This window comes from Castor canadensis, chromosome 6, assembly GCF_047511655.1.
Source record: "Castor canadensis chromosome 6, mCasCan1.hap1v2, whole genome shotgun sequence".
In the NCBI taxonomy this organism is placed as follows: Eukaryota; Metazoa; Chordata; class Mammalia; order Rodentia; family Castoridae; genus Castor; species Castor canadensis.
Window position 1 is genome coordinate 176,453,196 of NC_133391.1, and position 120,282 is coordinate 176,573,477.

At 52.3% G+C, this 120,282-nt stretch overlaps 1 protein-coding gene and 1 pseudogene across 1 annotated transcript; both read left to right on the top strand.

Moving 5' to 3' along the window:
- The first annotated feature begins 56,298 nt into the window (after positions 1 to 56,298).
- Positions 56,299 to 104,267, top strand: Lpcat1 (lysophosphatidylcholine acyltransferase 1). Its single transcript, XM_020183020.2, has 14 exons — positions 56,299 to 56,448; positions 72,152 to 72,294; positions 78,905 to 79,119; positions 83,698 to 83,810; positions 85,221 to 85,281; positions 88,770 to 88,828; positions 91,087 to 91,121; positions 92,414 to 92,468; positions 94,209 to 94,291; positions 97,206 to 97,331; positions 97,775 to 97,928; positions 98,323 to 98,421; positions 100,460 to 100,601; positions 102,133 to 104,267. The coding sequence occupies exons 1-14, from the start codon at positions 56,314 to 56,316 to the stop codon at positions 102,315 to 102,317; spliced, it is 1,605 nt and encodes a 534-aa protein (XP_020038609.1). The 5' UTR covers positions 56,299 to 56,313; the 3' UTR covers positions 102,318 to 104,267.
- A 2,356-nt stretch (positions 104,268 to 106,623) lies between these two features.
- Positions 106,624 to 108,665, top strand: LOC109678677 (leucine-rich repeat-containing protein 14-like; annotated as a pseudogene).
- Positions 108,666 to 120,282: the final 11,617 nt, after the last annotated feature.

Here is a 120,282-nt window from a genome sequence, read left to right on the forward strand (position 1 = left end):
ATCCAGGTGCTTGTGCACAATGACAGGATCTCTGGCCTTCTCCAGTGCACGTGGGCCCTCTTCCCCAGGCTCGCAGCTTCCATGTGCAGAGAACTCAGCACCAGGGGGCGCTGTCGGCACATGGACTGCGAATTCAGCAGGAGCGACTTGGGAAGCTGCCCGCCCTGCTGAGCCATCAGGACTCCAGGACGCAGGCGGGTCCATTCGTCCTAGCGATGCTCACCTCTGTGCTGAACGCAGCTGGCTTGGTGCCAGCAATGCGCACTCGTGCTCTGCAGCTTGAGAAACCTGCCAGGTAGTTTCCTATGAACCTCAACTCAAGACCGAGCCCCAGTTTTCACATATCCTGCCCCAAGTCTTCGTGGTCCTTTTGTGGACATCCCATCACAGAGGCTGGCCTCCGAGAGTTCCAGTCACAGAAAGCGGGGCCAGGAAGGCTGGCAGCACAGAAAGAGGACAGGCTGGAGAGGGGAGGTGACAAGCCACACTCTACCTGGGACCCAAGATGGCTGCAGGGACTACAGACTTCACAGACCCCTGTGTGCACTGACACACGCACATGCCTGCGCACAGGTATGCATGTGAACACCCCCACATACATATGCATACACAAGACCCACACGTGAGCACAGATGTGTGTACACGCTTGCACACATGCACAAACACATGCATATAAGCAGGAAGAAGTATTCCTTGTCACCAAACAGAAAGGAAAGGGAGGCAGAGATAAAAGCTCTCCGGTATTCATGCCTGGTTGAAAGAATCGTTTCTTGTGTTGTTTAAAAATGAAACAAGCAATACAGACACATGACAACCAGTCAGACGTATCAGGGCAGCATTAAAGGAAAGCCTTTTGGTCCTACCTGTCTGAGGTATCAATGTTGAGGTCCTATGGGTGTCTCACCCCCTTTCTCCAGATCTATGCAAATGTACGCTAGCAAATGTGTGAGTGTGACATCCCTCCAGCGGCTCTCCCTTCTTGGTGCCCAGGACCAGCACATGAACAGGCGGGTTCAAGTGTGCACATGGGGATACCTCCAGAGCAGGGGGACAGATCGCCTGGTAGCCTGTGGTAGGAGGAGGTGAACAGAGCCCAGGGCATCCAACACTAGGAAATGAAGCAGAATTCCTTAAACACAAAGCCCAGATTCAGTTTGCAGTCATTTTGCTGGATTTGTTGCATCAGCATTGGTATCAACATTCGTGTTCTGTTAATATTCAAACTGGTCTTCAGTACAAATACGAGGGTGACAGGGTCAGTTTAAAATAAATGTCCCACTTGGTACCAGGCCCCTTCTAGAACGCGATGGGCAAAATCGCACCTGTGCAGGAAAGCAGGTAGAAAGGAATCGGTGCTGTTACAAATCCTCTTGAGAGAAATAACCACGACTTAATGTGTTTGCTCTGTGAGGTTATTTGAAGAGTAGTTAGGCACGCTCCTGCACAGACGTCATAATTCCAGTACCGCCCCACCCACAATTATTTCTGAGAGGCGGGATTGTGGTGATAATTGTTTTCTTCTACCCACTTGCATATATGCTCAAAAGTCCCGTAGAGTAAATGTATTAATTTTATAATTAAGACAAGAGAAGAACATAAAACTACTTACTTCTTAGGACTTAGAAGTGCGCCATCCAGCCCCAGAGGCAGCCCTGGGCCAGGCAGCATCTGGAGCCCTTGGGGAGAGTGAGCTCTGAGCAGTGACCCCAGGTCAAGGTTGGCCCCCACCCTGATTCCTCCTCTCCTCATTCCGGTGCCTAAGCAGTCCCACTGCTTATGCACTGAGGGCCTCTGCGACCCCTCCTCTCATATCTCCTGATGGGGGGGCACCCCGCCCGGCCCAGGACAGTCCAGTCCTGACCCCTCAGCGACCACAGCAACCCACTCCCAACTACTCAAATCAAATCCAGGCCTTGTGTTTATAGAGCAACACTCATTCCCACTGTGACCTCTCCAGCCTGGTTGGATGGATGGCTTACCTCCCACCACAGGCTACCAGCCTGCCAGGCAGTCTCTGTTCTTACTACCTGGACAGTCCTTTCATCTCCTCACTGAGCTTCCAAGAGCTTTGCAGTGAGCCCCTTGGAGGCACCAAGGCCTTCTCAGCCTGTCCCCCCAGCCCTTCCCTAATATTCCTGGAAGCCTCCAGCACCATCTGAGCTAACTGCACCAGGCAGAAGGCACCAGGCAGAGATTCCTGGGGGCTGCAGGACACCTCATGAGGTCTGTTCTACTTCCAGAACTTTCAAAATACAACTGGAATAAAGCTGTCTGTGAATTTAAATGACTTGCTCACTCAGCATCAGTTATGTGATGGGTGATTCCCCACAGCACTGGAAGTGTTTTGCACCAGTCCATTCACGTGGCCGCCAAAAATCACAAGGCTTGGATTTCCCAGAACCCAAGCTTGCAGGATGTCTAAAAGATAGACAGTCAAATTCTTCACCTCATTTCCACCGCCATGAAACACTGCAGAGGTGAACATCCAGGCACTTGGTGGCTGTTGACTGCTTTGCTCCTCCTGTAGGTCGGGGACCTGCAAACCCACTCTGCAAAGAGCCCGGTGGTAAATAGTTCAGGCTTGTGAGCTGTGCGTGGCCACTGTCACATACTCTTCGCTTATTTTTAGGGCCTGTAATAACGTCCAGCCATTCTCAGCTCTTGGGCCACAGCAAGCCGCAGGTAGATTTTGATCAACTGACCTCCTACAGGTTGGATTACTAGGTGACAACTACCAACTTCCTGTGCAGGCAAATTATACCTACTCTCTACTTTCCCCAGCAGTGTCTGACTGCATTTCTCTCAATATCGGACAATATTGACTACTGATTATTAATGGGTTGCAAATTTCACAGGCCAAATCCCACTTGAACCTCGTGCCGCTGGACTACTGTGGTTTATGTCCACACCTGAAGCTCACTCGTGTCTTCCTCTGTCTGCTGACCTTTGCATCCTGAGGTGTGCATCCCTCTTCACTGTTACTGCGTTTTGTTTTATTAAAGTGTTTTTTGATGTGTGAAAGTCTTTATAGCTTCATAATGAAACCTAAACTTTTAAATCTTATTTCTTCCTTATTTTGTTTCAAGCAGGGGTTTTCAGCTGTGCTTCAGAACCTGAAGTCCACACCTTTGGGGTGGTTTGGGCATGTGGCAGAGAGGCCTGAGCTTGTGAAAGCCCTGAGAACAGAAACTCTCCAAATTCTGAAAAACAAGTATTCACAGGAAAAGCCAACCCAAACGGGAGCCCTGCCCTGCAGCAGTGTGAAAGTTTGTGCTACTTACAGCAGGTGCTGTGGGGTAGCTGGGAATGCTGCCAGGCGGGCCAGGTAAGCCTACCTCTAACTCCACCTCCCCACCCCCAGCCTGCCCCAGCCTTTCAGGGCCTTAGGACACCTGAGGCCAGAATCCGAGGGAGACCAAGGCTAGGGAGCTGCTGACCAGAACTCACAGGATCCAGGGACAGTGAGGAGGGAGCTGGGTACCCCTGAAAGACACCCTGACAGCTGAGGACAGGTGGTTGCAGGGTCACACTGCCTAGAGCCTCACCCTCTCAGCATCAGTCTCCTGGAAGACAGCTGTTCTTCTCCTAACATGATTTCTGATAAGATCTATCTTCAGCCAAACTTGAGAAGGGAAACAGTGAAATAAACCCACATGCACAATGGCCCTGGATCCACAGCCCACACCTCTATCCAAACCCCAACCCCTCTATTCATACTCCAACTCTTTATCCATACCCCAGCTCTCCATCCATAACCCACCCCTCTATCCACATGCCAACCCTCTATTCACACTCCAACCCTCTATTGACACCCCAACCCCCATCCACAGCCCCCCTCCATCCACACCCCAATCCTCTATCCACACCCCAAACCTCTATCCACAGCCCACCCCTCCATCTACACCTCAACCTCCCATCCACATCCTACTCTCCCATCCATATCTCACCCCTACATCCACAGCCCAACCCATACCGCCAACCACATGGACATCCTACCCCTCCATCCATACTCCACCCCTCCATCCACACCCCACCCATCCATCCACAGTACACCCCTACTACACCCAACCCTCCACCCAGACCCCAACCCACTGTGCACACCACCCTCCATCCACACCCCAATCCTATATCCACACCCCAGCCCTCCATCCACATCCCAACCCTTCACCCACATCCCACCTCTCCATCTACACCTCACCCCTCTATCCACAGCCACCCCCCATCTATACCTCACCCCTCCATTCACACCCTAACCCTTCAGCCATACCCCACCCCTCTATCTACACTCCACCCCTCTATTCATATCCTGCCCCTCTATCTATACCCCACCCCATCCATCCACACTCCACTAGACCCCAACCCTCCATCCACACCCCAGCCCTCTATCCAGAGCCCAACCCTCCATCCACACTCCAACCTTCCATCCACCCCCCAACCCTTCATCCACACTCTACCCCTTTATCTACACCCCACCCCCATCCGCATCCCACCCCCCCATATCCTTCCTGGGCCCATTGACTCTGACTTGGTGCCTTTCTGTGGTGAGGACCTCCCCAGTCTTCTTTCCTTGGGGTGGACTTGCCACGTTCACATCCAAGACTGCCTACCTAACCACAAGTGACTTCTCTTTGGGCCATTTCTTAACAGTCTTGAGTTCTGGCTCCTTGCCCACATGCCAAGCCCCTTCCTTCTCTCCTACATGGGCCATGGCTGCCTCAGGCTCCCACAGCACAGCTTGGAGAGGACATCCACCCACCCCTCTCAGGCCCTCCAGAAAGACAGAGATCTCACACATGCAGACCAGGCACTTTGCACACCCTAAGCAGTACACTGCCCTGGGACTGCAGGGAGGGACAAGGCTCAGGACAGGTACATGGAGGGGTCCTCAGGGGCTGCATGCAGGAGTTTCCCTTTGCAAAAAGAAGCCAACCCAAGCTGGCCTGAGCTCAGCTCCCGCTTGCTTTTCATATTAACCCCTCACCACACGGTGGTGCTGTAAGCAGGGTTTTCCGATGATTTTATGTTGAAATCAGTCTGCATGCATGAAACCCCATGACAGAGAAGAAATAAGAGATAGAAAAATGAGAGCCAGTGTGACCCCTTAAATCCCTGTAAATCCAGAACTTCGTTGCTGACATCACATTGCAAAACTACCCATAAAAATGTCATGCATTTAGCATCATAGAAAGACCTCTAATAAGTCGTTGAGACAGAGAAGAAAGTACTGAACAGTAGGAACAGTGGTCTCACTTGAACATTTAATTTAATTTAATTGGAACTCAGGGCCTCACACTTGCTAGGCAAGTGCTCTACCACTTGAGCCACTCCTCCATACCCTGAAAATTTTATGTAGAAACACAAAACTGGTACCTTGTAGTGTTCTGCGTGGGAGACTATGGATTTATTTATTCTCTTATTTTTCATATATGTGTAGACATTTTAACAAAGCCAATATCCCATGATTGTCACTGACTCCCAGGGCAGACAAGACTCAGAGAAACTGGCCTTTGGCAGGACAGGACATGGTGGGGGGACCTGGGGACCAACAGGCTGAATTCTCTGAGGCCATGTCTCTCCCAACCCCATGGAACCTATAGGCCCTGGAACCTAAGCAGAGCCTATAGAGAGAAGAACAGGTGCCTGGCAGAGAGGTCAGGGAAGGGCACCAAATCCTGGCTCTGGCCAGTTCATGCTCCATGGCAGCTGGGAACTCATAGCTTCTTCCTGACGCTGCAGGTGATGGGTAGGGGTGGGTGGGATGGGGCTGGGGTGGGGTGGGAGGTAAAATTCTTGTCCACAGAACCCCCCACCCCCCGTGACTCATGGTGAAGGGAAGTATGAATTGGACCTGCTGCTCAGTGTCCTAGCCCATAGTCTCTTCCTCCTCTGACTTCATGTGGTCCTGAGTCACCAGTGGTTCAAATTAGAATCAGCATTTGGATACTGACTCAGCAGGCGTGGTGGGCCTCTGCGCATTTCTCACAACCTCAGGGAGGCCAACTTACTCCTAGTTGAGGAATTATGCACTCCTTAGTAACGAGGGTGCCGAGGTGTCTGGGGGCCCAGGCAAGTTATCCGAGCTTCCTCTCTGTCCTTGGAGGGCATGGACTCCAGGCCTGTTGGGAGGACTTGAAGAAAGTAGCCTGTGGGCTGCTGACTGGGTCTGCAGAAGGGTCAAGTCCTGGACCCTCTGGACAGCAGCCCCAGTCCCAATCTCAGCAAAGAAAACTACAGTTGCCTCCTACCTGGAAGTGTGGCTTCCCCAGCCAGCCAGCCCTTCCCTTCCACTACACAGTCCTCCCCCTTGTCACCCAAGGACTCTCTGCTTCATCGCCACCTGGGCTGTGGGTGAGCACCATCCCCCCAGATTCCTATGTTAGAGTCCTCATCCCGAGAACCTGTCAAGGCAACCATACTTAGAGAGAGCATCTTGCAAATATAAGTAGCAAAAGTGAGACCACTGGGGTGGCCCCAATTCAGTGTGATTGTCTGTGTAGAAAGGGAGGATTTGGATGCAGATACCAGCAGAAAATGCATACACACCACAAGGAGGAGGCAGGCAGACCCTCCCCCAAACCTCAGGAGGACCAGCCCTGCCTCTTCTCAATTTCAGACTTCCAGAACCAGAGCCAATGCAGTTCTCTTCCCTAGGCCCAGGAAACTAAAGGCAGGTCAAACCTGCCTTTAGGACCCCAGAAATATTTTAATGTGATGCCTACATTGCTGCTGCACTGCTTAACCCTGACTTCCCACGAACAGGGGCCAAGCTGTGCCCTCCTGGCCCCAGTCAGTCTTTACAAGGTGAAGCATACGGTTGGGTTCAAATGCCACCCACACTCATGACCAGCCACTATGGCCAAGTGACACCCCTGCCCATCCTCCCAGCTGTGACTGTGGACAGCCGAGCCTGGCCAGAAGTGCTGGGGGAGGTACTCCCTCCCTGATGTCCTTGGCCCGGCCTGGAGTTCCAGGTCAGAGCTCAGGAACACGGCTTTGGAGCAGTTCAGACATGCAGACTGGGGCCTGAGCCTGCAGAGAGCCCTTCCTTGTGGCAGGCCACCTCGGCTCTAGGAAAGCAGCAGGAGGCTGAAAGGACTTCATCTCTAACTCTGATCTGAAGGTCACTGTCTGCCCTCTGGAGTGAGTGCGTGTTTCCCACAGCTGTGTAGGACTCAGATTCCAGGAGGCACTCATAGGGTGTGGCATATCCTAAGCCACACAGCTGCCCCTCTGTTGTGACACTCAGCTCCATGTGGGGTTGACAGATGCAACCAACCTGTTGGGAGCTGTCCCCAGAGCCCATGCTGGCTGGAAAGGGCTCTGTGTGCCCTGGGAGACTGAGTCACAGGACAGCACTTGGGAAGACCCTGGCAGGCAGGCTCACAGCCTTAGCTGCCCCCTTGGCCCCAGTGGTTCTGGTCCTGCTGGAAGCACCCCAAGCCAGCACAGTGACAGTCCTGCCACCACTCTTCTTCCCACACTGTCTCTGGCTAACAGGACTGACAAAACCCCTACTCTGGAGGACAGGCTCAGAGACCTCCCAAGTCCACCTGCCAGCCCAAGCCAGGTAGCCCCCACCCCTCAATTGTAGCAGAGAGAAAGAGCCCATAGGGGGTCTCAGCCAGGTCAGGGTGAGGAAGCAGGGGAGCTAGCAGGGTAAGAGTCACACATGCCGTCCCTAGAAGTGGTAGACACTATGCAGTGGGGACACAGGATCCCTAGGCTTTGCTCTGAGAGAGGGGCAGGGGCTTGGCCAGGTGCTGAAGAACTGACGCCTCGATCTTCCTCAGTCCTTGTTGCCCTGGAGGTCTGTTTCTGGTCAGGGGCACCTGCCAGTCTTTGGACAACACAGGCCTGCCATGCCCCTTACCAGGGTGCATACATTGCGAGGGCACCAGGAGTTCAGTTAACCAGTAGTTATGTAAAAAGCACATATTCTATAGGCCATTTCTGGCATTTTTTAACAATATAATTCACTTAACATAAAACCACAATTGTAAAGCATACAGTTGAGAGATTTATCAGCAATGTCGTGCAATTCCACAATGTGTATCAACCTAAAAAAGGATCCCCAAATTTACCTGCAGTCCCTTCTCCCTACACCCTCAGCAACCCAGCTTTCTGTGTATATAGAGTTACTTATTCTAGACATTTCACACGTTACATGTCCGCTGCATGTGGTCTCTTTTTATGACTGGTTTCTTACAATTAATAACTTTCCAGATCCATCTGTTTTTATCCATTGATTCAACCAACACGCATCAGGCCCAGCTCCAGGCAACACTAGGACCCAAGAGTCACTCCCTGAGGGCTCCCTTGCCAGCTAGGTGGGTGTCCTACAGTGGACACAATCAGTAGGCATTGGAGGTAACAGCCGTGGCCAGGGACTACACTGCAGTGACCACAGCAGTCTGATGGCTCAGTGGCAGGGATCACATGCCATCAGTCACTACTAAACACAGGCCAGGGGCCTCCCCCACTCCACCCCTGAGGCCAGGGTCTCCAGGTCACAGAGCAGGAGTTAGAGCTGCCTGGCCCAGCAATGACCTCTGGCCTGGGTTCACATTTCATATGGCTCTAGCCCAACCTGTGCAGGGGGTTCAACAGACATCCTGGAGGACCCCGGACAGAGGCTGGGAATTAATAACCTAGACAGAGAGGGTCTGGACCAGCCTGGGACACTGGACACTGCTTCCTGAAGAGGCCAGGGACCAGGGGAGCCTGGGGCTTCATCAGGAGGGGTAGGCTCGGGTCCTTGTGGGCCCATTAGACTGGACATCCCAGGGTCCATGAACAGGGCTGGTCTGGAGTGACCTACTGGAAGCATCCCTTGCCTAAAAGATGTGGCTTCTTTGCTGGAGGAAGATCATGACCCCTGCTGAGGACCTGCCATGGGCTCCCACTGGGCCATCTGTTGACATTTACATTTACCTTCACAAATGTCATTTTCTCTGCTCTGCAGTGAGGAAGCTGAGCCTTAGACAAGCTGAGGTTGCATGGCCCATGCCTTCCAGAACTAGGACCTGAAGCTGCAGGTCCACCTGAATGTCTGCCAGGGCCTCCAAGACCACAGCTTGAAGCCAGCTGAAAGAGGAAGGATCTCTCAGCTTCTCCCCAGACAGACCAGTAGGAGGCCTCGTGCACAAGCGATCGAGTCCAGTCGCAGGAGCCAGCGTGTGAGATGATGGAGACCAAGGAGGCTCCAGATCAGCATCCAGCCTGTGGACCCGAGAAGAGCCCAGGTGCAGTTCTGGTTCAGATAGGAAGGTCTGAGCTGGTGTCCACAGGCCAGCAGAGGCCCACAAAGAGCTGGCATTTCTGCTGGAGATGGTGTTGGAACCAACCACAGTTCTGGCCCAAGGCCAGACAAGCTCCTCTAAGTCGGCCTCCATGTTCCCTTCAGTCTCCACAGGCAGTTCTGCTGCAGCCTAGCCAGGGAGGTGTGAAACTGTGATGGAAACGGTCTGGTTTTCATTCACGGTTTCTGGCTCACAGCTTCCCAGATGACAGAGTAATAAGGTTAGAGCTTTCGTCTTGTGTCACTGGTCCTCAAAGTGATGAAGGAGGAAGACAGTTTCCAGCTATAATAATGGTAGGATGCTTAGGCCAGAGGCAGCTCCTGAAAAACAAAGTCTGTCTTTGACCTTCTCCCCACGCCTTCCACCCGGCAGACCACAGAAATGAGAATTTCTCTTCCAAGTCTGGTCATGGGGACTAAAAATGTACTCTATTCTTCCCCTGCCTTTCTGTCTTGGACCTCCACTGTCTGACAGGTTGTTAGGCCCCCATTGAGACGGGGTCCTGCTGCACCCCTGTGAGGGGGAGCCCTGCACTGAGGGGCCGGGAGGACTGAGCAGGCCTCAGTGGGGCCCCCCTGTTTGTTGGCATTAGTTCACACTTTCCAGTCACATTTCTGCAGGGTCCAGGCTTCAGGCACTGCAGAATGAAGTCACCATAAAAACCCAAGGGGCAGGGCTCAGGGAGCTTCTGAACTGCTGAACACATGGGAGGTCCTGGAGAGGATGTGCAGAGGGGGCACGGAAGGTCCAGGCCCTTCTCACACCTCACCTCCCCCTACACCTTTTCAATGGTGTCCCTTTGTGATGTGCTTTATGATAAACTACGAAACATGTTCTGTGAGCTGCTTGAGCAAATCAATTGACTCCAGAGTGGACTTGCGGGAACCCCAAATGATAGCATTTGGTCAGAAACACAGGAGAATCAGCCTGGGTCTGCCATGGTCATCTGAAGGTGGGGTGTCTTGGGGACCGGGCCCTCAGCCTGCAGGACCAATGCCAGCTCCAGGTGGACAGTGTGAGAATGGAGTTGAATTAGATGAGGCCTCTGTAGACCTGTGTGGAAAACCCACCCACTGGTGTCAGAAGGGTTCTGTGAGTTGGGGTGTAGGTGGGGAGACTGAGTTTGGCTTGTTTTTTCCTTTACATTACCAAGGGTCATGATGTAAGAGGGCATAGAGAGAGCACAGAAAAGCTAACGCACCACAAACCCAGGCGAGGACCGGGACTCTGGGTACCGGGGAAAGTTGTCAGCCATTGGCCCCTCACTCCAATCACACACCTGTTGCAGTCTGTCACTGCAGCCTCCAGCCTCCGTGTGTCCTCTCATCAGCATTTGTCAGCTCAGGATGCCACAACCAAACCACACAGCCTGCGGGGCCCCAACAGCAGAACTCCCTGTCCTCACATCCTGAAGCCGGGGGTCCAAGACCACATGTCAGCAGGGCCAGCTTGTAAGTGACCATCTCCTCCCAGTGTCCCCTGGTCCTTTTCTCAGTGCACACACACACACAGAATGAGAGTGACCTTGGGTGCCTCCCTGTTCTCCTCAGGATCCTAATCCTATAGGATAGGCCCTGCCCCCACTGGCTCTTTCACCTGTCGCCTCCCTCCAGGCCCCATCTCCTGGTGCAGTTACACAGCAGTGAGGTCTTTGATGGACTCTGAGTGCTTCTGCCTCCATTTTCATACACTGAACCCAGTCCCCAGGTGGCAGTTGCAGGAGGAGGACTTTGGCGGTGTGGGACTTGGGGGCGGAACCTCATGAATTGGACGGGCACCTTATAGGGACATCCAGAGAGTGGCCTCGTCCCTCCCACCACATGAAGACGCAGCACAAAGCACGGTCCACAACACACAACCCAGCAAGCTGGTCCTCAGGAGACCCCGAATCCGCCAAGCCTTAACCTGGGACTTCAGCCTCCAGAGCTGCGAAAGGTACATGCTTGTTGCTTACATGCCACCCAGTCCTGAGTGTCACACAGACTGCATGCTGTAACTGTCTCCTCTCCCTCCTCCGCCTCATGCATTTGATTCATTTTGGGTATTTCCTTCTGACCTGTTTTCCAGTCCGATTTTTTTTTTCACTTACATCTAAACTACTGTCAAACCCATTCACTGACGCTAAAATTTTTCTTATTGTATTTTTTGGATAGGATAATTTTGTGTTGCAGCTACAAAAATATGCAGTCATAGAGGATACAATGAGCAGATGGAATGTATGAGCAGTGGGAGCTGTAGGAAGGAGAGACAGAAGAGACAAAAATTATTGTCTTAAATACAATACAGCTAGGCATGGTGGCTCACACCTGTAATCCCAGGTACTTGGGAGGCAGAGATCAGGAGAATTGAGGTTTGAAGCTAGCCTGGGCAAAAAGTAAGTGAGACTCCATCTCCAAAATAAGCCAGGTGTGGTGGTGTGCATCTGTCGTTCTAGCTACATGGGAGGCATAAATAGGAAGATCATGGTCCAGACCAACCCAGGCAAAAATAGGAGACCCTATTGGAAAAACAACCGAAGCAAAAATCGGGGCTGGGTGTGTGACTTAAGTGATAGAGCACTTCACTTGTTAGCGCAAAGCCCTGAGTTCAAACTCCAGTACCAACAAAAAAAGAGGAATAAATGCAATACAAATCTTCCATATGAACATTGCCTCTTGTCTAATGTCCTTCTTCCTCACTGAACAACGTCACAGTGTTGGTTTGGAAACATTTAGGAGCTGGATACCTGGAATCCTGGCACAGTTGTGGTTATCACCTGTGCTTCTGCCATTTGCATTCATGGCACCATCTCTCTGTGTGACCCTGTTCTATTTTACACCTGATGTCCTCTTTGCAATGCTTTGGAGGAAAGTCTGAGGCTGGAGTGACAACACCTCCTCTAGACAGGACCTGTCACAAGTGCCCAGCAACTATGAAGACAGCACAGCCTGATTGCATCCACACGGAAAGTCCCCTATGGACTTTCTCCCACTGTCCTGCTCAGGGACCATGTAGGGACCACCTCCCAGCATGAATTTCAGGGGAGCAGGCTCTCTTCTGACAGTGTGACATGATGCATTGTTCTGTGAACAATTCCCCACGATGTAAATGTTCAAGTGAGGAGCCCTGGTCTGCCTCCTCCGTCTGAAGAATGTCCTAGAGGAATGCCCTCCAGGCAGTGTTTAGGGAGCCTTTGATGAAGGGGAGAAAGGCACAGGTTCGAGCGCACAGGTTTGAGGAAGAGTCACCGCACGCTGGCTCTGTCAGCTTGCCACAGCACAGAAGCCAGTTGAGAGGTCAGGAGGTGATAGAGAATCATTGATCGGAAGGTGGAGACCAGAGTCCTAATAGGACCACTGTGCTGGGAGGCTGACTTAGGAGCAGTTTGTACAGGAGGTGGGTGAGCACAGGCTCATGGGCACCTTCCCACAGCTGGAGGCTTGTGACAAAATGACGTACATCTGGCCCTCATTGCCTAGTCACAAGATGTTCCTCAATTATGCAAATCTCAGGACTGTTCTTGTCTCTGTTCCTGACATTTCACACAATGAGCAGGTCAGAGAGACCAGCTGCCCCAAGGCCCTGGTGCTCACCAAACTCACTAGAAAGAAAGAAACACACTTTACCTAACTATGGTAGAAGACAGGGGTCAAGTGAGGTCTAATAGAGAGTGGGCATGAGAGCTGGTCTCAACAGAGGGGAGCCAGCTTTCTCCTTGTCACATGGTCCTGGGGCCGGAGAAGGTCCTCTGTTAGAGCAACACCCCCACTTTGCTGCCCAGCTGCCCCTTCTCTCAGAATAGCAGGCAAACAAGGTCACTTGGTTCTGGAGCGTGTGCACATGGTGGTTCCCACTGGCTTGGGTCCACATGCAGTCACTGCTGCTGACCAGTCATGGTCCTCTCTCCAGGCTTCAGGGAGACTTCTGACCCAGCCCACCACCTCTCCACACCACACCGAGGCTGGAGAGCAGGGAGAGCCGAGCCCTTAACACTGGGGACTGGTTCTGAGCTGCATGGCCACGGCCCCAGTGCACCTGGAGGGTGCAGGATGCTCCATGCTAAAGCCGGGACAGTCCTGGGCAAATAGGCATAGTCACTCACTCATATCTCAGGGACTGTCTGGGTGGTGGGTATATCCTGGGCAGAGGCTCAGGCCTCACCTTCTGGAAAGGGCTCTGCCTGCCGTCTGGGCTCTTCCACCTGCCACCTGGCCTTCCCCAGGGATCCTTGAGACATAGCGCTCTCTGCCTTGCTCTTCTCTGGAAATTCACGTGCTCTGCAGAAAACCATCACAGCACTCTAGCTGTGGAATAGACAAAGCCTCAAAAGGCCAGTGTCAGGCTCCAAGTCACTCTAAGTACTTCAGTTACATAGAAAAGCCAGAAAGACCAGACACACGTGTAGGACAGGCCAGGGGGGAAATGCAAGGGTCAGGGACAGAGGACGTCTAGTCTACAAAAGACGCCAGTAATCACTCCATTCATCTACTTTTTAAGTGATGACTGGGAGATGGAGGCCGACACCTCCCCGCCCCCACTCCACTGCAGCTGTGTTCTTGCCTGGCTCCAGTTCATAGAGCCCCCACCACAGACACAGAGGCTCCAGAACCTTCCAGCTTCATGTAGTTCACTCAGTCTGGGGAAGAACTGACCCCTGAACCCACATCTCAGGGTCCCCTACACACACACGACTCTGCTGAGGACCAGGAGGCACCGGCAGGTGAGATTTTACTGTAGAAAACCTTCCAGGACAGCAAAGTCTTGCTTGATTAAAAATACAGGCTGTACCTCATAAAAAATTGTTTCAAAAAGCCCCAAATATTCATATACCCTGATTCGTCATTCCATCTTCCAGCTTATTTTAGGAAATAATCCAAAGTGCCCACAAAGATTTATATAGCAAAATGTTCATGGCAGAACTCACTGTATAAAGAGAGCTAATTAACCATAATAACAAACACTCCTGGTGCCCGACTGCAGCCTTACAACCAAAGGCACACAGGAAATATTACGCACAAATCTTAGTGCTTATTAAACTCCACTGACCTCTTAAGTGCTTCATAAACAACCTCCTGCAGAACTTTTTTGTTTTATACAGATGGTAACGATTAGAGTAAAAATGGCCATAGTTTAAGGATACCTTCTTTGCTATTATATCAATTATCACCAAAAGGCCATGTTTCTTTCCCTCCCTTCTTTTAGGACAGGTCTATCCTTAAGGTTAGTTGTTGCTGTCAGCTGCTGCTGGGATGGGGGAGCCCAGCTCCAGGTCTTCTGTTCTCAAAACGACCCATCACCTCCACAGTTCCCTGCAAATAGTCAAATGAAGTCAGTGAGGTGGTCAGACAGACTTCTCACTGCCCCTAGGAGGCCCTGGGGAAAAATCCCATTACACCCACACCTACTTTTTCTCAACACCTGAAGAGTCCCTAGGCAAGGTCTGTGTCACCTCACATCCCCACCAGAGCTGGAGGGGCCGCCTGGGACAAGGATCCCGACATCTCATAGAACTCCTTGCTTCACCCGTCTCCCTGCCTTATTCACCCTCACCCTAGCAGTTCTGCAACCCCACCACGACCCCTAGTCTACTGACCCACACCCAGGTCCCAGAAGAACAGGCTGGGGACCATCGGGTCACTCACAGGCTCCTGTGGAGCTAGCCACTACTGCTTAGCATCTCTGGCCACAGAGGGCTGCAACCCCATCTCCCACCCCCCTCCCCACTCCCCGCCCCTGCCTCCAGCAGCCTCCAGCCTCCTCCCCAGAGCTGCCCTGCCGAGCATGCTGCCCGCAAATGGCTGAAGTGAGAAAGACTCCAACGGCCAGTGTGAACGTGTGACGACCGTGTGGAGGCCCTCAGCCCTTGTGCACTGTTGGTGGGAAGGCAGCCCTGTGCATCCTCTTTGGAAAACGAGCTGCTACCTTTTACAGAATCACACCCCTGCCTGTGACTCAGTAATTTCACCCACAGGCATTTTCCCAAGAGGAAGGCAGGCAGGTTTGTGCAGACTCAGAGAACAATGTTCACCACGGCTTTATCCATGACGCCCGAAGCTGGAAACAGCCCAGATATCCATGAAAGGTCTGTAGACAGACAGACTGGTTCGTTCACACGGCAGAACACTACGTAGCCATTCTGAAAATGAACTGCTGACATCAACATGGACAAGCCTTGGATATCATGTCGAATGCCATCTTTGCTTTTAACTGCTACAAAACCACCTGCCTTACCTTAAAACAACAACCGACACTGGTTGCAGAACTTAACGTGCTGGTTCTGGTTGGGCGTCACTCACGAGGTTACAGTTGGAAAGTCAGGGGTCTCTGGTCATCTGAGGGCCCAGGTGGGTCAAGAAGCCTTGGTTCCTCACCCTGTAACCTCTCCATAGGGCCACTGGAGTGTCCTCAGGACATGGTGACTGCTTCGTCCACAGAAAGTTACTCAAAGCAGAGCAAAGAGGAAGCCACACCCCTTTTGTGACATAGGCTCTGAGTCACACTCCCACGACCATGAAGCCCCAGGGTCAGCTCTGATCGGTGGGGACCAGCTCTAGTGGGTAGGCAATCAGGTTGCCATGGAGCTGACTGCTTCAGGCTCAGTGCTATGGAGGCCAAGAGAAGCCAGCACAACAGCAGGTGACAGCTGACACTAGCAGTCACTCTGAAGGGTGAAGCTTGGACTGGGGGCAGGGGCAGGGAAGAACAGCCTCATGGGTGTATGAGCTGTGGCCCTCATGACAGACACACTTCACTGTAAGTTAGTTATCCCTCAGTTAGAACTAGAAATATATGGTGTGGCAGATAGGTGGAGATTGTCCCAAAGATGCTAAGGGAGCCAGCCTGCTGAACAGGTGCAGAGGCTGGTGGGCATTGGGTGAGCACGAGGGGTGTCCCACCTGAGGAGAGATGGAACACCAGGCCATGGGCTTCAGGACTCTCGAAGCAGAAGCCACTCAGAGATGCAGCAGCCCCCACATGCTCTGCAACTGTCACTCCCACCACTTCCATTCAACCAATGTGACACCAACCTCCTGACTCCAAGCCAGAAATGCTCAGATCTTCTGCACTTCCAGACCCATGAAACTGAGTGAAGAGAACTGGCTGTTAAAAGTCCCCAGTTTTGGGGTAACTCAGAAGGCAACAATCATGTCTTTGCCCCTCTTTCCTCCCCCTCTTCCTTCCTTGGCTTCCCCACCTTGTCTGCCCCACTAGCAGCCTCTCACCTCTGCTGGCCACAGCCCAGAACCCATATATGTTTGCGGTATTTTCTGTTGTGAGGAAAATAGTAGCTGACCACTTTGATCTCAGCTTAAACATGAGGTCAGGGCCATCTGTAAGTGCTCTTCGTGAGAAGGACGAGGCCCCAAAGAAACATTTCTGCATCTGATTAGGGTCAGAGATGACCATCTCGTCCAGGAGGGAAGAAGGTAGCACGGTCCTGCCCACTGCCACAGAGGGAGCGCTTGGCCCTCACTCTCACACCTCACCTGCTGGCAACCCAGAACCAACCTGTCCTGAGCAGGGACCAGGAAGTGCGGTGAGGCCCAGAAAGCATGGCCAGCCTGGGCTCCAGCTGCAGACCTGCCCTTGGCCTCCAATAAGAAGGTACCTGGTCTGGGAGGCCCCTGAGCCTGAAGCAGAGAGGCTGAAAGAGACCTGAGCACCAGAAGGGCTGGCACTGAGGAGCAACGAGTGGGCCTTGGCTTACTGGGAGGGGCGGCCAGTCAGGCTCTGAGGGTGAGAGCCTGAGTGGGGCTGCCATAACAAGTCACCACAGACTGGAAGGTCACGACAATGGGCATCTAGACTAGAAGTCCCAAATCAAAGTGAGGGCAAGGCCAAGCTCCCCCCAAAGCTCGAGGGTGACCTCTTCCTCCAGCGTCTGTAGCTCCAGGTACCGCTGGACTTGTGGCCACCTTGCTCCAGGCTCTGCCTCCATCTGTTTGTGTCTCCTGCCTGTGTCCATGTCTGACTTCCTGCCTCTTGGAGGACACTTGTGAAGCACTAAGACAGGTCTCAAGATCCTTAATGCAGTCACACCCACAAAATCTTTTCTCCTATGTGGAGAGAGGTTGGTGTTTCCAGGTTCATTTGCAGCCATCAACTGCCTACCACTTGAGGACTTGTGAGGTTTCAGAACAGTGAACTGTGTGCCCATTCCTGGCTGATAATAACAGAAACACTTCCCAGCCTGCCCAGCACTGGGCTTCGGGAAGGACATCACCTGTGTCAGCCTTCTTGGAATAGCTGCAGGACAAGGGAAGGCAGGAGGCCACAGACCAGACAAGTCTCAAACCCAGGAGTAGCCTGGCCAGGGTCCAGCATGGTCAGTGAGCCCTGGCAGCCCTCTCCCCATGACCTGGCCACTGAACCTACAATGCATCTGCTGCACACCAGCCTTAGGTGTCTGTGGAGTTTCCAGAGCCTCATATGTGGGAAGCCAGGTAAGCTGAGCAATGCCTCTGGCGGGAGCCTCAGAGGAGGCATCCCAGCCCTGTGTATGGAGCCCAGGCCTTGGGCCACAGCCGGACACAGGCAAGGCTGTGTGTGGATGCCACAGTGTCTCTCAAAGAAGCCTAGGACACAAAGGCTCAGGAATCATCTGACCTGTGCAGGATCGGGAGGCTGCTGAGGAACAGGGCCTTGGGGAGCCTGGCTGTCACTGCCAGGCCCTCTCCCTGCTGGCTAGGCTCACCCTTTATGGGAGTTGGGACCATGTGTCCCACTTCTGCAGACAAATGGGAGGCAGGAGTCCTAGATGGTGGGATTCAAGTAGCCCTGGCCCAGGGACATACCTACTTGGGCCACCAGGATGTCCAGGAGAAAGCCAGTGATGATAGACCCTGAACCAGGAATCCCCCAAAGCCAGGTCCCCACCTTAGGACAAGGTCTGATGTAAGAAAGCAAAATGACAAAATCACAAGACACAAACCAAGGAGGAGATGTGGTGCCTGTGAGGAAGGAAGTGCCAGAGAGCAGGGCAGGAGACCTGATGTGCTCTGGAACCCAGATGGAGAACTTGGAAGGTGTAAAGGGGGTTTCTATGATGACCCCAGGTGACAGCTCATGACAGCCTGCCTGACTGACCTTCAGCAGCCTTGTGGCTAGGCTACCACCCAGTAGTTGTCCAAGTCAGGGTGAGCTGCACCCCTTGAAACTTCTATGCAGCCCCTTCAGTTGGCCAGGCATCACTGAGAGGTGTAACAGGGAATACCCATCAGGTGAGCTTGGCCAGCTCCAGAGAAACTCTTCCTGGGCTTCTTGCTTTTGCTCTGAGCAATGGAATCAAACAGATGCTCCTGCTTCAGGATAAAGTGAGGATCCCACGCGCGTGCAGGTGAATCTTGGCACGTCCTTCCTCTGCAGCCAGGATGCTCCCAGCCCTTCCTGCCCAGCACCAGCAGCTGCTGGGAGTCTGTGTGCTTGTTAGGACAGGGCCCCACACTTGGGGTGTTGCCGTGAGGCCTCTGCCTTTCACATATGGCTGTAAGAGATCAGTAGAAATCCCAGGAAAAGAGTCCTTGCCTATGTTGCTCACATGCCAAAAAGTCTAGTTCAGGGCCACAATGACCCGGGGACACTACGCCATCATCCACCTGCTCCTAGTGAATCCAGCTGCAGCTGAGTCTGCATGGGAGCGTCTGGCTGGGGAAGAAGAGGAAGGAGTGCTTTAACGGTTTTCTTTGAGGAACTCTGGGTGGTTTTCTGCTCTGTTTCTTTAAAGAGAGAGAGAGAGAGAGAGAGAGAGAGACTGAAGATGAGCAAAAAAAAAAAAAAAATCCTCAAAACTGCTATGGATGACCAGCCGCTGCTCAGCACTGTTTTCACCCTGACCTACCTTCTGCCCGTGGTGGGTGGAGGGGACATCTGTGAGAGAGTTGTACATGTGTGACAGCAAGCGTCCAGTGCAACCTCAACCCACCTGCCCTTGCCACACGGGAAGCTCATCCAAGCAAAGACAAAACATGACTGAAGCTTAGCAAACAGTGCCATCAATTCAAGTGGGTAACTTTTCCTGGGATGTCCTCAGAGATCAATGACTTTAAAACAATGGTTGGTTTTTAAATACTTATTTAGGTGTGTTTGTTACCCATCAGCTGGCAGGGTGCTTTTGCTCTTCCTGGATAGGACGGTGGGTGGGTGAGGAGAAGCTCTTCCACTGCGGGCAGTCCTGGGCCCTCAGTGCCCTAGGCCTAGGGGCTCTGCTGGCAGACCCAGAGGCTCACAGCTCCAAGACTTGGGAGCTAGGGGCCTATCGCTTCAGGCTTTAGAAGCTGCAGACTTGTGGCTCTGGACACTCGGGTTGGAGGCACATTGCTCTGGGATTTAGCCACCAGTGGCCCTGGCACTTGGCAGCTCTCATAGTCTGGTAGGCGTAAGCTGCACCAATAAGTAGCAAGAGAGGGCACCTCTAGTGTTACAGCTGTCAGGCTGCGAGTGCCAGGACCCAAAGTTAGCATTATTGCCCTCTGAGACCACTGGCCATAAGGGCTTGGCAGCTCCCTGCAAGTCTTCCAGCAACCAGGGCCTTCAGTTTCTCATCTTCAGCTCTTCACGGCCCTCGTTGTCTCCCTCCCCTCCATTCCCATCATTCCTGTCCTGGTCACTCTCTGGAACTCTTTAGTTGCCCTCTGGTCACTATTGCTACTGCCTAGGTAGAAGCTGCTACCACCCCTGCCACTGCTGCCACCACCACAGTCACTGCCCACGTATCTCTGCTGCTGCTTCTGACAACTCAGCCCACTCTACTAATGGTAAAGAACAAACGTAGGAAAGAAAACAGCACATGGGCCTGCAGTTGCAACACTAGGGAGACACAGGGTGGTGCTTCCTGACTGGTTTGTAAAGTGAGCCCAACAGCCTGCTTATACAGCCAGAAAGGGGGTGGGCAAGGTGGCTTGCACCAATCACAGCTGACTTTCAAGCAAACCAAAAACTGTATTTGCATCAATCATGGTTGAGTATCTCATGCAAATGAAGGACTGTGTCTGCACCAGTCACAACCCTTCTGCTGGGCCACTGGGGGAAAGGCTCCCCTTCCATCCTGGGTAGAAATGGCTGCAGAGTCTCTAGAGTTCACTGCAGCTTATGACTGCAAGATGTCTAGCGTAAGCTATGTGAAAACAGTTGTGGCTTGGGACAGTGTCTGAGTTGTGCTTTGGAAGCAAGCAGCTGTGGCTGTCCTGTAGCTTCTTTAAGGCATTGTGGAATATTTAAAACAGTCGGTTGCTGCATGGTGACATGATGGCATTCAGCTGCTTGGCTGATGGTCCTCTGCTCAAGGCAGCCTGGACACCAGGGAAGGGTCTAATGACTGTCGATTACAGCCAAATTGCCCTAGACCCCAACATCTTAGTTTATGTAATGAAAAAACAAACATTAAAAGGGATACTTACACTAAAATCTTACCATTAGCATTAACAATGATTTAACAGGATTTAAGAGTGCTCTGACAACGCTTAACTCCAGTGCCCCAGGGAGAGGTTCCCCTAACCTTCTCATGGCGAGTGGATTTAAGTGGGCCTGTTCTTTAATCCCACCACTGTGTTTTGTGAAAACTTTTATGTGTGATGGTCAAATCATACACAACTAGATGAGTTTCGTGGACATATCTGCGCAGCTGGAACTGAGATCTCAAAAGGACTCCATGGACAGGAGTAGCCAAAGCACTTGTCGTCCAACCCAGAGCTGGCTGCAGCACGGCCAGGCACTGGGGCATCAGCACGGCCCCCGGGGGGAGCACACTCCTCTGCAGACCCCATCGCCACCTCCAGCAGCAGTGCAGCTGTCCAGGGTAGAGGAATCTCCAGTTCTCAAACCCAGCCAGCCAGTCTGAGATGATCCTAAGAACAGTAACCCGTAAACTCCAGGTGACAGAAAACAAAGGAAAAAATGGCAGGGCTGGAGCTGCTCACACTGGGGCTCAAGTAAGTGATTTGTGGCTGTCTTTTTGTTTGTTTGTTTGTTTGTTTTCATTTTGCAGAAGTTGGGCTTAAACTCGGGGTCATAGTTTTTTTTTTAATTTATGTATCACTTGTTTTGAGTGAATAAGTTTGCACTAAAAGATAAATGACCAATGTCTATTTGTTAGAATCGACCTGGCAGGAATTCTTGGAAGCACTTGGTTAGTTATATTCTTTGTTGCCATCTGTCCTCTATTTTAATGAAACAGGCCTTTGTTTCTTCAAAAGGAGTCTTCAATCCAGGCTCTTCAGTAATCCCCAGAACCCCCAACAGGGAATTTCAGCATGACCTGCAGCATTCGTGTCACACACAGTGAGAGGAGGACCTGCATCTTCCTCCTCTGTACCAGACTGCACAACAGGCATGGTGCTGAGTGCTCTGTCCTCCACAGGAACCACAGTGTGCACCAGGAAATGGACACCATCCTCCAAAACAAGGCAGTGAGCAAGTGAGCAGGTGTGCTCAGAGCAAGGCCAGGTGAGCACACAGGGGCAGGAGAGGGGGACAGTGGGACGGTCCCCTGCTCTGACCTTCAGGCAGAGACCTAAGGAGGTGAACAGAGATGGCAGATGCCCAGGGGTGGGCATGAACCCAGTGTGGATCAGCCAGGAGACCACGGGCAAGGTAGAGACTGGGAAGGGGCCCTCAGAGGGCATGGGGTCTGAAAGTGGGCAGGAATACACTGAAGGGCCTGGGGGAGCTTGGGGACTGGGCTCCTTCCCTATGGGTGTTCCAGAAGGTTGTACTGACTGTGTCAGGGCTGTCCGGAGGACCAGAGCTAATAGGACTCCTGTAAGACAGATGACAGATTGATGGTAGAAATGATAGATAGGTAGATCAATGATAATAAATACACAGGTAGATAGACAAATAGACAATGGATAGACAATGACATAGATGACAGAGTAGATACAAGATTGATTGATAGAAATTATAGATCAATGATAATAAACAGAAAGATGACAGATGATATAAAGAGTAGATAGATCAAGGTGATGATAGAAAATAGGTGATTGTAGACAGCTGCAGCGATGATAGAACAATAGAGGCACATGTTAGGTGGCTGAATGGTGCCTAATTGTGCATACCTGTGAAGGACCAGCTTTCACGACTGGAGGCCGAGAAGCCCCATGACCTGCCGTCTGCACACGGAAGCTGGTGGAATGGTTCAGAACCTAGAGCTGGCGCTGTGGACCCAGCCCAGGGCAGGGGACCGACGTCAGCTCACGCACCAAGTGGAGATCGGAATCCACCCTCCAGGACTTTGTGCTCTGTGCTGGTCTCGATGGGCTGAGGGTGCTGCCCACACCAGGGAAGCCACCTGTGATGCCAGTTCCGAGTCAAGCACCCCACTCCTCCCAAGAATCAGCCTTACAGACACCTGGCACCCATGGTCTAGGCGAGTTGTCGCCACCACACTTTCCTGTATTTTCAAAGATGACTGTGGATCAGGTACCATCTCCCCTTGGTGCTGGGGACCAAGAACTTCTAGATACTCGCACACTTTTATGGGGGTTTTCGGGGCATCTTGGGTCCTCTAAAGTTCCTGCCAGCTCCTCCTGACCTAGTGGCCAGCTTCTCCCACATGGTCCCCACAGTCACCTGTGCTCTCTAGCCGCCATCTTTCCCTGCCAAGTCTGGTAACACAGGGGTGTTATTCAAAGTCTGATGGTCCATATCTTACAACTGTAAGCAATGAGCAGCTATGGTGTCCTAGAAAGAGTGGGAACTTGACCCGTTCTTAGGTAGCAATGTCAGTTTGGGGCCAGGATGCTTCCTGGTGGGTGAGGCCCAGGAGCAATGGCAGGGCCGCGCCTCTGTCTTTAGAAATGGACACCCAGCTCAGTCACTTGGCTGGTTTTATAGTGGGAGGAGACATTGTTCCTTTTAAAAGTCATCTTTGCTCCTAGTAGTGTGCAGTGGATTCTTATCACTGGAACTAGTCCCGTTCTACTACGTCACTGGGATCACTGAATTAGCAGATGCTGGGCCCTGCTCCGGGGACAGTCAAGGTCAGCTTCCCCGCGGCCTCTGCCCCAGCATCCTCACCAGCCTCTCTCAGGACGTCTTGCTTTCCCTCAGCCACCAGCCCCACTCGCATCTGAAGTGCGTGTGACACACGCATCTCCACCAGACTCCTCACTGGGTGTCACAGAGGACACCCGGCACCATACGTGGGGCCATCACGGGGGGAATCACCACCCAAAGGCACAAACGTGTGGAAACACGGAAGCTGCTGTGCAAACTGAGAAGGACACGTGTTTTCAGGAAGCGCTGAAGCAGTGCTGAGCGTGGTGTGGTCACCTCCACTGGGAAAGTGCTTCCGAGGCGTGGATTTCCACCTGCTCGGGGAATGACCACACGGTGAGTGTGGATTTGGGAGTTACGGAAAATCCTGCTGGACAGGCAAATTTGGAAACACAGCTGTCGCTGCCTCACACATCTCTCTCCATGGGGACCAATCGCTCCTGCCACCCAGCTGTACCAGGGCAGCTTCTCCTGCAAAGTGTCTGCATGCAGGGTGCCGATCACTTAGTGCAAGGCACAGATGGGGGCAGCGGCCAGCAGCGAGCCTCAGACACCAGGAATTCACTGCCAAGGGCACAGCCAGAGCCAGGGCCTGACCATCTCAGAGCTGGAAAAACCTCATATGGAAGTGTGACCCCCAAACTCAGCACGTGGGAAACGGAGGAAACCACAGGAAGTGCGGGTCTTGGTCAGTAGCAGTGGGTCCACGTTGGCTCACTAGCTGTGCACAGGTCTCACAGTGATATAGGGGCTAATGGTGGGGAAATGGAGGGCAGTGGTGTTACGTACGGCTCGGTCCCCTGCCCTTACTTTCTAGAAAAACAAAGTCATTCTGCATTTGAAGCTCAATGACAGAGGAACAACTCAGGCACGGTGCAGCCATTCCCCACGTTGACCCCATGAAGGGACTGTGTCCTGCAACCACACCAGGTCAAATGTAGGCTCAGAGCACTGGGGAGAGCCTGGCAGACAGCTGGAGCTGTAGGACCAAGGATGGCCCATGGTCAGACCAGCTGGAGAAGCCCATGTCAGGGGGTGTGGACATCATGGGGTAATGTGTCACTGTCTGGTGACAGGTCCATCCACAAATAGCCCAGGTGGAGCTCACACATGCCCACCTCATCCAGGTGGGCAGTGCAAGCTGGACCACATCTAGCTTGTGGGTGCTGGGGAAAGCCACACCTGCAGTCAAGTGTCACTGGAGAGAGAAACACAGAGAGAGTTGAGCACAGAGATCACACCTGTAATTCCAGCTACTGGGAGGCAGATATCAGGAAGATTATGGTGCCAGGTCAGCCAGGGCAAGAAGTTAGAGTAAGACCCCATCTCAATAAACAAGCCAGGTGTGTGGTATACATCTCTAATCCCAGCTAATCCCAGCTAATCCCAGCTAAAATGATTGAGGTCCAGGAGGGCACAGGTCAAAAACACAAGACCCTACTGAAAAATAACCCCATCTCAACCAATGGCTGGATAGAATGGTGTGTGCCTGTCATCCCAGCTACACAGGCAACCACAAACAGGAGAATCACAGGCCAGTCTGGCTCCAGAATAAAGCAAGACCCTATTCCAAAAATAACCAACACAAAAAGGACTGGGGAGGTGGCTCAGGTGGTAGAGCGCTTGCCTAGTAAACATGAGGCCCTGAGTTCAAGCCCAGTAGCAACCAGAAAAAAGAAAAGAAACACAGAGAACCTCCATGAATGGGGCTGTTGTTGGAGTCTTTTTGGGGGGGTACTATGGGTTGAACTTGGGGGCTCACACCTTGCTACTCTACCACTTGAGTCTCCCCCCTCCCCAGTCCTTTCTGCTTTCATTATGTTTCAAATAGAGTCTCACTTTTATGCCCACACTGGCCTGGACGCCAATCCTATCCACACTTCCCACATAGCTGAGAAGACAGGCGGGCACCACCACACCCAGCCTTTCATTGGTTGAGATGAGGTCTCACTGACTTTTTTGCCCCAGCTATACTTGAACTGCAGTCCTCCTGATTTCCACCTCCGGAGTAGCTAGGATTACAGGTGTGAGCCACCATGCCAAGACCCTTGCTGGTATTTTGATGGAGAGCACCTTGTGGGTAGGACACTTGGTGTCCACACACCAGCAGGGGGAGGTGGCCAGCTGACATCAAGGTTGTTACCTTGCATCTTTTTCTATTCTTCTTTATTTTTGTTTTTTAGCAGGACTGGGGTTTGAACTCAGAGCTGCACACTTGCCAAACAGGTGCTCTGTCACTGGAACCATGCCTCCAGTCCACTTTGCTTTGGAGACAAGGAGTCATGAACTATTTGCCCAGGCTGGCCTTGAACCACAATCCTCTTGAGCTCAGCCTCCCAAGTAGTTAGGCTTACAGGCGTGAGCCACCGGTCCCAGGCTTGCCTGGCATCCAAAACTGCTGGCCACGCGGACAAGTGTTGTGGGCACGGCCGTGTTTAGTTACCAACCACGCCAGTCTCTCACCCAGCACACCTGCGCCGCTGAGCGGTGGTTGGAATCAGCGGTTTGACATCATCTTCACGCTCAGAGCGCAGGCGAGGACCTCGGCATGGAGGGCGGGGCCGGTAAACTGTGGGGACACAGGTGCACACGCACAAGGTCGCTAGGACAGGGGCTGTGTTTTCCTGCCTGAACCCCTACTGCTCTGTCAGGTTCCATGTCGCGCGTTGGGGAAGGCACATGGGGCCCTTCTCCCGCATCCTAAGCTGTCCCCAACGGCCACAGCTGTTCCCTCCTGGCTCGGGTGCATTCTGCACCCTCGCTCTCTGCTGGGCTGAGCTGGCCCAACTGCTTGGCTGCAGATGACCTCTTCCTGGACCTCACCCTTCCACTCACTGTTTATTGAGGCCACGTGGTGTTGGGGTGGGGATCCAGCCTCACGCCCTGTGAGCCTCAGAGGACACAGCAGCCTTCCCACCAGGCAGGAGGCACCCTGAGTAAGGACTGGGCTGGCCCCAGTGCTTCTGGGCTGTCTACCTGGGGACGGGTTCCTTTTCCCTCAGCTGATGGATTTGTGGGGTGACACAGGGAGGGGAGCAAAGGCAGGAAGACTGAAGTGGGACATTTCGGGGATGGAAGCAAGAGAACTCGTCCTTGATTGGTGAGTGTGCAGCCAGCTGAGCTCCATGGCCCAGTGCCTCAGGGGCACCCGCCTGTGCCTGCAGTCAGCCCTCACCTCCCCCTCAAACTCCAGCCAGCTCAGCCACGACCCATCATGGGCCAAGACAGGCTGCTGTCACCTCCTGACTGAAACACACCTAGGGACACTGGTCAGCTGCTTGGCACCCACCCTCTGAACCCAGCAGCTGGAGTGACCATGGTCGCCATTCAGCCAGGATGTACCTGTGGCAGTCACTTGCCAGTTGCAAACTTGTAGCTCTGCCCCGCCTGATAGGGATTCCTGCCTGGGCAGAGGCAGGGACACTAGCTGAGGGGTGATGGCCAGGTTCCTTCTGAAGTGAGGGTGGAGGTGGAGACAAAACACACCTCTATCTCTGTCTCTGTCTCTCTGTCCCTGTATCACCCCCTTACCCCACCGCAGCAGGCACAGCCGACTTACAAGGACAAACCATGCAGGGTGTAGCTGTGAGTTTCATCGTGATTATAAAACTCATCTATGCCTCTGCTTAGTACATGGCTTTCCAACCTCTATAAAACTTTGAAAGCAAACAAAGTAGGGTGGCAGGCGACGACTTCACAGCCGCTGCACAGTCAGCTGCCACACCTGCTCAGTGTGCCTTGTGCCCTGGACGGTTCTTGGCTGCCCCAAGCCAGCTGAGGCTGACCTGGATATGAGCGCCTCTCTGGAGTGCTATGAAGGAGGAAGGTGTAGGCTTCCCCTCCACCACCCAGCTCCACCAACCCACCAGGGCATCACAGGGCACTGGGAGCCATTCAGTCCAGCAGGGACCCAGCAGGCCTGTCAGGGCACAGGACACTGGAGGTCCCTCGCGTGCTTTCCAGGGAGGACACCCACGAGGACCAGCTTCACACACCAGGTACTTTTACATGCATGGGAAGGCAGGTTGCAACTCAAGGCTGTGTGCCTGTCCTGGTCCTTCATCCCCACAGATATACTGACCTCTGGCCACTTCCTGGACTCAGCCTTGGGTACATGTTGTCAAGCCTAGTCATGGCTGCCTCGGCAGGTTGCTGGACTATATAAGTGTCCTGGCCAGCTGACGTGGGTGCCTGCAGGACTGCAGGAGGCCCACTGGCACTAGCTACAGCCTGGTCCTTAGAAGGTCCCAGCTCCTGGGCCCATTGTTCTCAGGCCTGCCTTCAGCCATCCTCCAGAGGCTCAGCCTGGGGTTTGCCATGGTCCAGACCTGCTGTTTGTATGTCTGCCTGACTCGTGTTTCCGTCCACACTTTCTGTAGACAAGCACAGCTTACGTGCATTCTTCCTTATATGCTACTTTCTGTGCCTCATCTGATAAGGAGCAGGTGTGCACATCCACAAAGCTGCTTTCACATTGCCTTACCTAATGCTTGAAAGGACTAAGAGTCACCCAGTGGGTCAGAGAAGCTGGGAACCTATGGGCTGCCAGGTCAGCTCCTGGTCAGACAGAGCCAGCAGCTCTGGGTGAGGGGAGGAGGGTAGTGGGCTCCTCTTCCAGTCCTTGCTCAGGGCCAAGGAAAGAGGGCCAGGCTGGCTAAGGGGCAGGAGGGGCTCCTGCTGGGTCCAGACTGGAGCGAGGGGGAGAGACCCCTCTCAGAGGCCAGGAGCAAGTCAAAGTCAGGAAATCTAGAAAGAATGCCAAGAAGGCTCAGAGGAAGTGACCGGCGAGTGCCAGGGGCCACCTGCTCTTCTCCCCTCCTGCCTGGTCACAGGTATCTCCTGGACTAGTCATGAGGCGTGTTCCAAGAATGGGTAGTTTCTGGAGAATCTGCATTCTTTTGCAGCCTGGATTTGTGAGGGATGGTCTCAACGCCGCTCCACCATCCACGTATTTCAGGGCCGTTAAGATAAAATTTACCACTTCCTTGACTCTCTTTTGGAGACTCCCCCAAGGCTCAGCTGTTCCAAATGCTATCTTGATTTTATAATTTGCCTTATGGGGAAAGTTAGCTGAAGGGATATTCAGAAAGGAACCGACAGCCCCAGTGTCCGTCCTCTGATGTGCAGATCCACGGCCTCCCATTGATGCACCTGTGAGCACCTCCGTGCGCAGTGCTCCCTCACCTGAACACAGGTTACGATTTCCTGCACCCCAGGGCTCAGAACCCAGAATAGACCCAATTGCAGGGATGCAGGGGTCAGTGCTACTGTCTCCTTCTGGGCACGGAGGTGTTGGAGAACACTTAGATCCTTAGGCAAGCTGGCAGGCGTAGGAGAACTGAGATTGGGAGCCACAACACACAGGAAGCCATTATGTGACGGGAGTGCTGGCCCAGGAGAAGGAACTGAAATGTGTCAACTTCCGTGACGTCTCTGTCAGCTGTTCCCCTTCTTCACCTCTTGAGGAGGAAGGAAGCAGGGCAGCCCAGAAGGAAGGAGCCAGCAGTACCAAGGCCGAGGCTGGGGTGAGCATGCAGCTACCTCTGGTTCCCAGGCTCTGGGCTCCCGCTGACCTCCCAGGTCCCCGGGGAGGTCAGAGGTGACTCCTGGGATGGATGTGTCTGCCATTAGGCAAAGAGCTTCTGTGGAGGCAGGTCTATCCTGAGACACAGGTGCTGACCTCATCACACCTGTGCTGTCTTCTCTGGGCCCTGGATCAGCAGGGATTGCGCACTCCCAGCCAGGGAGGACCCGGTGTGTCATCAAGGATGCCGAGCTCTCTGCAGGCCACCGTGATGTCAGAGTGAGGGGGGAAGCGCAGCCAGGGCCGATGGCTAAGAGGGACTGTAGCCTGGACTCCAGAGAAAAAGCTGTAGAGGTTGACTTTCTAGGAGGGCAGCACACAAGCAGATGTGAGAGGCCAAGTCGGTGCTCTGGAAAGTGACAAACCCAAAGGACAGAAGGATCCAGGCTGGGAACATCTCTAACCATGCACACAGGCAGTCAGTCATTGCTTCAGGAAATGCCCCCACCTGCAGAGCCCCCATAGTGGGCAGCTGAGAACAGCCTCACCCACAGGTCACACTCTTCAAACTGTGTGCCCAAGTCCCACGGATCCCACGCGGCCTGGCTGGCCCTCCTTGCCGGCTCTGTCCCCAGCACACAATCCTGAGAGGACAACTCTGCAGAGTCAGCTGATCTCCGCCAAGGCACAGCCAGAGACGCTGTCCAAAGGGAACAAGAGACAAAATCACACGTCATGCTGAGCCCAGGCCTAACGAGAAAGGAGCTGTGGATTAAAGCCCAATTCCACACGCATTCCACCTAGAAAAACAGAATATCAAAGTGGCCCTTAGCCAGCAGCATGTCCCATGAGGCCCCTCCTGATTTAGGTGGCCCTAGAGGGCCCATGGTGGTACCCTCTTCCTTATACACAAGGGACATGGGAGGAGAAGGGGGAGCCAGGCTCTCTGTCCTCCCCCGAGGAATCTGGTGCCCAAGAAATTTCCAGAAATGGCCACTTCCCACCAGAAACCTCAAGCGAGTCCTGGCGCCTTCCATTCCCACTGTCCCTGGCCCTGCCTCTTCCTTCAGAGCTGCCAGGGGAGCAGCCCACTGGCCGTCCTGGCCATGCTCTCAGCCTGCAGTGCATCTGGGCACACCGTTCTCAGCCTCTCACTCTGTCTGACAGGTTCCCCCAACAGAACTGCCAGCCTGGTGCTCCTGGGGCATCCGCCAAGGGCTCTCTGGGCTCTTGGGGTCCTCAGGAGACACAGGACTCCTGCATGTCTCCCTGGCCTGCTCACAGGACCCTGCATGCCAGAGGGACATGCCAGGCACCCCCATTAGCATTAAAGAAAATAGGCGCCTGTGTCCGCAGCTGGCGGCCTGCCCTGCGACGCGGCTCCTGCTGTCTGGGAAGCTGGTTCTGCAGTAGCTGGTGAGTTCTCAGGGTCCAAAAGACAAAGACAAATTCTTCTCTAGAAGAGAGGGCTGCTGTGCAGAGACAGGAGTCCGGGCCAGCCCTGGGCTCCAGGGTTCCCTCTTGTGGGCCTCCCAGCAGGCAGTCCTGAGCCAGCTCTGCAGAGACCAGGTGGAGGCAAAGGGGCTGTGAGCCTCCCCCAGGACCCAGTGAGGAGGCCTGGTCCAAAAGCCCCGATGTGGGACTGTTTATGTTCTCATGGCTGCTGCTCCCTGCCCGCCTCCTGTTGGTCTCCCCCAACCCCCAGCCATCCTCAACTGCACACCCTCTTCCAGGAGAGGCTGAATGGGGTTTCTGCAGACAGCAAGTCAGCAAGAAAACACAAAATCTACTACCATGATAACAGCCGTGGTCATGAGAGTTGGGGTTGGAGGAACAATTCCCAAAAAAGGGACACTCCACTCACATGGGGTTCTGAAGAATGGAGAAGGAGTTCCCAGAAAGAAAGGAAAGACATTCCAGAACAGGGAGTCATAAAAGACATGGGAAGGCATGGGAGGCCAGGACTCCAAGGACCAGAACCATGGTGGAGTGCAAGTGTGCAGAGCAAACAGGGCTGCCCCCTCATGGTGGCTTTATGCCATGGGATGGATCATGGGGCCATCTTGATGCACCCTTAGGGACAGCCATGTGGAGACAGGGGCAGAGACTGGAGTGATGTGTCTACAAGCCAGCCAAGGGCACTCAGGATTGTCTCAGCCTCTTGGACCTGAGACCGGTTGTCCCCAGAGCTTCAGAGGAAGCTGCCCCTGCCCTCACTGTGGCATCAGGCTTCTAGAATCCAGGCAGTAAGACTTCTGTTGTTTTAAGTTCCCTGTCTGTTGTCCTTTGCTATGGCAGCCCCCGACACGCACACAGGCCAGTATGTGTGCCCAAGCTCCCAAGCCTGTGAAAATGCCAGCCTGCTGGGCTGTCAGCCCTAGAGAGCCACAGGGAAGCGGTTCCCAAAAATCCTCCCTCTCACAGAGTCCTACCACAGCCCTGGGCCACAGGAGCACGGGATCCTAAGACTGCTGATTCAGGGCTGCTTCTCTGAGGCCATGCCACAACACTGTCTCAGCCTTCATATCGCTGGAATCTTCACAGTCTCTTTATAGACCCACACTAGATCATAGCATTTGAGACCCCAAAGTAACGGCATGGGCTCCAGGGAAAGGCAGCCCAGCCTGACCCTCCGCAAGACGCCCACCTCCATGGGGTACACGAGGTCCCAGCCAGGCTGAGCCCTGTGGCATCAGAACCAGAGGTGAGGATCAGAGGCATAAATTCAACGTAGGAATTTTGGAGTTTGGCTTTTAATTCTCAATAACATGGGTGTTTTATGTTGCAATTTAGACTCTTGACCATGTGTTATAAAGGGGCTAGATTCTTTGAAGTGTGATTTCTTCCAGGAATTCAACTTTTATGGAACCCTGATGTGTTTTGACATTGATGAGGGTGCCCTGCTCATGGGCAGTCTGGCTGTTCTTTGAGGCCAGTGCAAGCCTTCACCACAGCCGGTCTGAGATAGGAAACAGGATAGGGCTTGTGGGTTTAGTGTGGTCTTGACTGATTAAATTAACGTTTTGCTCAGACCATCTCGGAACAGTGGAGCACGTGTGTGCGTGCATGAGTTTGTGTATTATGTTGTGTTATTGGCTAATATGTGTGTCAGTGTGCTCACGTGTGCATATCTGTGTTTATCAGTTTGTGCACGTGTGCACTTGTGTGTATGTGCACGTGTGTGCCCGTGTGTGTGTGAGCCACCGTCCATATCAGAAGGAAGAGATTTCCAAACCAGCCACATTCCTGGGGGCCTGGCAGCTGACTTGAGGGCCAACTGGGAAAAGGTAAGGGACTCTGGCCTGGACAGCTTCAGGCCCAAGCACGGGAGCTCAGAGAGTTAAGGGGCTGCCGCTGACCTCAGGCTCATCCCAGCCCCGACACCCTGGAACCTCTGTCCATCCAGGTGCAGGAGCCCAGCAATAGCTTCAGATGCAGAAGTCATGGGGGCTCCAGCAACGAGGTAGGCCAGCCCAAGTTAAGCACAGGGAGGAAGGGCTTTGGTCCTCAGACCACACAGGCCCACATACAGGGTCTGCTCACAGCACCACATCCGGGTCTCCACAGCTGTGCGAGGACAGGTTCTCAAGAAATGTCGAGACGAGTTGCTGCAGCACGCTCAGAGGCAGGCCGGCATCTGGGTTCCATGTCTTAGAAAGATGAACAGTCTTCTCAACAAACAGGAACTCTTGGTTTGTGAATGAAGTGTGTGCTAACCCTGTAAAGATCAGAAGAGGAGGAATGGAAAGAAAAACATTTGAATCCCAGCCACCAGCCCTCCAGGCTCTGTCCCTGTGCTCCTGTGCTTCCAGGGCTGAGGCCCCACCGTTTGTCATCCGTTTGCAAATTGTCCATGTCATAGAAGTTCTGCAGAAGCACAATTTTGAAAGGTTACACAACTTTAAGGACTGGGCGTGCAGACTCACACCTGTAATTCCAACTACTCAGGAGGTGAGGATCAGAAGGATTGAGATTTGCGACCAGCCCAAGGAAAAAGTTAATGAGAACCTCATCTCAATAAATAAATCAGATGTGTTGGTACACATCTGTAGTCCCAGCTACAAGGGAGACATGGGTAGAGAATCATTCTAGGATGCCCGGGGTGGTGGGGGAGATCACCAAGACCCTATCCAAAAAATAAGTGAAGCAAATAAGGTCTAGGGCATGGCTCTTGTGGTACAGTGCCTGCCTAGGTAGCTCAAGGCCCTGAGTTCAGGCCCTGAGTTCAAATCCCAGTACTGCCAAAAAAAAAAAAAGCTGCACATTTCATTGTATTGGTTTGCTCTCTGTGGCCCATTCTGCTCTCCAACACAGGGCCTTGAACAGCTGTCCACTCGGCCACTCTTCTGTCCTGGGCTTCATGGACCCTTCCTCATCCTCCAACCTCAACATGCCACTGTCCTCCTCAGGGAGCCTCCACTGACCAGGCCAGAACTGGGTCAGTAATTCCTGTTGGTGTTTGTTGAGAAGAGAATGCAGGAGGACCCCAAAGTGGTGGGGATACTAGACAGGGCAGGTCAAGGCCTCAACTGAAGTCCAGTATCAGTCTGGTCCATGGAGGGTTATAGAGTGTTAACTGCACCCCAAGCATGAGCCCACTGAGGCCAGTGGCCAGCCAGTCCACTGCTCCATCAGTCACTGGCTTGGGGGGCACCCCAAGGCTGGGCATCATGGCCCTCAGGCATCTCTCAGACAGGCACTCATCCCAGCAGTGGGGACACAGTCCGGGGCTGGTGGTCAGCACCTTCCTCTATAAACCCTCTGTGCAGACTGGAACCCTGTCCAGCCTGGCCACCCTGTCACGGGCAAGTATTGTCCTGTGGTTAAGTGTGGCACACACAGAGAAGCCAGGGACAGGCACATTCGTGGGTGCAGAGTCAGTGTAGATGAGGACAGAAGGACATCTCTGTGCCCCTCAGACTCAGCCCTGTCCCACGGCCACCAGCTGTGGTTCAGACAGCAACCTCCCTGCTGTGGATGGGACCTGGGCCAGAGCTTTGTCGCCAGGCTCTCGGCCAGCACCGTCCCCTTCCTGGAACTTGTTTTGGAAACTGGTGACTCCAGGGACTTGGGTTGAGGAGGTGAGAGAGGCTGTGGTCACAGAGCCCACAGAGGTCAGGACCTCTGCCTCCTTCCAGCTCCCACCCCTCGGGATGACCAGAGCACCTCGGTGTTCTTTCGTATAGAACGGTGGAGAGTGCAAAATTCCCCAGGGCCCCAAATCACAAAGACCTCGACCAGGTCTGTCCATGACGTGAAATTCTTATATTTTGCCTCATTCCGTTAAAACAACAACAGGCAAGGTGGCTGTTTTGCTTGTTCACTGTAGTCAATCAGCTGATTAAAGAAACACACTTCCTACCGTGCTGCTTTGGGGTAACACAGACCCAGGGAGTTTCGTAACACATCTCCTTACACTTAAAAAGCTCCAGCCGGCCCTTTTAAACAGGCAAACCCTAAACTGGGCATCTGAGAGAAGAGGAACAAAAGGGGGGAAATGTGTGTTTAGAGTGAGAGAGAGTTTACAGAAAGCCAAAGGTGTTACCAGAAGCTTGACGGTGTTTACAGAGGGAAAGGAGGGTGAGGAGAGTGGGCCAGGGTGACACCTTGTCCAGAACACCTGAGATGTTTCCGGAAGGAATCCGATATTCAATGGCTTTGCAAACATTAGTCCAGCACTGAGCACTCAAGCACTGGATGCAGACAAGGTTCTGCCCTTTGTGGAGAGGAGAGGACAGGCACCTGGCCAAGTGCAGTGCCCAGGTGACTTTTGGCCATGGGCACAGCTCACCTGGCTCCAGGGGCAACACTGGCCTCACATCCTCTCTGGTTCAGTAGAGACAGGACTGACCACTACAGGACAGTTTGGAACCTCCAATCCAGCTGTCCTTGCTGCTCTGAGCATGGTGATGGAGCCAAACCTGGGCCCCCCCTTGCCCTGCTCCCATTAGAGCTGCCTCCTAAAGAAAATGTCAGGCAAAAGCATGTCCTGTGCTGACCCAACCACAGCACAGGCGTAGTTAATACTTAGAGGGTGCACTCAGGGAAAAGGCTCGACCTGCTGGGGTGCCGCTCAGTGGTGAAGGGCCTGCCTGGCACAGGTGAGGCCCCTGGGTTCCACCTCCAGCACCCAAAGCAAGCAAAACTTTAAGGGATTACTTCTGCAAGGGTGAATAATCTTTGTTTTAATCGTCTGTTTGGTAGTGGAAAATCTTTATCCACGGAAATGTCTTGGGGTGAAGACACCATCACGGGCCACCGTGTCAGTCCCTACTCCCTACCCCTGTCTCCTCCACTACCGAAAATGCTGCTCTGCTCTCCCACACAGTTGCCTTTGACCAGGGCTCTGGCCTGCTGCCTGCAGGCTCAGGCTTACAGCCTCATGAACAGTGGTTAAAATTCATAGTCACGTTCGGTTGGGAGACCAAACCGGCCCTCTCCAGAGGAGGAAGCTGAGGTGCCAGAGCTTGCACCTTATCAAGGACACACCCTGACTTTGACTGCCCTGTGCCCTCATCAAGCAAGGTTAGGCTTGGATCATTCCTGTTGTCACACGTACCACAGACTCACCTCCAAAGTGTCCATCATCACCTGCTCGTGTGCTGACGGTCAGACAGCACCCACAGAAATCTGTCCGCACATAAGTCACTTGAAACCATGTGTGCACCTGTGAGGCATGCGTGCCCGCCATGACGGGGAGTCCCTCTGCTGCTGGGAGATGGCTGCCTTCTCAAGGCCTAAGCTGACTACTGGACAGGGCTCCTCTTCTCAGACCCAACTCTAGATGCATCGTTGATGCCCTGGCCTTCAGAACCTTCTCTCTGCAAGTCAAGAGGGTCTTTCCTGAGACAAGAGATGAGAACAGGGGTCAGTACATGACGAGATGTGGAGGTCATGGGTACTGCCTTCTGCACCCCTCATCTCCTAGGGATGAAAGTCTGAACACCCATCCTTGCAATGTGGGAGGAGAACAGAAATGAAGACGTGACCAGCCAGCCTGGCACCTGGCCTGGCCTCTACTCTCTGGGGTCTGGGCCAAGGTCCCTTGGAGGATTGTATACAGGAAGGACATGAGGGAAGCACACGCATTCTCTCTCCTGCTTTACCAAGTCCCACAAGTAAAGTCCAGCAGGTTTCTGCCACTGAGGCTCAGCACTGTCCATGATAAGTTCACTGATGCACTGTTCCAACTGCAGGCAATTAGGAAGGGCACCCCATGGCCAGATGGCTCTACATGGTGAGACTCAAAGTCAGGTGCTGCCTGCACATTGCCTATCCCACAGCATCTCGGGGACCTGGCCAGTAGTCCCTGTCCTATAGGCCATATCCCCCCAGGGGAAGGACTCCCACCCTGTGCTCCCTATAGCTGACCAGCTGCCCCTACCCGGCCTCTGAGTTCCAGCAACCCACAAAACTATCCAAACAAGCCTGTCATATCCTCCCATGGGGACAAGGACTCTACTTCCTCCATCACTAGGAAGCCCCCAGTCCTGCTGCTCACTCCACACCTACTGCAGCTCTGTGTGTCCTCTACCTGTTCAAGTTTGAGTGACGTCACCTGCTCTCTATCTCATCTGTCCAGGGTGGGATGCTGGGCACCCAGCCATCTTGCACTGACAACAAGAGATCCTCCCTCACCAATGGGGTGAAAAAAATGACAATCAAACATTCCTTGGGTCCAGTAGGCCCAGCTTCCAGGCCCACAAGACAGCCTTGCTGGACACAGAACCCTTCCTTCACAGTCTCCAGGAAACCCCTTTGTCATTCCATCCCGTTTCCTACAGGAAGTCATCCAAACAGGTGAGGTTCAAAGCCAAACAAAACAAGGACTGGGAACAGAGCAGGAGAATTTCATGAACTCTGCGCTCACATGGCTTCAGGTTAGTGGAGCCCTTGGGCCTCACTGGCAGCAGGTGTGTGACTCATGGCCTGAAAAGAGAAACGGCTCTATACCCTTCAGGGTAGAGAAGGAAGTGAAGCCAGCAGGGCTTGTGAGCAGCCAGACAACTCCAGAGGTCACCCAGTGGACATCCTCATCCAGGCCCGGGGCCTCTTTCACCTGCTGAACTAGATGCATGGTGCTCACCACCCAGAAGGCTGACCTAATTAAGAGTCGTCTCCCCAGGCGCCCATCTGCAAGTCCATCACCACAGGCCAGGCCGGGGCCAGAGCCTTGCTGTCTGTCCGAAGCTGGTCAGGCCTGGACAGAAGGCTTTTGTTGTGCTGTGATTTCCAGGACTGAGCTGGCTCATGCCATAGGCAAGAGCGTCTGGCCAGCATCCAGCTGGGGACAGAAGGATCTGTGTGTGGTTTTGGGGCAGCGTCACTGCAGAGCCACTGCGGGAAAGTGGGGCGGCCGTTCATAATTCCGACTTGTTGAGTGAGGTTTGCTTTTCCACAGGAGCCCGACGTCAGTCTGTGCTGGTTGCAGTTGCAGGCCCAGAAGTCGCATCCAAATTTTAAATGAAAATATCACAGCCAGAGCTCAGCCCAAGGCCTCTCTCCCTCTCCTTTAAAAATGCTGAATGGGATGGTGCAGAAACGATCCTCCTCTCCAAAATCGCTTTTAGTGCCAAGTGTCAGTCTGACATAATCCTTTGCTGACATTGTTAGTCTCGCAGAAGGCCGCCTGTCACAGATGTGCTGACGCCACCTTTACCACAGCCACAGCCATGTGCCAAGTCCCATCAGCTTTGTTCTGAAAGGGGGAGAGCTCCAGCCAGATGCATGTGAGTTCGAGTGGCAGTAAACTGACTATTATGACAGCAGTTTTGTTGGCAAATACAAAGTCAAGGAAACGGGATTTAAAATAAAATATAAAACCACAGCTTCCTGGTCAAATAAAGCTATATGCCTAAAACTTAAATCAGTCGTTAGTCGTTAAATACTTGCAGACTTTTCTAGCATCTCACCATCTCTCAGTCCAGCCCTGAATCCTATCGTCCTGTATACTTGGCATGTGTGACCCTCGTGGGACCAGTTGGCTCTCCTCATAAGGAGGGGCAGGAGCCAGGTGGGGGACACTAGGCAGAGGGACAAGGACAAGTCATGCTCAGACAGCAGAGGAAGAATGACCCCTAGGCGCTTGGTACCAGGTGCCAGCCGTGCTTGAGATAAAAGTGGCTCTCACACGGCATTTCACAGACAAAGACAGGACCCAAGGCAAGGTGCTGGCCTTAGCGGTGCTACAGAAAGACAAAAAGGTGCCAGGTGCCAGCCCAGTCATGGGACAGCATAGGGATGGGTGGCCAGAGCCCAGGACCATCTTGCCTCTGCTCCAGGCTCCTCGGCATAGTGGGCCATTTCCCAGGGCCTCCTTCTTCTGTGGACTCCCCACATCTGTCCTCTGCAGAGCAGCAATCCAGCTGGAGAAATGGCCAGGTTCTCAAACAACAGAGTCCAGTCCAGGCATGAGAGGACGGGCCAGTGCTGCCTGGTCACATGGGCCTCTTTCTGGGAAGAAAAGGGTGCTGCCACCCTTGCATAAGCACCTCATCTCTCTCACCACGGGGCACAGGAACCGCACATGACTCACACCTTGGCTTCTCCCCGAGGGAACGGGCCCTAATGTTTCCTCAACTTTCTGTCTCATTAGAGGTGTTGACAAATGCCTCTGATCCCCTGGACATGTCTAATGAGCACTACTGGGCCCACTGCAGGGCCCCACAGGCTTTTGGCCACCGTCCTGCTCTCCACTGACCCCCACCTCGCCTGTAGCTGTCATTCACAAGGTTGGTCACAGAGCATCTGGGAGCAACAGGCTCGGGCAGGAGTCAAGAACAAAGGCCCTAGAACCAACTGGTTCCCTGAGGGTCCTCAGGAATTGGGACAAACTGCAAGTGCCTAACCTGAGCCAGTCCATCCCCAGAGCCATGAAGACTGGAAAGTGCCACAGGGACTGAGCTGGGAGGATCCTGAGAGAAAGCATGTCCAAGGGGGGCAGTGGAGGCAAGCTGGCCAGGGGCACAGCAGATGATACCAGATCCCATCTGCAGTTTGTCCTGCAGATGAAGCTTTGTGGGAGAACAGCCACAAGGTGCAGCAGAAACTGAGTGACTGGTAAAGCAGGGAGCATTTACTCCCCAGCCCTGGGCAGGACAGTTTGCTGGCCTCTGCAGGAGACCATGAGGGTCACTGGGCAGGAGAAGAGGCACAGCTCAGCGGAGAGGGTTCAGCTCATCTCCCGAAGTAAGGCTGCACCCTGCACTTCTGACTCTGATGGACAAGCAGGATGGCCAGGGTCAGGACCGCACCTCTACAACCCCTGTGGGACACCTCACAGCTCACTGCACACTTGCAACACCTAGGGAGGCACCAACTGTCATGGTCAGCTGTGGCAGCAAGTGGGCTGTCCTCTCCCACCCCAGATCCGGCCAGATACAGGTAGACAGGGCGCAGGCCTCCCCATGGTGTGTCTTTCATGAGGAACCCTTGGCCACATCAAGACTTGTCCTGACCTAGGGCCCTTGGGTCGCTCCTGTCCTTGCAGCATTACAAGTTTCTTTCCTGGTCCACAGCTCCCTGGGTGGCCTCTGACCTCCATGGCCGAGGCAGACAGGTCCAGCAAGAACTGATCCTGCCCTCCTTGGGGACAGCGATCTTAGGCTTTTCTGCAGAATGCAACCTAGGTGCCCTCCCTTCAAATGATGCCACCCATTACAGCACAGAGGACTCAGGAGAAGGTGATCACTCCATGTAGTGTTCTTAAACTCAGGCCCACGTCTGGGGGGCCTGGAGCTGAGATACCTCTAGGTGACTTCTTCATGAAGAACATTCCGTATCTGTTTAGAAATGATTTTTAAAATAGGGAGAAATATCTCCCAAAGCAGAGCAGGCCCAAAGATATTTAACTTTAATGAGTAGAAATTAGACAGCAAGCCAGATGATTAGAATCACTTTATTCTCAACATCTAAATATTTCTTTTTGAAAAATATCCCAGTTAAATGTGAAGAACCCCCAGAAATAAGATACTGACTACCGAGGTAAAAGAATTCTGAAGGTTAGAAGCTAGCCATATTTTTCTATGGCATTAAGATCGCTTTTTTTTTCCAAAAAATAATTTCAGATGGGAACCGTGAAATGTGATAATTTTCCATAGTCTTCTACAATGTCGTAATTTACAAAAAGTTTTGTTTTTAATAAAAAAAAATTAAAGAAAAACATTGTACAGGCTGGGTCTGTGATCCCAGCACAATATAGTTTGAGGTCAGGCTGGGCCAGATCCTGTCTCCAAAAAAAAAAAGGAAAGCAAAACAGTGCAATGACTGGTGCTGCATGGGTATGAAACTGCGTGTTTATTCGAGATGGTGGAATGAGAAGAGAACTGGCGGCACATGGTGGTGTTTAAAGCTGCATCACACAGGTCAGAAACAGTGCTGTAGCTGCTGCTGACCTGGGGTGTCTTCCCTGGGGCCCAGCACCATTGTCCCCCCTGGGCTGACCTGGGTGGTGGCTCCCAGGCCACAGAAGAAGAAAGTCCAGGACTCCAGCCTCACCTACGCATGCCTCACCTCTGCTTCCTTGCACATTGTGGGCGTTGGTCTGGAGGGTCTGGGCAAATCTCCTTGGGCTGCGCAGCCAACTTCCAGGACAGTGTGGTACCTGTGCTTTCCAGGAAAAGTCCTTCCCTCTGGCCTCTGACCCTGGCCTCAGCCTCTGAGCCACTCAGCAAGTCACTTAAACAGGCCCTGGGTGCCCCACAAAGGCAGCAGGTACCATGACATTTGGGCCTCTGACCTTGGGTTGTGAATGGTCTATGAGTCAGCTGAGCAATGGCTCTGGGGCTGGAGGGAATGAGGTGGCCAGAATGGCCTGCCTGCAACGAGAATCCACACAGGGCAGAAGCCTAGCCCAAGCCTCCTGGGTGCTAGAGAAATCCCTGGAAAGCCCAAGGAGGGGGGTCTGCTGTGTGAAGACCACGAGCCTCTGTGACTCTGCCTGGCTTCCTGGGCGCCATGCTTCCGAGTGGTACTTTCTTTGGGCCGGATTAGGGAAGGGCACTCCAAAAGGGAAGGCCTCCTGCTGCTCTTCATAATAAGCTAATGATTAAACAGGAAGGGCCTCTAGGTGAGGCCAGCCACTTTTTCTACTGTGACTGAAGATGGTAGATTTTAAAGTTAACAAACAGGAACACTTGAAGTCCACCAGCTGTAAATTACCCACGTCCACTGGGAGGTTCTCATGCGAGACACTGCGTCTGAGGAAGGGCAGACTCTCTCCAGACTAAACTCCTGGGCTAGTTGTCCAAGAGAAAGAACGAGGAGTTGATTCTCAGGAATCAGCACTGGCTGTTGCTAATGTCCTTATGGCATAAATAGTTCATCGACGGGTCTGCCAGGCCCCATCCGGGGCTGCTGGTGACCCTCGGGCCCCCCGGGCTGTCCTGCACTAATCTCTGGTCCCATTGCTGTTTGCTCATGGCTGAGCTGGGCTGAACTGCTGCCCCCTCTCCTCCCCACCAAGCCCCCACAGGGCCACCAGCCTGTAAGCAGCAGCTGTCACATCTTTTCTGTCACTGAAAACGCCCCTAGAACTTGGCTCCCCATGAGAGATGGCCATTTGATCCCTGCCAGCAACCCCCACGTCACCTCACTCCCAGAATCCACCTTCTTTCTCCTCTTTCTCTAGGGATCGGCTCAGCCTCACTCTGTTCGCATCCCTGACCAGGGCCAGCATCCCAGAGTGTCATTTACACGCCTGCCAGACAGAAAACTAACTGCTTCTGAGGCTCCAAGAGAACTCTGTTGAAGTAACTCATTCACCAGCAGTGACAAATAAAAGGTTTGATACCTCAGAAAAGCTGAGATTCAAATATATGAGAAAAGCATGACTCCCAAAAGAAACTTGGGGTGTCCAGCAGTCAATCACACGTGGTCTTGCAACACCAATCAAATTATAACATGCCCTGAGGCGAGTTTTTTTCTACTAAGTTATCTGCAATTAGACCCTCAATTGCTGAGTTTAAAAAGCAAAAACAAATGAACAGAACTCAAAGAAAACAATTAAGTTGGAGCAGAAGAATCAGCTGGAATGTCTGAAAAAGGACAGAGGTTTCCGAAGATATTACAAGTATAAACTTGCAAGTCTATTTTGCCCAGGGCTTTTACTGAGACTTGTATTTTGAGGCCGAATAGGATCCTGAGGAAAGAATCCAATCACTGATTGGATGCATGAAATGCACTGATGAATGATTGAATGATTTCATCACGGATGAAATGCATGATTGGGGAAATGCCCTCACACAGCTGTCACAATGGATCTTGACCAAATATGAGGTGACACTTTGTTTCACATACAAGCAGACAGCTTTAGTCCGCCTTCTGTCACTGTAACAAATACCTGAGAAAAGCAACTCCTAAAGACAAAAGCATTATTTTGTCTGAGTTCTGGAAGTTCTGGTCTGTGACTGGCTGGCCTCTTGCTTTGGGCCTGTGTTGAGGCAGCATATCGTGGCTGGAGTGTGTTGTGTGGCTGAGCCAAACTACATCATGGCCAGGAAATTAAAGAGAGGAAGAGGAAGGAGCGAGGGTCCTAAATCCCCTTTGAGGAGACTCCCCAAGTGGGCAAAGTCTTCTCACTATGCCCACATCTTAAAGGTTCCACCACTGCCTGATAGCACCATCTTGGGACCAAGCCTTTAGCATCTGGGACATTTAAGAGCCACACAGTCCTCACGAGTCACTCCAACAGGTCCTGATCCTGTCAGCCTGGAAAGCTCGCCCCAGCTTCTCACTGAACTCAACCCCAGGTGCAGCTGATTACACAGGACAGGCAAATACACCGCTGGGCCGGGGTCTGCACTGGGGGTGCACCCCCCCGCCGCCACCCCCACTTGCCTCCTCTGTTGCAAGCCAGGCAGAGGGTGCGCCGTTTACCTACTTATTTTCTTTGTGAAAGTTTTCAACAATTATCAAAGAAAAAACAAGACCAGAGGCAGCATGCCCACAGCACTCCAGAAAGCGGGGACAGAATTAGGATTCTGACTTCGAAGTGAGCCGCAGGTGAGATGCCCAGCTGATTTTAACCCTCCACAAAAGCATCCGCGACATCCAGCTGTGCCCTGCAAAGAAGTGAGTGTCACTTTTAAAGAAATGAAGCCCACTGCCAAGACCTTCTCTGATTTTAAATCAGTAATAGTGAGCACAATAATAATAGAAGGCAGTGGACATTGGCCCATCGGTTGAGAGAGAGAGGTTCTGCAAGACGGGCCACAGGAAGCCCTGCACATAAACACTGAGCACACTCTTCAACAAGAGGAAAGAAGCATGCTAAGATAGGACACACTGGGGACTCTTAGACTACACATGACTCAATACTGTATTTCAATGAAAATTCTTCTTCTCTGAGCTTCTTTTCAATCGCAAATGTGTGTAGGCTATTCACACCCTGGCAAGGGGACAACTCAAACCACCCCTCTTCAGCCCAGGGACACCCATGCTCCTCCCCACTCACAATTATTGGTTGGGAATCAGCAGGCTCATCCTTTCCCATAGGTTAGCATAAGTTTTAAAAGCACCTGGAAAGAGGAAGATGCTCTCTGCTTCCACCTCATACCTGGCCCACTCTGTTTGTAACTTTTGTAACTTTTAACTGTTTGTAACTTTTTTGTAACTTCGTGGGGGCACAAAGAACTTGGGACTCTTCCAATCAGAGACCACACAAGTCTACAACATGAAGGTGTGACTTTACACTCAACAGAAGAAAACAGAGTGAAGTCCTTGTGGCCAGCACAGCGGGAGAAGAGGGGCCTTACCATGCTAAGGACAGCACTGAGGTGAAGAGCTTCCTGTGATGCCAACCCGCAGCTGAGGGTGACATCAAGTTCTGTTTGCAATGACCCTTGAGGCAGATCTAATTCCTTTTTTTTTTTTTTTAACAGATGAGAAACTGAGGTTTCAAATAACACAGGCCCTTCTGGGTCCTGATATTGCCCCACATGCACCCAATATTCAATGTCCTCAGAGTCAGGGACAGGCAACAGCAGTGCCAGAGCAGGGCAGACAGCTTTGGGCTCCAGAGCCTCTGTCTGGGTGCGTATGTGTATTGTTAAGTCAGTCAGTGGGCACGGGAACAAGGAGTGCATATCCCTTGAAGGGTAGTAAACTCACACTGTCAAAAGGAAACCTTGGGGACAGCTCATTGCTAGGCCCATATAATTCTGGATAGACTGAGGTGGGAGAGATAATTTGTCCAAATTGACAATGTGCCACTTCCACCTCTGGGCACCAGAAAGGTTCAAGTCCAGATTTTACAATGATGGGGCTGAAGGTGCTTTCTTTTCTGCCAGTAGAGGAAACTGTTGAAGTCATGCCCAGCCTTTCACACAGCTCCATTTATAATCCAAGCTCCAAGGCTGAAGGAAGTGGACAACTCCCCAACCTCATAAACGAGCCCTGCCTCACAGCTGCCAGCCACGACCAGTCCCACCCTCGGGCAGCCCAGCGGGCCTCTTGCCACCACCAACTCCCCACTTGTTCTTGAGAAGACGGTGGTCCCAGATGCAGACAGGAAGCACGGGATGAGGCCAGCACATCAGGAGCCCCCATGGCATGCAGCCCTGCACTGGGCACTGTACTCACTCATGACCTCAGGACACCTCAAGGGCCATCCCATCTGCCCTGAGTGACAGAGGACAAGAAGCAGTGATAACAAGTCACTTCCAAGTGACCACAGTGACAACTTCTGTGATGTGACCTTTCTGTGCTGTGGAGTAGAACTTGGGTGACAAAAAATGAGTTGTGACTGCGTCCAGCATCCCAGCTTTACAACCATGGTGGGCTACTAGTGGGTGTCCTGCTATAATCCTTTTATTCTGAGCACAGAGCAAAGGAGAGTGGCAGGAACGTTGTCGGAAAACACCATTGCCTACCCCCCACTTATCTAAAATACAGCTTGGCACATGAACACTGCCTATCATGGAATTAGCACAATGAAGGGAGTGGAAGTGGAAGAAAATGCTTTTTTCCAGCTTAAAGAGACCACCACCAAAACACAGGTCCACCCCAAGTACCAATGCATTGTGCTTGGGCTCATTCTAAAATTCTCCAATGAAGTGAAACATTTGTCATTCGACTCTGGCTGACAGTGGGAGGGCAGCACACACAGTGATGTACATAGGATTCTGGCTCCAGGGTCCTTCCACAAACAGGGGCTTGGATGTCCCCCAGCCAGGATGTTCAACAGTGGCACATCTATAGTCCCTCTTCATCACCAAATGGCTTGAGAGGAAGCCTCCAATCCGAGCAGAGTCTAGGCCTCATCCACTCACCCCAAAAATATGCACAACGGTTCTGTTTAGAAAAATGCCCCCATGTTCAAGAACTGACCAGACGGCCCTCAGCGACTATTATCAGTTCAAGGGCTTCCGTTCAAGACTTCTATTTGCTACAGTGAAAGTGAGCTGTGCAAACCAACCCCTAGGACAGCAGAGCATGGGCATCAGGGCCCACGTGGGACAGCACAAATAGGACAGGTTTGTGTGTGCAGGTTGTGTTCGGAGGGACAAGTGTGGGTAAAGGAGCAGGTATGCAGAGGTGTGCAGGTGTAGGTTTGCACAAAGTGTGTGTGTGCAGGTGTGAGTGCAGTTGTGATCATAGGTGCGTGTGCAAATACAGGTGTACAAACAGGTATGTGTGCAGGTGTGCACACAAGTGTACACACAGGTGCGTGCATAAGTAGGAGTTTGTGTAAAGGTGCAGATGTGTGGGTGTGTGCAGGTGTGTGTGCACGTGTAGATGTGCCCACAGGTGTGTGTGCATACAAGTGCAAGTTGGGGCAACTCCTTCTGCTCCCCAAGACCCCACTCCAGCCAGAGCTTTGAACACCAGAAGGGTTAGTTAGAAAGTGATGAAAATGAGGACTTACATAACTAAGTCCTTCTCAAAAATTTTCCATTCTCCACCTGAACCTATTCCCTTTCTTTTTTCAGACAATGTACACCATGCAACCAAAATGTCTTGGGGGGGGGAGGTTGAGCCAAAAGCAGCAGTGGGCTGAGTGTGGACCTGCGTCACAGGGTCGCAGACAGAGGGACAAGGTGAGAGCCAGGTCCTGGGGTTTGGGGAGCAGGAACCCCAGGCTTTCAGGGACAGTGACACCTTAGCAGCACGTGGAGGGGTGAAGGGCCAGGTCAAAGGGCTGCAGAGACTGAGTGAGACTGGACAGTGAAGTCAAAGGGGACGCTGCACTCAGGGGATTTAAGAGGATTTTCTAAATATACTCCAGCAAAGATAAGCACCACATGGCCTGGGCTTGTCCTGTTCACTCCCAACATCCCGAGGCTTCGACATTCATTAGCAAGTGGCAGACAAATGTACAATGATAACAGTCTCAGCGAGACAGAGCTTTATGCTCCCTCACATTCATGGAGCCCAAGGTAGCCGAGAGTGTCCTCCCCAGGGTCCAGGACCCAGAGTCCTCATGCTTGCTCTGCTGGCATGAGGCCTTTCCATTCCTAATGGTGCTTTGTGGCCTGGCATGGGTGCTGTAACTCCAGCCATTGCATCTACCTTCCAATCAATAGGAAGATACTCTCCCTTTAGGGGCACTTCCCAGGAGCTCCAAAAGCCCTGGATTTGTATCTCCTTTGCTACCAGAACCTAGTCACATGGCTGCACCTCGATGGCAGGTAGTCTGGGAAATGTAGTCTGTCCTGAGTGATGGTACCCCCACTGACATGTGCAGGTGGTAGCTCCAAGAAGAAGGTTAGCGTGGGTGTCAGGAGAGGCCAGCATTCTCTACAACCCTGCCACAGACCCCTCCTCAAGCCATTTCCTCCTTCGGGAGTCCGCCCTCCTCCTCACAATATGACTTCTCTCTGAAACTTCCTGAAGAAAGTATTCTTCAGACTGAATTTCCCACAACTGACAGGGGAACTGTAATGGACTTGCTTGGGTTTTAGCAAGCAAAACATTAAGCACGCCTCTAAGACAGGAGGCGCGTCTTCCTGACCCCACAGATGTGGGGCTTATGCAGGCACCAGGACACTGCTGCCTCACATGAAAAGCCCCAGGGATGGGGGGCAACCCAGGACCCCCACTGGACACAGCGCTTCCCAAAACCAGCTGGCAGTTACTGAACACAGTGTTTCCTGAAAGATTTCTTACTCAGGAGAACTTGTTTTCCTATTTGTGCTTTTCTGACATTTTAGGAAGCAAAACTACGTGCAAACATCTGTTGTGTGAGCCCCAAGTGTGAAGAGAGACGTATTCAAATGCTAAGAATGCTCCATGCTTCTGAATTTCAAAAGCTTTTTTAGTTTTCAAGTCAAGACCCACCGAAGACCCCACCATTTCTGCTCCAGGGATAGTTTACTTGATCTCAGAAACAAGACAGACTCCGGGGCTGAGGGAGACACAGCACTGAGGACAGGGGACCCAGGGGACAAGTGAGAAAACGCACTTCCATGGCAGATGCCTTGTGCCTCTGGCTTTGCATCAGGGTTTCCAATACTTACTTGGATACCAAATGAAGTCAAAACTTCCCAATAAAGTATAAAATAAACAAGAATCTGGAAGCTCCTTTGAGGACAAATGGAACCAAGCATCGCACAGCTATGAGCTCCCTCGGGAAGGTCACCTGCAGAGATGGGGGACCAAAGGGCAGTGTCTATCAGGGAATGTGAACACATGACCACATCAAGGAAAGTCCCTGGCAGTGGTGGCAGCTTCCTCTGGGTTTTTAAATTATCGTATTATTGTTGTACTGGGGCTACATTGTGACATTTACCAAAGTTCTTACAATAATCAGAGTTGAATTCACCCCTCCACCATTCTCCTTTATCCCCTCTCCCCATTCCTGGAACAGTTTCAACAGGTCTCATTTTTCCATTTTCATACCTGAGTGCATAATATTCCACCACATTCACCCTCCTACACCTTTTCCTTATATTCTCTCACTTCCCACTGGTGCCAACCACAGACAGAGCCTGTTTTACCTTCCCATTCTCTGTTTTTGAAAAAAATGCGTTTGTGTTTGTATAATACAGCTATACAGGCTGTTTCATTGTGGCATTTCCATTTATATATGTATTGAATCCTGAATTTGTTCATCCCCTTCAGTTTTCTCTTTTCTACCTTAGTTCCCTTTTATGGTGATTACAACAGGTTTAAAAATTCTGTATTTGTTCTTGTATAGAAAGTTCATCAACCATATTCACTTTCTTAACTTCCTGTGTTCACCTTCCCTCTCTCGTATGTGACCTCCTCTTAGCGTGACCTGTTTTTCATAGTATTGCTGTATTTGTGTTAGGTCTGAATTCCACATATGAGAGAAAACGTGCGGCTTTGGCTTTCTGAACCTGGCTAACTTCACTATGATGTTCTCCAGCTCTTGATGGCCAAATTTGGATAGAATGTTCTGATTGGGGATTTATCAAGCCTGAGTAGCACAAGTGGAGAGCTCACTGTGAGAGGCAGGCCTGTGAGCAGGCTGGACTTCCACAATGGGGACCTCACACTGTTATGAAGGCCACATGGGAATGAAGACATCCTAAGCCATGGGTCGCAGAGCTGGAGCTGGGCCAGGCTGCCCTTAGGAAGAGGCACTTGGCTCAGCCTCTCCATCAGAATGACTGAAGAGCTATTTCCACAGGACAACTGCCCAGCACCATTCAAAGGAACCCATCCGCATGGGGGAAGGAAGCCTGAGCCCCAGCCTCGAAGGCGTTGGGGGAAGACAGCAAAAGGGCCCAAAAGGGCCGCATGGACCTGGCGGACCACATGTTATCTTTAATATGTACTCATGGATTTGCCTAAATTGTCCAAGATCAAATGGCTACATTGACTATAGTGAGCTAGATCATACTGCCAGAGAGATGTCCAACCCCGGAATTGTCAGAGTGACTTTATTTGAAGCAGGGCTTTTTCAGATATAGTTAAGGAAGGAGTCTCAAGGGGAGACCATGCTCGGTTCACACTGGCCTTAAATCCAATGAGTGGTGTCTTCATAAGAGAAAGGAGAGGGTGACTGGAAGACACAAGATAGAAGGCACCGGGGCAGGGAGGCAGAGATCAGTGTAATGAGCCCGCAGCCCGGCCTGGACAGACCCTACCTCAGAGCGTTGGAAGGAGCCAACCCATGTTCCAGCCAACTATGCCCAAGGAGGGCAGCACGTTCAATTTCTCAAAGAACATTTACCAAAACAGGCCATATGGTGGGTTGTAAAACGTGTCTCCACAAATTTGAAGATTTGGAACAAACAGGATATGTTCTCTGTGTAGAATTAAACTAGCGCTCAATAGCAGATATCTGAAAAATCCCCATATATGGAAATTACAATCCCTCTTCTAAACACCCCATGGCTGAACAACAAGTCAAATGTATTTTGAACGAGATGACAATAAAATAATAGCACACCATGCCACAATCTGTGGGATGCAGCTAACTCAGCCCCTCAAGGAAAGTTTATAGAACTAAACACCAATATTTCAAAAAAGAAGGAAGTCTCCAAATAAATGGCCTCAGCTTTCACCTTCAGAAACTAGAGAAGAAAAACAAATGAAGCCTGAAGTGGTCAGGAGAAAACATGAAGGTCAGAGAGTGGTGACATGGAAAGCAGAGAAATAACTCAGAAACTCAACAAAGCCAGAGCTACTTTGAGATCAGCAAAACCAGAAGACCTCTGGCCTGAATGATCCAAGAAATAAAAGGGAGAGAAACACACAAATTGCCCACATCAGGAACAAGCATGGAAACATCACACATGTTCTACAAATATTCTTTACATTGGTAATGGAAACTCTGAATGATTTTATGCCAGTATACAACACAGTTGGCAACTTACGAGAGACAGATTCCTAGGAAAATACAAGCACAAATTTATAGGGGAAATAACGTGAATTCTGCAAAAATGCTTTAAGAAATCATACTCGGAGAGCAGCCGGCATTAACAGCACCCACCATGAATACAGAGGCAGAGTTCTCAAGAAGATGCTGCCACAGAGCCCAGCGGAGTGACAAGGGGAGCACGACACACCCTGAGGAAAAAGGCACAGGTGTTCACTCTCGCTGCTCCTGTCAAAGAAGCAAAAGTCATCCAGATGAGGAAGGAAGGAAGAAGCAAAAGTCATCCAGGAAGGAAGGAAGGAAGGAAGGAAGGAAGCTCTCTTTATTTGCAAGAGACATGATGTTCTGTCTAGGAAATACCGAGCCAGTGAGAGAGCTACTGGAAGGGGCAAGGGGCTTCAGAGAGTGGGTGTTCAGACACAAAATCAGTGCATAAAGACAAGTTCTGTTTCTATACACTGCCAACAAACAGTTCAGATTGCAAAGAATTTAAAAGCACCATTTACCTTAATCCCAAAGCATTAAATTCTGCAAATCTGACAGTGGAGGTGCACTGTCTGCACACTGCAAGCTACCAACATCACTGAGAGAAATTAAAGAAAGCCTGGAAAACTGAGAAAGATAGCATGGTAGTGGATGAAAAAACTCAGTACTGCTAGGGCGCCATTTCTCCCACACATTCTGTGTGGAGTCAACATACTCTAACAAAATTACAGGATTTCCTTGTGGAAATTGACACATTGATTTGAAGACTCATAGAAATGGAAAGGACCTAGAATTGCCTTGGGAACAACTTTCAAAAAGGAAAACTAAGTTTGAGAACCAATGCTGTGGGACCTCAAGACAAATTACAAAAACTACAGCAATTGCAATGGTATGGGAATTACATCAACACAGGGAAACAGGTCCTGGGGGTGAGCAGACACCTCAGAATAGAAGCCACACACCAGTTTTCCGCCAGTGTTGAGGCGACTCAGTGACCGTGGAGCCAGTGTGCATCACAGGTGAACGATGGAGATACAGCTGTACCTACTGCTAAAAATTAGCTCGCTATGGATTGCAGCTAGAAGGGTAAAATATGAACTATAAAACTTCTTGAGAAAAACAGTAGAGAAAATATTTGTGACTTTGGGTTAAGCAAAGACTTTTTTTTTAAGAACAACAGCAAAAGCAGGACTCGTTTTTTAAAAAGATAAATTGAGCTTCATAAAAACTCAGAACTTCTCCTCTTTGGAAAATACTTCAGCTGGGCCTGATGGCATGTGCCTATAGTCCAGCCAACAGGAGGCTGAAGCACAAGGATCACTTGAGCCCACAGTTTGGGGTCAGTCTGGGAAAATAGTGAGACCTAGGCTCAAATTTAAAAAAAGGAAGGAAAGAAGGGGAGGGATGGATGGAGGGAAAGAATCCTGTTGAAAGAGTGAGAAGATAACCATAGGATGGCAGAAAATATTTTCAAATCATATATATTATAAAGAAGTTGTATTCAGAATAAATAAAAACTCTCTAGACCCACTAGTTTAAAATTTAAAAAGTGATGAGGAAAATGTTTGAACAGATAATTGAGAGATTTCTGATTGCAAACGGGCAGATGAAAAGATGCTAAGTGTCACGTGGCCCAGGGAATGCAAGTCCCCGTCACAGTGAGAACTGCCACATCAACACCAGGACATCTGAAACACTCAGTGTTGCCAAGGGTGCAGAAAAACAACCAAAACAAAAAACAAAATAGACACTTACTGCATTAGAATTTTATATGCAACAGGGGAAAGTCCTACAAAGTAGAGGTAAAATTAAAACGGTTTAGACAACCCAAATGGAAGACAAGTTGTAACAGCTCTGCATCACAAAAATGTTAGTGGATGAGCTGGGGACATAGCTCAGTGGTGGACACTGGTCTATGTCACACAAGGCCCTAGGTTCCATCCCTAGCACCTCCCCCCACACACACCTGTTCACTTATGTGTGTACATATACAGAAATTAGTGCAATTTCTTTGGGAGGAAAGAACACAACATAAGAAAATTCAGTTCTAAACAGAGCAGTGACTGTGCTTACAATGGTTACGATACATATAAATACAAAAGCCTTTCCTTTTTAAAACAAAAGAATCTTTTTAGATGGGTACAGTGGCTCACACCTGTAATCCCAGCATACCATAAGCCCTACAGCAGACACTAAAAACCTGAAATAAAGAGGGATAGCTAGATGAGCAATGGTGTTGGTAAGACGAAAATCTACTCAAGAGGCAGACATTTTGAGGACCAGCCTGAGGAAAAAGTTAGTGAGGTCCCATCTCAACAAAGTGGGGTGTGGTGACACGTGCCCATCACCTCAGCTTTGTGGAAGATGCAGGGAGGAGAACCACGATCTGAGGCTGGCCCAGGCAAGAGCCTGAAAAATAACTACAACCGAAAGGACTGGGGGCAGGGATGTGGTTCAACTGTAGAGTGCCTACCTACCAAGCACAAAGCCCTGAGTTCGAACCTCGGTACAGTCCAAAAATTGTTTTAATCTCTTACAAAAATCATTGACTAAGCCAGGTGTAGTGGCACACACACACCTGTGATACCGTAAGCAGAGGCAAGAGGATCACAAGTTGGAGGCCAGGCCCGGCAAAAGCAAAATACAAAGGAAAGGCTGTGGGTGTCACCCCGGTGGTACGGCACTTGCCCAGCATGCTCGAGGCCCTGGGTTCAATCCTTAGTGCCACACACGTAAACAAAAAAAGTAACTGTTCAAAGCAAAAGCAACCACACTGTACGGTACATTTGCACCATATGCAGAATGAAAATGCACGTGAAGTCAGCAGAGGACGGCTAGGAGGGAAGCAGACGTGTGACCCTGACAAGGTCTTCAGTACCAGGTGGAGCTGTGTAGTATTATCTGGAATGCCTTCAAACATGAACGTACCGTAAGCCCCACAGCAGACACGGAAGAATTAAAACGAAGAGGTACGGCTGATGAGCGATGGTGGTAGGGTGAAAACCGACTAAATTCGTCCGAAGGAATTCAATATGAGAAAAAAACCATGAAGACCAGAGATCAGAAAACAAACAGCAAGCTCGTATATTGAAACCCCAGCATATGTGCACATCAGACGTAGGTGATCTACGGTTAAAGGAGGAGGTTTTCTTAGACGTTGTTGATAAAGCGAGGTGCATCTCTAGGCTGTCTATAAGAAACCCTCTTTAAATGTAAAGCCCCGGAAAGATGAGAGTTAAAGGATGGGGACTCAAACTGTGGAAACACTAAACATGAGGAAGTCAGGTGACTACTCCAAGGTCAAAGTGGACGTCTGCTGGGGAAAGAGAAAGACATTCCACTGATTCACTGAGGAAAACTCGAAATATGCATGTGTGCAATATCGTACCTTCAAAATAAGCACATGCAGCAAAAGCTAGTCATACTGAAAGGTCATATAGACAACTCCACAATTACAGTTGGCTTCTGTTATTAATAGAAAAAATAACAAAAAGTAACATGGACACAGAAGTCCTGGACAAAGCTGTCAGTCAATTACACCCCATTGGCATTCATCAAGCACTCCGCCCCAAAACATAGACCACAAAAATGTTAAACTCATACAAACTATGTGCTGTGACCACAAAGGAATCATATTAAAATGAATAACAGAGATATAGCTGGAACTCCCCCAAATATCTGAACATTAATTCACAACTAAGCTACACTTTGATGGAGAAGAGCCCACATGAGAAAATCCAAGGTAAACTGAAAATGGGTGAAAGTGAAAATCGTCACACCAGCATCTGTAGAACGAGAACAAGGTAGAATTCAGAAGGAAACGTATAGCGTTAAATAAGAAAGGTCTAATCAATGGCCTACACTTCCATCCTACAGAAGCAGGGAAGAAGAGCAAATTAACTGAAAGGAGAATGGCTTGCAGGAGTGACTTTGTTCTCCATGTCTCCTTTTTCTGCCATGTGAGGACAAGAGTTCCTGTCCAGAGGATGCTGTCTTGGAAGCAGAGACTGGACACTCGTCAGACCCTAAACCTGCTGACCCCTTGATCTCGGACTTCCCAGGCTCCACCCTGTGGAAGAACAAATTTCTGTTCCTTGTAAACCACACAGTCTTGCGTATTTTGTTACAGCAGCACAGACTAAGACAGAGGACTTCCCATATGGCCCTATGGCCTCTGTTTCTGGAGGATATGTGCGTATGACAAACATCTTCCTATGACAGTCACTTCCTTGCCTGTATGTCTCACCACAGCTGACTGAAACAGATTGCCTGCTCCAGCCTCCAAATGTGTAGCACCATTGACCCCAGGACCAACTGTGGTTACACCCAGGCTATACCTCCCAGGATAACATGCCAGGCAGCAAGGACAGGCCCTTTGCTGGGAGATGGAACTCCTCCGCTCACCTACCCAGCTGGAGGACACTTGCCCTTTCTCATCTACTGACCCTGCTTAGAGGGCTCACCCCAATTCTTCCCTAGGACTCACACCATAGTCTTAGTCTCCAAAGCAGTGGACCACCCTCAGATAAGACCACAGAGCTCTGTGTTCTCACAGTCCTGAAGGACAGAAATCTGAGATCAAGACCCTGCAGGGCTGGCTGGCTCCCTCTGGATCTCTAGGGGAGGAGCTTCCCAGGTCCCTCCAGCATCCCAGTCTTCTCCTCCTGCCCAAATGTCCCCTTTATAAGGACACCAGTCACCATGGTCATCTGCAAAGACTCCGTTTCCAAATAAGGTCACATCCACAGGTACCAGGTGGTTAGGACTTCAGCATCTCTGGTGGGATGCAGCCCAGCCTTCAGGAAGCTGACAGCTCTCCCAAGGCTAACCAGGCTCCCTGCCCCATTTCCAACAGGCTTTTCTCTAACATTACAGCTGGGCATATTTGCTTTGTTTTTGTTTTTTGAGAAAGAGTCTCAGTATATAGCTCAGGCTGGCCTGGAGCTCACTTCGGCCAGTAACCCCTGCCTCAGCCTCCCAGGTGGTGTGCTTAAAGCTGGGCATATTTAATTCCATCCTGACCTCTGAAACTGGACCCTGACTGGCACATCTGCACATGCTGGTCACAACTGTCCAAGAGTCTGAGGTTGGAAAAATCTGGCCAGGGTGCCCTCAGTCATCTCTGCCTGAGAGACTTCAGGTGGCACCTAGGGCAGCCTGTTGCCTGGGGGAGGAGGTGCTACCCGCAAGGTTGTTAGGTGGTTGAGCTTCTGCAGATCAGCCTGCAGTGCTGGACTCTGTGTTTAAGATTGGAGCAAGTAGCAACTAAAAGCCAAGGTCAGTGGAATGCTGATGGACAGGCCCAGGGCAACAGACAGAGCCCCACTGACACCCACCAGCAATCAGGTTCCTCACAGTCCCCAAGGGTTCAGTGTCCCTCCCAGCACAGAGGGAAGGCAGGGGCTGCTCCCCAGAGAATTTTACAAAGGGGACAAGGAGGTCCTGAGGGGAGGTCAGTCCCTGAGGTCAAGAACATAGCTTTAAAGTGTACTGACCTGCAGGTGCCTCTACTGTCAGCACTGAGGAACTCTGCAGACCCCTGGCTGTCACCTTAGGTCCCCTCGGTGTCCCTTTCCTCATTCAGGTCTTAAAACACAGAAGGTCCTCAGCATGGCCATATGCCTATGTTGTCCATCAGCCAGTTATCAGAGGGGTCTGGTCACTTCCTGCCCTGTTGTGGAGGAAAGGACATGTCTGGGAATCCCCAGAGCACTGGTGTCCCTAAGGAGCCACAGGACTTTAGGAGAGGTCAACCTGGAAGCCGCGGGAGGCTGGGAATACCAGGAGAGCTCTGCTCCTTCCTCATCTTTGGGGTCCACGGGCGAACCGACGCCGGCTGCAGGGAGTCCAGCCCTTCCTTGTCCACATCCTGCTATGTATCTGGTGCAATGAGAAGTGCACACAGGAATTCGGATATTGTTACAAAAGGCACACGGTGAATTTCGTAAATTTTTATTTTGACCACAGAGCTATTTTGTGCCCTCGTTAATAACGTGCCACAAATTAGGGATCCCTAAATGTCTCCTCCCCTTCCTCCATGTAAGCAACTGCAGGAATCAGAGTACTTAGGGTCCAAGAAAGAAGCACTAGATTCCCATCGCCCTTCTCCAACCAGTACAGCTCTGCCAAGGCTGCCTTAGCGGACAGCAGGCATGGCGCGACCGGGCGCAGCGCTGGGAAAACCGCGTTCCCGAGTCCGGAGACCCCGGAGGAAAGGCAGGCGGCGCGGCAGGGCCCGGTGGGGTCCTCCACCCGCCCCTCGGCCGCACAGGACCCACTCCGACTGCGCCCCGGAATCACCCGCCCGCCACCCGGGGGAGCGCGCGTGCGCGCCCCTTCCTCCGTCCCCGCTAGGCCACAGCTGACCGCGCCCTCGGCCGGCGCACAGGCGAGCTGAGCGGGCAGGGCGGACGCGACGGGCCGTACAGCCCGACAGCCGCGGCGAGCCCGCCGGCGCCCCGAGAGGACACAGCCCGTCCGCGCGCATCCGGACGCGCACGGGGCGGGCTCGGCTCGGTGGCGGAGGCGGGGCTCGCGGGACGCCCCGCCTTCAGCCCCGCCCCCCGCCCACGTCACATCTCTCCTCCCGCGCCTGCGCCGCCCGCCCGCTGGCCGCGCATCCTCTGCCCGCGCCCGCCGCGCTCGGCCGGGTTTCGCCCCGCTCCGCTCTCCTCCCGCCTGCGGTCGTCGGCTCCGCGGCGTCCCGCGCCCAGCTCCCTTGCGGCGGCGGCGGCGGCGGACGGGCGGCCATGAGGCTGCGGGGTCGCGGGCCGCGGGCCGCCCCCGCCTCCGGCGCTGGGGCCGGCGATGCGCCGCGGCTGGCGCCCCCGGGGCGGAACCCCTTCGTGCACGAGCTGCGCCTGAGCGCCCTGCAGAAGGCCCAGGTGGGTTCTCCGTACGCCCGGGCGCGCGCCGGCGGGGATGCGGACCCGGGAGGCGCCGCCGGGATGGGGTGGGGAGGGGGACCCGGGCAGTCAGGCCCGGCCAGCCGCGGCCCCTCCCCTGCAGCCGCCCTCAGCCCCCGCGGCCAGCGGTCCCACTCTCCCATGCGCTCCGCCGCGGGATCCTCCGGCCCCGTAACCAGGCTTCCCGCCGTCCGCACCCCCTTTGCTCGGTACCCGCATCCCTAAACTCAGCCACGCAGCCCTCTTCCCTGGGCCCGCACCCGCATCCCGGCCCGCCTCTCCCTGGTCCGTGCGCCCGCTCCCGCCGATTGCAGGCCCCTGGGCGCCCACAGGGACCACGGAGCGGGAGGCCGACTTTGTGGCTTCTGGCTGGTCACTTGAATCACCGCCCGGGGCAGCGGACGTGTGGGGCCCCTGGGCTAAGCCAGCAGGAGGATTTCCACATCGACGTATGCAAGTTGTTTCCTGGGGCACGCACATCATCCAGACTGTAAGGGACGCTCCCCTGGGGCGGCTGTGACGGAATCAACTTTATACGACCTGGTTCCCTCCCCACGTGGGAGGGAACGCGTGTGCGGTGGCTTTCCCTGACCCTCACTTGTGGGCTGGGAGGGTGGTGAGTGGGCACCTCCAGGCGGAGGGAGGGACACTGGCCCCTTTTGTTCCTGTGGCTTTCACTATGGATCACATGTCCCTTGCAATGCTGGTCCTCTGTGTTGACTTCCCCCATTCTCTGGGGCCAGGTATGTCCGAAGTCCTGTGTGATCACCCAAAGGCCCTTTTTTTGAGTCCCCAGTAATACCTAGGCGCTATCGTAGGTTCAGGACTCCTGTGGCCGCCTGCCTGTGGGAAAACTTCCTTTGGGAGGAGACTGAGATGTTTTCAGTGTGTCATTTCTCTGAGGTAACATTAAGGTGAAAAGCTCTTGAAGTCAAGTCGGTGAAGGTTGTCACTCTCCCAGGACACTTGCTGCTTCTCAGAGCTCCTGTGGGATTGCTTGGCTATGAGAAGGAAATGGTGGACAGAAGGTTGAAGATGGAGAGGCCAGGTTATCCCCAAGTTGGCTCCAGGTTGTTCCCTACCTCTGCCTGTTTCTGGTGCCAGACAGAGGTGGGGACAGGACAGTGCTGCTTGTGATGCTTTGCCTGGAGCCTCCTCTGCTGTATCACTTGCTCAGTGACATCCTCACCTGCGTGGGCTGTGCCTGTAACTGTGCCTGCCTTCATTTCTCAGTCCCTCCCCAGCCACCAGCTCTCTTCCCCAGTCCCTCCCTGGCTTGGTGCCCTCCCTCTTGCTGCGTCTCTGAACCTTAGAATCCTTCCATGGGCTCTCTCAGGAGAAAACTCTGACTCCTTCCTGGGATTTTGGAGGCACCTCTTCACTCTCACCCTGTCCACTCCACCCTGATCAAGCAGTCCCAACCCCGCCTGGCCACCCTGCCCCACCACCCAGCCTGGCTGTATTGCCCCTCAGGTGGGCTTTTTCTTCCTGTCCTTTTCTTCTTTGGCCTACCAGCTTCTTCCTCCAGTCTTCCCTTCAGGTAGGTGGACCTCCACTCCCTCTGTGCCCTGCCTGTCATAGCCCCCTTAACATGGATGCACACGTCTGTGCTGCCCAAAAGCATGTGACCACCTTCCAACAGGAGGCAGGGCAGAGACCTAGCTGAGTGTGGAATCAGGAAGTTCCCGGCCTGCCCAGTGGCTCAGGCTGGAGCTGTCCTCAGCTTCTCTGGGGCAGGGGTCATGGATGTGCTCCAGTCCATGAGGTGGTGGCTGGAGCAGTGTTCTGCTGAGGGCTGCTCTTCAGGAGGCCCCTCAAGGCCAGGTGTGGGTGGCAGCACTTGGTGACATGCAATGTAAGAACAGGTGGGCTGGACACTTTGGCCTCCCAAAAAAGGGAGAGATACTCCGTCTGCACCTTGGCGCCATGTTCCGGAGGCCCCCCTCCCCCAGAGCCATCAGTGTGTTTGTGACAAAGTTGTCACTCATTAGTTGTTACATCCTGAGACCAAGGGATGTTGCTTCTAGATGTCCTCGGAGAGCTCTTCCCAGCATTGCTCTGAAAGCTGTCTTCTTTATAAGGTATCACTAAAGCTTCTCCATGGTAAATGTTTCCCCAAAGAAAGTAAAGGATTTGTTAAGACAGAGGCTAGGAAACTCACATGCCCAAGTTCCAAGTGGAGCCAGACCATCCATTGCCTGTCCCTTTCCAGGGAGGGGCTGTTGTGTGGCTTTGGATTAAGGCCACACAGGCCACCTTGGCCCCTGGCAGCCCATCTGTCATTTAACTACAGATTTAGTGAAGAGCTTAAGCATCTCTGTGAACAGAAAGCAACTCACGGAGATCTGACAGAGGGACCCAGACCATTGGGGTGGGTCAAGCCTGCTGGTGTTTACCTCTGGCTAAGGCTGGGTTACAGCTGAAGTACAGGACTGGAAAGAGTGCAGTGCTGGGTCTTGGGGCTTTCAGCTGAAGTTCTTCAGGGTCAGGTTCATTGTTATTTTTGAACTCTGGAGATGGTTTTCTATCACCAGGGCTTTTGGGGTACTTCCCATGAACTTTGTGGTGTAAGCACTTCCCTCCAGCTCTGTGGGTTTTCCCAGCTCTGAGTTTACTTCCTGGACAGCAGAGCCACCTTCTCCTTGCTGGAGCTCTGTCCTATGTCAGTGCCTAGGGCTTAGAGGACGATGTGATTCCCACCATCCATTCTGTCCCCCCATAGGACGATGGTAAGGCTGAATCCCACAACCACCACAGAGCCCTGCATGGAATTTACTTCAAAGTGTTTAGTCCTTTTTTCCATATACCTGAAAGCAGCAGGTGGACCCCCCCCCCACATCCCCACACACACACCCCTCACAGCCTCCAATCAGGTGTAGTACTTCTAGAGCAGGGGTCCCACGCCACCCCTTCCACTCCCCCAGCCTCTCTTGCAGATGGCTGGTGTTTGCACTTGGCCCCAGGCCCACAAGCACACCCTGCCCATGGGGCACCTGGCCGCCCTGGTGTTCCTTTGTGCCACCGCAGGGGTGTGTCCTGCCCCCGAAGCTGCCCTGGGGGCCTCTGGGACATGGAGGACAGTGAAGGGGCAGAGGAGATGGCAGGACTGCACAGCATCCATCCCTTCCCCGGATGCCTGGAGCAGATACCAGGCCTGTGGCCCGTGCCACCTGACATCTGATAGTCCACATGTGGCAAGGGAGGTCCTGACCTTTGGTCACTGTCAGCTGCAGCCCTGGGAGGCAGATGGAACACAGAACCATGTCCCTGTGTCACAGATGAAGGTATATTGCTGGGATACTGTGATGTCCTGGTGCAGTGTGGTCAGGCTTACTGAGGACATTTGCATGGCCTCAGAGGGATCCCGCACCTGGCCTTCTCCTCCAGGTCATCTGGAAGGGTGCACTTAGAACTTGGTAGTGGTTATTTGGGCAGTGGGAAGGGAGATTCAACATTGAGAAAGACCTAACTTTGACTTTTTATAGCCTTCTGCCTGAGAACTTGAAATTTTATCATACGTGTATACACATATACATGTGTAAATGTACACACACACAGCTTTGGTTTAAAACTGACAGCAAAGCACAGAAACATGCAAAAGTGAAGGCATAGAACAAGTCTTAAACCAACATTATTAGTTTTATTTTCTTGGTGGGGTTTGAACTCAGGCCCTTGTACTTGCTGTATGGTCACTCTACCACTTGAGCTATACCCCCAGCCCTTTTGTGCTTTCCTTCTTTTCCCAATAGAATCTCAGGTTTTTGCCTGGGACCAGCCTGGAATTTCCGTCCTGCAGATCTCTGCCTCCTGTGTAACTAGGACCACATGCACCACAACGCCTGGCTTATTTGTTGAGATGGGGTCTCACTAACTTTGTAGCCCCTGCTGGCCTCAACCCACCATCCTCCCTAGTAGCTAGGATCATAGGCATGAGCCACCATACCTGGTTTAAACTAGCATTACTAAAAGTACCTGCCCGAATGACCTCGTGTTAATGTCATTAGAAAGAGCAGGGCACTTTAACATGGTCAATGCATGGTCAACTCTGCGGGTTGTTACCTGTCTCCCTTGTGGGCCCTGGGGCTGGCTCTGTGGCCCTCAGCGTTGGCAGTGGGCGTGGCTTAGGTCTCACACGTGGGCTGAGCTCTGCACTCTTCTGCATAGTGTGGTCCCCACTCCAGACCCAAGTAGGGCAGCACCTTCCCGGGGCAGACAGCTGACATTTGAGAGCCTCGCTGTCCCCTCTCCACGGTCCCGAGATACCAGTGGAGTGCACACTTTCACAGATTCATGCTCAGTTCTGGCCTTGTGCCTGGGGCTGGCATCCAGCTTGCTGTCGATTTCAGGATTCACTCTACTCTCGTGGGAGCTCAGAGCCCCACTGTGCTGGCATCCACCCGGGTGTCCGGGGTCTGGATGCAGCATGTGCGTGCTGCTTTTTCTCAGTACCCGTTGAGTGTTAATGTGCCTGGGATAAGAGCTGTCTTCCACTTTCTTAGCTGTAATTTTTACAGTTTTTCCTATCTTTTGGTTTAAATCAGAGGTCGCCTTTTTCTCTGTAAGGTGCCCAGTAAGTGAGCTGGCCTAGGCTCTTTACCTTTCACATCATGGGCAGTGGCCTGTCCCTCACCCCGTGTGAGGACGTGTGATCAGGAGTGTCTGAGCAAGATATCCACCAAAATCATGTCTCAAAGCCTGTCTGACCCAGGGACCCCAAGGGACTCTTCCTGACCTCAGGGCTCCTCAATCTGCCTGTTTCAGTCCCTTCACAGGACACAGCCCAGGACAAAAGTACCACCAATTCAGCTGGCCAGGGGCCAGATAGCTCTCATGGGGCTGCTGATGTGCCTTAGTGTCCTGACCAGGGCTGGAGTTTCTGTTCTGCAAACCTGTAGGGTAGCTGTGGCCTATTTTGAAGATGGATCCAAAGGGAAGTGTCTGGTGCTCCGTGTGTGTGTCGATAGCATGTCTGCTATCGACTGCCTGAGTCAGTCGGCGTGTGTCCTCGCCACTCCTCTCTGCCCAGTAAAGCATGTCCCCCTCACCCCAGCATTGGGGTCTGGGTGATTTGGGTGTGATTAAATACTGTGCTCACACTCAGGCTGGCAAGGCCCCCCACCCCCGCTCCCACCCCAGGCACAGTGCTTCCTCCACTCTTGCATTTTGTAGCCCTTCAGGATGCCCCCAGAACCATGGGTGGAGGTGTTGACCACTGCCCAACCGTGAATGTGCCACGGGGTGGAGGTGGGAGGACCTTCACAGACACAGTCGCCCCCGGCCAGCTGCTCTGCCCCCACGCCGTCTGCAGCTGTACCTGAACTGTGCTGTGACCTCCATCTTCACCCTGCATTCAGGAGTGACCAGTCAGGGGATACACAGCCCCTTGTTGTCTACTCCCCCTCCTCCCCTGACCAGCTGAAGGCATAGCTACCATGTTTTGGGGGTGCTCCTGTGTCTGTGGGTGGCACAGGGTACTCTGTACGTGACAGGCCCTGCTTGGGTCTCTCCACAGTTGGGGAGTTCAGGACATGCTAGGCATAGGGGTGCCCGAGCAGGCAGGGCGTGTGGCTGTCCTGCTGAACAAGTGAGGGCATGTAGAACTACCGAAGGGTGTGGGTTTCTGCATTCTTTTGCTCAGACAAGGCCGGGGTCCTGGAGATGACAAGAACTTTGGGTCTGGCTTTTGCTGAGCCTCCCTGCTGGGCTCCAGGGGTTGGAGGAGGGGGCCATTCAGAGTGGGTCCCTGTGGCGCTCCAGCGGGCCTATCTCACTGCCCAGTGGGAGTCATACGATGCCCACTTCTCTGAGCAGGCCATCCCCTGCCTGTCTGTCCCCTCTCAGGTCCCCACCCCAGTGACCACTGGCTCAGAGCATAAATTCTGCCATAGGGCCTCAGCTGCCCAACTTCAGAGCTGGAATGTGAAATTATGGCCTTAGGGTCAGGGCAGGGGCCTATCTGGCCTGCAAGCCCTGAGGGTGAGGATCCTGCTAGGTCCCCAGGAGCGATTGTTGGAGTAACAGTCAGTCGTTAATAACCAGGTAGTTCTTGCCACCTGCTGCTTGAACTAGCCCTTCTTCAAGGGACAGCATCCCCTGGGAGCATAGATGGCTTATGGCGACATTCCTCAACATTTTGACCCTTGGTGGGCTGTGGCAGCATGGCAGAAGCAAGCCCCTCACCCCTGTCCTCCCTGTCCTTCCATCCCTCAAAAGTTCAGGCCTCCTGCAGTGTCTCTGGCCGTGGGCCCCCAGACACCTGGCAGCCGTGCTTCTGTCTGAGTCCCACCCGTGTTGTGTCCAGCTGGCCCGTCCTGCACATGAGGTTCAGTGCCTCCAAATCTCTCTTTCCAAGGCAGGTAATTACAAGGAGGCCTCCCCGCAAGGTGAGGTGCCCGGGAAGTAGGTCAGCTGTAACCCTGTCCCTACAGAGGGATTTGAGCCAGCTTCTGCTTTGGGAGCCAAGCCTTGTTTCCAGAATGGATTATGTCCAGCCCCTAACTTACACTTTCCAGGGTTTTTTGCTTCTGTCCCAGCTCTGCTTCTCTGAGCATCTGTAGGAGCTGGGCCCTGAGCAGTTAGGTGACAGGCAGGCCCTCAGCAATGGGGTTTGAAGTTGGATTTCCCACCTGAGGCTACAGGGACAGGGCTCTGGCTCCCAGCTGGGTGTGGGGAAGGGAGAGGGTGGGTTCCTGAAAATCTGGGAGAGGAGACTTGTATACAGCTGAGCCTATAATAGGAGGAGGCCAGCCCAGGGCCAGTGGGGCAGCTCCTGGTGTATGTCCACCACGATGGTCCCAAAGCAGGGACTGGGGCATTGACTGAGAGCATCCATGTATGCTGCCCACCCTGTGCCCTCCAGCCACAGGGCCTTTGCACATGCGACACTGTCCTCCAGGTTTCAGCACACAGCCCCCATTTGTTTTAGTCTTTGCTGAAGTCTACCAGTCACTACAGACACCCTTCAGAGACAGTGCCCACCCACCCCTTCCCTGTAGAGTCCATCTCCCATCCAGAATACTGCTTGGGCTTGTGTTTGCTGAGTGAATAAGCGGGGAGGAGCCATCCCACACAGGGGACTGTAGGGAACAGCCTCAGGCCAGAGAGTGGGGTGCCTAGGAATCTGCATTGCAGATCAAAGGGTTAAAGGTCCACATACCAGTGCCTTTTGCTAGGGTTGGGAGAATTCTTTACCCAGAGCCTGGGCTACATGGACTTCTTGTTTTTATTTTATTTCTTTTTTTGTGCTACTGAGGTTTGAACTCAGAGCCTCTCACTTGCTAGGCAGGTGCTCTACCACTTGAGTCATGACCCCAGTCCTTTTTTGCTTTAGTTATTTTTCAGATAGGGTCATGAGTTTTTCTACCTACAGCATCTCACATAGCTGGGATTACAGGCATGCCCTGCCACACCTTCCTAACTTTTTTGCCCAGGCTAGCTTTGAACACCAGTTCTCCAGATCTCTGCCTCTAGAGTAGCTGGGATTATAGATGTGAGCCAATATGTCTAGCCTGCAGGGGCTCTCGAAGCCAGGAGGGAAGTGAAGGAGGTCTTTTTTCTTTGATTTTGGTGGGTACCGGGATCTGAGCTCATGGCTTTCCTCTTGCTAGGCAGGCACTCTTCCATTTCAACCATGTCTGTAGCCTAAGAAGGTCTTTTAATATGGAAGGAGCTCCTGCCCTATGCCCCTCGCTCAGCACTTAGGGGAGCCCTCTGCGTCGTGAGACTGCACAGGTCCTGTCCACCTTGAGGGAGGGGACATCACCTCGTCTGGGATGAGGGGTGGCTGCCCTGGGACTGCTGCTGACTTTGGGGCTCCTGTCCTGTGTCCCATGCTGAGTACAGCCGATGCACCTGACCTCTGCCAGTCATGGGAGCCTGCTGTGGGTGTTCGCAGGCTTGCAGAGATCCCTCCACTGGCCAGCACCACTTCGTTTCCCTGATAGCCAAGCTGTGCTTGCCTGCGTGACTCATCCTCCATGCTTACAGGACTTGTCCTCCATGACTGTGTGGCTCGTCCATCAGGGTTAGACCCAGGTCCTCACTGCAGGGGATGAGGCTGTGTTGAGCGAGGTGGCTGTACCTCGCTCACAGGTCACACGTGGCCTGCTGCGGCCACCTGTTGAATGAGGAGATGCACCACAAGTGCTCTGAAGACACCTGCGACCTGGTGAACTAGACACGTGAACAGCTGCTCAGTGGAGAATCAGCCTAGGAGCCCAGGCAGGAGCAAGGAGTCACGGGCTGGTGGCCGGCAGCATATGTGTGGAGAGGAGACAAACCCAGAGCTCAACCCACCCCTCTGTGCCCCAGTGCCCCACACTCATTGGGACATTGGACATTTAGCCATGGGAATTGCCCAGGTCCCTGCTCGCTCAGTGATGAGGCTCCAGAACCATATCACAGACCCGAGGTTTTCCCAGACCAGCCCCTCCAAAGCTCGTAGGGCATCTTGGACGAGGGACGTGCTCCCAACCTGTAGTGTAGTGCCTGCTTTGGATGCCAGCTGTGTGAGGTCCACATGAAGGCGAGGGAGACTGGCCCTCCTACCGTGCGCCGCTCCCACCCTCCCCCCACGATCACGAGGCAGTGTCCCCGGGGTTCAGTGCAGGAACCTGAGCTGTTACTGGCATCACCTTGAGGATGTCCCCAGTGAGGCACCAGATACAGACCCAAATCCTGGCAGACGTCTCTGGGATCTTCCAGCTGACCCAGAGAAGCTGGCTGGAAGGGTGGGCAGGGAAAGGCCATCTGCCCTGGTGTTGGTGAGTGATCATCATGGGGGTCCTACAGTTGCAGGGTGCCATGCCTGGGAAAACCACCCTGCCGTCATCTGTTCGGTCCCAAGGGTAGATTTGCACACTCAGAGCACATCAGCAGTATCCTTCTGCAGGTGAGAATTCTCCACCGGGCAGCACTCAAGACTTCAGCTGACGGCGCTCGCATAGGTGTGGGAAGTTGGGGCTGGCTGAGGGTTTGGAAGAAAAATAGCTTCTCGTTAGAAAAGCTATATTTAATTTTAGATTTGAGTGGGAGAGCTAAGAAGTGCTTATAGATAGCTTAAGCCCAGGCTCTAAGGAAAGTTCCCGAGTGGAGGCGTGCACAGTTTTAGCCTCACACCAATGTCTGAAGGCTCCAGAGCACGGTGCAGTTGAGATCTGAGGCCACGGAGGTGGTCGGTGTTCACGTGTTAGTGAAAAACAGACAAATGAGCCCCATGTAAGTTTGGGCATATCACACAGGAAGAAGCGTGAATACTGCTGAACCACCCCTTGGATGCTACCTGTGTCTGCCCCCACCCCGTTGGCCCAATGAGTGTGGGGCACTGGGGCACAGAGGGGTGGGTTGAGCTCTGGGTTTGTCTTCGTAGTGTCTGTGTGTGAAAAGATAAAGCTACGGCAGCAGCTTACAGTGCCAGTGTCTCCTGTTCCTCTTCCGCTTCCGGCCTCATAGCTATCTGCAAAGGACTGTTTGCTTCCTACTTAGAAGCTGTGATCAGGGGGCCACAGGCACTTTGTAATCCAGCGAGGTGTTTGGTGACGGGCACAGGGCGGGAGGAGCCTGGTTGAGTTGCTTAAAGGGGCCCTGGGTGGCTGTCAGGTGTGAAGGGCTGGGCTGGCAGGCTTCCCTAAGGAGCTCACCTCTGTGCTCCAGGCGAGGACGCCTGCATGTGCTTTTTAAAGCCATTCTTGCTTTAAAAGGAAATGGTAAAATAAAACTGTGTCCTTCGCTACCTGTGTCAGCCGGTGGCCCTGGTAGACATGCATTGATTTTGCCCGGCCCTGCTGGGTGCCTCTGCGTGGTACACCTGCTGCTCCAAGACATCAGTCGTCAGTTCCTGGTTCAAGGGTACTGTGTCTGGTCTAAACCAGAATTCTCAGAAATAGCTTGCTTGATAAGTAACAGGAAAAAAAATCTCTGGCCCAGGTTTCCTGTGCCTCCCAATATCCTGGAGGGTTTCCTCCTCTCATGTCTCTGATCCACCTGGGTAAATCTGTGCTTCTCTGTCCTCAGGCCTCAAAATTTGTAGGTGACCAGGCTATAGCCTCTCACGGTGGCTGCTGAAGGATGCAAGTGACCGCTCCTTCCACTTCTGGACCAGGCTATAGCCTCTCACGGTGGCTGCTGAAGGATGCAAGTGACCGCTCCTTCCACTTCTGGACCCACCTCGCTTCCTGTCACAACGAACTTTGATCCCCTTGCTTCCCTTTGCCTCCTGTCCTGGCTGCTCCTACTTAACACCTGCTTATCAGCTCTGTCACTCTTCACTCTCTATTCTCTGGGGGTCATGCAGATGAGGGGCATGTGACCTTTAAGGACCCCTCCTCATCCCTCCTCAGTCATCCTTAGCAGTCCCAGATCCAAGAGCCAAAACGCCTGTCTTGGGCTTGGTTCTGGTTTTGTTTTAGAAGTGAAGCGGTCAGGAGTTAGTGAAAGAAGAGGAGGGAAAGCTGTTAATACCTTGAGATGGCACCTGAGAGACAGGACCAGGGAGACAGCTGTGCACTGGAGAGGGGAACCCCGGAGGAGAGCTGGTCAGGACTCAGTCCCAACATGGGTTGCATGGGTGGTGGGTTCCATGTGGATGGGGCTGCAGTGGTAGGGCTCCATGGGGCTGGGGGATGTAGCCTGGCCATACCTAGATCTGATCCTTGCTCAGAAAGTCCAGCCTGTGGTGCCCACTCTGTTTGGAGGTGGGTGCAAGGTTTGGGGCAGTTATTAACCAGCTGTATTGCCCTGAAAGCCTCTTTGTGGCCTCACCAGCCCTGCATTTGTGTGACGTCCTACCTGTGCTGTGTCTGAGCTGTGGTTCCACCCCCCCAGCCCCTGCCCTGGGTTTCTGTTTCTGGACTGGGGAGCATTGTGGGGTTTGGAGAGGGGCTCTGGTGCATCCCTTCATGACCAGCAGTGGGGCCCCAGGCACCTCTGTTCTCTGGTTGCTGTCCTGGGCAGAATGAGACTGGAGGTCAGGCACCTGGGTTTTTCATTATATTTTAGATCCCAGGTGTCTGACTTGAGCCGGTCGAGCTCAGACACTGGCTTCTTCTGAAGAGCGAGGCCCCTCTTTTGGTTGTGTTGCAGCTTCCTGCTCCTCCCAGCCTGTGTGCCTCTCCAGCCCCACACCCATCAGGGGCTTGCACTGCTTCAGTTTCCCACCTTTCTGTGCTCACTGAGGCCCACAATTCTTGAATGGTGCTTGCCTGATGCTGAAAGTTGTCTGAGCGGCACAGTGTGAGCCCTGAACCCCACTTTCTTTCTTGCCTTTCCCATCCTGTGAGCTCAGGATCTGTCTTAAGTGCCCTGTGTAACTTGCAGCTCCTCCCTCAACTGTCACACAAACGGCCTTGATTCACCTGTGCCCTGGTGCCACCCTTGGGTGGCATCCAGCTGTGCTGCCATCAGCAGCACTGTAGTTGGCAGCTGCACGCGGTGTCTGGAGAGGTGTGTTGCTTCTGGGGGCCACTGCCCCAACATGCTACTCCAGTCACGCAGCCCCCTGCCCTGCTTCCAAGGTCCTCCCAACCTGCTTGGGCATTCGGCACAGACTCACCGTACCCTCAGTGTGGCAATGACCTCTCAGCTTCCTGAGGAGGACACAGACAGAGCAAGTCCTCCAGTTTACCACGTGACTCTTCCTGGCCCCATCTGAGTTCATCTACCCAGAGTAGGGCAGCTGGGGGTCTCCATGATGTGCTTCCAAGGTGGGGTGGGAAGTTGTTCTTCTTTTGTGGAGGAGAACGGAAATCCAGGAGGGGCTGCTGGCCATTACTGTGTCCAGGGATGCTCATCTGAGAGCTGATGCCACATCCAGAGCTGGTCATTTCTGCAGCGTTGCCTCCCCAGAGCCCAGCTTTGTCCTGGAGACCCTGACCTCAGTGTACACTGCAGCTTGAGGAAGTCCGTGCCAAACAGTCCTGCTCAGGGCTTCTTGGACACTTGGTTCCTGGAGCCCAGCAGGGCCCCTCTGCCTTGCATGATTACTGCCAGGGTGCTCTGTCCAATAGTCCCCTCCACTGGGCCCCATGTACCCTGATCTCTGTTTGCTTCCAGAACCCCAGGAGCACGTAGAACCTGGGGACTCAGCAGGACTTTGGGCTCAGCCTTCTGTCCAGGGAACATCTTAGGCCTGATGCATCTTCGCAACCCGTGTTTATTTTGCTGTGTGTGCTTCTCAACCTGCAGCCTCCACCGTGGCTTGCAGTGGCTGAGGGTAGATGGCACACTCACTGAGGGTGAGCACCAAGTCTATTTCCACTCACACCGCTGTCAGTAGCCCTCTGGGAGAAGAAATGCAGCTCAGGTGTGACTGCAGCAAGCGTGTTTCTGTGGCCGCAGATGTGTGCATCTGACGTGGCATCATTGTGTGCAGGAGTGGTATTTGTTTGGCACATTTGTGGGTGCATCTTCGTGTGTCCTTTGGAGTCCTGCTAACCATTCCCGAGGTCAGCACATGGGTGTTGGAGCTTAGAGCACTCATTTGGGAAAGCCATCCCCAGCTGCCCTGTGGTGCAGATCTGTGCCCTTCGGTGCCAAAGCCACTGGCACAGACATAGGTCTGCCACAGTTGCCCTTGTGGTACTGGCCTGGTGTCCTTGGTGTGGTACTTCCCTGTGAGCAGACAGTTGCCCCTGTGCTGTTCTCACTGCAGTCATCGTCAGAGTCTCGCTCCCTGGCTGGGCTGCCACGACTTCCATCTCTCCAGTGTGCAGCTGGAAGGGGTCACAGTTCTCACACCTGCCTGACCTGGGCCTATTCTGTGTGGTCATCTGTCCTAAGACGTGTCTGACCCTGTTGTCCCTGACAGCCCTGAGAGAACATGGTTGGAGATGAAGGAGCCTGGCTGCCTCAGTGACGCATTGGTGGCCCAGTCTTGGTTATGAAGCAAGGACCTTTGAGCCAGCCTTGCATGTGGGTGGTCAGTTAGTCAACTGCTTGACACCATCAAGTCCAACCCAGGCCCTGTGACTGAGGGCACCTTTGCTCAGTGTCCCAGACCAGTGCTTGGAGATGGCCCTGTTCACACACAAACCAAGAATCGTCCTCAGACTTCTCATCCTGGAGCTGTCAATCGTGTGTTAGGTGGTCGCCATGACAACACCGTGGCCTCAGACTAGAAGAGGGCTGGCTCCTCCTTCTTGGACATGTCCCCTCTGTGTGTCCTCAAATGTCCTCCCTCCCTGCATGTCTGTGTCCTGATCTTATAAGGACCCCAGTCAGATTGGATCCAGTCCTGTAGTAATCTCATTTACCTAAGACCCTATCTACAGTCCAGTCACATCCAGGGTGCTGTGGCCTTAGGAATTTTGGAGGGGATAGTGCAACTCCTAACAGCAGAGTAGAAAATGCCTCAAGCCCCATGGCCTTTCATACAGTCTCAACAGTTACCAGTGTGTGGCCAGACTGGGTTCATGTAGGCCCCACTCTGTCCCACCCTGTTCTAGTCAATAGCTATAACAAATGACCAACGTGGGTGGTTCTTACATTACTGGAGCCTGCAGTCCAGGGTCTGGGTTGGCCTCCAGGCCCCTCCTGGTCCCCCTCACGGAGAGCTTCTCTCCGTGTCCTCACATGGTGGGAGGGGCGGGAGTCTCTCTGGAGTCCACTTTATTAGAGCTTCTTTACTAAATCTGTACTGAGGCTGTGGTTGGTTATGCAGGCCTTCATGGGTCCAGAAACCTGTGTGTGTGTGTTTGGGCCAAACCCATGTCCACAGGGGCTGCCTGAAAGCCACTTCTCATGGGAAAGGCCACCTGGGTCTCCCTCTTCCTCCAGGACTACCTTCACACTCAGCAATGGGTTTTCTGACTTCTGCCAGGGGCCACAGTGAGGTCAGCGTGAGTACGTGTATGAATATGTATTAATGTGAGTGAATATGTCTGTGTATGTGTGAGCATGCCTCCGTGTGTATATCTGTGTGTGCGATTGTATGACTCTGTTGGTTTGTATGGGTATATATGAATGTGTATCAGTGTGTGTGCCCATGTGCTTATGGACACGTGGTCTTGAATGTGTCTGGTAAATCAGCCATTGCATCAGTCATCCCATTGAGTCTTGAACACTCCTTCCTGGCCCCGGGGCTCTTGAGTCTTCTTATTCGCTTCCCTGGCTACACCAGGTGTTTGGGTACATCCCACACTTTCTATCCCTAACCTGGACTCAGCCTCACCAAGGAGCCCCAGGTTCTCTGGATTGGAACGGTGTTGAGGCTACTGTCTACCTGCACACTGCATCTTCCTCCTTGACACATGCATCCCCTCTGCGAGCTGAGGGTCAAGGTGTCCTTGTGGCTCACAAGTCCCCAGAGGATGAAACTTCCTCAAGCCACTCAGAATGGCACAGTTCAAAATTGTTTATTTCCAGAATTTTTGGACCACAAATGATTCCAATAAATGAATGTGAAACCTCAGCCAAGGGGTCCTCCATGTAAGAACCCAGAGGCTCGGGGAGGCTCGGTAGAGGGCGGGAAGACCTATTGAGAGGTTTGAAGGGAATCTCCTCCTGGGGAAAACACCAAAATTAACCCAAGAAAAAGACTGTCTATGTTAACAGTAGTTGTGGGAACACTGAAGCAACAGTCAAAGATGCACAGGTGTGACGTGTCACCATCTGACCAGGAGACAGCAGGGACCACAGGTGTCTTGCTTGGGAACCTGTGAGGCATCAGTCCCATCAGGTCGTCATCCCTAACACAAATCCTGACATGTAGCTTCCCAGCATTGATTGCCAGCTTCTAAAATCAGAGAAGCGATGGCCACAGCACATTGCATTAGCAGATTAAGTGAGAACACGTGTAATTATCACAACAGCCGCAGGAGAGACATTTGATAAAAATCCAACACCGCCCACCACTTAAAACTCCTAGAAAATGAGCAAGAAGGTGGGTTCTCAGGTGCAAAGGACGTGATGACAGCACACGGCCAGCATCCCCGGGGAGGCAGATGTCATGTCCGCTCTGAAGAAGGACCTTGTGCTGAAGTGGGAGAGACACTAGGGTCACCACCACTCGAAACCAGATGACTGCCCAGGGATGCACAGCCAGCAGGCCACCATAAGCTGCACCCACCTTAATACATGGGAGCATGATTGACGGGGCTCTGAGCATCAAGTCCATGCTGATTTCCACAGCACTGTGGAAAATGTAGCATCTGGGGCTGCCCCTTGGGCTGGCTGCCTTCCACAGGGTCTTCCTGACCTGCAGCACCTGGTCCTGTTCTGCCACTACGCCCTGGTGTGAGACTGGGTCCAGTGAGCTCCGCCTCTCCGGGCTCTGGCCTTTTGCCCATGCATCCGGCCAGGGCTTCTCTGGGCTGGGCTGGAGTGCTGCCCTAATGCCTCTACCCTCTTTGGTCTGAGGTCCAGTCTTGTGAGCCCCACTCCCGCTGCCTCACAGACGGCTATCTCGTGTCCACATGAATGAATTGGGAAGGGGTGGGACAGCATGACATGCTGAAGCAAGGCATATAGGGCCAGGGCCCCAGTCTTGGGTGCCAGGCTGCCTGCCTGGTCAGAGTGGTCATTGTGCAGAGAAAGTTCTGCCATGTTGTCCTCATGCTGTCTCCCGGGTGGCTTTACTAAGGAGGCAGGAGGTGGGGTCGTGGCTTGGCTCCGCAGAGAGATGCCAGGGTCCAGGCAGGTCCAGCGTGTGGAGTGGTGTGCCCAGAAAAATGCCTCTCTGTCTTCTCAGGTGGCCTTCATGACACTGACACTGTTCCCCATCCGGCTCCTGTTTGCTGCCTTCATGATGCTGCTTGCCTGGCCGTTAGCACTCGTGGCTTCTCTGGGACCTCCTGAGAAAGAGCCTGAGCAGCCCCTGGCCTTATGGCGGAAGTAAGTAGGTTTTGGAAGGTGCACATGGTAGTGTTGCAAGTATTTGTCGTCACAATGTCATTGTTAGTCCAGTGGAGCCTGTCTTACTCCCTGTCCAAGCCTACCTCACTGGGAACTGTTGCCAACCTCCTGCTGCTTCCTTGGAAGCTGACTGGTCCCTGTGTGTTCCCTGCCTGGCTCCAAGGCTTCATCTTCAGGGTTCTGCAGGCCGCATGTCCACCATTGCTGCAACTTGGAGCACAGAGGTCTTACACCATCAGGGCTGTTGCTGCAGAACTTGCTGTGTCTCCTGTGGCCTGCGCTTGGAAGTCAGTCCAGCCATCCCTCACCTGGCTCTGGGTCTCCAGAGATTCTCTCCCTGGACCTAGGGCCGTGAGTGGTTTCTTTGAGGTGGTTGGGTGCCACGGTGACATAGGCCTCCTGCTTAGACAGGCCCTTGCCTCAGTTCCTTCCACAGAGCTGCCTTACCCTTATACAGGTGCTGTGGGCCAGAGGGTCCCATCCTCCAGGTGTTAAGTGGAGCAGTTCTAATGGATTTGGCTCTGAGAAGCAGATGGCGGCAGGGGGCCAGACAAGACACTCCCTTTTCGACCTGGGCTCATTAAAAGTGGACAGACTGTAAACAGGTCTCAATATCTTATACATCTGGTGATTTGACATCAGAATCCTGGTTTCTGACCAGTCCTGGAAAAGTGGAAGCTCTGGCTGGCCATCAGCAGGAGCCAGGCACAGCCCTGCCCCACGGCTGGCCCAGGCCTCTCACTGCATTTCTGCAGATTGGGCCCCTCTCTTGCTTCGTAGACCCAAACTTATCCTTGCCCTTAAGCATTGGATATAAATAAACCTCAGCTGTCTGTACATGGATGTGCTGTGAGCACACCCAAACTGAAGACAGAGTATAAAAAGTTAAGTCATGTTACAGAATTGCCTTGCTTCATTTAAATCCCTAAAGAAATACTTCAACTGAAAGTGTATGCCAGTAAGAAATGAAAGTGTGAAGATACCATTCATATTTTGATAAATATTTTCAGTGTCTCACCAGCTGTCACACACATCATAAACCAGTGCTCTGGGAGCCCTTCTGTGCTGTAAGCATCTCTAAGCAATATGGGGGTCCTTGAAGAGTTCAGAAATAGAAAGGCCCACAGGTCAAACCCAGCAGCTGCTTGTTTTTGTACACAGAGTTTCACTGGCGTGTACACAGCCATGCTGTTCACTTCCACACCATTCAGGGCTGCTGCACAGAGAACAGAGTTGTGCGGCTGTGATGGGCTGTGTGCCCTCCAAGCCTAAAACACCATCACTGGGCATGTCCCAGGCTTGATGCAGTTGCCTGGCCCTCCCTTTTCCTCCAGGGCATCTGCTGCATGGGCCCTATGCACAGGACACAGCACAGGTGAGAGACACATGGGAAGTGTATTTTCCTCTGAGCTCTGGGTCTCTGGTACCATGTCAGGGTCAGACCCACAGAGATGGGTACCCAGTGTTCCTGAGTCGTTGCAAGCAGGCACAATCACACTAGGTGACAGTTTGCGGGTCAGGGGCCCTCATGCCAGCCTTCTGTGAATGAGTGGACGTCATGACATCCGGCTGATTGTTGTCAACTAGTTGTCTGGGGACCATGGGATCATCACTCAGCTGGTCAGCGTCAGCCAGTATTGTCTTGGGTCCATGATATCCTCACTGGCCTTGGGTTCTTCACTTTGCCTTTCTGATGCAAATCCTCAGAAATGTTCTCCAAAGAGCACGCTTTGTCTTGACATCCTTTGAAAAGGTTTTAAACATAAAATATGACTCTGGTACCAAATATAACCCCGCAAGACAAATCCAGACCAAACCAGAGCCAGACTCAGCTTGGTTGGCACAGAAACCCTGCCCGGAAGCAGAGAACTGTGATTGCAACCAGATGCAGGTGCTCAGTGAAAGGTTTGGGCTCCAGGTAGCAAGGGCCTGAGGCTGCCTTCCCGGCGCCCTTTGGCACAATACCTGCCTTGCGCTGCTCTGTGCTGAGCTTACCTCTCCGTCTTGACCACGATCAGGAGTCCTCACGCAGCAGCATGCTGTCTCTTCAAAGTGGGTGGCTCAGACTGTTCCAGTTCCCCATGGTAACCTGGAGGCTTGTGAGTAACCACTCTGCTCCAGCAGGCAGCAAATGGGCCACAGCAGACCCTAGCTCTGACAGCCTTGCTTCAAAGATGCGCAAGACATGCAGGTGCAGAGTTTCACGAGGAGAGGCTGGAATTTCTTAAGGACACAGTGTCCTGAGGGATCTGTGTGTGTGTGTCTGCTGACACTAAGCATTATTTTGTCTGTGTGTGAGAGAGAGAGAGAAAGAGGGAGAATACTTGCATGTGCATGTATGTATGTATACACATTAGAGTGTACTTGTGCCATGCTGTGTTAGGTGGAGTCCCCACACCCCACAGCCCTGGGCATCTCCATCAGCATTTATAGAAAGTCAGTGGGTGTATATCCCTGGGCTGGGTTAGGTGCTGGGGTCAGGAGCTGGATGGAAGAAACAACAGTTAGCACTGTGGACTCCTGAAAGGACACATAGTAACAATGTATCTTAGCTAGGGACACAAGGACTTAAAATAACAAGATGCAACTCCAAGCATGGTAGTATGCACCTGAAATCCCAGCACGTGAGAGGCTGAGGCTGGAGGATTTGCCAGGCCAGCCTGTGCTACAATAGTGAGACCGTGTCTGAAAAACACCCCAAACGTTAAAAAGTAAGTAATAAAATGACAGGATTCAGAGTGGGCAGCATTTTGCTAAATAATAATGACAAATCTGCTGGGGACTTGTTCATTGTACACACAGAGGAGAAGTCTTGAATGGATGGCATTGAGGAGGATTTTTGCTGAATGAAAGTTCCGTGTCATTCACACCTTCCTAAAATAAAAATCTTAGGCTTTCGATGAATGACACAATTTTTTAAAAGGCACTTATTTTAAGTTACTTTCAAAATGCAAAGTGTGGTAGAATCCTAGCATCTTTGTGCAAAACCTGAGCACCTGGAGTGACATAGTCATCCAGAGAAGGTCCTGATTGGCTAGGGGGTGTGGATGGTTGTGGTCTAAGCCCTGGCCCTTGCAGGCTGGACAGCTCAGAGGACCTGTTCCCAAACACTCTGCAGGGGACTGTGTTCCCAGGTTTGGAGCCTGTTACCATGACAGCCCAGGCATCGTGTGTGCCTCTGGAAATCCAGCTTGAACCTGAGCATCACACCATATTCTTTCCCCCTGCCCTTGCCCAGCTTCCTTTGGGCTGCCAGAGGAACAGGCAACACACACAATCTGTGGCATCTGCACCTCCCATGGCTTTCCTGTTCCCAGCAAAGTCAGCCATGGCCCTGGCCCTGACTCTCCTCTCTACCTTCATTGCTGCCCCCTGGCAGGCAGGGTTGACCTCCCTAAGTGCTGGCACCTTCATAGGAGAACCAGTTTAAAAGCATACCTCTGTGGGATCCATTCTTTCTTAAAAGCTGGGGTGAATTCAGCTCTTGCCCCTTCTCCAGTGATGGTTAGGGAACCGGGGTCTTGGTAGTCTTACTCCTGGGTTCAGTCTTACTCAGGCCCTTGGCTGCCCGGCCTCCTCCAGGATGTGTCCTGCCTCTCCAGGTTGGCCCCTTTCTACCACAAGCCCCACTCTCTCTTATTCCCTGTGGCTCTCTCCTCCCCCACCTCTGGCACCCATGTGTCCTCGTGGGTTCTCTCCCCTGTGATTGCAGCCGTTCCACTTTGATGACGTTAGTAAGCCATCAACTCCCAACCTCAACTTCTGTCCCAGCCCTCCCTCCAGCTCCAACCCTAGGACCTGACTCAGTGGATCCAGAGTGGATCTTCCAGGCTCCCCACCTGTCTTAGCCTTGGCCTCTGTCTCCATTGGTAGCAGCTCAGGCATCCTTGGTGGCCTGGCCAGACCTGGGATTCTTTCTCAGGGCACAGCTGGATTTGGTTCCTCCACCCTATTTCTACATGGTCTAGCCACCATGTTGGCCTTGGAACAGCCTTTAGCTGCTCTTCTCATTCCAGCCCTGCAGAAGCAACCTGGTCTGCTCCCCAAAATTAAGCTGTGTCCTTTCAACACCTACATAGTGTGATGATCTGCCACCCCTCCCCTTCTCTACCCCCTCCCTTCATTCTGGTCACAAGGGTGCCTCACCATTTCTCTAGCACTCAGGTATGCCTCTGCCCCCGGGCCTTTGCAAGGGCTGACCTCTCCCTGGAGGGTCCGCCCCAGGCACCTGAAGAGCTAAGCCCCCTTTCCTTCTTATCTTTGTGCTGTGGCTTTCTCCTGCTCTTCCTGACACTCTGTGCCCTGTTCTCTTTATTTTTCCTAGATACCATCTCCTGCTAACTTCAGATTTCACTTATTAATTCTTATTCCCACCCCTAAAAAGAAGCCCCAGAGACCAAGTGTAAAGCCGGTGGCCTCAGCCTTAATGTGATTCTGCTGTCTCCTGATGGATACTTCTGTGGGAAAGTGACCTGGGTTTCAGAATCTTCTCTTTGCCCTTGACAACTGGAAGATTTGAAGGAGATTTTTAAGTTGGAGCATTTTTTATATTTTATTCATACACTCCTGAAGACACATGCTTTTCCTGATTCTAAGAAGTCATTTCTTCCTGTGTCTTGTGGTTCCCTCCCTCTGCCCCTGCCTCTTCCCAGAGCTTTCCTTCCCCATTTTCCTAGTTGCTTCCTGGTGACTTTTCATCTCGTGCTGATTTCCAGGAGGGATTTCTTGCCCTCTGACTGTGCCCAGAGCTCCCTTCTTCCTCACCTCTGTGACAGTACCTGTAAGTGGTAGTGTCTTCAGCCCTTCTTCTGAGGCCCTTGAGTCTGTTCTTAGCTCCTCTGAATGGGACTGCTTCTGCTCAGGCATCTTGGAGTCTGGGTGCTCCCCAGTGTGATTTCCTAAGAAGCTGGTGGAGGTCCCCACACCTAGGCATGTAGCTCATCCCCTGATTAATTTTTCCCCAGAAGTGGGGCTGCCTAGGACCTCTAAGCACTTGAGCTTGTCACCTGCTGCCTTGGCCTTGTGGGGAGAGGCATGAGTCCCAGCATTCCACCGTGAACCAAGCTTTCCTGAGGCCATGTCACAGCACCAGCCCAGGAGTGGGATTGCTCCCACTCTTTTGGGGAAGAGCTGCCAGGTTTAGCTCCCCCATTCCACCCTGGTGCCATCCCACCTTTCCATCCGAGGGCTGGTCAGTATCTCTAATAACAGGTTCAGACTTCGATACACACTTTGCGTTCCCCTCTCCCTCCTGCCCCCCAGGACTGGCTCCTGTCCCCCACAGCCCTCCTTCTTTTTCCATATGCATCAGTTGCTATCTGTTGACTTTTACTTTTGCACATGCTTTTGTTGTGAAAATAACACCATACAGAAAAGTACATTTGGCAGTGTTCAGCTAAAAGTACAAGTGCCCTGTGTGTCACACCTGCCCTCAAGTAGAGCATTGGAGCTTGGTCTCCAGAGTCTCTGTGTCACCACAGTGATTCCTTATCCTCCAAGTAGCAAAGATCTTTGCAAGGTGACTCCTCAAGGGACCCTGGGCCCTCAGTGATTGGCCAAGGCCAGGGCTCTGCTCTCAGGATCCTCCTGGGAGAGTGTTAAGCACCTTGGGAAAACCAGTCAGTCTGGGATCTGGGTTTTATCTGTGCAGCAATTCCGTCCACTTCAGTCACCTGCTTAACCCACAGCCAGCAAGACCTGGCTTCTTCTAGGGCAGTGTCCTCTTTGAACCAGTGACCCTCGGCTGCTGATACTGAGGTCATCTCATGGTTTGGCTGAGCAGTGATCAGGGTATGCCTTGTTAGGGGTTAGAAAAAGGACAGCATGCAGGTTTGTATGTCTTAAGTTCTCATCTGTCTAGAAAGGACAGCGTAGGAAACAAGCTTGCTGATCTAAGCTGAGCTCTTTCTGTCTTCCTTTTGGAGCGAATGGTACTGGGGTTTGAATCAGGGCTTTGTGCTTACAAGGCAGAGGCTCTACCACTTGAGTCACACCCTCAGCCCTCTCTGCTCTTGTTATTTTTGTATAGGATCTCACTTTTTGCCCAGGCCAGGCTAAACCACAATTCTATTCTATGCTTCTTGCTAGGATGACAGCTGTGACCACAATGCCCAGCTTTTTCCTGTTGGAATGAGGTCTTGAGAGCTTTTGCCTGGCTGGCCTTGACCTGTGATCCTCCTTATCTCAGCCCCCCAAGTAGCTAGGATGACAGCATGAGCCACCAGTGCCCGGCTAGGCTGTGTTTTCTTTATTTTGTGTATTCATGTTCATCTAGCTCTTCCAGGAGCAGCTCGGGATGTCCAGCTCCAGGATCCTCGGGGAATGAGGCGAGGGAGGTCCACACGCGGACACTCCCCCGCTCTCACCCTGGGTTACTCCTTATTTTAATGTGCATTCTTGTATTGTAATGGTTTTTCTATCTCAGTGTGAGAGAATGCTAGAGAGAAACTGCTGCTATTGAAGGGGTGGAGTCTTGAATTTTGACGTGTGGTGTGCTGTGTTACTACTGAGAACTTGGCCAAGGCCCCTGTGTCATCTCCTGTGCTTCCGTGGCAACAGAACACGCTTGACAGCTGCACCTCTTTTCCAGGGTCGTGGATGTCCTGCTCAAGGCTATCATGCGTACCATGTGGTTCGCTGGCGGCTTCCACCGCGTGGCCGTGAAGGGGCGACAGGCACTGCCTACTGAGGCTGCCATCCTGACGCTGGCGCCACACTCATCCTACTTCGATGCCATCCCCGTCACCATGACTATGTCCTCCATCGTGATGAAGGCGGAGAGCCGGGACATCCCTATTTGGGGAAGTGAGTGAGCCCCTGGGAGAGGGTGAGACCCTGGGAGTGGGTGCAGTCCGTCACTCCCCCACGCGGCAGGCCCTGCTGTGTGGCTTCCTCTACTTGAGCTCCTGTGGGTTTCGTTTGATGGGCACCCAAGTGCCCTCCGACACTGGCCCGCGCAGAGGGGTGTCAGAGGTCTGCCTCCCAAGCCTGATCTCCTTTATCATGTATCAGTGTACAGAGCAGCTCGGTGGACAGCTTGTCCCTGAGCAGCAGTGATGCTGTAGAGCAGGAATGTCAGTGGCCTGGGCTGGCCAACAGATCACCGAAACCAGGTGGCTCGACACACAGACGGCCTCTGTCGTGTTTTAGGAACCACAAGTCCAGAGTCACAGTGACAGCAGACCATGTCCCCTGCATACACTACAGGAGCCTCTTCTGACCCTGGGACTGCAGACGTCCCTCTGGCCTCTGCATCCGTGGCCACATGGGCTCCCCTCCTCTGCCCCTCATCTGTGGGTCCCTTATAGGGACATTGTTTTCAGATAATCTTGGATAGTCTCATCTTGAGATCTTAATTACATCAGCAAAGACCTGTTTCCAATAAAGACCAATTCGCAGGTTCTGGGTTTAGGACATAGGCACTTTTGTGGGGACCACTGAGCTATCGCACTGTCACTCGGACCTGCTTCACACACTTCGGCCAGCCTCCTTTGTGGTTTCCAGGTGTCTGAGCAGATGCCACAGAGATGAGGGTGTGGGCTTAGTGGGGGTGCTGGGTGCTATGGTGACTCACCTTCCCGGAGGGGTGTTGGAAGGGGAAGGGCCAAACCCACACCTGTGACGGGAGAGCTGCATCCTCCAACTCTGGACAGGCATGAATTAATAGTTGACTGACTGCTAGGAGGAGGGACTGGGGTCCTGCGGCCCCATCCTGGGTGCTGGGTTAATCTTCACAGTGCAGCTGTGCTGGAGATGGACACTGAGCAGCCTCAGCCAAACATGTGCTCAGAGAGCAGAGCTGTGGACCTTCCAGAAACCAATTGTGCAAAGTCCCCTGTGGTGTCCATCTGAGAAAGCGTGTCTCTGGGCACTCCAGTTCTGTGCATGCCAGGCTCCGGGGATGGGCCAAAGACAGGACTTGACCTTGCTCGGGTACAGCCTAGCCCCCGCCTTTCTGTTGGCTTGGCCTTGACTTGTTCACCTCCCCTGGGGTAAACCACAGGCACATTCTGCTGACACTTGGCCAGATCTTGAGGAAACATTTATCATGGCCACGTGGGGACAACTAGTGCCTGTAGATGTGTCTACAACCAAGGATCTCTGGGAAGCAGACACTTTCCCCCTGTGCACAGGGAGGCTGAGGAGCTGGCCCGTGATTGCAACCAGGCAGGTGACCAAGGGGTCTGAGACCCAGGCAGGTGGTAAGGGTCCATCCCCACCTTGCACACAATGCTCTGTGACTTTCCAAAGGCTCTGACCTTGGCCGGGTCCACTGCAAATATGGCTTCTGCAGCCCAGGTGTTTCCCTGCACACCTGCTCTACTTGAAATTTATAACCCTGCCCCTTGCTGGGTTCTGCTCACCCCTTGGATGGGGGCAGTACTCGAAGGCTGGTCTGATGGAGGACCAAATGGCCTCTGTCCATAAGGCACTGGACATAGAGAGTGGGCTTCCACGGAGATGAAGTGACCAGGCTGACACTGTGGGCTTGGGGTTAGCAGTTTGTCCTAAGATGAAGTAAGAGTTTTGTGTCTTTGTTAAGCTCATTCTGGCCTCAGTTCACCATTCCAGGCAGCTGGGACCTAGTGAACAGGCCTGCAGGCAAGAGCAGAGTTGGGACCGGGCACTGTCTTGTGCCTGTGAGTGATGACAGAAATCCTTCAAAAGAATCCAGCTAATCCAGGACACGAGTTGTGAAACAAAAATAATATGGAGCGCCAACCAAGCAGAGGCAGCCCCTTCCTGAGCGAGCTTCTTTGAGGCAGTGTGAGATACTTGGAGCCGTGGATGTAGTAGGCTGGACATGGAGCCTGACTTCCTAATAAAGGTAATATTCCATGTGCCTTGAAAGTTGGATCGAATTCCAAGAACTTTGTGAAAGCCAGATGGACACCACGGTGAACAGCATGGACGTCACTGGGAAATTTGCAATTCACTTTGCTAATGCTGCTGGGCACCACAGTCCTCTAAATATGGGAGAGCCCAGACCCTGGGAAGGCACTGGGAAACTGTGTGGGGTTTCAGAGGTGGTGCCCCACACTGTCAGCAGGAATCATCCTTGCCATGTCTGCTGTGCACGGAGGTGCGTCCAGTAGTCTGTACATTGCTGTCATTTTATGCACAATCCTTAGATGGGGACAGACAAGTTTATTAGAAATGTCGAGGGCTCTGCTGCCTCTCATGCAGGAAATAGTTCTCTCTTTTTTCCCTTTCTCCCCACTTTTATCCTGTTATACTACATTTCTTTCTTGATAAACTTTACTATTATGTTTACTGAAAAAAAAAAAAAAAGAAAGAAAGAAATATCGGTCAGCTGGACACAGTGGTGCATGGCTGTGGTCCTAGCACTCAGGAGGCTAAGGCAGGAGGATCACTTGAGCCCAGGAGTTCACCTGGGCCACAGAACTCATCACACCTCCTGACTCCGCTTTTGGACCCTTCGACGACTCACAACTTTGTGGAACTGGTGAATGTTGAAAATGTCTAAAATACTCTCATTTTTAGATCTGTCATTACCAACAGTGTGCAACTTGTGACTTCTCACCTTTGCATTATCGGTATCCTGAGTTGCCTTAATGCACTCGCCCCTCCACTTACAGACATAGTCAAGTGACGTTTGGAACTGAAGTGCCACAGGGACAAGAGGGTACCTGCCCTAGGCCTGTTGGCACCATGGGGCACGGCAGGATCTTCTTGCCTGTGCACATGTGGTGTGGCTTGCTGGTGAATAGCCACAATCTTTCTTGCCCTCAGGAACAGCCTGTCCCTCAGGGTCAGTTCTCTGGGGACAAAGTTCACCCTCAACCACTCTGAAGACCCAGAGTGTCACTCAATCAGTGCCACCTTGTCCTTGGAACCTGAGAGTCCTCCTCACCTCCCTACATTGATACTTGAACTCGCCAAGGATGGAGTGCATGCCTGTTCTGCCATCTTTCCTATCTTTGCTGTTACAAGAAGAGAAAGATCTTAAACTAGCACGGACTCGCCCGAGGGTGCTGTCCACAGACTCCTCACGCACTTGGGAAGATGGTGGGGTTCTTTGGAAAACCCATCTGACAAGCGATCGGGATTGTAGAGTCACCCTTGCACCATCCCTCTGGGTGACTGTGTCATTCTTCTTCCCTTTCGTCCTCATCCAGTCACGTTCAGCAGTGTCAGGAAGTTGATGTGTAAGAATGAAATGGTTCCTGGAATGGCGAAATAGCAAAACGATGCAAGGAAAAAATAAGACCACTAAGATCCACTTGGGTCTGACTTTCCCCAAGGACCCCATGGACTTTTGGGTAATTGAAGATCAGAGGGATTTTCTGTGCTCTTTGGAAGACTTCCAAGAAAAATTTAAAGTCATGAAATACTCTTTACAAGTAGCAAAAGTGCTAAGAAAATTACCCACGGCCAAATCTGGCCCTCAGGGGCTGGCTGGAGCTCTGTGAACCCCGGGTGGGGCAGTGGTGAGTGGCTGCGCTGGCCCTGGAGGGCAAGGAGGGGAAGGGTGGCTGTGCCGAACGCACACAGTCCCTGTCACGTCTCAGAGTGGGAGCTCTGCCCAGGGTAGTTAGTTTTAAGGTCCTCAAAATCTCCTAAGGAACACCTCTCTGCTTTTAAGTGCTCTTTCAAGAGGACGGTGCTTCAGTGGTTGCTTTTGGTTTTGTTAGATTGAGCGCTGTCCTTCATGGCTCCGTGAGCGCTGTGCCCCTTACCTAATGGAGAGTCCCCCGTAGTACTCTGGAGACAAAGTACCACAGCTGCAATTTATTCTTTCCCTACTCTGGAAGCCAGAAGTCCAAAAGCAAGATGTTGGCCGCCTGGCCTGTCTGGCGATGCTGAAGGAGGTCTACGCTGGCAGTCCTTGGTGTTGGCTTTTAGGCGCCTTGCTCCAGCTCTGCCTCACTCATCTCCCCTTTCCTCTGTGTCCCTTCTTAGGAGGACATCAGTCTCTGGATCAGAGTGACCTGATTTTCACTTGCAAACATTCTGTTTCCAGGCAAACTCACATTCACAGGACCAGGAGTGAAAACTGGAGCCTGTCTTTTTGGGGACACAGTTCAACCCACAGTGGTGACTGGGTCCAAGCCTGTGTCCACGAGCCCTTGAGCCCTCTGCTCTGCTAACAGTGTGGCTGCAGACCACCTGCTTTTTGGTGGGGCCAGGCTTCTGTGCTCACTCTCAGTCCCAGTTTTGGACTTGTAGGTGTAGGACTTCCAGCCATCAGGTAAGTGTGTTAGGTGATGTTCTCACTCCTCACCATCAGACATTAGGTCCAGCGCCTGGTGCGTCTCTGAGGGCTACTATCTCCCTGGGTCCCCAGGAGATCCCCTGCCCCAGTCCTGCTGTGTTTTTGGAAACTGCATGCCAACACCACATCTCTCAATCCTCCTGCAGCTCTGATAAGGTATATACGGCCAGTGTTCGTGTCCCGGTCAGACCAAGACTCTCGAAGGAAAACAGTGGAAGAGATCAAGAGACGGGCGCAGTTGGGTGGCAAGTGGCCTCAGGTAACACTGCCCTACTTGTGTTTCAATGGGTTTATTCCCAAAGATGTGACCTTTCAGAATGGGGGAAAGGGGGAGAGAAGAAACCAAAAAGCCAGCTCTGTCTTCTTCTGGGTACTAAGTTTTGTTTTGTTTTGGATTTGGTGAGTGTGAAAATCTAAGAATGTGCTCAGTGTCCAGGGATTTTTTTTTTTTTTTTTTTTTTTTTTTGGTGTCTGGGACTTGAACTTAAAAGAAATAAGGGAGCAGAATTCTCCAGCACTTCAGGTTCCTGAGTCATCATTTTGGTGAATAAGTTCTCCTCAGATGGAACCTTGCTGACTGGCTCTCATGGGTTTGGTCTCATATCTGAGTTAACTTTTAGCCTGAGGTGCAGCAACACTTCCAGAACCCAGGACTGAGCCCGTCACCTGGTGCACCAGCTCCCATGACCACATCCTCTATGCCTACCTCTTCTTGCTGTAGGCAGCGGTCCCAGCCTGTTGAGCTGAGATGCTTTCTGTCTGGCCCACGCTCATTTTTTTCTTTCCATTTGAACCAACACTTAGATGCTGGCAATTTCACAGGACTCCCCAGCCCTGGTTGCTCAGGAAACATTGCAGATCCGGTGCTCGGAGACCATGCCTACGAGCAGCCTCTGTGGGGGCTGCTTTCCCAGAGCAGCCCCTGCGGGCTCATTGCTTCTGGGTACCCCACACAGCAGGTCATTCTTCCTTTCCACTGAGCTTACCTGAGACCCTCAAGTGTGCCCAGTGAGCATCCCCTGCCCCATAGTAGGATCCTCTTCCAGGCCCAGAACTGAAAGCACCAGCTTTCCAATGGGAGGGGTGGGGAGAGGAGTAATTTTAGTTTAATTTATACTATTGCAGGTCAGTATGAATCAGAGTGATTGAAATGCCTGTGTGGATGGGATTTCTTCACTGTCAATGCTGTGGGTGTTTCCTGCTGCCTGAACAGTTCTCCCTGCCTGCCCGAGGCCCCCATCCAACAGTATGGCCCCACACGGGGGTCCCAGCCAGGGTGTGCCCCCACCTGTGTGCTCTGTTCCCATCTGTGCTTTTTTCTTAATGAGAACGATGGCTGCTTTCCATGGCTGCTTATGTTGTGTTGTGTGTCGGTCATTGCACTATGAGGTGGACGCCACCGTCACCCCACTCTCAGGTGCTGCAGTCCAAGAGGACACACACAGCCTGTGTGTTTCTGATGTTTCCTGGTTTTAATAAAAGCAGTGGTTAGAGTGGAGGCAGTGTCTGCTTCCACAATGCAGCCAAACTTTTGAGCTGGGCCTGGTTGGTTAAAGAACCCAAATAATGCCAATAGTAGAGAAAATATACTGGAAAGATGCCCCCCAACTCCTGCCCTGGATTTTGTGATTACAGTGGTTTAACGCTGACTTTTCTGTCTCGTTCCAAGGTAATGATTTTTCCAGAGGGAACCTGTACAAACAGGACCTGTCTAATTACCTTCAAACCTGGTATGTAGTTTTCTTTTAATTATTTCCTCCTGAAGAAGGGAACAGTATTAAAACAGTACCTTTCAAGAATGTCATACATTGATAATAAAAATCCCTGTCATTCGCTTGGGTGCTGGGGTTCTTAGGAATATTTCTAAACTCAAAAAGAATAAATCTTAGCATTTGAGCCTGTCATAGTGCTTGGAGATGATCAAGAAGTTGTGATTGCAAACGTTTGTAATGAGATAGAGACATGTGCCTTTGCTCTGAGATCCAGGAGTGCAGGGCCCTGGTGTGGTGAGGCTCCTTGCCTTTGGAGGTGGCTCGAGGTGCCCTGAGCCCTGGCAGCTCCCACTGCCCACAGCAATGTCTTCCTGGCCTGCAGCTTCCTCCCCAGGTGCAAAGCCCCGAGACCTGTCCTCATAGCACCTGGTGGACAGCACTCAGGAAGCCTTGCAGCAGCATCGTGTACTATTTTTGTTTGTTTTAAGGTGGGGAGCAGAGATGATGCAATGAACCTGGAGCTCCCACGGTGTTGCTTGAGTCCAGCGCTTGGCTTTGGTGGAACTGTAGTGGCAGGCTGGGCAAAGTCCGCTGTCAGACTCTGCCACGTTTGCTGGAAATTCCACACACCCTTGAGGCTTGTTTGTGGTTTGCCCTTCATGTTGCCCTATCTCAGGTGCTTTGCTTTTTGGGGGGCGGGACTGGGCTTTGAACTCAGGGCCTCATACTTGCTAGGCAGGTGCTCTACCACTTGAGCCACTCCACCAGCTCGTTTTTGTATTTGGTATTTTCAGGCTAGGGTCTCCTGAACTGTTTGCCCAGGCTGGCTTTGAAATGTGATCCTCCTGCTCTCTGCCTCCTGAGTAGCTAGGATTGTAGGTGTGATCCACAGAACCTGGCCTCCGGTGCTTTTAGGAGGCAGGTGGACCTAACAAACTGTACAGAGCAAGTATGCTGGTTTCCAGGGGCTGTGTCAGGCCACATGGAGTGGAGCTGCCAGTGAGTTGTTCTGGGCTGCCCTGCCTTCAGGGTTGGACAGCTGGGTGTGAAGTCCTGAGTCCTCCACCTGCCCGGGCTGCCTGTGACTCCTGCTCAGATGCACATGGCTCATCTTCTCTTGGACCAGAGGGAAGGGCTGGCTTTCTCCAGCAAGGATGATTACAATGAAGATCAGAACTCAGTGTTTCCATCACGGGTCCTGAATTGCCCTAACCTGAAGCAAACACAGTGGCTTGGTGACCAGGAGGACAGGCCTGGCCTGCCGGAGAGAGACTGTGAGCCCATCCCACACTCCATCCCTCACCCTGGGTGTGATGTGGGCTGCATGGCTCTGGGACTGTCTTGTGGGAAGCTTCAGTGATGCTTGGTATCAGGCCACGCGCAGAAAATGACCTGAAAGTGAGTTTGGGGTCTCATTCCGCAAAGGGCCTTTGTGAGGGGACAGGGTCGCTGGCCGCCCTCCTCTCGTAGGGCAGATAGCTCTCAGTTGGGAAACATTTGCTGAGAAGACCTCCTTGGGGAGCAGCCGTGGGCCTCAGTTCATTGTCAGTCACAGCCGGTCCTCACGGGTGTAGGAACACAGCAGGTCTGTGAGGAGCCCCACAGCAAGACACAGAGGAAAGCCACTGCAGCAACTTCTCAGCCAGAACCTCCTGCGTGGTTGCTGAAGATAGGCTGACTTGTACCCTAGAGGTCAAACTGCATTTTGGGCTCAGATCATCCCAGTGGGCTCAGTCCAGGACAGTCATCAGTAGGCCTGGGTGAAGTGTTGTAGGGCCTTCCTCAGGACCCGCTGCTAACCCTAGGTGCCCAGTGCTGATGGTGGCCAGGTGCTGCTGCTTTCCAGGGACCTCTTGGAAGGCTCCAGGACTAGGTAGCCAGGGTCTCTTGCCGACTCCTGGGATGGAATTGCCCTGGAAGGCCTGTTCCTCTATCTCCCTGAGAGTCCTGTGACTTTTGGGTTCTGGCCTGAGAGCCCTCTTGTGGTGATGGCGTCCAGAGCCACAGCGTCTCCACAAGGAATTCAGGCAATGCTGCAGCCCATGGGGCCAATGTGGAGCATGTGCCTGAATTCCTTGGTTCTGGGAGGAGCCATCACCCCTGCCCAGATGGGGCTGAGGCTACTGACTACCCATATCCCTGGGCCCTCCTGTCATAGGCCCGGCCCTCTCCCCAGCCTCATGAAAATGCCAGATCACCTGTGTTCTGTGTGCTCCTGTCTGTTGAGTACAGCAAGAAAGAGGCACCTGCAGGGTTGGGTAGAGGAAGCTCCAGCCTGACAGCCCTCTATCCTGGTGCTGCAGGTAGATGTCCCCATGAGGCAGAATCTGAGCACAGACCTGCTGCCTGACACTGTGGGAGAAGTGGCCATAGAGATGGAATCTCAAATTGGCAGGACCAACCTCAAATTCCTGAACTGGTGAACAGAAGGGTACCCAAAGGTGACCAGAAAACAACCTCAGAGGACCCCCTCCCCAACCCAGAGTAGGTACTGACCCCACAGGTAGTCATCCACAGACAGCCTGGGGAAAAGGATTAGCATCAAAACATGACACAGTGGCTAGTGCCAGAATGTCCCTCATCCAGGCAGGGACATTCTTGGGATGTCTATCCATACCTTAAAATCTGAGTATTCCTGACACATGTGTTTTCCTATTTAAGATGAAACCTTCAGCCAGGTGTGATGGTGCAGTGGAAGGAAGATTGAGAGTTCAAGGCCGGCCTGGGTTACATAGGGAGGCTGTCTCAAAAAGCAAACCAAAATCTTCAAATAAAACTAAAGGCTGGGGGTTTTGTAGCACACATCTATAATCCCAGCACTCAGTACCCAGCACTCTTGAGATAGGAGAATTCGGAGTTCAAAGCCAGCCTGGACTACATAACAAGTTCTAGGCTGGCTTGCTTGGACTGCATAGTGAAGCCATATCTCAAAAAATAAACAAATAAAAAAAGAATTTTAATAGAAACAGAATCCTATAAGCAGCCTTGTTGTTAGAGCAGGGAGTGACATAGGGCAGTGTGGAGAGAGTGGAGCGGACTGGTGGGAGGGAGAGCTGGGCAGGGCAAGGTGATCCTACCCCAGCTGTGATCAGATGTGTCTTGTCCTCCATACTGACCTGCCCCAGGGCCAAGCCGAGCACAGACGATGGAGACCCAGGTGGACTGGTGCTCAGTGAGGGGAAGGAGCTTGACAGGTGCTGGGACCCTGAGGCACAGACACACAGGACCCTCGCTGGCCACAGTGCCTTCCCACTCGCACACACTTTTAGAAAGTACACCTCGGCTGGAAGCACACACAGCCTGTGTGTGCCTCCGCTCCTCAGCGCTGGGCCCTGCAGCGTCTCTGGATGGTCACTGCTAGCATGGCCATTGAGAGTACTTTAGTTGACACAGGCTGGGCAGAAGAACCCAGTTTACCCCAGGCCAGCAGGAGTGACACAGGTGAGGACTCGCCTTCCCCGTGCCACCTGCTGCTGTGGGGTGACGCCCTCTGCTTCCCTCGATAGGTGCATTCATCCCCGGAGTCCCCGTCCAGCCTGTGGTGTTGCGATATCCAAATAAACTGGTAAGTTGTGTTTTCCTAGGATCTGGGTTGAGTAGAATCTGGTGGACTGAGAGCTGTATGGTGTTTTGAGGAGCCCAGGTTGCCATATCTCGAGTCCTTTGTCTATACCAGGTAGTGGATATTACACAGCAAATACCACTATGTGGCCTCAGCCTAGAGTGGGCAGGGCAGGAGTCCCCTAAGGTAACCTGCCTGTTCTGCAGGTGCATTGCAGATGAACCCCATGGTTCTAGAATAGTCCCTATATTGGCACACGAAGTCTCCCTTCTATAAGTCATGAAGCAGTGCCCCTCCCTTTTCCATGTTCCATCCCAGAATTTTGGTGAAACCCTCACCTCACCTGCCTCACAAACCAGGCCATTTTAAAATTAGAGACATTTTAGATCTGGAAGAGTGGGGCAGGGGCAAGGGAGAGGAGTACCAGTAGCTTCATAGTTAGTGCATCTTTGTTCTGCCTGCTAGGTACAGAGGTTTTTTTAGTTTGTTTTAAAGAAGCAAAATAAGAGGTGAGACAGTTGGTACCCAGAACTCCTGGTGACTTTGGGAGGAAGCTGAGCAAGGCTGCAGAGCAGGTTTCAGCCAGCTTTGCCACTGGGCCTTCCTCTCAGGTGTCCTCAATGCTCTACACATGTCAGGAACAGCCACCTACCCCAGGTGCCTGCCACTCTGCAGACATTCATTCAGTGCTAGCTGCATTGTCCCTTGTGCTGTGGCTCTCGGAACAGGTGTCCTTGAGCCTTGGTGGGCTTCCACAGTCGAGAGACACATGGATTGGAGCTCCATAACCCCAAGTCAGTGCTGGGTACACAGTGGTGTCTCAACTCAATGGAGTGACTTCTGGGTGAGCGTGATGAGGTGGGAGTAGCACCACAGTGAGCTTTTCCTCTGTCTGCAGTAGTTGGTCTTGATGGCAACTGAGGAAAGTTGATGGGGAGAAAATCTTGTAGGTCATGACCTGGCATGGCAAAAGTGCACAAGGGTCCATCCAGCCCACTTTGGGGCCAGGGCTGCACACTGGCCTGTTGTTGAGGTCACCTGCCACAGGGCTGAAGTGTGTGGACTAGTGCAGTGGAGGCCCCCTGAGCGGTGAGTTAATAAGATGTCAGTCCTGGTAAGCTGTGAAGACTGACTCTAAGTTTTTCTTTATCGTGCATTATTGAACCTCCAAAGAGTCCATCTCCTGGTTAGTGTCCATGATGGCCCCTGTCCAGCCTGTGCTGAAAGCCACTGAATAAATCCAGGAGTAAAGCCTCCTGCAGCCTGTGGGTGGGAGTCCAGTTTCCACTTTTTTTAAGGTCTCCATTGGGCTGCTAAAAGCACATGGCTCAGTTGTCTGAGAAGCAGGGTGTCCCCTTTGGGCTTGTCCCGGAGTTTGTCAGATTCCTGGGTCCCTGGTGCAGACAAGTCTGAGCAAAGACCTTATAGAGGAGGAGCTAGACCAGGGTAGGTGACTACCCTTGGGGGACAGCAGAGGAAAGAAGCCCACACGAGGTGACCAGTCTCAGGGTACAAATGGGTGTCTGATGTCCAGCACCCAGACCAATCGTTGATGCAGTTGCTGAGGATGGGGGTCAAGAGATTCTGAAATGCCCCTGGGCATACAAAGGGTGAGGCAGCTAGGCCCCACGGTGGCATCGGTCAGCGGCAGCTTGTTCTGGGGCTGATGTGGAGGAGCTTGTCAGTGGCAGAGTCCTGTATAGACTTTCAGGGTACAAAAGAATACAGTATGGGAATGAGGCTGCACCTGTAGCCAGATGTGGATAGGACTACTGTGGGCCAGACCAGTGTGAGCAGGACCAGTGCAGACAGGCCAGGTGTGGTAGGTCAGGTGTGGCAGGTCCATTGCAGGTAGGAGAGATGCAGACAGGACCAGTATAGGCAGGACAGGTGTAGATAGGACCAATGCAGGCTGGCCAGGTGTGCCAGGACAGGCAGGCAGGACAAGTATGGCAGACCTTGTCCTCGGCACTGTGTGAGTGCCCTGGAGAGAGCAGATGGACACCTTAGGTAGGTGAAGGTCACCAGAGGCACCTTGAGATACAGGGGGGAAAGGAAACGTGCAGGGTCTTGGATAGACATTAGAATTAGAGCTGGGAGGGTCTGGCCCCCTGGGGATGGGACAGTGGACCCCTTGCCTATCCAGGCCAACATGGAGGAAGGAGACTTGCACTTGTGCAGGGTGGGGTGGGCCTGGTGAGGGCAGCTCACCAGATACCAGGCTCCACTCACAATTAATTCTGCTTCTTTCTCGCTCTTAGGACACCATCACGTGGACATGGCAAGGACCTGGAGCGTAAGTTGGACACCACGTTGTCTTCTTTATCCTCTGTTTCGTGGAAGCACAGGCCTCGGTGACCCCTGTGCCCTTGTTATTTTTGCACATGTGAAAACTGCTGTTTGACAGCAGTTAGCTTTAACCCAATGTGAAAATTAAGTTTAACAATGTAGCCTCGAGTAACACTCCTGGATTCTGGGAATTTAAGCTCCTTGTTCCTAGCACCAGTAAGAAGGTAATCAAGCCCTTCTGGTGCCTGCCTCATATCTGTTAGCTCAGTGACCGCCATTACCCACGAGGTGGCCTCTGGTTCAGGGCTTTGCCACAGGCAGGGGCTCCAGTAGCACTAGGCAAGGGAGGCTCTCTGGGGTCAGAGTCCCTGTTCCACTGAGACACTCACTGGGGGCCAATCGTGCAGTGTTAGCAATCCCACAGAATAAGAAGAGCCACGAGGGGGAAGATCCAGCCTCCAGGCCCCTTAGGACCTCCATAATGCTGTTATTAGACCTGAAGTTTTGGAGGGTGGAGAAGTCAGAGGCAGAGACAGAGGTAAGGCCTCTGTGGGAACAGGTCAGTCCAGGGACTTAAGGAGGAAGTGGAACTAGATGCCTGGCAGCTACCAGACCTTGCCAAAATGTTTGGAGCAGGATGCTGAGGAGGTGCCACAGTGGTGACAGGTCTGAATGGTCGTGCCAGGCCAAGTGCTTCCGGTGCTGGAGAGTGGCCTGTGAGGGGCTCCTGTGTGGTCCCATATCCTGGGCTCGGTGCTGACATGATGGGGCAGAAGTGGGGTTGGTGCAGAGAACGTTAGAAGATAGGTTGTCTGTGCTGGGGTTGAGGGGGAGAGTGAGTGTGGGCCCAAGGTCAGGGACTCCAGATCCCACCCTGCTTCTGCTCCTGTAGACAAGGGATGGCAGTGCAGTTCTAAAGTCAGGAACTCAAGTTTGGAGGACAAACTTGACTTAGGACATGTGAGTTTGCTTTTTCCAGGGTGGGGGACAGATGTCCTGTGCACAAGGTTCCCTGAGCTGGAGGGCAAGCATGATAAAGGATGACTTGCTAGAACAACCAAATACAAAAGCAAAGAATCAGACAAGCAAAGACCTGTAATTAACAAAAGTTGTCTTTTGAGTCTACTGTGACATTTAGACTGGGCTACATACAGACTGACCACCTCCCTCCTGAGGGCGCGCTTCCTGCCCAACAGCACCCCCTAGAGGGGAAGCCAGAATTGGAAGTAATTCCCTAAAAGAGCTAGGAGCCTTACTTTTTAACCAGTGTTGTAAAATCTACTCAATATTGTTTTTAAGGTTGGAAATCCTGTGGCTTACACTGTGCCAGTTTCACAACCAAGTGGAAATTGAGGTATGTGTGGCTGCAGTGTTACCCAGTGTGATGTTAGGGTCTCTCCTGGTGCAGGGGTCTGTTGTGGCTTAGGCAGATACAGTGTTTCATTGGGGGTCTGAGCAGATACAATGTCAAAACAGTATTCCACTGAGACCTGTGTGGATACAATGTCATGTTGCACTGGGATCTGCACAGATACAGCCTTGTACAGTGTTATTTCTGACCTGTACAGTGTTACATATCATCAGTCCCTGGATATCTTTGCGTTTCTCAGGGCTCCCTAGAGGGGCTTCCTGGTCACTTTGGTTCAGTGACTTTGTGTTTCCTGTAAGGTTTTAAGCAATTTGGACAGGATTTTTTTAAACTAACAAGGAAGCTAAACCCATTATTCTTTTATTGTTATGGTAGCTTAAGAACATGTAAAACTGGTACATACACAATAAAATTTTTTGCTTTTATGTTTACCTAAGACTAATACTACTGAATTTGCCCTGCTAAATTTGTTCTGCCATCATCCTCTTTGGCACTTGGCCAGGAATATGATGCCTTCCTGGTTTTCAGCACCAGAAAGGTCTTTGGGGTCCTGACACCCATCCTCTTGGCTAAATTAAACAGTCCTGTGTGCAGTGTGCAGAATTGGTCTGGGTAGATGAAAAATATTTTCTTTGAAAGGGGCTTGTGATGTACCTGATCTGAAATCAACGGAGTCCTACGTAACTTAGGTACTTGATGAAACAATTTGCTCCATTCCGATAAATACTACGGAGCAATACTAAGTGGACAGACGAGTCCGGCTTTCACCAGGTTGTTCACTTCTGTAACAGAGAAGCCATTGTGGCTTCTACAAAAAGCTAGACCGACCAGGCCATCGCCTGACCCCGAAGGGGGCAGTCCTGTTGGTCAGGCTACTTTGTGGCTGGTTCTGTTGGCTGCCGGGAGGCAGCTCAGCCCAGCCTAAGACAGAGCACGGAGCTTGTGCTGGCTGAGGTCTCTTTGGTTTTGAACAGCTGTTTCAGACCTGGCTTCCCATTTCAAGAGGAAAGAAAAGAGACTGAAGGACTTCGCAGAATGCCTCTAAATGTCTTTATCAGTGCTGGTGTTATTGAGAAACCGTTGCATGTTTTGGAATTTTTAAGATGTAATGGTGAATGAAAGCTTAGAATTATACAGCGAGAACTGACAGGATTTCACTGTGTTCCTATATTCTTAAATATCCGTATTTATGAAAAGGGGTCAGGGATGGTCTTTTACCTTCTGGTGCATGGTGAGGGATGGTGGCAGCATGAGGGACTTAGTCATTTAAAAATGCTGTGTGTCCCTCAGGCACGGATGCATTAATGGGATGATTTATTTTAATTTCCAAGTGAAATCGATGCCACGCTGTTTCAAATGTGGAAGTGTTGCTTTGTATCCCCAACACAAGACTTGATACCTTGGGAAATGGAAATGTACATGTAATCGTTTTGCACCTAAAGACTCCGCCCCTGTGTGAGAGGAAGGATGAATGCTCTGAGGCGCTAGAAACTGGCGTGGGGGGCGTGGGTGCTCGGGCGAGCAGTGAGTCTTCAAGTGCACATGTGAGTGCATGCACGTGACTATGTATGTGCACAGCGTGGGCGTGCGTGCGTGTGTGGGTGGTTCTGACGGACAGTGCTCTGACCGATCTTTTGTTAGACTCACAGTTACCGTATCGGGTGGCACTGGTGAGACTGGTGTCGTGTGACCTTCCCAGAGGTAACGCAGCTTCTCTGTGCTCAGTTCCTTCCCGTGTACAGCCCTTCCGAGGAAGAGAAGAGGAACCCTGCCCTGTATGCCAGCAACGTGCGGCGCGTCATGGCCGAGTGAGTGAGCTGCTGTCTCCCCGCACAGCCGGGCGCTCCCGTGGCATCGCTGTAAAACAACAGCCAATCGCATTGGGGAAACGGGTTTGTGCCGAAGTGAACAAACAGGTTCTATGCATGCTAGCAGTAGTGTGTTTGGCCTGGGGCTCGTGTTTCCTGTTTTATCTGATGATGTTTCAACTTGTTTGACATTTAGAAGATGGTTAATTGCTGCTTCATTTTGCAAAATATCAAGTCTGCCACCGTCATCAGTCACGCCGTGCTGTGTTCCTGGGTCACCTAATGAGCAATGGCCAGGCAGGCGTTAGGGGCTCGGCCCTGGCGTCCTGGGTTTCACTCTGCTCATCTGCCTATGTCATGTTTGTGATGTTCTTATTCCATCCCACTGGGCAAAGTGTAGTGTTTACACATTTAAATCTCCTAAAATGACTTGTGTTATTTACCCGTTTCCATGCAATTCCTACTTGTATGGACAGCAGTGGCGTCACTCGAGGCCCCTTCTTCTCTTGTGCCCCATCCTTCCTTTGCACACACATCCTTAAAACAGGTCTTCTGCATCCCTGCCCACTTCCCCTTACTGGGCAGAGTAATTGCTCCCCCACCTGCCAGCCCCAGCTGGTTGCCCCTCTGCTTTCCCCTACAAGAACCTTGTCAGGTGGGGCTGAAATCTGATCTCTGCAGGTGGCTCTCACACCTGAGCTGCAGGGTCACCTCCACAGCTCTTGGACCTGGGGGTGCCAGCTCTACCCCATGTTTGTGACATATCAGGGTTGGGAGCATGCCTCTGTAGCAAGTTCCCATGATGCTGGGCTATGGGAACTGCCTGTGGCTCCCTAGTCATCATCCACACTTGGCTGGCACATTGCAAATTCATCCTGGGTTCTTTTCCTCACCTTTTCCCTCTCCCTCCAAGAGCATGTGACTGAGTAGAGCTGGAGTGGCACCATCTCTGTCTCCAAGTCCTGCAGCCTCCACCACTGGCTGCTCTGAACAGAACACACTCAGGTGCTCACCAGGGGAATGCACAGGTGCACCTCCAAGCCCAGGCCCCTGCTCACCAGGTTTCCGCTGTGATTTGAGCTGCTTTGCAGGGAGGGAAGGAATTGCAGATCTTACATGGTTTAAGAGCCATCTGCATAAGACGGACTCTGAGGGACTTCACAGGGTTGACAGGTGTGCTCCAGTCTCCTTCCTCATAATTCAGATTCCTCTTAATATCCCAGCCCACTGCACTGTAACCATGAGCTTCCAGGGTGGCCACTGCTGGCCTCAGCCTTCCTTCCTGTGGAGAAATTTGAGACACTCCTGTCCACAAGTTGGATTCCAATTTGGCTGGAGAAATCTTAGCTGTCACTGCTTCCTCGTTACATGGTTGCTCTGTGTGGTCAGGGCAGCAAAGAGGAGCTTTTACAGGAATTATTAGGACTCCATTCACTTCAGGGGATTCCCAGTGGAGTTCTATTCTCTCTGATAGGTAGGGAAAGGTTTTTCTCATGATACCTGACACAACTCTTGTAAAATGGTTTAAGTTCTGACAAAAGGATCTTAGGTCTGTACAGATGAGTTGAACAGGCCTTGTGGGACACCACCATCTTCCCTATGGCTCCCCCACTCCTCCTGGGTCTGAGATCTGTGCTGTGCTGACCACAGAGCATGACATGTCTGTGATGCAGTTAAATAGGAGTCCATGCAGACTAGAGGCATGCATGGCATTAGTGGGACACAGCTGCAGGACAACATGCAGAGCTGGAGCAGCCCATGTTCCAACAAAGTGAAATCTGGGACTAGCTGTCGAGGCCTCTGATGGCCGTGCACTGGGCTTTCTGTGGACTTGGTGAAAGTGTCCATCCCACTGGGTGCAAGGGCTGTAGGTTAGTTGCAGCGATTCCTCTTGGGAGCCTTTCTGGCCCCCTCATTCCAGGCCCCCATTGCCAGACCACAGGAGTGGCCAGCTAGAAGGCCTAGACCTCTGCCTCCCAGAGAGGGAGGGACCTTCTCTGCAGTCCCTCCCTGCTGCACAGCTCAGGGAACAAGCCTGGTGCTGGTCCCCAAGTCCTACTCAGTGAGATAGGGCAGAGATGACTGCACGCTTCCTTAGGCCCCAGGGGGTCTGTGTGGGGTCCCAGCCTTTGTCCCCAGAAAGCTGTTCCCCTTCAGCCTTTAGCAGGTTCTTTACACTGTGATGGCAGAGTGGATGCCTGCAGTTTCTGCTGGGCTCTGGACTTCTGATAGGCATGGGGGAGGGAGGTGCACAGCTGGGTAGAGAACCCTTGGGCAGAGTGGAAGGTTTGCCTGCTGGTATAAATGCCTTTTTGGGTCTTCCTGTTGTTTTTTCTGACACTTGGACAGTTGTGTGGACCCAAGTGCTTTCTGAGCATTGCGTGCTAGACTCTAGCTGAGGTCACAGTGGAGTCTTTTGTGCAATGTCACCCAGTGTCTGAACACCCTGGTACTCCTGTTCTTGGGAAGCTGTTCTGTTTGTGATGGTCACTCTCTCCTGGGCTTCCATCCATGTCACCTCAATTTCCTTTTTCAGTGTTTAACTTAAAAACAGTTTTGCATAGGCCACAAAACAAAAGCACCAAGGGCTCAGAGTCAGCCTCATCCGTACACAGGTGACCAGTGTCTGTGTGGACTCCCTAAGGGAAGCATGTACAACCTGTGTTCTCTGGATGGAGGCTGTGGGTCTCAGAGCAGGGTGTGCAACAGGCACTCAGTGGGCCCCACTGCGTGGGCTTCCACTCAGAACAGGCCAAAGGAGCTGGTGCCTGTTGGTCTGGGCCCTCTATGGTCCATCAAGAGCCATCCCCCCTGGGTCCATCCATTGCCCAGCCCCTGGCAGTCCCTTCACCCCATCACTGTGAGTGGGAACTAGCCGCCATGGGGGTGACTGACAGGTGCCCCTCTCTTTTAGGGCCTTGGGTGTCTCAGTGACCGACTACACATTTGAGGACTGCCAGCTGGCCCTGGCGGAAGGACAGCTCCGGCTCCCAGCCGACACCTGCCTGTTGGAGTTTGCCAGGCTTGTGCGTGGCCTCGGGTGAGTGTCCTCTGTTCTCCTCGAGAGTTTGTGAGAACCACGTATGGCTGAGGTCAAGGGGAGAAACTAAGGAAATAACACTTAACATGCTTACTCTGGTTTTTATTTTGTTTTGTTTTATTTTTTTTTCAAATATCAATGTGCAGTGATATAGAAGGGCCTTAAAATCCCTTCATGGGGCACCAGCTATCTACATGGAGACCAGCCCATGGGCTGTCCTGGGACCAGGTGCCATATATGGAGAGGCGTATTAGCCATTAGACAGAAAACCTGGCACATGGAGAACTACCGAAACACCTTCAAACTTGAAAACTAACTCACTGCTTATTATGTACAGATTTTAGTACTTTAATGCAATTAAATCTCAAAATGTGACACTAAGGCCTGTTTTAGACTTCTGTGATTTTTTTTGAAAAAGAAGTCCTTCCCTCTTTTTTGTGTAGGCTGAAACCAGAAAAACTTGAAAAAGATCTGGACAAATATTCAGAAAGTGCTAAGATGAGGAGAGGGGAAAGGATCGGTCTTTCAGAGTTTGCAGCATACCTGGAAGTCCCCGTCTCTGACACGCTGGAAGATATGTTCTCGCTCTTTGATGAGGTGGGTCCACTTCGGGGTGTCTCGGCGGCTAAACCTGTGACTTTTCAAAATTCAAGCGGTTCTCAGATCCCCAAAACATCACTGACTTTGTCAGTGTGGTTTATAAGTGCACGCCTGGGCAGGAGCTCTCATTCCTGAGTTTCTCAAGAGGTCTCAAGAATCGTTAGCCATAGACTAACAATTCGTAGTAAGGCTGCAGCGGCGTGCTCAGGAGTTCCCGGGGGAGTCAGTTGGTTAAGAGATGCCCTTTTCACATACGCTGACATTCTCAAGTCACATGGGGACTAGCCCTTGAGCTAATGCCCAGGGACCTGTGTGAAGCCCTAGGTCTCCTGCGCACTGACGGAGGGGATTTTAGGGGATTGACCATCACCTAAAAGAGTCTCTTTCACAGAGTGCAGGTGGCAAGATGGATCTGCGTGAGTATGTGGTCGCTTTGTCCGTTGTGTGCAGGCCATCCCAGACCCTGGACACCATCCAGTTGGCATTCCAGGCAAGTGGGATGTACGTGCACATGGTTCATGGGGACAGTGAGATGTGGTCACATCAGAGCAGTGGTGGTTTTCGTGGCCTCTGCCAGATCTGCAGAGCTGTTACTGCCTCACTGCTCATCTGCACAGGCTTGTGCCAGCCGTCGTTTGTAAACTGCCCCAGAAGCTCACAAATCCTTCTCCTCCAGCCTTAGTGATCCCCACCTGTTTGAGGAGCATGGAATAGGGCTTGGAACCTGGGTGTCTGGGTGTGGCTGCCAACTGTCTCATCTGTTCCCTGTCAGCCTGTTGACTTACAAAGAGAGCAGGGCCGAGACGCTGCCCACAGCCTAGTCAGGAGGTGGTGTCACCTGAGAGCTGAGCTCTTCAACACTGGGGCAAGATCTGGGGTCCATCTCAGCGCACTCAGACTCACAGGGGCCTTGGGGCTCAGGCCTCGCCAGACACATTTGCCTGGATGGAGCTGCACTGGCCTCACCTGTCTAGACACAGGATTTTGTCAGGACCTATGAGCGGGTACAACTCCCATCATCCATACTCTTGAGAACATGAGGTACACGTCAGGGACCGTCTCTCTCCCTTCTGACTGAGCACATCATGCCTAGCAAGGTGGCTTGTGAGGGTCACACTAGGGGAAGTCACTGCACAGTGTCAGTGGGAAAGCCTTATCTACCTTCTGTGCCCAGGCCATGTCCTGTTCTGACGGCCCAGCCCTGCTTGGGCTCCAGAGCCACCAGGTAGAATCTGTAATAGATGACACTGCTGGGGAATGGGGATGGTGCTCAACTGATTTCTGAGCAGCAGAACACGTAGCCTGAGCCCCTCACAGGCACCTCGCAGAGCACACATGGCCAGCACTCGGGTGTCCTAGCAGGTCACACTGGTGCAGCCACGTCTCCACTGCAAGGACAGGCACCTGGTCCTGACTGCATTTCTTCAGACCATTGGCCATGTTCTCATGTTGTGAGTTCCCCATGAGACATGGCCACTGTCCTTGTCTGCTGCCCCCAGGACACTTCCTGGTCCTGGGCACATCAGGCAGGTTTGCAGTGACAGGGCATCTGTGGAGTGCTCCTTTGACATCACCAAGCAAGCTGCCTTCCCCATGCTAGCCAGAGCTGACCGCCAAGACATGCACAGGTTTTAGAACGGTGCCTAGGGCCATAGACACCTGGGACTTTCCACAGGCAGCGCTCGCACGCAGGACATTGTGATGCCCCTCTGAGGTCCATCCCTTGTGCTCACTCTGTCTTAGTATTACTGTGCTGAAAACTGCAGCATGTGATGTTGGGGACACTTACAGCTCAAGAAGGTGGAAAGGAAAATCCTCAGGTCTGTCTGTTTGGCTGACACTCCTACTACTCAGCATTTTCTCATAGAGCCTGTAGACAGTTTTTTCGAATATAGAAATACACACCTAGTACCATGTTCTTTAAAATCACAGCCTGAAACCTCCAGGCAGTGTCTGCTGTCACCATAGGCACCACAGTTCACCCCATGACCACTAGGTGGGCTAGGAGGCACACGGCTCTGTGTGCAGGCCAGTGCTGAGCGCTGAACTGGCCAGGTCTCCTGACCCCTGCTCACCAGGTGTTTCCAGCAGTCAAGTCCACTTGTGAGCATTGGTGAACATGACCCCCAGAGGCAGAGGTTCACTGAGGAACTCTGAAACCCAGTTTTGCTCTGCACAAACCCACAGCCCTTCTGCTGCCTTGGTTGAGCGAGTCTCCATTCTTTTTGCATGCTTGTCGGTTTGCTCATCAGTTATCACAGCTAGAAATCAGCAGCATCCGAATCCTGGCCAAGATGTGTTTGTTGAATGTCCAGAAGGGGCCAGGGTGGAGGGGCCCCCACAGAGGGGGCTGCAGCACAGCTCTCCCCTGGAGCATAGCATCCTCCTCTCTGTGCCACCTGGCCCGAGGGTGCCACGGTTCTGAGAAACTATGGTCAGGGCTGGTGGGACACCCATGGGATAAACATGCCAGACCTGACCAGAGTGGAAGAGAAAGGCCCCCGGGGTGATCTCACTGTCTTTTGTAGATGTACGGGTCACCCGAGGACGGCAGCATAGAAGAGGACGAGCTGTCCTGCATCCTCAGGACGGCTCTAGGGGTGGCAGAACTTAACGTGACCGACCTGTTCCGGGCCATCGACCAAGAGGAGAAGGGGAAAATCACATTCAGTAAGTGAGGCCAGGCGGTCACCCACAGAGCAGTGGTCAGGTACGACCAGGGCTGTAAGCCAGGCATGCAAGGAGAGGCGACCCCAGGAGACCTGGGCACATGAAGGAGTCCCTGCCCCTTCTCCATTCACCCTGCTCTCTGGTCTCCTAGGCAGCAGAAAAGTCCCTGGGAAGGAAGGCTCTTCCTGGAGCCTGGCAGGGTAGGTGTGGAGCTCATGGCTCCAGCTTCTCCAGGCAACCTGTAGAGGCAAACTCCAGGCTTGGTTCTAAAGCCCAGAGCCCACTATGGTGGAGGCTGTGGCAGCTGCAGGGGTCATGACTGGGGTCCCTGCAGGGAGGACACCCCCGCTGGGTCCCATCAGCAACTCACCACAGTGAGGTCTCATCCCCCACAGAGGCTTTAGCTGCATTGCCAATAGGCATGGCCCCAGTCACACACATCTGCACACTCACACACGCCCAGCCACGGCACTGGTCACACACACACACCTCCAAACACAGCACTGGTCTCACACACACACACAAACACACAAAACCAGCCACGGCACTGGTCACACATGCACACGCCCAGCCACGGCACTGGTCACACATGCACATGCCCAGCCACGGCACTGTCACACACACAGTCACAGCTCTGGTCACACACACACCATAGTCGCAACCTGGTCACACATGCACGCGCGCACACGCGCGGCCCTGGTCTTGCACCCCGGCCAGAGTGTGCCTGCCAGGAAAGCTCACAGAGGGTCACTGCCTGTGCTGACACAACGACTTTCTCTGGGAGATACCTTCCGAGGGCACTAATGAGGTGACTGGGAACTGGGCTGCATTTCCACACACAAGCCCCTGACATCCAGTGCTTTAAAATGCTGGATACAGTCGTAGGCATGGCTCAAGCAGTAGAGCGCCTGCCTCACAAGCATGAAGCCCTGAATTCAAATTCCAGTACCACCGAAAAAAAGAAAATATACAAGCAAAAGGACTGGAGGCGTGGCTCAAGTGGTAGAGCCTCCACCGTCTCTCACATTGCAAACCTCCCCATGGTGCCTCAGGTGGGAACCAGGGTGTTCTCCCCCTCTGAGGCCCGGTGTCAGGGAAATGCACCCCAGACAGCCTATGGGAATGGCCCTTCGCTCCTGGCAGGTCCCCCAGTACTTACACACGGTCAGTGGGCAGCACCTCCCTCCAATGCCTGCCAAACATGGCCTTGACCCCAGACCAGCACCATTTATTCACAGCGCCTCACAGGTCTGAAAGGCAGACCCGTTTCTGTTGGACTGACAGTCACGCACTTACCCTTGAGTTTCCTGAAGGCAGGAGTAGCTGTGAAGGGACTCAGTGGCTGTCCCTTTGTTTTCATAGCAACTTAGTGTGTAGCGGAGAGAAACCAAGGCCCTTCGATAACACAAACTTAGACTCTCCACGCCCCAGAAAAGGGAGGGAATGCCCGTGCAGGCCCACGGTAAAAGCCCTGAACTCTAGGCAGCTGGCTCCCCTGGCCCCGGTAACCACAGGTCCGTTGTCTCGGCAGCTGACTTCAGCAGGTTTGCAGAGATGTTCCCCGACTTTGCAGAGGAGTATTTGTATCCCAAGCAGACGCAGTTTGACAGCTGCACACAGACCCCGCCAGCGCCGACCCCCAACGGCTTCTGTACTGACTTCAGCCCCGAGGACTCGGACTTCGGGAGGAAGCCTTCCCACAAGAAACTGGACTAGGACATGGGACAAGGATCCAGAGGGGTGAGGCCGCTCCCGTGTCACCACCTGCCTCCGTGTGGCCCCCAGCCCGCGAGCGCTGTGCTGTCGTGTGTGGTCATCGAGTTCCCAGAGACTTGGGCCTGTTTTACCTGTTTCTTTGTGACGAGCGTCTCAGAACCCAGCCTGTTGGGACTGCCATGTGCCGAGGGTGTGGAGGGAAGTCCCCGTGGAGGACGGGCTTTGGAGTAGGCCAGGCGGACAGCGGGCCTGGCTGTGTTCCCACCTAGAGTGTCCTGGTCTGGAGTTTCTGTCACAGTCTCCCCACGTTCCCTTTGTGTCTGTGTATGGCCACGACCGTAAGGTGATGGCTTCGTATGCCTACCGCACACTCCCAACACAGGGCCACCTGTGTCCACCCAGAACAACCTCTGCTGCCTCTGTGGGTCACAGCGTGGCCGAGCTGTCGTCTGGATTTTTAACGTTTCTAGATTTGTGCGGGAGCTCATGAGTATTTTATAATCTTCCTTTAGGTACTTCGGAAAACATTCAACATTTTTTTAAAAAAAAGAAGATTGTTTTTTACTTCACTTTTCCTGTTGGCATCAGAGGATATTTATTTGCAGGCCTGTTTTTGATAGACTCTGAGGCTGCCACGGCTCTAGTGGACGGACTTCTACCAGGGAGAGCCCTGTCCTCCCGTCCAGGCCCGCAGGGAGCTGGGCCTCAGTGACCTGGCCCCAGGCACCTCTCCTGCCTTCCCTACTCCTTTTTAAACCCTCTCTTTTTTATAAGCGTTACCATTTTGGTATTTCTGTTTCCACATAATGAAATCTAATTCACTGTAGCTTCAACTCCAGTCAAAGCCTTGAACATCAGTTAGGTGAATGGGGTGGAAGGAAAACACTGGGTGACAAGCCGTCAGCCTGCCTCCAGGCCTGTCACCTCCTCCTCGAGGAGACTGAGACCTCCCTCCCTGGGGGCCCTGGTTGGAAGCCATGGCTTCTTTTTCTTTTTCCCCATTTCTGTGGGGACTTGGGGTGAAGCAGCTTCCACACTGAGCAAGGCTGATCTTCCAGAAAGAAGAATGGTTCTAGTCCTTCCCCATGGAAGGATTGGCATGGGGGTGAGGGGTGATGGCCTCACATGGGTGGATGGGCACATCTCTTTGCCAGCGTGTGGTACCTGTCCCTTCCTAAGGTCAGGGAGACTAGGAGCGGGGCTGGGCCCTAGGAACTGGGAGTCTTGCTGTCTGTCACCCTCACCGTCTGGCTTCGCCATTTTTTATGGCGCCATTACCAGCCCATCCGTAAAGCACAGTAGCGACTGTAGGTTTAGTTTGTTTCTTCCGCGAGGCCTCTGGCATGTTTGGAATGCATTTCTTTCCCAAGATGAATTGGATTTTACACTAGGGGCATTGCTATAGGAAATGACCACAGGGCCAGTAAGGAGAGGAACACGTTTACTAACTCCCTCGTAGAGATGGGCACAGGCGTTCTCCACTGAGACGTGCAAAGGAAACCTCAGTCACCCAGCGCCACACTGCCGGCAGGACAAGGATGGGGAGCATGGTCAGCTAAGCCCATTCCGGGGCTCTTGACTTGTTGGCCAGGAAGGCATTTGAATGTAGCCTTGGTAGCTAATGGGGTTGATTTTATAATTACGGAGTGCATAGAGATTCGTTTTCAAAAGAGAAAAGCCTACCGTGATCAATGAAGGAGGCTAATAACGAAGATATTCAAAGGTCTGCAGATGAAGTGGGTTTTATGAAATGTCACTGTGCACATTCAGGAAAAACCTCTGAGACGCAGACCTGGAATGGATGTTTGTTCCTCCTGATCCCTTTTTCTCTTGCATAGTAACCTCAAGTCCACGGCGTCACAACTGTGAATGTGTATAGCGGGGGTCCTGTAAGATGCTGCCATGTAAAGAATTTAGGGCCTGCAGTGAAATAAACACGTTAAGTCTGTACTGGAGGGTGTTTTGTTACGTCCTTTGTTCCACAGACAGACAAGAACAGACACTTCTCCTCCCATAGGAGAAGTGATCAAGATCAGATGTTCCTTGTTTCTGGTGGGTTTGGAAAACACAATTGAACTGATGAGAAAAAAGCTTTCTTGGTAACATTTGAGGTCTGGAAGGTTTGTGTATTACACAGACAGTAGCAGAGGTCTTAGAGACTCAAACTTGCATGGCGTTTTCTACCTGGTGAGTGACTTGTAATTTATCTGTTGTAAGTCTCTGCACCCTACACACATTTTGTCAGTGAGAGAAAAAAAGATGCATCTTGTATTCAGTCCTACAAAGTCAGTAAAAGATTTAGAAATAGAAGCAAAAGAAGCAGCTGAGGAATTGCTCCCTCAAAAACCATGAAAAACCATGACAATAAGTTTACAAAGCCACCAACTTCAAGGACCAAATGGTGCTCAGTAATATTGTTCAAAAAAACAAAGCAGGGACTGGTGGAATGGCTCTAGCAGTAGAGTACCTGCTTAGCAAGCAGGAGGCCCTGAGTTCAAACCCCAGTATTGAAAAAAAATAAAAAGTTACTTGGCCAGGCACCAGTGGCTCACACCTATAACCCTAGCTACTCAAGAGACATAGATCAAGAGGATCATGGTTCAAAGCCACCCCAGGCGAGTAGTTCACGAGATCTTATCTCAAAAAAACTCTGCACAAAAAAGGACTGCCCGGAGTATGGCTCAAGCTGTAGACCCTGAGGTCAAACCCCAGTACCACAAAAAAAATAAATAAATAAAGCAGGCTATGGGGTGGGGTCGAAGCTGGGTGGCAGGCCCCAGGCTCTGATCCTAAGGGGCTGGGCCAAGATGGCAGGGTTCTGGTGCTTGGTAGCCCCGAGTCAGATCAGAAGCCCAAGTGGTGCCTTTTAGGTCAGGAATGGGTCCAGGTGCCCCCAACACCAAGAGAGCAGCCTAGGGGCTGGCGGAGATGCACTCGGCATGGAGAAGCAGGCACACCTGCTGTTGAGGACCAGAGGAGCTGGGTAGGCATTTATATGAGTCACAGCACCCAGACCTCAGCATCCCCTGCTGGCAATAGGGCCAGGCAGGGCAGCCAGGCTGGCTGCTTTCGTATCCTCTCATGACAGGTGACCGGTCAGTCTGTTCTGTCAGCGAGGTATGCATCGTCCTTGTGAGATTTGTGATGGCAGAGCCAGGCTGAGGGTGGGCGTCGGGGATGTCCAAGAAACTGGTGACAGTTGTCTAAGGTGCGAGGAGAGGTCAGGAAGTGCAGGGACCCCGCCGCCAGACTGCTCCCTGCCCCTTTCCTGGGCTGTGACCTTGGACAAGACCGAGGCCTTAGTTTTCCAATCTGTTGGAGTGGCAAGGCTACAATGTAGTTTTGAGGGTGAGGTGTCTGGCACACAGGAGGCTTGCTAAAGCCAGCAGCAGGGCTGGTCTTCTGTCTCAGATATCCTTGGGCCTCAGGGACCTTTTGCTTGGGAAAGCAGCTTGGATGCTATGATGACAGCCATCTCTGTCTCATGTGACAGCCCTGGCCTGGGCCCTTCTGAATGAATCACATGGATTTAGTAAGACTTTGTCTCTGTCCACATGGGTTCCCCAGGGAAGAGGGAGATGCTTAGATAAGTGCTTTTTCTAGGGGTTTATGCGCCTGGTGACACCCCAGAAAATAGTTACCTCTGGAGGTTGTATTCGGAGCTTGATCTCATAGGCCCATAGACTCAGGGTTAGGAGAGTCCTGGTCCTTTTCTTGCTGGTCTTGGTGCTTATTAAGCTGTGTGTCTATGCTTGGTGGAATCCAAAGACAGCCCTGGAGCACATCTGTGAGGAGGGTGAGGGAAGGAACCACCAGGCCTCCTTGGGAGTTCTCTGCCTGTTCGAGTGCTGATGGAGGACCCTGGGGAGAGGGGCTTGAGCTTTATTCTACTTTTGAGGAAGAATTCCTGAAGCAGACTTGTGATTTTGGAGGCCTGAACTATTAATGAGGGTTCCTGCAGAGCAATAACCATTTGTCAGAAGCAGACACAAACAAGCAGGTTATTGATAGTGCCATGCCCTTTATGTACTACTTGGTGCTTTCTCTAAGGATCCCCAGACTTCTGGGGTGTGACCTTGTCCCCTGTCTACCTGACATGCCCCCAGCCCAGAAGTGCTCCTTTGTGCCACCCCTCCACTAACTGCCAACTCCACACCAGGCACTGAGTTAGGCTTTCCCACCAATGATATGTGGAGGGAAATTGTGGCCTGGTGGTGGCCTAGGATTTCTCTTCCCCACTGAAGGCCCCTCTCGTACAGGTGGCCACCTGCCTGACCCAGCACCACTCACACACTTGTGTTCCTGAGCCCTGCCAGGCCCTGCCCCAAGAGCTCCTCCCCCTGCTGTTCAGGGTGGCTTTCATGGACAAGAAGACAGTTGTACTGCATGTGCTTGTGCACACTTGGCCCTTGCCACTGCTCAGCTTACAACAGCTGCTGCAGGAGTGAACCCATTGTGGGCCCTGCTTCCCCGTTCCTTGCCTCAGGCCGTTCCTGCTCCCAGGAAGCACACATTGCGGGTTCTGGACATGACTGGTCTTCTGGATGATGGTGTGGAGCAGGGTCCTGGTACCATGCGCATGTGGGACTGCACGGCAGCCGTGGCCCGCACATGCATCGCCCAGCATCAGGGTGGGTCTGCTGAGCCGGGGCTGACCCCCGTCCCTGTGGAGGTCCGTGTGGACCTGCGGGTGAACCGGGCCCCCTATGCATTCCTGCGTGAGCCACTCCGAAGCAGTGTGGACAGCCCTCTGCGGCTTTGCTGCCGGGACCTCCGAGCTGAGGACCTGCCCATGCGCAACACTGTGGCCCTGCTGCAGCCTCTAGACGCAGGCTGCCTGCGCCGTGTGGACCTGCGTTTCAATAATCTGGGTTTGCGTGGCTTGTCTGTCGTCATCCCGCATGTGGCCCGCTTCCAGCACCTGGCTAGCCCTCTGTGCATGGTGAGGACAGCTTCTGCTATTTCCTGGCCCAGATGGGTCGTTTCACCTGTCTACAGAAGCTCAGCATGGGCTCTTCTCTCCTTTCTGGCAGGCTGGACTGGTTGCTCAGGTGAGTGGGCCCCACCACTGTTTTGTCCCTTCCCCTCTATGGGACCCTCCCCTGGGTCTGCCTGTCTGTGACCCCTGTGTCTCTGCAGCACCCTGCAGAGCCCCCTGGAGAGCCTGGAGCTGGCCTGTGCTCTGCTGCCTGAGCACCTACGCTTCCTGGCACGGAGCTCCCAACGCTGCCCACCTCAAGAAGCTGGACCTGATGAATGGTAATGACCAGCCGGCACCCTTCCAGGGTTTGTTGCAGGTGCAGAGCCACACTGCTGCATCTTGAGCTGACTGAGTGCCAGCTTGCTGATGCCCAGCTGCTGGCCACTCTGCCCACATTGACACTCTGTCAGGCTCCGTTACCTCAGTCTCCATGTCAACCCACTATCTATGGCAGGCCTCAAGGAGCTGCTTCGGGACTCAGTGGTTCAGAGTGAGCTGCGCACTGTGGTGCACCCCTTCCCTGCGGATTGCTATCCCTGCCTTGGGCCACCATCTGCATCTGTCCTGCTGGAGGCCTCCATCAATGAGGAAAAGTTCGCCCATGTAGAAGCTGAGTTGCACCAACAGCTGCAACTCAGCTGTATCAGGCCATGCCCATGTACTCTGGACCACAGACATCTATGGGCGCCTGGCTGCGGACTATTTCAGCCTGTGATCTCCAGGGTTCTGGGTGAGAGACAGGCAGAGAGCCTTTGCTAGGACTCTTGTGGAAGCCTGACACAAAGGCCCTGGTCTCAGTGCCTTGCTCCTGGGTGCACCTTGAGCCTCCCCCACTTCCTTCAGTGCCCTGCACCTGTTTCCTAACTAGCTGTGGGCCTGGAATTTCAGGCCTGCATTCCCCTGCTCTGTAGGACTCCACTTGTCTGCTGTCCAGGGTACCGGTCCTTCCTGAAGATGCTCTTCGAATCCTAGCTAGGGGCTGAGAGAAACAGTGGTCTCTGGACACCTTCCATTCCCTTGCCAAGAACACAGTGCTCTAGGGTCAAAGTTGGGAGGGGGTCTGCTTCAGGGAAACTTGCCCCCCTCCTGCACTCTTGAGCCTTGCATTGTTCCCTGCCCTAGTGTGTAAGCCACCTGTCAGCAGGCTCTGGGGCTGCAAGATGTCATCAAGTTACAAACACGCAGTGTGTCTGGAACTGGAAAAATGAAAAAGAAAACAAAGCAGCAGCTTCAGTCAGTCTGTGTGGCCCACCCCCATTTGGTAAGAGACGATGGTACAACATGAAATTATTTCAACAATTTTTATTTACTTCTTTGTCCTTTTATGCATTTGTCACTTTTAATATGAGTATTGCCTTCAAAGCAGATTAAATATGTTTAAGTTTTCTTAAGTAAAAAAAAAAGCAAAGAAAAACAAGAACTCCTGGCTTCACACGCAGAGCTGCTTCCCAGAGTCGCACGGTTGAAGACTACAGGAGACGCAATGCCTCCCAGTGTGGGTCCTGTGGACAGTGGCCATGTGTGCCTTGTCAAAGGTCACCCCCATGTCCCACCAGATGGGCTACGTCTGGATGGTGGGAGGCTCGGATGCACCAGAGATTGCAGCATGTGCCTGTGGCCAGGCTGCACTAGCTATGAAATAAGTCCTGTAGTCACGAGTGGGAGATCACAGTCGTGAATAAGCCTCTCATCTTGTTCTGTAAGACGCTGGCAGCAAGGCTGAGAGGACGAATTGGAGTGTGGAGTAAGTGTGATAACCAGGAGCCATCCTGCTCTGTGACCATCTGCCTGCCCCCAGGGGCTGCTAGGCCACTCCTGGGAACACAGCTGGATCAGAGCTAGGAACTGCAGCCTCTGAGGAGCTGGAGCTCCATGGCCAGCCAGAGACCCATGTTGGCTGACCAGTTGTGTGTGGCTGGTCCATGCTCGGTCCCCACTCCTCCTTTCCTACCTCTTACAAAAGATTCTACTAGGTTAGTAGGAAGAGGCAGGCTGACACCCACACGGTGTCACACCCTGACAGGGTCCCCGGAGGTGACACTATGGGAGAAAACAGGTGAGCCTAGAGATGCAGCAATGTGGTCCCCAAGAAGCACAGGCAGAAAACCTGGAGAGAATCAGTGATCTGATTCTGTCTGTGGGTTACAGGACACAGGTCACTCAAAAGATCTGTCCACCTGATTACAGCCCAGGGAAAAAGGGGGTGTGCAAGTGTAGAAAAATTATTTGACAAAATAATGTGCAGAATTTTCCAGAATCTATAAACTCAGTCCTCCAAGAAGCTTAAGAAGCACCAAGCTAAGTAAATAATAGCAAAAACAAGTATTTTAACTTGCTGAATGATGCTGATAGAAAATACCAAAAGTAGTCAGAGAGCTTGGCATGGTGGTCCCCAACTATAAAATCCCACCTACTCAGGAGGCAGAGACAGAAGAATCAGGAGTTTGAGGCCAGTCTGGGTGAAGTTATTGAGACCCTATCTCAGAAACAAAATACAAAACAAAAAGACTTGGGGTGTGGCTCAAGTGGTAGAGCATTTGTCTAAGCAACCTCAAAGTCCTTGGTTCATTACCAGTAAAAAAAAAAAAGCCAGAGATAAAAAATGTTACCAAGGAACAAGGACCAGAATGACGGCTGACTTCACAGCAGAAATTGTGCAAGCCAGGCTGGTGGTGACATGTTTCGAGAAACTGAACAGAGACTGGATCCACTCTCTCTGGAACACCAGCCAGCAGGCAGAAAGCTCAGGCAGGGTTTGCCTCCACTGTGAGGAAAGGTTAACAAAGCTCAAAAGCAGGACCTGGAAGAATGGCCAGGTGACATATGAGTAACCCACCCGCAGCAGGACAAAGTTCCAGATCTGAGGAGGAATGCACACTACATTCTGCATCCAACCATAAATTACCAGGATGCAAACAGGCAGGAAAATATGACTTATAACCAAGAAATAACTCAGATGATAGAATTAGTGGATGGCTTGACAGTCGTTATAACTGCATTCCATCATTCAAAGAGCGAGCCAAACTGGGAGCCAGTGACACACTTGTAATCCTACCTAGCTACTTAGGAGGATGGTGGCCCGAGGACAGTCCAGGCAAAAAAAATCATAAAACCCCATCTCAACCAGTGGTAGAGTGTGGTGGTATGCACCTGTCATCCCAGCTACACAGGGAAACACAGAAGGATCACAGTCCAAAGCTGCCCAGGACATAAAGTAAGACCCTATCTCAAAAATAACCAATGCAAAAGGGCCAGGGCATTGTTCAAGTGGTAGAGTGCCTATCTAGACCCTGAGTTCCAGCCCCCGTCCCAACAGCAGCAACACAAGCTCATAAGACATAGGAAGATGTTTTAAAAGACACAAATCTAAATTCTAGAGATGGAAGCTACAGAGATGCAAAATACGATGGAATTGAATATCTCCAAAGAAAAGGCAAATGAGTTTGAAGACATACCAGTGCAAACAATTCAAAATGAAATAGAGAAAAAAGGCAAAAAATTGAACAAAGTGTCATATTGGTGAGCTTCAAGCCCCAAACACATGCCATCAGCGTCCCTAAAGGAGAAAAGAAATTTTTTTCCAAGAAACAGTTGTCCAAATTCAATGCAAACTACAAAATGAAAGACTCAAGTTGCTTAGTAAACTCCAAGCACAAGAACCTACACCAAGGCCACCATGATGTTTAAAACTAATGACAAAGAAAAAACTTTTTTTTAATCAGCCAGGAAAAAAAAGACATGCTTCTTACAGAGGAACAGAGATATGGATACCAGATTTATTTAGAAACAGTGTAACATCTAGAAACCATGGAAGGAAAAGAAACTGTCAGCTCATACTTCTTTTCCCAGTAAAAAAAATTTACAATGACAGGGCGCTGATGGCTCGCATCTGTAACCCTAACAACTTGCAAGGCTAAGATTAGGACGATTGTGGTTTGAGGCCAGCCATGGCAAATAGTTTTGAGATCCCATCTCCAAAATAACCAAAGCAAAATAGACTGGAGGTGTGGCTCAAGCTGTAGAGATCTGGCTTTGCAAGTGCGAAGTCCTGAGTTCAAACCCCAGTCGTGTGTGTGTGTGTGTGTGTGTGTGTGTGTGTGTGTGTGTGTGTGTGTGTGTGTGTGTGTACAGAGAAATAAAGACTTCATTTTTACACTCATAAGTGCCAAAAATTACAATGCAGAGAAATAATGTCTTTCAGACAGACAGAAGCTGAAAGAATTCATCACCAGCACACCCTCAACACAGAATGCTGAAGTAAGTACTTAAAACAGAAGGAAAATCACACCATTTCAAAACCTGGGTCTCCACCAAGGAGAAAGAAACAAACAGAAAATACAGGTAAACAGAAACTGTTCTTTATCACTATTTAAATCTCTACAAGATGATTGGCAGTGTAAAGCAAAATCAGTAACGCATCATTACATTTGTGCTGACAACAAGACAGCACAAAATCAAAGTAGTGGACGTGGTAAAGTTCTTGTTTCCCTTCCCCTCCCCCCTTCCCATCCCCCTTCCCCCTCCCCCTCCCTCCCCCTTCCTACTTTACTTTCTTTCTTTCAGACAGAATTTGTTTTGTATCCCAGGCTGGTCTCAAACTTGCTTCCTGATTTCTGGGATTACAGGTGTGTACCACCACACCCAGCTGTGTAACTTCTCTGAATTTAGACTGCAGTAAGTTAATGCACACTGTATATAAGCATTAACGCAGTCACCAAAACAGCACAACAAAGAAATGTAGCTAATAATGCATGAAAGGAGGTGTTACTAAGTCCAAAAGAGCGCAGAAAAGGAGGAAAACGTGCAGAGGACCCTCAGAAGCATTAGAAAACAAATAGCAAGAGGGGGGACTTGAACCCACTCCAGCAACCATCACTAAGATGTCCATGGTCTGTGCACCCAGTTGAAAGCAGATAGTGTCAAACTGAATGTGAAGGCAAGTCCCCAGGCACAGAGCCTACAAGCAGCTCACAGTATGCAGACTCAGACCAGTTAAGGGGAAAGGGCAGGGTGGGTATGCCAATCTAGCCCTGAGGGCTGTCACCTAGGGTTGGTGAATCTGGAGGGACAGCCTGGTCCCCTGCAAATGTGGTGTTGACATCAGATGAATTTACCAATGAAACAGAGCCCAGAAATAAGCCCGTAAGACAATGCTGCATTGATTGTTCAACGAAAGTGCAAAGGCAGTTGGGCGAGAAAACACAACTTTTCACAAGTGGTGCTGGAATGACGGGATGTTCATGTGGAAATAGTGAACCAGGATCAGACTTTAAACCAGATTAATTTTTAAATGATCACATTTACACAGGTACAATCTATAATGTGAAAAATTCCAGATGATAACTTGGGAGCAAATCTTTGTGATATTGGGATTGGTAAAGATTTCTTGAATACAACACAAAAATCATGATCCATTAAAGAAAAAATGCACTTCATCAAAATTAAAAGCTTATGCTCTTTGAAAGACCCCACTGAGAGACTAAAAGGACAATCCAGGATTAGGGAAACATTTGCAAAGCACCCATCAGAAAAAAGACTTGTGTCAAGAATCTGTTAAGAACTGTCCAAATTCACTAATGGTAATGAAAACACAAATGTTTGTGGCAGCAGCACCCTTAATTTGTATCTAATTCACAGCATCAACGTCAAACAAAAAAGTTAAAAGAAGAAAACCCAACTGTGACATCTGACAAGAAGTTACACTGGTGGCAACTGAGCTCAAAGTGTTGTCTGAACATCTTAGTCATTAGAGGAATGCAAATTTAAACCATAATGAAATATTGCTACAAATGTGTCAGAACCATTAAAATTAAAAAGTCCAGTCCTATGAAGTGTTAGGACGGTGAGATTCTCACACACTGTGGACCTTTGCAATGGCACAGCTACTCTGCAAAACAAATTTTAGTTTTAAGAACAGTTACACATCTACCAAATACCCAACCATCCCACAAGTGCCTGCCTAGAGAGACAAAAGCCTGGGTTCCCACAGACGTGACATGCAAGCGTAGTCACAGTAGCTCCATTACAACAGCAGTGTGTTAGTCAGTCCTCTTGTCACTATGACCAAATACCCAAAAGAACAGCTTCATGAGGAAAGAGGGTTTTTTGGCTTATGGTTTCAGAGTGTTCAGTCCATGGTCACTTGGCCCGTGCACTTGGGCAGAACATCATGGTGGCAAGTGTGTGGTGAAGGAGTTTCTCACCACATGGCAGGTGGGAAGCAGAAGGTGAGAAAGGGACTAAGGACCAGGTACAACCTTCAAGACAGCCCCTTGGGATACTTCCTCAACCAGGCCCCACCTTCCAAAATGGCACCACCCAAAACAGCTGGGAACCAAACATTCAAAACACAAGCCTGTGAGGGACATTTCATATTCAGACCAAAAGATTCTGTTCCCCGCACCCAGAGGCTCATGGGCATCTCATAATTCATAATGCATTTGGTCCATCTCTGAGAGTCCCCAAAGTCTTAACAATTCCAACACTGTTCAAAAGTCTACGTCCAGAGTCTCTTCTGAGACTCAAGGCAAACTCTTAGCTGAGACTCCCTGTAAAATAAAGAAGATTACATGTTTACAAGACACCATAGCACAGAATAAACATTCTCATTCCAAATGGAAAGGACACTAGCAAGGAAGCATCAGCCCAAAGCAAGACTGAAACCCTGCAGGGAAAACATGAAATCCTGGAGCTCCATGTCCAGTACCTGATGCACGGCGTTGTGATACGAGTTCAAATGGACATGGCGGCCCTTGCTGTTTGCAGCCCATGTGGCTTTTCTCCTGGACTGGTTCTACTCATTGTCTGAAGCTGTTCATTACAGACGCTCCACATTCCTGGCATCTCTAACATCCTTGGGTCTCCACTGCACCTTCATCCTCACCTTCACAGCTTCCTGCACTGCCCTCTGAGGGTGAGGGGCTGCCTTCAGGGATCTTGACCCTGACATACATTGCCTGGCCTCCCAGGTTTTCCTTTGAAGTCAGGGTGGAAGCCTTCACAACCCTGTAACTCTTGCATTCTACAGGCAATGTCCCCACAGGGTCTTTGTTTGTTGGTCCCTAGTTGACGGTGCTATTTGGAGAAGTTCAAAATCTGCATCACATGGATGACACCAGCTCCGGTGGTCAGGGTAGCTGGGACCCTCTGGACCATGGCCACATTGACCTCTGAGTGCCTGGGAAGCTGAGCATGGTGAAACAAATCCTAAACAAACAACTTCCTAGGAAGCTCTGGGTGAGCCAGGTGCCCCAAAGGCATTTTTCTTTTCAAGGGAGTTTTTCAAATAATGTTAGAATTTTACACTTGGAGCCTGTGATGGTGGGTCTGGCCAATTTCTGAGATGCCCTCCAGACATCTTTCCTAGTGTCCCAGTGCAAAGTGCTCGACTCACAGTGCCAGCCACACAACCCTTCTCCACAATTTCCAAACATTCCTTTTTCTGGCCAGACTACATGTTTTTCAACTCCTTCAGCTCTGCTTTTTGCTCCAGATCCTCACTGTATGTGTTACTGGCTAAGAGAAGCCAATAATAACCACGTCACAGCCTCAGATTTTCCAGATTAATTACTCCATTGCCATTAAAGTTGGCGCCCCTCAAAGCCTCAGCACTCAGACAAAATGCAGACAAGTTCTTGGCCAGCACGTGGTAAGAATGGCCTCCAGTCTAAATCCTGATAGAGCCCTGTTCCCATCTAAAACCTCAGACACCGCCTTCACTGCCCACATTCCTGTCATTCTGCTCTGAATGCCACAGAATTGCCCACAAGCCCCCCTCACAGCATTTCAGGGCTTCTCTAGCCATCTCCAAACCTTTCCATACTGTCCCCACAAACCAGTTCCAAAGACCCACACGGCCCTATTTCTTCACAGCAACGCCCTCATTTCTCTGGTGCCATTTCTCTGTGTCAGCCTTTCTCATCCTGCAGCCAGCCTGGGAGAAACACCCTAGACGAGGAAGGATTTATTTTCAGAGGGTTCAGTCCACGGTTGCTTGCCCCTCCCCCACCCCACCCCCCGTGTTTGGGCGGAGCTCAGAGCACATGGCAGAAGACGCTCTTCACCTAGTGGAAGATAGGAAGCAGAGAGCGAGAGGCAGGGGGACAGGGGACCAGTTCAACCTTCAAAGGCTGGTCCCCAGTGACCGGCTTCCTCAGCAAGCCCTTTCTCCTAAAGTTTCCAGACCGCCCCAAAACAGCGCCACCAGCTGGGGACCAAGGGTTCAGCAAATGAGTGTGGGGATGAACCACAAGTTACATTGTATCCACACTGGAATGTTCCTCCAGGGAAAGCCCTGACCACTAAGGGTTCATCTCCAAGGGACAGGAAAACCGGCACTTGGTAGAAGTCCATTTATGGAACGATCTGGGGAAAACAAGTTGATCTATGGTCATCGAGTGCAAATGGCTGGAGGTGGGTGGGGTAAAGAGACCACCAAGGGGCTCAGGGGTCTGGAGAGCCATGGGTTTGCCAGGTCTCCACTGCGGTCATGTACCCATGACACACACCCCCAAGTAACTCACCAAATCGTACACTCCTAATATTGTATGTCAATTACATCCCAGGAAAGCTAGCGTTTTTTTTTTTAAGAACAAAAATGGCAACATTATCACAGGAAAGATCGACGTAGTTTTGATAGGCTGATGGGATTGTGGGTGGAGGCTCCTCTGTCCTCCCATCTTGTTCTTTTAGAAGATTATTTTGGCTACTGTAGGTCCTTTGCATTCCCAAATAACATTTTACCAAAAAAATCAATTTCTTCAAAAAAGGAGTTAGCATTTTGAGATTTGGAGATTGCGTTGAATCTACATATGTAGAATAGCCATGTCAATAATGGAATTTGAATCATAAACACACTGTGTATGTATTTGGACCTTTAAAAAGCTTCTTTCAGCAAAGGAGTCTAGTTTTTTAGTATAAATGCCTTGCGTATTTTTTGCCTAAGTGTCTCTGTTTTGGACGCTATTGTGAATGAGAAAGGTTTTGTTTTATTTTACAACCGTTTGCTGCCAATATATAAAAATACAATTGATGTTAGGACCTTGCTAAATTCTCTTGTTAGTTATAGTAGATACTTTGTAGTAGTTGTTGTTGGCGGTACTGGGGCTTGAACTCAGGGCCTCCACTTGCGAGGCAGGTGCTCTAGCCACGCCTTCACCCCTAAACTTCTTTTGTGATTAGTGTGCATTAATAGGTCAATGGGGTTCACGGGGTGCATGCAGTGTACTTTGCACAAGTTCGCCTGAGACTAGGGGCGTCCGTAAAGCAGGGCACTTTGAGGCAGCACGGGCAGTGTAGCCTCTCGTGTGCCTCGCGGCTGCAGCTGGTGCCTACTAACTGCGGACACACACAGTGCTCTGAGCAACCCGGGCAGCAGCAGTGAGAAAGCTAGCTTGGCATTTAGAGCAAGTTCAGCCATGCAAAGGTCAGCCGTCCACTCAGGTCTAATCAGCGCATAGCGAACGCCTGGTTCTACCTGCGCACGCGCAGAAAGCTTCCCTAGGCCGGAGGACGGGGACGCATGCGCTCTTAGCTGCCGGTCGTCTGTGGCCAGGCTGTGGGTCCAGCCCTGGTGGCAATTTTCTCTGAGAACATGCAAAGCCCGTTCCCTAATTCTCGTGGTTAGAAGTGAGGTGTGGCAGGAGTCGAGGGCCCTTGGACGTGAGATGTTCTTTTTCTTGACCTGCCTGCAGGTGATGTCGGTGTCAGAACCACCCGGTGCCACTCTGAGCTGCGCGCTAATGATTGTTAGTAGAAGAGGCCCTGGCCCCGTGTGTGGTCCTTCTTCCCTGCAGTCTGGAGGGTTCCTATCACGACTTTGCACTCTGGCAGGGCTCATGGTTCCTTCTGACGAGGTTCCCCTGTGTTGCTTTATTTAAATGAGCTCCATTGGCTCCTCTCGCAGTCTCTCCCTAGAGTAGCCGTAGACTTTCTTACCCCGCTGATTGGGCCCATCACGAGACTCCCTCCTCGTTCTCCACACCAGTGCTGTAGAGCAGGATGGGGAGCGGGACCCTTCTGGGATGGCCCTTGGTGCATTGCAGACTTCAAGTGCCACATCACCATTGCCCAAGTCCCCTGTCACCTCCTTGCATCCTGGACTGAATCCTGTCCCATCAGGAGATGGCCTCAGGAGATGGGGCCTCGGGAACGTTATTAGGTTGGGAAGGCTCTACCCTCACCAATAGAATTTGTGCCCGGACGACACAGGCCACGGAGCTCTGCCCTGCCCACCTCCTGCCCCAGGGAGATGCTGCGGAAACTCCCATTTGCAGGCTAGAAGCAGCCTGGATCTGGGGCTTCTCAGCCTCTCGAGCAGGTTCACTCTCTATGCCCAGTCTGTGGTGTTTTTGTTGTGGCCACCGCTGTGGACTGAGTTACCCCCTTCTTCCTACAAAGCTTGTCCTGCAAGAGCAACTCCCATGAGCTTCCTGCCTGGCACCAGCCCCTGGTTAGGGGGCTGTGGGGAAGCAGTGAGACCCTGTGCTTGTGGGCACAGTGCAGCAAATGGGTAGGGGAGGACCCAGGGCATCCTGAGGTCCCAAGCACAAAGGGACACAGCTCTGAAGCTTGGCTTAGCAGGATGTGCAAAGTGAGACCCAGAGAGCCCTCCCAACACACGCTCGGTACACACCTCTCTACTGCTACTCACACTGGGAAAGACAAAGGGTGCACAGAGAGAAAGCCCTGAGTTTTAGGAAGGAGATGCACAGAGCCAGAAAAGGCCACTCACCCTGGGCCTCCTGGGCACTTGGACATCCTGAGCCTCGCTGGATGGCGGAATGTAACATTTCCCCTGGGCATCTAGGTGAGGGTGACTTCGGTCCTCTCTGTCCTGAAATCAGATATTGAGCTCCATGACTTCAATCTCCTCTCAGAAAATCCGATGCGAACTTGATTGGAGCCCCCTGGTTCCAATGGATACGCACCCGATCCCGGCCAAGAGCGGCTAGGCGACACTTCTGAGACCTGGACCTGAGCAGGGAACCGCGGGTGGGAAGCCCAGACGTGGGCGGCGATCCGGACCTCTGGGGCCCTGAAGCCCGGGGCACACACCAAGGAGGGAAGGAACAACACCTGGGCAAGGAGCTGAGCACGCTGGGCAGGGCAGGGGGTTTGAGTTGCCAGGGTGGGGCTGGGGACCGGGCTTGGGGGACACCATGGAGCCCTGTGGCCGCGGCAGTTGGAGAGAGATTGTCAGCAGGACTTTCGGGACGAGGGTAGCCAAACGGTTAGGGTAGGCGCGAGGAGGGTGCGGTGCAGCTTCATGTTGGGAGTCGAGAGAAGCGGGGAGACCCGGAAAGGGCCGGAGTGGCCAGGTCAGCCTGGCCGGCTCCCGCCCTGCTCGCTCCCCGCGGGTCTCCAGCTCCTCTCGGGCCTCGCGGGAACCGGTTTGCCCCGGGAGCCCCGAAGGCGGACGTCTGCGCGCGGAGCGGTCCCGAGGGGTGCAGGCGAGGTAGAGGGGAGCCCCCGACTGCTCCCGCCTAACAAACGTCCGTCTGTTAGGATCCAGACGCATCGGATCCAGAGGTGTCTCCTTTCCTGCACGTGCGAGGCTCCTAGATGCGCAAGACCCGAACCTGGGCTCAGCCGACCGCGACTCGGATTGCCGAAATACCCCCGGGCGCCTAGCCACCCTCTGTGTCCCCTGCGGCGGGAATCGGGGGCGCGGCCTGAGACAGTCTCCCGCCCACTCAGGGGTGGAGGCGGAGCCAGGGCCTGCGGGCGCCCGGAACGGCGGGCGGGGCCAGGCGGGGCCAGGCGGACCCCGGCGACAAGATAAGAACCCGAGGCTGCGACTGCCCAGCGAGGCGAAGCGGGACTGGAGCTTTCGCGGACCCCAGCGCCTGAACAGAGGCAAAGCCGAGGCCGGGAGACAGGTAAGGGCCGGGTAGCACCCGCACCCGCGCCTCCCGCACAGCCTCGGGGCGCCGCTCGTTCCGCAGACCTGGAGCGCGGGGCAGACCTGGGCGCGCCAGGGGCGTTTTCTCCCAAAGTCGCAGCAGTCCGGTGTGCGGAGCGCACAGACGGCGACGTTTGCGATCTCACCCGAGAGAGTGTGCACGATGCCCGCGCCCCAGGACCCGCATCCTGTCCTCGGAGCGCCGGGATCCGAGTGGGCAGGGGCTGCGGTCGCCGATTTCCCGGGACTTGCAGTTGTCAGCGGCTGCGGCTCGGGCATCCCACTTTCTCCTTGTTGGACCTCATGCCACTTGGACTGGGGCGGACCTGGACGGAACCAACCCACATCTCATTGGGGTTATTTTTCTCAACCCACGAGGCACCTCCCTCGCGGGGAAAGTGGGGTCTAGTTTGTAAGATGGGGCCGCGGTGAGAGTGGCCGGGCTCTGCGCTTCCAGGCTGGGGATCCATGGCTAATCTGCCAGCAGTTTCCCGAGCTTTCTCAGAGACGGAGTTCTGCTTTCCACACCCAAACCTGGCCTCTGAGCCTCATGCTGGAGCGGCCTGGGCTTGCTCTAGATGCTGGGTCCTCGACTGGCAAGTCCATGATGCACAGGACAGCCAGCTAGAAGCCATTGCAAGGGGGTCTGAGATAGATCTGTGCTCTCTGCTCCGTCTCTGTCCCAACTGGACCCACTGGAGGGGTGGGAGGAGTGTGTCCGACCTGCTCTGTGGCTTCCACAACTTTGACAAGTGAGGGACATGCAGGTTGGGTTTGTGACCGGAGGCAAAGAGGCCATAGAGAAGTGATGCATAAAATATCTTCTGTCAGGAGTTTTAGTTTTTGGAAGCAGAGAAAGGTTACTCCATTAGAGCGGCCACCTCGCTGTCCGGCTTCAATCATGTGTGTGTGTGTGCTGGGCATCCCAGGCTGTCACCATGTGTAAATGCTCATACCCTGCTCTGCCACACTGCTCCAAGCTTTGCGGAAGCAGCTGGAAACGATTTGCATAGTAAGGAAGATGCCACCGTCCCTGGGTGAAGTAATCCTGTATCCAGTTCAAGTGGGACACATGGAGCCAT

Bases quoted from the DNA above. Each gene is read 5' to 3' on its own strand.
- Lpcat1 (XM_020183020.2), top strand. From the start codon at position 56,314: ATGAGGCTGCGGGGTCGCGGGCCGCGGGCCGCCCCCGCCTCCGGCGCT. The intron at 91,122-92,413 runs GTAAGTTGGACA...ATTGTTTTTAAG, and splicing joins ACATGGCAAGGACCTGGAGC to GTTGGAAATCCTGTGGCTTA. The intron at 94,292-97,205 runs GTGAGTGAGCTG...CCTCTCTTTTAG, and splicing joins GTGCGGCGCGTCATGGCCGA to GGCCTTGGGTGTCTCAGTGA.